Source organism: Pseudonaja textilis, chromosome 2, assembly GCF_049901715.1.
Source record: "Pseudonaja textilis isolate UNSWEBS1 chromosome 2, rPseTex1.2, whole genome shotgun sequence".
Classification (NCBI taxonomy): Eukaryota; Metazoa; Chordata; class Lepidosauria; order Squamata; family Elapidae; genus Pseudonaja; species Pseudonaja textilis.
The window spans coordinates 169,227,765-169,349,660 of NC_141991.1; the positions used below are offsets into that span (position 1 = coordinate 169,227,765).

Below are 121,896 nucleotides of genomic sequence, written 5' to 3' on the forward strand. Positions count from 1 at the left end.
ATACAGTATTCCTACACATTACAGAAAATCCCCTTTAAAGGGTTTGCACAAATCTAACTGCCAAGGTAAAATGTACAGATACACTGGAAAAGATACGTTGCCAATTTAGAGATCAGCATCCAACCATGTGAGTTTGGCTAACTTTAAAGAGAGAATTATGGATACTGTGTAACTTTTTGAAATGAAAATACACAAATATAGGTATTTTTGTGATCTGATGCCTACTCATAAAATAGCTATTCTGGGGGCTGGGGGGGAATGAACATTGAAACAAGTAGCTTGAAATTTACAATCTATATGAATAGTAATTATTATTAAACACTTCCCGTGTTAAAAATGGCTTTGTTAGATCTGTGCTCTAGCTTAGATGATTGATCCATCCATCCATCCAACCAACCAGTGCCAGGCCTCCTTCAGTGTTCAGCCATGTAACCCCTCTCTTGATTTAATGTCTTGTGTATATTAAGATTTTATTTTCGGCCAAGGATACCATTCCGTGCTAAAGGGTCTCCATATACTTATACACATACTGTATACCTATACATAGACATTGAGAGAGAGAGCCAGACAAAGACAGACTGGGAAGTTTTGAGTCTGGTTCTTCTGTTTAGTATAAGCAGGGAAACAACCAGTATATTCCAAGTAGAAATTCCAGTGGAAAAAAATGGAATTTAATAGCCATCTGGTTGTATTATGTTATTGATTCCCAAATGTTTCTAATTTCTGGACAGATGATTCTGAATCTGAATCCTAACTAGGGTTGACTTTTTAGTTTTTAATTCCACCTGTATTATTTTTATAAATAACTCAAGGCAGAAAACATACTTAATATTTCTTCCTGCTTTTATGTTCCCCATACCATAGCAACAATTTTGTAAGGTGTAATGGATGGAGAGGCAATTGTTTGTCCAAAGCCACTCAGCTGGTTTTCATACCTCAGGCAGGGCAAGAACTCACAGTTTCTTGGTTTCTAGGCTGGTGGTGCCTTCACCATTAGAACAACTGGCTCTATTGCTTTAAAATGACTTTGATCTAGTTAACATCAAATTTGAGCCATTTCTAGTGCATGGTTAAAATTATTAAATCATGAAGGGCATAACATTCTTCTAGTGTAGATCTAATAGTTTTTTTAGGCAGTGAATTTATATGGTCAGCCTAACTTTATTTATTTATTTATTTATTCATTTATTTATTTGATTTGTCAATCACTTACAAAATAATAGGTATAAGTATAAACATGAGTAAGAATACGGAAAATAGGTACGATTAAATGGGGACAATAGGACAGGGACGGGAGGCAGAATGGTGTACTTATGCACGACCCTGACAGACCTCTTAGGGATGGGGTGAGGTCAATAGTGGATAGTTTGAGGTTAAAAGGAGTGGGAGTTTGAGGATGTAACCACAGAGTCAGGTAGTGCATTCTAGGCATTGACCACTCTGTTGCTGAAGTCGTACTTTCTGTAATCAAGTTTGGAGCGGTTAACATTGAGTTTGTATCTGTTGTGTGCTCTCATACTGTTGTGGTTGAAGCTGAAGTAGTCATTGACTGGTAGGACATTGTAGCAAATAATTTTGTGTACTACACTTAAGTCCAACCATAGGCAGAGTAGTTCAAGATTGTCCAAGCCTAAAATTTCAAAACTGGTGGTATAGGGTATTCTGTTGCAAGCAGAGGAGTGTAGTAAGTACTCTTCTTGTGAAATACTTCTGGACTCGCTCAATTGTATTAATGTCTGATATACAGTGCGGATTCCAGACAGATGAGCTGTATTCGAGTATTGGTCTAGCAAAAGTTTTGTATGCCCTAGTTAGCAATTCAATATTTCCAGAGGAGAAGCTTCATAAGATTAGATTTACAACTCTTAATGCCTTTTTGGCAATCCTGTTACAGTGAGCTCTGGCGCTTAAGTCATTAGATAAGACTACTCCTAGGTCCTTGACAGAGTGAGGGTCATCAATGAGGTCATATCCGCCCAGTTTGTATTTGGTGTACTGATTTTTTTTTACCAGTGTGTAGGACAGAGCATTTGTTGGTTGAGATTTGGAGTTGCCAATTGTTTGACCATTCAGACACATAATCAAGATCACTTTGAAGAGCAGTAGCATTGTCAGTGGTGTTGAATAGTTTTACATCATCTGCGAAGAGGACACAGTTGCTTATAAGGTGATCGCAAAGGTAATTTATATAGAGTATAAAGAGCGTGGGTCCTAGAACACTGCCTTGGGGGACACCGCTGTTAACTGGAGCAGGGTTTGATATAGCGCTCCCTATTTTTAGTATTTGTTACCTGTTTGACAGGAATGCAGTCATCCACTTATGAAGGGATCCAGAAATGCCGTAAGAGTTTAGTTTTAACAGTAGTTTGTCATGTACCACTGAATCAAAGGCTTTGCAGAAGTCTATGTAAATTGCATATTCTTGATTCAAAGGGCTAAAAAGTACTCAACTATTAGAAAGGAAGCAAAGATAATTATGCTCATGACATTGCTACTGACCATTAGATTGAGGAAAAGAAGGTATATGTCAGGAGATAGGATACCTGTGTATGCAAGCATACAAAAATCACAAAAGATCCCTTGGATAACCTTATCAGAGACGTAAGAGCAAAATACCCATTTGAAAAATAAGCCCAGTATACAATACAAGTTGTTTTCTGATGTGCTGCAATATTTGTAGATCATTTGAGAAGGGCAAATATCCATTACAAGCTACAGTGTTGTCAACATCTGGCACCAGTACTATGAAATGCTCTTTATTGGTTTTATTATTGTTTGTAAGCCACTCAGGGTTACAATAAACAAGGTGGGTGGCTGTATAAATCTTTGAAATAAATAAATAAATCTAACTTAACTATATAAAGTTAGATTCCTTGCACAATGACATCATGACACATTTAGACCACCGCAGATGATCATAGCAGAATGCATGCTTAGGAAAACTCTCATTTTGCTTTTCCATAGTAAATTTGGCCTTGACATATTCTCTTAGAAAATCCCAAGAACATTCTGCAATCCTACAGTTCCTGTATGTTCCCAAGCATGGAGTATGCTAATCAATTCACATCCCTATAGGCAGGAGAGAGGTCACCAGTACATATTTCACCCAACATGATTAGATAAACTATGACAATAAAGAAGGAGAAATCTACTTTGAGACATCTTATTCACACTCTAGCACAAGCGCAAATTAATAGTACTCTACATTCCATGTATATAGTTGGTAGTATAGAATACCATGTATACTTGTTATGTAAACCATAAAGTCCTGGGTCAGCACTGCCAAAGAATGGAAGATGAACCTCCAAAGACCACCATATTTGGCTCTCCAACACACTGTTGCTTTTGCCAGTTTGCATAAGACATGGGCCATGGATAGGTAGAAAACAATAACAAACTCAGTGTGTCGCTTTGGTCCAATATCAGGTTCAAACAAATGCAAATCCAGATTAGATGGGTTTATGAGGGAAAACAAAGGAGTCTTTATTGACCACAACCAGAAGGTATGAATCCTCCCTAATTCTCTAATTCACATTGGTGTACTACCAAATACGTAGATAGGTAGAGCTGGATCAAACTCATCAGCCTAGTTTTTCTTAATGTATAATTAAATCATAGATGACTGATGCTTTAATCTGAACTGACATTGACACTCATCAACAGTGCTACTAGGCTACAGAATTGGCTGTCCCCTGTTTCTGTACATATCCAGTCCAATGCATAATACATCTCTTTTTCTTTCAGTCCATTTCTTTTCTCTTCTGTTGCCATTTGAAGTATAGTGTCTATTTCCCTTGCTCTATATCCCAGATTCCCTACTGAGACGCAAAATTTAAAACTGCAACAACACATTCACTCACAATTCACAGGCAAAGGACTCTGTCTCTTAACTTATCTGATCTAATTTGGGAGATCATACTCAAAAGCTCACCTTCTCATCCCACTGATCTGTTCTAGGATCTTCCAGGTGCTGAGGCTATTAGCAGAGAAATCTTATTTGCAAACCTGGATCTCCTTTTCAATTGGGGAAGAAGAGAAGTGACTGCAAAAATAGCCAGCATGCAGTCCTGCATTTTTCAGGATCTTCACAAGTACCTTGGAAAAGAGGAGGCAGGTTTCAAGGCAACAGCCCTATTTCATTGTTCAAGCTCCGTAGTCAATTATGTTACCTTGGGTGTGTTGATATTAGATATATCCAGTGGTGGGATTCAAATTTTTTTACTACCAGTTCTGTGGGCTTGGTGAGCATGGTATGACTTGGTGGGCGTGGCTTGGTGGGCGTGGCAGGGGATGGATACTGTAAAATCTCCATCCCCACCCCACTCCAGGGGGAAGGTTACTGCAAAATCCCCATTCCCTCCCCACCCCACTAACCTACTTTCCAGCTCCGTTCTTCTGTGCAGGGCAACAAAAGAAGACCCATCCGATCAGCTGGGACTCGGGAGGCAGAGAATAGATGGGGGCGGAGCCAGTCAAGGGGTGGTATTTGCCGGTTCTCGGAACTACTCAAAATTTCCGCTACTGGTTCTCCAGAACTGGTCAGAACCTGCTGCTGAATACTCACCTCTGGATATATCTTGTAAAATGGGATCAAGAATCCCTCTCTGATATGATCTGTTCAGATCTCAAACATCTATAAAAGACAAACGTGACGAGCCTGTGCAATTGTGTAGTAAAGACAGGGCTGTCCTTTTGCTTTGCAAATTGAGCAGTTGTAGCGAGGGAGCAGCAAGGAACTGCAGCCTTGGTATGATTCTAAGCTAAAAGAATTAAGTATGATAATGCACACATACAAACAAGTTTTCTTTTGCAAAGTACTTGAATTTCTATTTAAGCACCTTATGATATTGATGGGCTAAGCACAAAGTGCTGGATTAAGAGCCTGGGGAAATAGGAGTGAGGTAGTGTCTCAGACAGCAGAACAAATATTTATCCACAAAGTATTTTGGCACATAATTGAAGAGTGGCTCATGCAGGCTGAAGCTGTAGTAGAGTATGCATGAAAGACAATTCTTGTGGAAGTAATGAGAATTAAACCAGGCTCAAAAAGTCATTTGCAAATTTGATATATTCAAAGCTCTAGAAGACTTGAGTTATATAACCATTGTCATGGGTAGTCCTCGACTTACAGCAGCAATCGGAACCAGAATATTTTTATTGCTAAACAAGTCAATTGCGTCCAATTTTACAACCTTGTTTTGCAATGGTTGCTTGAGCAAACCACTGCAGTTGTTAAGTGAATTGTGTGGCCTTTTAGTGACTCTGGCTTCTCCACTTGGCTTTGCTTGTTGGAAGCCAGTTGGAAGGTCTTAAATAGCAATAATACTTAAATTTACATACCACTTCATAGGGCTTTACAGCCATCTCTAAGCAGTTTGCACTAACTATATCATTTTACCCACCTCAGAATCATGTGACCGAGAGGAATGATACAATGGTCATAACTATGAGTTGTAAGTCAATTGTTGTAAATAAAATGAACAGTTGTAAGTTGAGGACTCCTTGTGGTTAATTTGAGAACTAGTCTAGATTTCAGGGAAAATGCATCCCTAACAAACTGCTTTTTATGATCAATGGATGGTCAAAGGATCAATAGATCATAAGTTTGGAACAGATCTTCTTCCAGGAATTGATCCTTTACCTTTTGAAAATATACTGTAGGAAATATACAACTATAAAAATGAAAGTTAGAATATATCAGCTGATTTGATTGCAGTTTGGTCGGGTCGATAGGCTAGGATGGAATAGAGTGGATCACCCAATATGTAATGAAGAGAAACGTTTTTTTCCTTAGAAGCAAATGGAATTGATCTGCCTGGAACATCTATTGAAAAGTTTTGACATGAGCCTTCACTTGCTAAATATCAGAAAGGTTAATTTAAATACTGGCTTTTTAAGAGGTATAATTTTCTTTTTTACAGTGATGTAATGAATATGCATTTCCTGATTTTTTCTAGAATGAAGTGTAGGAATCTGATATTTAAGGATGGTTGATATCAACCCCACAAGGTAAATCAGATTAAGGATCCAATGCCATATAGGTCAGGACTATTTTTACTGTGACTTTATTGCAATAGCTATAGTTAGAGAATCTTCCACAAGTGAATGTTTTTCCTCTTTCCTAAGATTACCTGCATGTGAACTAGAAAAGGGTGTGTCTGAAATATTTTCTCGGGTTGTTTTCTTGGCCCATGCTAAAGTTCCTCCTATTTCACTGCTGCCTTGGCTGTGATTCTTCCTGCTATCTCTTATTCTCCTCAGAATGTTCGAGATGATGTATTGAGTCAAAATACTGAAATGCTGAAGATCAGGAGTCCGCATAATCAAATTTTAGGATATTCTGGATTTGATTTCTCGCACCATGAGTTGATAATCCAATAACAGTTTGGGTCTTTCCCTCACATTACTTTACTCCATGAAAGGCTTGGTTACAACTTGCCATGATAGGTTAGTGTCTGAAGCAGTACTTTCAAACAATAAATATAATAAATAACAAATAGCCCATTCTTCGTATCCTATCCTCACAGGGTCTCATGCTATCCAAATCATCACTACGTGCAGGGGTGGGCTTCAAAAATTTTAGCAAGGGGTTCTCTGCCTGCTTGTTGGGTCGGCCTCCTGCACCATGGTGGAGTGGGGGGCGTTTTTGCCCTCCCTGGGTTCTGGAGGCTTTCCTGGTGACTCCGGGATGCGAAAATGGCCTACCCAGGCTCCAGAGGCTCTTTGGCTTCCCTGAACTTTTGGGAGGTCTGTTATTCACCCTCCCTGAGCCTTTGTGCACACCCTGCACTTCCCTGCATCCAAAATGGGTCTCACAAGGACTCAGGAGTGGCAGGGTGGGTGGGGCCAGCCAGGAGTGGGATTTGGGTGTTCTCCAAACCCCTGCAAACCCCCAGTAGCCCACCGCTGACTACATAAATAGAATTTGTCTTAAACAACTGAAAAAATACCAATGGTGGCGATGATAAAGGCAACCGAATGCAAAAATAAGACATGTTTCTCTATATTGTAACTTCCAATAATATAAAAACAAATGATATATTGATGTCATCATAATAAAGGTGTTCTACTCTATCCTTGCAGGTAAAAACCAGTGCAGGGAGATAGGTGATGGGAAAAGAAACTGATCAATCTAGAAAAAGAATGGTAGGATATTGGTTGGCCTTCCTCTTTTTTAGTCTATAGTCCAACTAAGGAAATCAAGTAAATAGTGGGTTCGCCTTTGCATTCTTTTATGTTTCAGTGCCAGATTAATTACTGCTAAAAATAAATAAATGAATACCCAGGACTTAATTCTAGGGAAAACACTGACTTGCTCGTATCACAAAGCTCTTGCTGACGCTTGTCTCTTCCACCTCTGTCTGCTAGATTCCTCTATGGCAAGGGTGTCAAACTCGCGGCCTGCGGGCCGGATGCATCACATGCTGGCCATGCCTACCCCCGGTTTAGCGAAGGGGGAAAAAGCTGTGATAAGTCACGTGATGACAACGTGACGCTGTGAGTTTGACAGCCCTGCTCTATGGTATATCAAGATTCCCATCTTGCTAACTAAATGTCAGCTCTTCAAGCTAGTCCAGCTAAGAAACCAATATAATGAGTACTAACACTTCCTTTATTGCAAGGTTACAGTAACAGATGCTTGCAAGTCTGAATGCACATGTCTCTCCCTTTGCCTTTATTTTCCAGAGAACTAGGGAGAATTCCTACTGAGACACTTTCCACATCCCCATTCCTTCTTTGGGCTGGGATATCTCTTATCTGACCATTGCCTGGGATTTCTCCTCTCAAGGTTATTCCCACAGATTATTATACCAGAAGCTCGATGGGATAGTTCATATTGCTGTATTCAGGGAGCTACGACAGCATAGGGATATCGTTCAATACTCTGTGCTGACATGGCTAGAGTCCAAACATGGCCACAGACAAACAAGAACATGTTTGGGAACTTGCAAGGGTTGCAGAAATATGAACAATGCACAGTGCAATGAGCATATTCTGTAATCACCAAGATTAATCTGATTAATCATACTAAAGGGTCCTTTATCATTTTAAATAAATAGCTTGCAAAATAGACAGCAAGCTAATTACAGTGCACCAAATCTAACTATTTCAAACTAGATTTCCAAGATTAACTTAGCTTTTCTTTTCTATAGATCCCCAGATATTTTCTTTCAAATACTCTGTAAGACACAATAGTCAGTTCCATGAAGTGTAATTATTTTGCAACGTCCAATATTAAACTTAAAGCATTTGACGTGCAACACCTTTCATCTTGACTACTTTAATGCACCCTGCTCTTGAAAAATATCCAGAAGCTTCAATTGATTCAAGATGTAGTGGCCTGTTTGATTCCATGCAAGTCTAGACTTCCACACAGGCTATTTCTCTTGTGAGAGCTGCATTGGTCACCACTTTGCTTCAGTGTCCAATTCAAGGTTCTGGTTGTCACTTTTAAAGCCCTACATGGCCAGATTATGTGAAGGATCATCTTTTCTCAGTTACATCTACCTGACCCAGGGTGGGGAAGCAAGGTATATTATGAGTCCCATCTATTAAGAAGGTCCATCTAGTAGGACCAAGAAGAAGAGCCTTCTCCATGGAACATAATCCCAGCAGAGGTAAGATTGGCCCTTACCTTGATAATCTTTTGGCAAAGGTCCTAACAACACGAGTTTGTCAGTCGGACTAGGGACCCCAGGGTGATATGGAGACCATCTGATGGTTTGTTTGTTTGGTATTGTTGAGTGGGTGGGGATTTACTGGGTTTTGTATTTGGGTTTTTACTTCCATAAACCCAGGGGTGGGATTCTACCAGTTCAGCCTGGTTCAAGCTGAAGCGGTAGTTCTGAGGGTTAGCTGGGAATGAACAGGTTCGGTTTGCTCCAACGATCAGCTGTTGGGCCCACCTGCCTGCCAGGGCTCGAGGCTATGCTTTATATCCTGTTTTTCAAGCTCAGCTGATTCATGCGGCAAAGCGGATTGCCACGCACCAGCTGTTTAACACAGAGGGATTGCTGGAGAAGGTCAGTAGCAAACGCTCTATGCGCACATGAAGTGCGTGCTCACTGAACCAGTTGTTACACCGGTTGAATTGCACCCCTGCATAAACCACCTGGAGTCACCATGAGTTGGGCAACCATATTTAATAAATAAACAATAACAAAACATTTTTGGCAGGAGACTCTTTGGAACTGTGCAATCTGTAGGAACTATGCTGCCACTGTAAACATTTGCTAACATTCATAGATGCTTAAAACTTAGCAACTTTTATACAAGGGTTGAATCAATTGAGAGGTTGAGTAAGTGGCAAAAACCAAAGCATCCAGATTTTAATGTTGATTCTGACTGGTAGGAGAAGCATCCATGCATCTCTGATCTGATCCTAATGGTGCTATTAATAACAACAGACATCCTTGCTAAAGATACCTGCTCTTATTCAGAAGTTATCTTATTTAAACTGGAGGCACATGTAATGTAATTTAAAGGTAAAGACTTCCCTGTCAGTCATGTCTGATTCTAGGACACGGCTTACATATGAGCCGGGGTGATGCAGTGGTTTGAATGCAGTATTGTAGGCTAACTCCGCTCACATCACCAAGAGTTTGATTCTCTCGATCCTGACTGGCTCAAGGTTGACTCAGCCTCCCATCCTTCCAAGGTCAATAAAATGTGACCAAGATTGTTTGGAGGCAATAGGCTGACTCTGTAAACCACTTAGAGAGGGCTGTAAAACACCATGAAGAGGTATATAAATCTAAGTGCTATTGCTATTGTTAGGAATGTAAGTCACCTAACAGTTGGGTTGGAAATATATAAACCAGGATAGACATTTTAATACTGTCTCTTTAAGGGAATGCCAAAATTGTAATTGGGTATGGTTCCTCAAACGGCCATAAGATGGAGTCAGAAACCTGGGTTGTTTAGTCCTGTTGTTAATAGTTGCTAGTTGGTCGATGTTCTGATGTTCACTGTTTCCTGAATATTTCCCTATTGACTGTTGCTGATCATTGTTATTCTTGGATTGATGTGGGTCTATTACTGAACTGTTTTTGATACTGGACTTTGTTATTGGATTATCCCTGGACTGAAAACTGACTACTATAACTGTGTATGACTTGGACTGCTTGTTGGACTTTGCACATTTACTGGAAGTAAAAGCCTACATTTTACTATGCAGTGTATCTGTGTGCTGGTTGTGTGTTATTCCTCACCACTCTCGCTATGTCTCCCTGTGTGCGCTCATTCTCCTAACGGTGAATTAAACTCAATAGCTATTACTATCTCTGTTTCTTGACTGAGGGAGCCAGCATTGCCTGAAGACATTTTCTGCAGTCATGTGGCCAGCATGGCTATACAACAAAGGCTCATGGAACAGTATTACTTTTCCACCAAAGTGGTACCTATTGAGTGGGCTTCAAAAATGTTAGCAATGGGTTCTCTGCTTGGTTGCTGGGTGTGCATGGCCATGGTGGGCGTGGCTTAGTTGGCCTCCTGCACCATGGTGGCGGGGGGGGGGCGTTTTTGCCCTCTCTGGGCTCTGAAGGCCTTCCTTGAGCCTCAGGGAGGGCAAAAATGGCCTTCCTGGGCTCTGGAGAGTCTCTGGAAACCAGAAACAGGCCCGTTTCCAGCCTTCCCGAATTTCAGAGAGGCCTGTTTTTTGCCCTCCCTGAGCCTCCGCATATACCCTACACTTACCTGCATCCAAAATGGGCTGCTTGGGGACTCCTGGGAGGGGAGGGGCAGGGTGGGCGGGGCCAGCCAACAGTGGGATTTGGGGGTTCTCCAAACTGCAGAATCTTACCTAGAGGATCTCCTGAACCCCTGCAAACCCCCAGCAGTCCACCCCTGTACTTATTTATCTCTTGTATTTGCATGCTTTCAAACTGCTAGGTGGGCTGGAGAAGTGTACCACTAGTTAACATCTAGTGTACCACTTTCTAAACTAGCTAAAAATGACTCTCTAGGATTGTCTTCTTTTCTTACCCAATGCTGGAGATCTAAAATGTACACCTGATCCCCTTCTCTCTCTCTTTCTCTCTCTCGTGTTGTAACAGGTTCTATAAATTGCTTCCACTGGGAAAAATGTTGGACATTATGATATTTTTTATGATATTTTTTTCCCTGTTTAATCCCCAATAACTGTTTTATATCAGGCAGTCATACTTCATATTAGTTTTGTGCATGATACCCTTAATGAGGGTAAAATGGGGTTTCTCTGGAAGATAAGAGCTTAGCTGATCATTATAGATATTTTATTTAAAAAAAATATTTTTATCCTTAAGCATTGAGAGTTATCATTGAAGAGGGTTGATTTTCTCTATGACAGATGGAGACTCACATGGCAAAGTATAAACAATGTGTCACCTAGAACTGAAAACTTATTTTGTTTTTTTGTTTTTTACATTAGCCACAGATGGCTTGGCACATTTTAAAAAATATATAAAAACCGGTCCCTAACTTTATATTTTCCTTCATTCTGTATTTGTAATTTTATCTTGACACCATGAGATTTCTAGCCAGGAGCTAACAGGTAGTCCTCAACAAATGATTGTTATTGAGCCAGAATTACGGTCATAAGTCACTACAGTCGTAAATCAAGGCATCACATAATTGGATTTGAAGTTATGGCTGTTTTTTATGATGGTTGTCAAGCAAACACAGTGGCTATTAAGTGAATACAGCAGTAAGTTGTTAAGCAAATTCATTTTTCCCTATGAGTGCAGCAAAAAAAATAAAAAATCCCATTTCAAATCATGATCATGCGAGTGCAGAACATTGCAAATAGCTGTAAGGGTGAGCCAGTTGCCAAGAGCCCAAAATGCAATCATATGACTCCAGGTGTGTCTGTGGGTGGCCATCCTAACTCTGAAAATGAGTCATAAGTAGCTTTGGGGAGGTCCATTGTAACTCTGAATGATTGTTAAGCAACTAGTTGTTAATCATGGACTACCCGTATCTCGTCTTTTTCAACTTTGGCAACTTCTAGACATGTGAACTTCAACTCCTAGAATTCCCCAGTTGGGATGACCACTGCTGACAATTCTGGAGATTGAAATCTACACATCTACAAATTGTCAAGGAAACACTGTGCTAACTTTAATCTTACAGCAGTGTTACAGCTACAGTATAGAGATGTGCATGCTTAGAAAAATGTTCTACTACCCCACTATATATTTGACTGTTTTTTTTCCAAAAAATAAGGATTTTTAAGAGATATAGTTAGAAATGGAAATATTTCCTTTAATAGCTAATCCTACTGCTAAAACAGTTCATCTGATTATTTTTTTTAAAAAAACAACAACTTGCAAATAGTTGATACTGGACTGAATTCTAGAATCATGTGGGATAGGAAAAAATATTTCTGAACGTAATATGCTCCATTCCTGACTTTCTTATCAAGCTCTTTTTCTTTTCTTATCAAAACTCCAAAAACTTTCATAAAAGTCCAGTGCTTAAACTATTAAACACTAACACTATCATAGTGTTAAGTGTTGCTAAGATTCCTTATGTGAAATTGATCGATCAGTCATATAGTACAGATCAGTAGACTATAGGAAACACAACTATTTTCTTCTCTCTGTTTATAATACCTTGAAAGCATGCTTTTTTGCTTAGGATGCTAAGGAAATGAATCACCTGCCAGAAACTCCCAATACTGTAAAATGAAGAGAAAAATCTCTTTTGGTTCATTCCTTTACAGCCTTAATAATTCTGAAGAGTTCAGATAAGCATAGCTGGTCTGTGATATCCACTTTCTCTACAGTGGCACTCAAGACAGAATGTAGTAGTTCACCTTCTTAAAACTTTAGGCATAATAAAAAACCAAACACAGAGGGGATTCATTGTTGACCCATGCTAGACTTTACTTATGCATTTTTTTTTCTCAAGCTAATCAATTTAGCTTGCCCAACTGGGCATTTTTTATTTAATAAAAATTCTAAGTGGGCAAAGTTGTAGGGCAGGGGACGACAAACAGGGCCCCCGCAGGCCGTATGCATCATGCACAGGCCACACCCACCTCAGCTCTGCAAGGGCAAAAAAACATCGCGATACATCACATGACGTGACGTGATCAAGTTTGACACCTGTGCTGTAGGAGATAACCAGGCTGAGCCTGGGGGAGGGGTCAAGTGCATCATCAGTCTCAAGTTTCTTCGTGCCCACAAGACATCTAAGTCCGGCCCAGAGGTGGTATTCAGATGACCTGGAGAACTGGTAATGGAAATTTTGAGTAGTTCGTAGAACCGGCAAATCTCACCTCTGACTGGAGATTTTACAGTATCCTTCCCCTGCCACACCCACCAAGCCATGCCCACAGAACTGGTAGTAAAAAAAAATTGAATCCCACCACTGGTCCAGCACATCTTGAATTCCATTATCTTCCTCCAATTTGCTTTGACCTAGTAGTTCAGATTCTTGTAGACAGCTCATGAGCCTGTAATAAATCTTTATACTCATTTGAACTGCCTGGCTTTTCTGATTTTCGTAGGGCTTAATAGAAGCTCAACATTAGCCATCAGGCAAACAAAAAGAGTAGGTTTATTAATAGGGATGGTTTAGGAGGTAGGAGGTTCTAAGCAGACTGTGGCTGGTTTGTATTAGGGCTATAAACTGGATCGGAATGTTTGAAAATACCAAAAGAAAGCAATGGTGAACCTTCTCCATGTTGTTGCAAAAACCCGCTACTCAGCATAGTTATATCTATGCACAGGTCATCCTCAAGTTACAATCATTCATTTAGTGACCATTCAAAGTTACCACAGCACTGAAAAAAGTGACTTATGACCGTTTTTTCACACTTACAACCATTGTAGCATTCCCACGGTCACATGATCAAAATTTGGAGGCTTGGCAAACTGTGATCCCCTTTTGCCACCTTCTGGCACACAAAGTCAACGGGGGAGCCAGATTCGCTTAACAACCATGTTCCTAATTTAACAACTCCAGTGATTCTCATAACAACCCTGAGAGCTACCAGGCATTGAGCTTAAATCAAGGAAGACTTCATTTAAAGGAAATATTGTCTTACTTCCCACATCTTTTCTCCACTTGCCATTCTGCATATCAGCAAGATGACTGAGTGAATATACTCTATTCCGCAAATCTGGGTTGTTGCATTCTGCAGAATCTATTTCAGATGCAGAATGTGCATTCAGTTGCCTTTGGGAAATCTTTCTTCCTTGTTTTTATTTCTTTCACTTATTGTGCTATTGCTTCTATGACTCAACCATGCTTTTACAACAAACTGCAACATGTCCAATGTCTGAAATTCTGGTGCTACCAATGCCCAAGGATGTAGATCAATTCTGACCTCTTGGTTTAGACCTCTTTTTCACAGGGCTGTTTACTGCAAAGTACAGAACAGAGGTAAGGACAATCCAAGTGATCGTGTTGCCTGAGGTAGAGCAGAAAAAAAATATTCAAATATTTGTCTTTGTTTTAGATGGAACAAAACGTTTCTTTAGCAGCTAGATAAGTATTTGGAATAGTTTAACAAAGCTTTTAGGATATCTATCTGTCTTTCTATCTATCATCTATCTATCGTCTATCTTTGGCTTAAACATCGATGCATTTTAATCTGAGCATCTTTAAATGTTTGTCAGGAAAATAAAATGCTGACCTGTAACTACAGAAAATCTGGCAAGCAATAAAGCATCTGGTTTCTCATCTATTTCTTAACTAGAAAAGCATTTCTTGCTAACGATGGCACGGTGGGTGGATGCCAAGCTAGCTTACATTTTCAGTCTCATTTGACTCCTCTCTAGAGCCCACTCATTCGGTGACTAATCTTCAAGTTGATTCAACCTTTCCCATCTTAAGAGCTTTACTGTCACCATATTGCCAGTTTTTTCTTGGAGCCTAACCACAAAAACTGGTAAGTCAAAAAGCATCAGAAAAGGCAGCAGTGAGAAAAATCTTTGGTAGTGTTGCCAAAAAAGTTGTATCGGATGCACTCACCAGGAGTCCAGGTCTTAATTGTTGAAGTTTATACATCCGTAGCTGTAATTAATTGGATGGCTTCACACTCTGATAGCATCTGAAATGGATTCAAACATTGGGCTGGGCATACCAGAAGTATGAAGCATTTGATTTGGAGACTTCCTGAAAAATGTATTAATTCTTGTTTTGTTTTTTTCTACTCTTAATTGGCTGCCAGGCAAAACTCAAGAGCCTAGCCTTAATCTCAAATGGTACAGAAGCAAAATATCTCAAAGTTATCTCCTTCTAAAGTTGTTCCTAATGTTGGAGAGAAGGGGGTTGGGCATTGATTTATATTACTTTGTTATACTGCTTAAGTCTTTTTATTGGCATTGTGAGTTTACGTAACTCATGAATTAGAATAGAAACTAAGTGTCCAAATTACCTTGAGATAAGCAGTTCGAGTATTCTGTGACTTTAATTAAATCATGGAGTCCATTTGCATTACTAAGGATCATATAGTTGGGTTATGTTCATTTTGAAAAATCCAGCGGAACACAATATCTAAAGTGTTCAAAGATTCCACAAAGACATTGGAAGTCTTGGAAGTCTTAAAAAGGAATTGCTTTTTTTTTTTTAAATTAAAAGATATGGACCTATAGATCATGGAATATAGAGTTGCTTGATTTTCTTTGACTTGGGTTTAGCTTAGGGGTGGGATTCTATGAGTTTGCACCTATTTGCTAGAACTGGTTGTTGACATTCTAAGCAGTTCGGAGAACCGGTTGTTAGAAGAAATTACTGGCCTAATCCTGTAAGGAAGGCAGGAAGGAAACATTCTGGTGTTGCTTACAGAAACTGCCTCTCTGTTAACCTTTGTTACATTCTTGGCAGGACTAGACTTCCTGTCTCAGGAACATCTCTGGAGTTTTTTTTTTCCTCCTTTGCTGGTACTTTGCTTGTGGAGTGACCATTTAAAGTTACAATGGCACTGAAAAAAAGTGACTTATGACCATTTTTCACGTTTACGACTGTTGCAGCATCCCCACAGTCATGAGAGGCCAGGCGAGAAGATGCGTGCCTCGATGTGAGTGATGTTGAGTTGGCCAGGCCCAGCCTTGGTGGTCACATGCCCACCAAGCCATGCCCACCAACTAAGCCATGCCCACAGAACCGGTTGTTAAAAAATTTGAATCCCACCCTGGTTTAGTTTTTGTATGAAACTAGATGTTAGAGTTGTATATCTATGATTTATTATTTAATGGAATACTGCCTTGTTAATTGTGGCACATTCAATAAACTTTAGGTTAAAATTATAGCTTAGTATGATACATGAATCAAGCCACTATCTCTCAGTCTACAATAACACAAACACTAATGTTGCGTATTCAATATGGCAATTTTACTTACATGATAGTTGAATGAAAAGTAATGCCTCCAATTTTTATAAGTTGGCAACAGATTGCAGTACCGATGTGCTAGAAGCTCTTTAGCTTCTGATCTTTCCATCAGCTGGTTGGAAGTTGCTGTGAGAAAATATTTTTTGTTGCTATTGTTTCTGGAATGAAAGCATGCAGTGTAAATACATCAATGCATTATAAGCAATATGCCTTTTTTTTTTTACTATAGCTTAACCTGAGCACAACCAAGCCCCCACCTGAACAGAACACGCCTCCAGCCAATCAGAACACGGCCAGCCCCCCAACCAGTCAGAACACAGCCAAACCCCCAACCAATGAGAACACCCCCCCACCCAATCAGAACACAGCCAAGCCCCCACCCAATCAAGTCGCACCCCCACTAGCAGTTAAAAGGAAGAAGCAGCTGCAAGCTCACATCACTCTGAGAAGCACAGAGCTGAAGACACAAGCCTGAAGATGATGAATGAGACTTCATCGAAACGTTGCCTAGATGCTTCCAATCTTACGCGGGAGAAAACCTGAATAACCAAAGATAGATAGATAGATAGATAGATAGATAGATAGATAGATAGATAGATATTTGTAGATTTTCACTGGTACAGGTATGTAGGTCTAGGTGTGTTTGGGTCTTTTCCCGTGTAAGATTAAGAGTATCTTGACGTTTCGGCGATGTCCCACTCACTGGGACAGGCTGGTGCTTTCGGCTTCGTGCCAGTGCAAGCAGTATGTGATCGGAGCTGCCGTCTCTCTATAAATTCTGGTGTGGGGGGCCTGGTATGATGGGCTGGTTGGCTGCGCTGCTGCCTCTTGATTGGTTGATGGAGTTGATGTTGGCATAATGGGCTGTGTGATGGCCATGTGAGTTTTGTTGTGGAGATATCCTGGATCTTGTACTGTAATCTCCTGGGTCGTTTGTTTTGTAGTGATCTTTTTTCCATTAGCCTCTCGTGTTTTAACGGCTTGGGTAATGGGTTGTGTGATGGGCTTGCAAGTTTTTTTGTTGTGGTATCCTGGGTCCTGCGTTGTAATCTCCTGGATCGTTTGTGTTTTGATCTCTTTTCCATTAGCCTCCTGTGTAGTAATGGCTTGGGTAATGGGTTGTGTGATGACCTTATGAGACTTATTGCTGTGGTATCCTTGGTCTTGTGCTGTGATATCTTGGGTCATTTGCTCTGTTGCAACTTCTTGAGTACTTGTGGTGTAATTTCCTGAGTTTTCTGATGTGATATCCTGAGCTGGTGGCTGTGGTGTAGCATTCTGGGTTTTAGTCTGGCTTCGAGTTTTGGGTCTGGGTCTGTGTTCTTGGCATGTGTCAGCTTGTTTGGTTTTGGGGTCGGGGGTGCGACAGCTGGCGAAGCAGCTGTGGTCTGTTTTCTGGATGGTGGTTGTCCTTTGTTTATAGGATGGGCTTGGGCCTGGGTCTGATGAGGGGGATTGGCGGTGGTGTCCCGTGTTGTTTCGGGTCTGGTGTTGGTTTTCGTAGCTGGGACTCATTTGTTGGTGAGGGCTAGCTTCCAGATGTCTGGTACGCGGGAGGTATCGTCCCGTCTATTCATGTTATGGAGGTGTTTCTCTATCTTGACGGCTTCCCTGATTATTCTCTTGCTGGAGTGTTCAGTGTTGGATATTAATTTGGTTCCTTCGAAATTAATTTCATGTCCTGTGGCTTTAAGGTGCTGGAAGAGGGAGGAAGTATTTTCTTCTCTTCTGACTGCGTTTTTGTGTTCTGCGATGCGTGCATTTATTCTCCTGTTGGTTTGTCCAATGTATGTGGCTGGGCAATTGTTGCATGGTATTTCATAAACTCCTTGGTTTTCTAGCTGGATCTTGTCTTTGGGATTTCTTAGGATGTTGGCTATTTTTTGGTCAGTGCCAAAGGCTGTCCTGATATTTTGTTTGTGGAGAATTTTGCTGATTTTGTCTGTGATGCCTTTGATGTAGGGGAGGAGTGCGATACCATTGTCTTGTTCTGTGCCTTGGTTTTTGGGGGATTTCTCTTTTCGGATTAGATTGATGATAGTGTTTCTTTGGAATCCATTGGAAATTAATACGTTAATGAGGGTGTGTAGTTCTGTTCTCAGGTAGTCTTTGTCAGCTAGGCGTTTGGTTCTGGAGATGAGGGTCTTGGCTACGGAGTTGATCTGTGCAGGGTGGTGATGGGATTGTGCATTTAGGTAGCGGTTGGTGTGTGTTTTTTTCCAGTAGATGGTGTGTCCCAGGGAGCCATTGGGTTTTTTGTAAATTAGGATGTCCAGGAAGGGAAGTTGGTTGTTGGTTTCTGTTTCCATGGTGAATTGTATTTTGGGGTGTAGGTTGTTAAGATATGTGAGGAAAAAGTGACTTATGACCATTTTTCACACTTACGACTGTTGCAGCATCCCCACAGTCTTGAGAGGCCAGGCAAGGAGATGCGTGCTTTGATGTGAGTGAGAGAGAGAGAGAGAGAGAGCGCAATTGACTTTTTCCCCTTCAACTGAAAAAAGAATGAACTTCTGAAAGCTAGGCACTTCAAAAGGAATTCTTCATTGAAAGAAAATGATTCCAATACTAGTCAAAGCAGAATCTAAGATGCTTCCAGGCATACATACAGTAATAGATAAAGGGAGTTAGAACCCCTCCCCTTATTCAGATGTGGATTTAGTCAAACAAAGAACTAACATGTTAATCTCCCCTCCCCTTCTCTGGGAATGTATCTTAGAAGAATTTCCCAGGGGTGGAACTTTTATGGTCCCTTCTCCTCTTGCTATCTCTCCAAGAGGTGACAAGTTTGTAGACATCTGGCTCCAGTCCTCCAGTTGTATATCATGTGCAAGTTATACAGATTCAATATAAGATTTAATATATTCAGGTTACATCAAAAAGGATTACTTGTACCAACTCCCCCCCCTTTTTTGCTTCCATTTGAAGAATGGCAGAGATACACGGATTGGACAGAGAGAGGGAGGGAGGGAGGGAGGGAGAGAGAGAGGGAGAGAGGGAGAACTTGTAACTTGCAAAGGACCAGATCATCATCTTGAATGCCGCTCAACTCTCAAGGACTCTGGGCAACCCACAACAAAGAAATTACAATAAAATCAATAAAGCAAAGATAAAAGATGCCAGGTATAATGACCAAAGGCCTGAATGAAGAACCAGGTTTTTGCCGCTCTTCTAAACAATAGCAGAGTGGGGGAACCTCATACCAGAAGGCAAGAAGGTGCAGGTGTGGTCTCAATAGATGACATAATTGAAGGAACTCAGAGTGTGCCAACCCTGTAGGGTTCAATCAGCTGGGTAGATATTATGGAAAATGGGCAGTCCCTAAGGTAACCAGGCCTTATGCCATGTAGGGCTATATAGGTAACAACCAGCACCTTGAATTACACCTAGAAGTAAACTGGCAACCAGTGCAACTTGCAAAGCAGAGATGTTACATGGGCATCCTGAGGCATACCTGTCATATTCTGACCAGCTGGGGGTAGCCTTCAAGGGCAGCCTCATGTAGAGCATGTTGCAGTAGCCATAAGGTGACTAGAGTATGAGTGTCTGTTTGAAGAGCTTACAGATGAATTGCTTAAGGACAACTGGTAGAATACAGAAAGGGAAATCTGGTTAATCTTGGCATTTCCGAGGAACACATGTTCACATTATTTAACTTCTTCCGTATCAGAAGAATTGTGTAAGATTCCATGCTGATAGCAGAGACAAAAACTTCCAAGAGCTGAAATTTGCTAGTGCTGTAGTTGTTGTCTTGCTGTGAGAATGAAGGTTGCTTCACAGCATTGTAATTGCTTCACCTGCAAATAATTAAAACTTGGGGTTTAGCAGAAGAACTCATTGGTATGTTTTAGGGATCCAAATAATGCTATTCACATGGATTTCCTTGTATTGTGAAGCTGGACGTATCATCCAGACTTGATGGCATGTAACTTCCATCTTTTTCAAAATTAATGTTTTTGTGGGCATTTGTTTGATTCAGAACATACCACTTGCGTCAGAAGCACCAATGTGCTTCCGGGTTGAAAGGATTTGTCAGTGACATCATTGTTGCCCAGGGGCACTCAGTTGGGTGCTCTTTTCATGTCCCCGTCAGGAACTGGAAGTAAAGGACGGGAGCTCAATCCCGCCCCATGGGAGCACTCAGGTCTCAAATGTGAGCTTGCTAGCCTCCAATCCAGCATCCAAACTATGTGAGCTACTGTGCTCCTTTATTGTTTCAGATGAAGAGGTGGAAAAGACTATTACAATCAGGTTGAAGAGACAAAGCGTGGAGTTCTTTAATGACATCTTTAAGCTTGCCCATTGAGGATAGAACTGGAGACAAGTTACATGGAAAAATAAGAATAGATAACAAAACAACTCATTTCAAGCATTCCCCACCCCCGTTGTTTATTTTCTGTTTAAGTTACAGTTGTAAAGGTACAAGCATACTTTTCATTCAACCCCTGTAACCTTTCAGTTCTTGGAAGAGAGTAGACTATAAAAGTAATAAAACAAAATTCATTTATTTGCCATCAGAAAAAAAATCTGATGTTAGTTGGTACGATCGGTTAGTGTGGCATAACTTCCCACTTATAGTTAAGTAAAGTCTCCTTCAGGTTGACCTAGACTTTTGATGACTTCATGAATAGATCCATAGTTTCCTTGGCAATAATACAAAAGCAGTTTGCTGCTGCTTCTCCCATAATATTTCCCAACTTTCCAGTCTAGCTGGCAGCCCTGGCGTTTCCTGAATGATCGCCACCCAATACTGCTTAGTTTTGTGGAGATCAGCCAAAGACAACTAGATGGTGCCACTTAGTTGAGTATGTATAATTCCAGTAATTGGATGTAAAAGAGGCTCCCTTTCTTGAATATTTTTTTAAAAGAATTTGATTTATATTCTGCATTGAGGTTCAGATTATTATGTGAAAGGTCATTTCAGCGAGAATAATTTCTACACGCACCATTTATTTTTCAGCTGTCCACCCTAAAGCAGATGGATATCAAGGCTAAACTTGTTCTATTTTTTTTTTTGTCTATTGGATGAAAAGATAACAAAATATTTTTGTCACTGTTTAGCCTATGCTCATTGTCTTTGGAACTAAAAAGATAAAGGATTTGTCATCTTTCCAACACAAAACTCTCTAAGTACATTGGGAGTGCAACTCTTAGCATTCTTAACCAGGATGGTTAGATCTAATTCTAGGAATTGTAAATGCAATTTACAAGGATGGGAATTCTGTGACTAGAAGATACTTTGAGCCGTGGTGGCATCGTGGTTAGAATGCAGTACTGCATGCTTATTCTGCTGACTGGCCGGAGTTTGATCCTAACCAGCTCAAAATTGACTCAGCTTTCCATCCTTCCGAGGTCAGTAAAATGAGGACCCAGACTGTTGGGGGCAATATTCTGACTGTAAACCGTTTAGAAAGTGCTGCATAAGTCTAAGTGTTATTGCTATTGTTACTTATGATTGATATAAACATAAAAAGGAACTACATCCCATGCATGAGTATATAAATCAGGATAGGTAGCCTTAGTGTGAATTGTGCTCCTTTCCATCAGTATAATTTGAAACAGCATACAGGTAATTGGGTTGAGAGGGGATTATTTGCAGATATTAGTAGATAATGACATCTTTCACCTGAGAAGCTTCAGCTGCTGTTTTCATCAAACCAGCAGCTGGTAGAGCAGGTTGAAGCTGTTTTTGTTTTTCTGGTCAGTTGACAATCCTTAAGCATAACCTCCCTTTCATTGACAGTTGCCGAAATTTTGCAGGGAAGTGTGGGTGAAAAAAGATTTGGTAACTGAAGCACAGCATATGTTTTAAACGGGGCATAACAGCTTTTGATGCCATAGAGTTGAGCCAAGCTATTAGTAATACCTGATATAAGTTCCTATGCTTGTTAATCACGTGCCAAAAATGAGCCATCCCGTTAGCATTCACGCCTTTGTTCTTCTGCATTGCCACCAATGAAGCATCTGTTTGCCGTGCAAAAACAGACCATCTTCTTATGAAACAAGGCACAAACATTTGCTTTTTTTAAAAGATGGAATGAAAACTACAAATAATAATAATTGCTTGAAAAAAAAAACCCTCCAAGGAGGAGGAGGTAAGTAGAATCTGCTGAAAGTTTTGTCGAGTTATGGCAACGCTGCTTTGTAAAAATTGTGTTGTAATCCAGGTTGGTGACTTGCGAGTTTTGCTTGCGCTAGAAACAGGTTTAAACCTTAAAGGTTTGTTTTCTGAATTTTAGTCCTCTAAAAAGCAGGTTATATCCTGGTAGTGAAGGTTAGACTAAGTGATAGGGTCCAGTTTGGCCATAACATTTTGTGTGAACCCATGAATTATGGCTCGTTAAATACACCCTGATGTAGCACAAAGTATAAATTTAGCCAGCAATTTCCCAAGGCAACAAATACAGTACCTGACTTGAAAAAAAGCCAAAAAAAATTGGACTGGATGAGGCATCAATAGGAAATCCTGGGACAGTTAAGTTAGACAGTTAAGCTGAAACAATAACTTGAAAAAAACAACAATGGAAAATCCATATTTGTTGTTAAGGGCTGCTATATCTGGGCTGCATTCCTGCCCAATGGAGCTAGTAATTTTGCCAAGAAAATACAAGGAATAGAGTGTACATTTATTCAGGAGGCAGGCCAGTTAGAATAAGAACTTCATGACTCTTATGTATATATGTGTGTGTATTGTATGCACCTAACTTTTAAGGTGTTCCTGCCTGCCATATATTTTCCAAGGTAGCAAAAGCACGTTGCTTACTGTAATTTGAGGTCATAGTTTAGGAGCCTTTGTTTTCAAGTAAAAGGGGAGTTCTAGATTAGTCAGACCTCATGCAAAGTAAGAGTGTACCCACTCGTGATGACTGTACTGTGTGCGGACAAATAAATTGGTGCTGGGTTCAGAGAAGAGAGCATGAAACCTAAGATTTGTAAACAAAGTTTGAAAAAAGGATTGTAATTGTAGTTTTCTGCTCAAATGAGGAGAAATATCTACATAGGAAGAGGACATGGATTGTACTATTGGCCAATTGCTATGGATCTAAAGATAATTTCTCCAGTCCAATTTGAGTGATGGGAAAACGTGCACATCTTCATCGTCATCTCCCCTATTTTCTTCATGGCCAGATACTTATTTTGTACTATTTAAGAGAACAGAATGAAATCTGTAGACACAATCTTTTCCAAGGTGACTAGATCAAACAAAATTCATATAAATAGACACACAAGGCTGATTCTATGTTTCTGGATTGGGTTTTTTTAAAAAGAAGAAAGTTTTATAATATTTTGCTTTCACAAAACTGTATGTTTTGTATGCATAATTGTCTGCTCTGTATACTATGTGGGTGCATGCAAGAGGAGTCTTTATAGTGTAGGAGTGCTTAAAAAAAGAATAATTGTTCCTTGACATTGTTGGGAGGGTAATTAAAGGAGAAAAAAAAGACATTGTCAAGGTGCCTCTCACTGAAAGAAAAACAACTCCACCCTCCCTGTCCAAGTAGAGCATAATTGCAGAAGTTTTTGTGCAGGCATTGAAAAGCTGGGTTTGGCTTGGTTAAAAAAAATGTTTATAAGATTTTTCTGGACCTCAGTGTCTAATTACCTACCATATTGGAGTATGGAAAAGGAAAAAGGAAGGACTCAGTCAAATGGTTAGGGATTTTTGAATTCAATGAAAACTACGATGTTGGCAGATTCCTTGAAAAAATTGGGTGCAGATGATTAAAATGTTGCGTTTGTTGAGGGGGAAAAATCATCCTAAATATGGTTGAACTTAGACAAGGACAAATATTGTGTTGGGACCTATGTCTCACCATAGGTGGTCTTCCATTGAAATAATTCCCTAAAGTCCTCTTACACACACACACACACACACAAACACTCCTTTGCGGTGGGTGTAACCATGGCAACTAATATTCACAAACCCAATTCAATTGGGAAGGCCTCAAAATACGCCTTCCAATCTCTAAGTGGGTGTTACCTCCTGTTCTTTCTTTAAATTCCTGTAATGCACAATGGAACCAGATTGGAACCAGTGATAGGAATTATTTCCTAATGTAGTGTAGAGCATCTTAACAAATTCACAATAACCATCCACATCAATATCCAAGAAGGCTTTTTCTCCCAAGTGGGAACTATATCAAGCAGTGTTTAAGGCCGAGAGTAGTTAGTACAGTGGTATTTCAGGAGATGAAAAACTGAAGTGGTTTATGCCTAGTGGTGGGGAGATACAATATTAAAATATTAACGCAATATTAAAATGGAACCTCTCCATTCAGATTCTCTATGCAACTGAAAAACAGGTGTCTGAGGGTGGGCCTTTTAACAATGGGGTTTTGCTATGGTGGCAGGTCCTGTGCCCGCCCTCTGTCTCTGAGGCCCAAGGCTTAATTATTCACAACTTCTTAATGTAGGTTTCTGCAGTCTGGGGGCTGCTGATGTGCTGAGATGACAACTTCCGGACCTCTTAGTATGGCAATTGGGAATCATGGTTCCAACATATGGGAAAGTTTCCAACAGAAGAGAACGTATGAAGCTCAGGGCTGAACTGTCTTCTTGGGCGGATTGGAGCAATGTAGCAAACAATGTTCTATTCCACGGATGACAAAAGCAAAGACTAAGGAAGTTTTCCTATCATGATAAAAATATTTTTTTTACAATTTGGCCCTGCCCCTTCAGATGTAGGCAATGTTTTTATCTTTTATATTATTCTATGCATCTATTGCATTTGATACTGGATTTTATGTTTTCTACTCTCTGTTCGCTTGTAGATGCTTTGAACAGCGAGCAATACATAAATGTTAAAAAAAAGTTGTTTCTGTCAACCAGAACCTACTGTATTAACTATTTTTTTCTTTTTTACCCCAGAAATTGTTGGTTTAAAAGGAAAGGAGCTTTCCCTAATTTAACTTAATATTTTAAAACATATTTTAGAGGCTTCTGAGTGAGGATCTTTGGAAGACTAGATATCTCCTGAGGGAGTGGATATGGCATTTATAGAGGAAATCAGCCACCAGACAGCAAATTATGTTCAGTGGAGTTTCTCTGGACAAGGACAGACCAAGAGATTGCCCATTTGATCTCTGGAAAGCTGTTCCTCATACAGAGACTGCTGAAAGTGAAGTTTTTGTAATTCAGTCATGAATTGAGAGGCTGGGAGTTGAGGGATTTCAATCAAGCATACAGTTGTAATATGAATACAAGATTTGCAAATGCCTTACTTTTCTTAAACCCTTCTGGATATGTGCATAAGTGCACCATCATGCCTCCCGTCCTTGTCCTATTGTCCCCATTTAATCGTACCTATTTTCTGTATTCTTACTCATGTTTATACTTATACCTATTATTTTGTAAGCGATTGACAAATCAAATAAATAAATTAATTAATATACAACTTAGAGAGATTTTCTGAGTGGCAAGATAAGAGAATTTCACTTTTCTTTAAAAAGGAAAAAAGGGGGGGATTTAATTTTTTTGGGCAAAAAGCTTAAGGATGTATGAGAAAGTTTAAAATGTGATAGTAAATTTGTAATATTACATTTGGGTAAAAGTGCTTTTGAACACATTGGAATTAAAGTAATACACCTGAACAGGAATGTTTTTTGTGTACCATTAAAGTGGGCAGACAATTACCAGATTTTACAAAACAAAAGATAAAAGGTAATATGAGGCAGACCGTGACACCGACTACAATTATAGAATGCCACTTGAGACGAAAGTATTAAGGATACCGAAGACAAAACAGAAAAAAAGTAAAAAAGAACACAAAGTCAAAAGAACTGGTGGCAAAGGAATATAATTGTCAATGGTTTTCTTATTTACGGTTATTAGATTTAAAGTTGACAAGACTTTGTTTTAGAACATTGTAAGACTGAGTTTGAAATGCAGCTGGGTACAAATGAACATGTAATTGCTAAAATGTATAAACTTTTATTGAAATTTTAAACAGAAAGTATATATTTTGGCTAGAATATGCAGGTTGAACAATGGGAAAATAAAAAATGATGTACTGTTGGATATGACACAAAAGAAATTGTTTATAGTGTATAAAGGACCTTTATATGTTAGAATATGTTCTGATTTATGTTGGAACTGTGAGCAACAAGAAGGGATGTTTTATCATACTTGGTGGATGTGTAAAGCAGTTACAAAATTTTGGATTCAAATAAGTACACAGGTTTAGAGAAATTTAAAAAGTAATATACAATTGAGACTAGAGGCTTTCTTTTGGGACTGATGGACAACCAATTAGAAAAATGCCAGGGAACTTTTTTTGTATATAACTGCAGCAAGAGCTAGAAAGATCTGGCAATATCTACAACGGAAGAAAGGTTGGTAAAGATGTTAGAACTTGCTGAGGTGGCCAAATTCGAGTTTTTTGATTAGAAAAAAAGGCTATATTTACAGCTGACTGGAAACCCCTTATGTGGAAAACACAAAAAATTATGATTTGTGGTTTTGATGAATAGGCATAATATATTAAACAAAAGAATAATGATTTAATTTGAGAGAAAGAAGTAAATTTAGAATTATATTGTAACGAAGATTGGAAGCCACTTCTTTGTGTTTTTTTTCAACATTTGTCTTTTTTGTTTCTTGCATTTTTAGCTTTCTCTTTGATTCTTTTCTTTGCTAATTTACATTAATTTTTAATCTTTGTTTTTAAAACTCTTAAATTATACAAATTTCAAAAATTAAACATGTTTTAGAGAATGCAAACCTATGATGGTATTACAAACAGAAAAATAAATTGCCAGAGTACATTTCTTATTTCAGATATGGTTTTATTACAATAAAAACAAAAATTAGCTTAGATTTTTTTATAAAAGATATGTATGTATGTAATCTACAGCCTCAGGTCTCCAGGCCATTATTGAGTAAGTTTAGTTACTAATTCTGTAACCATATACTATATATGCCTACTCAAGAGGGTATTCAGTGGTGTTTGCCTTTCATTGAATATAGATAGTATTGTATAATTCTTCCTTAAATGAAAGTCATTTTAGCATAATTCCTATATACAGTATTGTTTTTAATTACAAGATCAATAGATATAATTGTTTTAAAATACTGTGGGTTCAGTTAGATAGCATGATGTGATTACAGATAGTCCTTGACTTACAACCATTTGTTCAGTGACTGTTCAAAGTTACAATGCTACTAAATAAAGTGACTTATGAACACTTACATCTGTTGCAGCATCCCCATGGTCATATGATCAAAATTTGGGGGCCTGGAAAATGGCATGTATTTATGACAGTTGCACTGTGATATGGTTAAGTAATCACCATTTATAATCTTCTCAGCTGACTTCCAACAAGCAAAGTCAATGAGGGAAGCCAGGTTCACTTAATAACCAAATTATTTAATAATTCTAGTATAACAGGTTATAAAATGGGGCAAAACTCACTTAACTATCTTGCTTAGCAACAGAAATTTTGGGCTCAACTGTGGTAATAAATCGAGAACTATCCGTACAGATTTTGTATTGAATATTTTATCTTGCAAACATTTTCTTAAAAAGGTGGCTGCATAGTTTAAACCAATGTTTTGTATTAGTATGATTAACAAACTAGGATTTCAGAAGAGGCACGGTGGCTCGATGGCTTAATGATACTGGAGATAGTCTCTGCTCCAGCGGTTCGAGTCCTAGCACTGTGTGGCAAGGTTAGCTCCTGTCACTCAGCTTCTGTCTGCCTAATAATTTGAAAACATGTTTTATGCAAATAGATAAATAGGTACCACCAGTGGTGGGCTGCAAATTTTTTAACAACCGGTTCTCTGGCTGGGTAGGCATGGTCAGTTGGTCATGTGACTGGGTGGGTAACATCACTCATCGCACTCAGCCCTGTCTCCCGGCTACTCACCTCAAAGGAAGAGGTAAGATTCAGCCATTGAGGCTAATCCCACCATTGGCTGCCCGTCCCTGCCTGTTTTTGAGGCCGTTTTTGGCCTGAAAAACGGCCTGAAAATGGCTCGAAAAGTAGCCTGAAAACAGTAAAAAAAAAAAAAAAACAGACCGAACAACGGACAGGGGCAGGGTCAGCCAGTGATGGGATTTGCCCGTTCTCCAAACTGCGCCTTAAATACCGGTTCATTAGAACCAGTGCGAACTGGCAGCAGCCCACCTCTGGGTACCACTTTGGTGGAGTGACAAGTTGGTGCTCTGTTCAGGCAGTTAGATTCCTACTGGCTCTGAACCTTCCTGGTTGTGGCGCCTGTTCATGAGGCAGCTCCGAGAAGGGAGGGGGGCCTTGGAAGACACCGCAGAAAGAGCTGCTTGTTTTTCTGGTGCAAAGCCCTGCTATGGCGCACCTTGGGAAACATGCAGGCATGTCCTATAACAGAGCTGGTAAATTCACAAGCCAATCTACTACTCTGCAATAACTTTATGGTCTTCTGGCTAATGTAACAATGCCATACAACAAAAATAATAATAATACTAGGATTTCAGAGCCATAAATGTACAATCCATCCTGAAAACCAAGTCTCAATGGATAATATTTTTTAAAAGAAAAAAACATTCTAAATCAATTACATAATGTAAAATTAAATTTGAATGTAACATTTGATTACTGCATGTAAACTGGTGATTGAATCCCCTTTGTATAAGGAATCTCAATTCCTTTTAGAAATTAGTGCAACAGATATATGAGGATACTCATCTAAATATGTAGGCAGCATTTAAAATGAGATTAGATCATTCATGCTCTGTATCAGATTTGACAGAGGACATTTTTCTTGATGAATTACAAGCAAATCTAGCTATTTTTCACCTTGCACGATAAAAGCAACTGTTCACATCTGAGGTAATTCAAAATGGTGTGATTATTTCTATATTACAACTACATTAGAGGCATTGTGATACTTTCTGTCCAAATTCTTACAAAGCAATCGGAGACTGGTTTAGTTAACTATATATTAAAAGTCAATGTAAACAGGAACATTCTTTCTATAAATTCAACCTGGGTGTATGTTGGAAAGTGGGTACAAGCTAAGAAAAGATAATAGGAAATCTTTTTCTGTCTTCCCCAGCCCCTGCCAAAATCTGGAAGGAACTAGGTTGAGAAGGGCTAACCTAAGCTGTGTGCATGAGATGAAAGATGTCTTCGAAAAATTCCCAGAAAAAAAGTTTTAAACTGTCACCAATTGGAAAGCATGATACCATCTGAACTGACTCCTTAGAGCATCATTAGAACACCCATGCTGGTTTCATACATTGCTTGAGGACAAATTGTTATGCCATGTTTTATTGAACAAATATTTACTGAATTATCTGGAGCGAGGCCAACACAGCACACTAAGTTAAAATCAAATAAGCCATATTAGAACTTAGTGTATTATGTGGTACTGATTGCTGCCCCATCAGGGAGGTATCCCAAAACTCTAAAGAGACATTTGTTGACCAGAATACCAGAAAAACATCAGTACAGAAAAAAGGTAGGCTATTAAAGCATTTGTAATTATAGCTATTTTGCTTAGCATAATAAATGCCTCAATTTCACCAAAAATGAAACTAAAAACAGAAAGCAACAAGTAGCTAATTACTTTGACTCTGCACTTACGTCACATGAAAGCCTTTAAAATAAGATTGAAGATCATTCTTCTTTGTAAACATATATACATGATCAAGATTCTATGTTTTATAACTTATGACTCTATCTTTCCTGCCACTGAAACATAGGATTGGTGCTTGCCAAATTTACCTCATTCAAAATTCACATTATGCTAGACTTTTACCTGAGTAAGCCCAGAAACTGTGTTAAGATGCTACTGAGGATAAGGGACTGATTAAAGTATTCTAAGGTTTAGTATAAAAGTACCTTCTTTTTCTAAATTATTGTATCATGTTCCCTTTTTTTCAGTTCAAACATGGATAGAACAAGTTGCTACCCTGTTTCTCCAACAATACGGCCTCCCCCAATAGGAAGTCTCAGCATGTTTTATAGGCATGAAATGAAATTAAGCCCCTCCCCCCAAATTAAGGCCTATATTAAAATATGCGAAATGGGGGGGAATGGTGGTGGGGCTTGCTGTTAGGAAGTACTTTTGTTGCACACCCGGATATGGTGCTGCCTGCGTTGACCCAGATACTAAGTGCCTCACCAACGCCGAGGTCAACATCCAAGCCATTGCCGCCCGCCCGCCCGAAGATGCAAGGGGGGGGAATTAAGTCACCCCCCAAAAGACGGCCTAGCCATTTTTTCGGGGCTCAAAAAAAAATAAGACCCGGCCTTATTATATGAGAAACACGGTATTACATTTTAGTATGCAGCAGGTGCATTCAAAGATGTTCTCCAAACATAACTTTGGAAATTTAACACGTTTAAAGAAATTACAATGAAAATGGTTCCACATTTTTAAAGAAAACTTAGATTGTGGTCACATTCCGCATTCTGAGAAGAAAGCAAGAGAGACATGTCCATTTTTACAAAAATTACTACTCAGATATACTCAACATGTACATCTCAACATATTCATTTGTTGATATTGGCACTTGAAACCCCTGCATAGAAATGAAAGCAAAAAACAAAATGGCATTTCAAATCCAGTCTTTATATAGAGTATATGAAGATGATTATTATTGTATCAACTAAGTTTGTTAATAATGGGAGATTTCTTTGGCAACAATTTCATCAAATTGAAAGCCTTGGATTTTTTAAAAGTCAATCTTAATGCACATGTTTCCAAACCTTCTCTAACTGTAGCTATATGATTGGAAATAAGACTTAAACGTTGCCTCCTCTCTGACTAATCATACTCTCCTGCCTTTAATCATAATTTAGAATTGCGTTAATTTAAATGTTTAAAATTAGCCAATATTCAACATTAAAGCAGTATTCAAAATTCAGTTTTAAATGGGAATAAAATTTAAAAAAACATTAAGGGTGTTGTGGAAAAATAGGAAGAAGAGGTATTAGATATATACACTGCCTTGAGTAGTTTATAAAGACACAGGTGGGATATAAATAAAAAAAATAAAAAATCTGGCTAATAATAATTTTAAGTTTAATATAAGTCTTCATGACAACACTGCCATAGTGAATTCAGACCAATAATGGGTATCCTCTGGTCTTCTCCAAGTCTTTTTTTTTTAAAGTTATATTTATTATCTTACAACAAAGTTTTCATTCTCTGTAGGCATTTGCTAAAGCAAGACCGAAATAATTATTTTTTGGATGCTTACGAAGTTAAGAACATTCCACATATAGCTCAGCACTCTATATTTTGGGAGATTAAATGTTGTATAGCACCCTTTATAATCCAAGCACCTATATGCCTATTCTCTCTCTCTCTCTTTTTATAGTAAAGATACTGTTCTGCATATATCTAAGGAGATAGGGCATGTTCTTCACAGATTAGTGTATTTCCAGTTGGGATATGAAATGAAATAGTATAAGCAGACTGGAGAAAGTATAGTTACGATATTCCATTAGTCCAAACCAGGACTGCAAATAGCAAGGAAAGCTGGAAGTTATAGTTCACATCATATGGAAGGCTACAGTCTCTCCAGCATTGCAGACTTGTTAGTTGTTTTCTCTTTCTTCAAGAAGTAATGCATGGCTTAAACAAGGCATTTCATAATGTTTTAGGACCACTTTGAAATGTAACTTGAGAAGGCTTGTAGACTGAAATTATGTGTGCTTATTGAGAAGCAAGGCCTACAATGTTCAATGAGGTTTACTCTTAAGGATGTCTATATACTTTTCATATAAACTGTGGTTATATGATATAACCATATATCTATGGTCCCCATTATCAGTTGTTATTCAAGTGTACTTTCGGCTAATGGCTCTATCAGCTGTTATTTAATATGCCATTTAGTATTTCACCTGATTAAAGAAGCCAGTTACAACTGAAACTTTTGCCTAATACTGTACCATAATAGGCTAGGCTATCTTCTACTTTTACAAAAAACATGTTGAATATTGTAATGCAAAACCTTACTACATACAATCATTTGTTATGGAGAAGGCAGCGTTCTCTCCACAGTGGACAGTGCAATTCCATGGGGAAAAATTATATTGAGACAACACATAATTGTACATAGTCACAACACTGTAATGTACTCTGATGGTGCAATATTATGTTATAACACAAGCTTATTTAATAACTGCACTGCTAGAGCATTTCCTGCATAGGCAGACATTCCAAACAATTGTACTTAAAATTAAATCATCTTTATCTGTTTACCCACAACCTAAAGGCATTTTTTAAACTTTACATTTAATATGAAATTAAACATTAAACAATGTTTTAAGCACATGTCCAGCTAATTCAAATAAAATATTCCAAGACAATTTCCCTTTTTATCATTGCTGGTGGCTTAAATGGCATTCACTCATTCATCTGCTGTAAACATATATAAGCATGGGTTACATCTTTTTAATATCGCACATCAAATTTCCAGTTCCCTAATCGCTGTGACATTAATTCCTCACATTTGCATAATATACTTTTATAATCTGTTATCTTATGCTGGCGTATGTCAGAAATAAAGATGTGTTTTTGATTGCATAAGATGATCCAATGAAAGTTTTTTAATAACCAAAATTGTGTCTAGATATTTTTTCTCAAAACAGTTAATTCATTTAATGTACCTTAATGTTAATTACTGACATCTGTCTTCATCTGTTCAGTCTCTGTGTCACGAATTCTCGGTACATGATAGATATATATATGAGTAGCAGAAAAACCACAAAAAAGTCATCTAAAAATCCTAATATTCCAAACAAAGCTTCAGGAAGAAAGTCCAACGGTGACGCAAGATATAACAAGGCCCCCAGGAAACAGAGGAATATTCTGATGCGGAACATCCAGAAGAGACCACCGACAGAAAACATTTCTCTGAATGCATGACGCAATAATGTAGGTAAATCCATAATCCTTTCCATAATCTAAACAAGACATACACAGTCAAAATTTGTTTTGTCTTATGCGCAAGATGTAATTTGCCACAGGAGCATTTCACAAGATCACAGCTTTTAATGTGCAATCAAATAGTATCACTTTAGAGCAGAGGTGAGGAACTATAGCTGGCTCAGGCATTCTGGGAGTTGGAAGTCCGCAAGTCTTAAAAGGGACATAGTTCCCCGCCTCTGCTTTAGAGAGAGCTAAATTTCTTTCCCCAGGACCTTTAACTTAATGATCTATAGTAGTCAATAGGAACCCAACCTCAATTTTTAAAAATGCATGGAATCTCTTAATAACAGACACGCAAAATTAGACAAGCTAATGAAACAAGCAAAAGACATTAAAATAACACAGTTGTGCAAAATCTTCGGAGAAGAATCTCCCCCAAAGCTTTTAAGTATCAAGATAGTCACATCCTTCTCCCCAAACTTTTGTGCCGATTATTCAAGATTGTCTGTCCGTGCGTGTACATGCAGAAAATGCTTCTGCTGGGACCGCTATCAAGGAGATATACTCACCTTTATACTTCAAGGTAGTATTTTCATATTCATATAGAATATGAAGAGCATATTGTCATTTTATTGGGTTAGGGATATTTATTTCTGATTATTTTAATGTTTTTATTATGTAAACTGCCCAGAGTTGCTTCAAAAAAAAAGATAGGTGGCAAATTAATTTAATGAATAAAAATAATAAAAATAAATTTGGTATAAGCTATGTCTCTCCAAATGATCTGCACAGCTTCATTAAATAAGAAAGACTGGTATCGTAATTGTTCAATATCAGAGGGAACTTGCGTGCCAGTAGCTTGTCAAAGATTCCCTAACAAATTCATGGTCTACATGAGATTTGGAGTAGAGATCATTTTGCTCAAAGCTCTCTCTTCTAAACTACCTTAGTACTTTTTGAGCAAACCTGTTCTGCACATTGCCACAAAAACAAAACAAAAACAACTGAAATCCCTGGTCACATCTCTGTGATATAAATTACTATAGTATGGATAGTATTATCCAGGAAGAGATATTGTATGGTTTAATTGCTAACACTTGGGGGGGGGAGGGGAATTAAAGATTATTCTGGTAGAGTAACTTAGATTTCAGAAGTTTGTATTTTTTTATTTAGCAAATTCATATTTTTATCCTAAACACACTTTGAATTTTACTACTAATGGCAATGCTTTATCTTATCATTTCATAAATCTATCTACAGTTTTTAAGTCCCTCTTCTGAATGACATGAGAGTCTGAATCAAGATGAAGACTTCTCTTTCCGCAATGCTGTACTATGCAATGTGAACCAGAGAAGGAGATGGGAACTGACAAACATGGGCACAATTCCCATCTATTTCCATCCAATAGCTTAAGAACGGCTGTTGTTAAGAAAAATATTGAAATGATCCCTCCACTTGTTCTTGCTACCCCAGCTTCATTTCCAGAGCTGGTGACTTGTCCAACTCACATAGAGAAATGCAGCGTTTGTCATAATAAATAGAACATTGGGCAGATATTTTAATTGCTCTAGCCCCATACATACCGATCTTGGCTGTCCCGAGAACCTCCTATTATAATCATTAACATCATGAAGTACTTGTGCTGCATCCTCTTGTCCCTCATCAAAGAGTGGTAAAAATAAAGTTACCTGAATAAAAACGACAACAGGTATTCAATATCTTCATACAGACTCCACCTTCCTTTTCTTACACAGTATATATATTTAAAAGTGTATATGGGTACCCCTCATCTTACAACTGTTCATTTAGCCACTGTGTGAAGTTGGCACTGAAAAAAGCAGTTACAAGCACTTAAAGTATAATCATCACAAACCCTCCCCGCCATGGCCACCTGATAAAAATTCGAGCACCTGACAACTGGCATGTATTTACAATGGATGCAGCATTCCGGGGTCATGCAATCATTATTTGTGATCTTCCCAGATTGCTTTCAGCAAGCAAAGTCAATGAGGGAATCAACATTTTCTTAGAAATTGCAGGGATTACTTTGACTATGGTACCATGACAAAAAAGGTCATAAAATCAAGCATGGCTTACTTAAGAGTAATTTGTCAAGCAAAAAGTTTTGGGAAGAATGTAGAGAGGTATTCCTGCGAGGTCTTTCTTACAATCTATTGGTACTAAGCATATTACTAGGATCATAGAAATTCAGATGGTTATTTATTATACTTTAAAACTATTTAACAACTGTGATGTTCAGAAGGGAATAGAAATAGATTAAGAAAGTATAAGAAAATAAATATGTATAAAAGCAGAACAACATAAAACATAAAGAGGAATGCATTTAATGTACATAATTGCCAAAGGTCTGGAGAAGAGAAATAAGAATGTCTAGAAACCAAGAGACCAAAATACAGATACCAAGTAAGCCTGGTGGATAACTAGAGAAAAAGTGCTCAGGTGATAAGCTTACTGTCTAAGTAAATATGAAAGGTGACCCAAGCTACTCAAGACATTAAAAAGCAAAAATGAATAGAAAAAGGACTGGCAACAGTCATCATCATAACCTTTTAACGACCCCGTAATCCCTTGTGGGGTGGAGTCTGGGCAACTGAATGGGGCTAGCACAGTGTTTAATGGCCGGATGTCCTTCATGTTGCCAATGCAGAGTTTTGTTCAGCAGATATATTCTCATTGTGCCCAGAGAGGGAAATATCTGCCTCTACGTAGGATCAAACTCATAGCCTCCCGATTGTGAGGTGAGGCTACCTCTAGGCCACTGCACCACTCCCAAAAAGGATTGGCAACAGTGCAAATGGTAAAATACTGACATATTATAGCCCTGCTTGTTAGACCTATATGTTATTCTGGTTGCCTTGTTTTTAATCTGAAGTTTCTCAACCATTTTGAAAGCCTCTACATAAGTTGGAATAATCCAAACAGGATCTGAAAACCTACATAACTTTTCTGTGTTGAAGCACCTGTCAAATTAGTGTTCAATAAAAAGTTCTGAAAGCCGGAACATTAAGCACTCTAAACTTTTATCTGAATAATTGCAGAAAAGAAGCTTACAGGAAGATCAAATTATTTCTTATCTGTGGGAGTATTACAGATATATTTGATAGTAATATGTAGCTAGGTTCTGGTTGGCTTTAACTCTAATCCATGAAAATGATTATCTCAAGTAACCTTTACGTTGCTATGGAATGTTTAGTTATTTTTCTATAAAATGTACCTGACTTTTATCTTATGGAATTCATATATAAAATCCTACATTAGATTCTAAAGAAAATGTTATTATACTCTGGCTACATACTGCATCATTCTTTAAATATATCACAACCCAACTAAAGACAAGAAAAGCAAAGACATAATAAACTAAATGTATTTAAAATCACAGTTAAAAAAAAGCCAAGGTGTTAAACCTTCTAAATTTCCATTTATACTTAGGATACAGCATACAACATTTGTAAAATCAGAGCTAGAATTTTACATCAAAATATTCATATTATTACCGTTTGTCTGCAGATAGGACAGTGTATTGCACCTAGCCATGATCCGCACCTCCAATACGCTATAATGCAGGAACCTAAAGAAAATAACCTATTAATTTCTTAAGCTTTAAATATAGGTAGTCCTCAACTTACAATCATTCCTTTAGTAACCGTTCAAGGTTTCAATGGCACTGAAAAAAATGACTTATGACCATTTTTCACACTTACAACTGTTGCAGTATTCCTGTGGTGATGGGAAGCCAGATTCATTTAACAACCATGTTACTAATGTAGCATGTTACATTCACTTAACAACGGTGGCAAGAAACATAAAATGAGGCAAACTGTTTTGCTTAGCAACAGAAATTTTGAGCTCAATTATGATTGTAAGTTGAGGACTTACCTGAATTTGAGTTAATATCTCACTTAAAAACAAACAGCTGTTCACTGAAGCTGATAAATTATTAAAAATTACTTGCCAGTTTAAGGCATTGAGTCTCAGGAGAGAAGAAAGGACTGCTTACAAACATCATTGAGATATGCATTATCTATTTTTTTTGCCCAAATACTAGCAATCCCTGTATCAGTTCATAACACTTGTATTATATGAGTTGCTGAAAAATCTAGTTCAAATTAATAGCACTTAAATGTATAAATGAATAAAAAAATTGCTATGTGATAGTGATCCATTTTATACATTTTAAAAGTCATGATTGACTGCAAAGAAGAAATAATTAAAATAGAATTTCTTCACTTCTTTAAAGCCAATCCAGTTCCAAAAATATTTCCTCAGCAACTCTTACCATTTCAAGGAATGGAAGAAATTATTCAAATTTTATTTTTATTTTTGCATACCACAGAAAAGATGTCCACAATTTGTTTCAATGGGAAATGTAGCCTGTTGCAAACACACCGGGCAGGACAAATCAGTGTAGAAATGTTGCCTGTCACCAACACTATTTTCCTGGGGGGGCGGGGGGGGAGAGAGAAATATAGTTAATTCAAGCAGAACAAATGATTTTATTTGTAACAAGCTGCAAAATAGTTAGATTGGCATAGTTACAAGAAAGAAATCTCAGACTGGTGTGTTTCCTTTGATAAGTGATAAGGGAAGGAAGCAATAATACAATAGTACAACACAGATACATCATACCTCATTCCCTACAAATACTTGGATAAGATGAAATCTCATTTTGAAACAACTTAGACCTTCTTTTTGGGTTGCCCTTTGATGACCATGATTAAGAGGGAGATAACAGAGTTTATTCATAATTCTTATCTGGTTCAACTTAGAATAGCTGCAGCATAGTATTATAACATAAAAGATCCAAGCTTTAAAATTATGCTTAAAGTTTTAGGACCCTATGGAGTCCCTAAAGCTTTGCTTCTTTAATAAACATTTTTAATATATATTCCTGCAAATCCATATCAACGTTTAATTTTGAAATGACATAAGTTTATTTTTAGCACAAAGAACTAGGGTATCCAAACTATCAAACTCAAACATTTCTACATTTGGTGATTCCCTGAGAAATTTTCCAGGATATAATTGATTTATATCAAAAAGAATTGTGCGTAATTGTAAATATACCTGTTCCGATTGTATTTGTTGTCTAATTGCTCTCACTAGCTCTTGGTTTTCTGGATGAATATCTGACTGCCCATCTCTGTTAAGAGAAGACATACTATTAATAAAACATTTCAAAATTGGAATCAGACAGAACAATGTAAATTAATCATGTTTAGAATTCTAAGGGTTTCTAATCTTTGCATGTTGTTATTTTAAGAGCTGCTACTTTACTTGAAGTATAGAATCTCCAAAGATAATATTAATCAAGGTGTAAAATAAATATACTAAAACATTAAAGGTTTAATAACTATTGTACTTAAGCTAAAAGTGACATTTTTCCTTTGCATAATGAAATCCTTGGCTGAACATGCTTTTCATTGTATATTATTTTTTTTTCATTTTTCCAATTAGTTCATAATATGAAATACAAATTAGTTTATAATATGAAATACAAAAATATGAAAGCAAATATTAGGAAAAATAAGGGAGGGAAAGGAGAAATGTATAAAACAAGGGAGAAAAGAAAAAATAGGTGTTGATTTCTGCTTTTCATTGTATTTTATTGTTGATCATATAAATATTTGGAAGTAAACATGCAGATCCGACTTTAAAAACCACAACATCTACAATAAAACAAGTAAACAAATCCCACACGTGAAAAGAGCCATCATGACTCTATTCAATAGTCTTAATTGGTTAATTTAAGAATTAGTCAGCATAGTAACTATGTGATTCAAATCCGATCTGTTTAAGCTTTACATTATAGTAATACTTTCTCTACTTTCTTTCCAATTTCTTTTAATTACATTGCATGATGATTAGCATCTGCATGTGGGGCTGGGAGGTTAATCAAAATTTATTTTAATTATCCTCTTATGGTAACTATGATGAAAAGAAAGCAGTCTAACGTCAATGAGCATTACAGCTTGTTTGAACCAAATCTCCCCAAATTCCAAGCATGGATCAGCAGCTCTCTTCTGGATGTTGCTGTCAGAACGTGTTACCAAGTAATTAAACTATTATTCCAAATAACTTAATTTACAAGAAATAAATACAACTGACATACATCAACAACCTTCTAGTGCTACCAACATTTTACTTCACCTTACCTTAATAGCATGTATGTCAGTGCAACCAGGAATGTGATGCTAAGCACTATCGCCAGCAGAACCTGGTCACTTATCCCTTCTATCATTGAATCGTTATCTAGTGCCAGTCTTTGAACTTCAGTTTCCTGGCTGGCCATTCCAGACCTAAAACTTAGGAAACATATAAATATGCATTTATTCATTGAAACAATTATTATTATAGCAAACACTTAGACTTATATACCGCTTTACAGTCCTCTCTAAGTGGTTTACGGAGTCAGCATATTGTCCCCAACAATCTGAGTCTTCATTTTACCAAAGGATGGAAGGCTGAATCAATCTTGAGCCTGGTGAGATTTGAACTGTCAAATTGCTGGCAGTTGGCAGTCAGCAGAAATAGCCTGCAGTACTACAATCTAATCACTGAGCCACCACAGCTCATATTATATTCTTTTTTGCAAACTAATGAACAAAAACAAATCAACTTTCACATTTTAGCTTGTTGCTTGATTTTCAAATGGCTGAGATTAATTCCAGGAACTCCCTAGCAGAATATCCTTCTCCACATAGTTAAAACAGGGTAATGCTGGGTGATATTCTGATTTCCTAGACTAAATGCAGTGGGAATAAAATGTCCTTGAATGAAAACGGTTCCAGAAAGTAGAAAAGGAAAGTCACTGATGCATAATAAGACAAATATATATTAACATATATTGAAAACTGATTCTGCTCCAAGATTTGTATTTTAAAACTAGGAATATTGAGGTATAGCAATAATCTGAGATTTCTTTCAAAGAACATTCTGGTTTTCAGTTTGATGAGGAAGTGCACATAGCATTAATGATAGCACTATTATTGTGACATTATGAAATATAATGGCTTGCTAGCAGATAATTTATTTTATGTTTTTCAGAACGTTAGATGAGTTAATGATTTTTTTTTCTTATAAATTTTGAATTTATTATTGCACTGGTGATATTTTTATTTGTAAAGGTGTTTAGATTCTAATGACTAAAGGCACTTCCAGAAAATAATAATTAAATAACTGAATAACCTAAAACCAGGCAGCGAGAAAAGATGCAGTATACTTAAATAGGGATAAATAGCAGTAATATGTCTGTCTGTCTGACTGACTGTCTGTCTATGCATGTATGTATGTATTATAGATAGATTGTGTATTTTCCCCCAGAATAAATATAAAGATAAATTTGTGCTTAGATTTTGATGGATTATATTTTATACAGATTGAAATATCAATTTCTAGAAATTAATTTTTCAATAAAAATTCAGTAGAATGATACAATAAAAAGCTGTAATTAAAAACAACAGAAGAATCAACTATTAAGTCTAGTCCAAACTATTATTGCTCTCTATTTCTGCATTCTTCCGCCATGCTTCAATCCAGCGGTCGGCAACCGGTGGGCCCTGGCTCATTGGTGGGCTGCAAGAAAATTTTGGTGGGCCGCAGAGAAATGTCACCCCCAGACCACCCCCCAAAGCAATTAATCCAGGCTGCACAGAAACACAAGACTGCGCCACCCACATGGCCTGTGGGAACCCTCCCCGTCCACTCACTCCTTTCCCGGCAAACTTGCCTGCTAAGTTGCTATTTTTCCCTTTTTTCCCCGACCATCAGCTGTTCTACTGTACTGGGTGATTTAGATTAGCTAGGAAGCAGGAAATGGTTGGATTTCTTGCTTTCTAGCTAGTTTTTAGGTCTTCAGCTCTGCTTTTAAGCACAGCCGAACCTCCCTTAGGACTGAAGGTTCTATTATTCAGTGCGGACTCATGGCAAACAAATTTTATGTGACAAACGACTAGCCAATGGCAGATAGATAGATCTCTGAATAAATCTGTGATTCTGTAAGCAACTCAATCTGCCTGCCTGCTTTGCCTGATTTTGGGTAAAAGTTGCCCTTTTTTATAAAAAATTCAATATTTGGATATTTATAATATTTACATACAAGCCATGCCCAGCCAGTCACATGACCACCAGGCCACACCCACAAATTGGCCACGCCCACAGAACTGGTTAGTGATCCCTGGGATTTAAAATTATGAGTTTGGTGGTCCCTGAGGTCCAAAAAGTTGGTGATCTCTGCTTCAATCTGTCTTTCTCTAATCTCTAGAATATGTGCAACTGTAAAACTGATAGCACTGAGACTTTAAGATTAAAGAAAAGGCAAAATAGCATTTAGATAAAAAGCCAATTCATGCAGAGATTAATGTGTAACTTCTCAGAAAGCCCCTGTGCAAATGCCAAAAAGGGAAATCCTTGCTTTAATACAATGATACTGGTATTTTTAGATCAATGCTCACTCTTTTACCTCAGCTGGAAATGAGAAGACTCATCACTGTGTCATCTTCAGAATCACAGGAAATGTTTCAGATGCTGGAGCTTGAAACCTCTGAATTCTGCCTTGGAAAAAGAGATATTTTCAGGCTATTTCTTAACTTATTTAAGAATAGCATTTGTTCTAAATTATTTCATGTCCAGAAACAGAGATATAAAGAAATATATCCTCACTTGGAATAAAACATGAAGGTGTAAAAATATCATGAGAAGAAATTGTAAATCACATCTATTCACAAATAAGACAGGAATGAAATACAGGTAGTCCTTGACTTACGACTACAATTGTGTGTCAAGCCAGAAACTGACATATGTGTAGCCATTTTAGTTAGGCTTAGTATATATTCTTTTTCTCACTTTTTCTGTGGCAGTCATGGGGGAAGGGTTTTAGGCTTGCTACATTCCTAAGGGGGAGGAGTGGAGCTATGAGTTGTTTAGGCTAGGTGATTCTTCTTCCCCTGGGAAAACGAGCTTTCCGTGCTTAGGCCCCTTGAGGTGGAGATTTATGACATCAAGCAATGTTGAATTACTTTTATTGAAGAATGTGAATTTTGGGGGTTGTTTTTAACTTCTAATATTGTGGGGTAATTCCGGGTTGTGTCAGATCCGGAATTACCACGGACTTTGCCAATTTGATATTTTCCTAAATAAAAGAAATTGTCTTGGAAGATGTACTTTGTTCTTTTCTTTTTAAATGGATTTCATCACTTGGAAACCTGACATTGTGTTGACCCAAAATTTGTGTTGTTAAGTGAGATATCTGTTAAGTGAGTTTGGTCCCATTTTACGACCTTTCTTGCCACGGTTGTTAAATGAATCCCTGCAGCTGATAAGTCAATAAGCCAGTTATTAAGTGAATCAGGCTCCTCCATTGACTTTGCTTGTCAGAAGGTTGCAAAAGGTAATCACATGACCTTAGGACATAGCAATAGTCATAAATATGAACCAGTTGCCAAGCATCTGAACTTTGATCACATGATCTGGGGATACTAAAAGGTTGTAACTGTGAAAAATGGTCATAAGTCATATTTTTCAATGCCACTGTAACTTTGTTCAAAGTCACTAAATAAACTGTTGTAAGTCGAGGACTACCTGTAGTAAAAGTATTAAAATTAAGTTTCATTAATTTGGGAAATAATTAAGAATTTTAACATATGTAGTTGAATTCCTGTTTCCATTTAGCTCATGCTGTAAAGCCATGATTACAACAATATAATACCCATACAGCCTGCTCCCATTCAAATCCTTCACCTACGTCCAATATATTTTGAAACAGAGTTGAACTAACGAGCAGTCCTTGAATCCCTGAACTTGTAGATATAATAAATATGCCTGCATAAAATTTGCTCCCCTGACTGACAAGCCTTATTTTGCCTCAGCAACAAGCACAGCAAGTTGTGCTCTCATTACAGTTTTAATGAGAGGGATGAGTTGAGGAATGTGATTGGTGCATTCCTTTGATTTTGCTTCTGCTCCCATGAAGTGTCACATACTAGCAGAAATGATAACTTCTCTAATATAGATCAGAAATGGGGGAAGAAATACATTTTGATAGATGATTAGATCTCTCCATGCATCTGAAAAGAGGCTTTCTAAACCATATAAACTCCTGCAGTCCTCATAGATATTAATAAGATATATTACAGGTAATCCTCAACTTATGACCATAATTGAGTCCAAAATTCATTTATTATCATTATTATTATTAACATACGCTATGATGCTAAGGAGTTCTACTCCCCCTCCCCACCTGAAAACAAATCTGTTCCAAATGCAAAACACAAGCAGAGGAGAGGAGTTTCAGTTTCACAGCAGCAAGCAGCTTTAGTACAGAACAGTTGAGCTAAGCCACACCCAGGCTCCTTGCTGTCTCCTTCTTGCTCACATAGCAAATACTGTTTCAGTTTCCAAACAACCCTCAACTCTCTCAAACACTGACAGGATGCTAGCCAGATGAAAACTGATGGATGTTGGCAGGCAGAGCCAGAATTTTTTTCTCCTTATTTTTCTCCCCACAAACTAAGCCCGATCCCATAGTTTTGTAGCGAAACACGGGTATCAAGCTAGTATATGAGACACTGGGTGTTTTGCTCCATACTTCATGGCTTACAGTGGAACTATAGGTACTAGTAGAATAGAAATTATTTTATAGATTCTCTAAAAGAGGATCGCAAATCTGTCAACACATAAATATAACTAAAAGGTTAGTATTCTAGCAGTACATTCAAATTCTACCTTAAGGCATCTGTCCTATCTTTCTTGTTACTGAACCAGGAAATTAAAAAAAAATCCAGAACACCTAAATAATGAACCATGTCCATAAGGTTGCTAAGAAAATTATTTTGCTATCTCCATGTAGTTATCAGATGAATTCAAACCAAGGTCTTACCGGAAGTAAGGCTGAGAGCTAAATAAAATTAAACAGAGGACCACAGCGATATCGCTTCCATCTCATTCCCACAAGAAGTCATCATGATCCTGCTCTGTTGTTCCCATACCTGGACCTGAAACCTGGATGGAAAGAGTCTAGATAATCTACCTGAATGGAAAGAGTCCAGATAATTTAGGACCTTCTGAAGCTGCAGCGTAACTACCTTAACTATCTTTTCTAAAAAGCTGGAGATATAGTAAAAATTGTCCAACACACTTGATCCATTGACGGCTTCTTGAGAAAGGAAACTACCACATCTCTCAAGGATAAATGCGTCATTGCCTAGACTCAGTTACACATCATTATCTAGGAGGATTAAACCAGGAGGTATATGGAGCTAATATACAGGAGCTGAGAACCCTGACCACTTCCTCAGAACTAAACAAAAATCACATTTATTCCAGATAATAGAGCCAGAGTGTCCTTCTATCAACTTTGTAGGAACTGCTGGTGTATATCTGGCTCTATTCTTCCAAGGACTGACCAAATCATTTTGAACGGAGTCACCAGCCAACAATCTGAAGATGCAATATGGGTAGAAAAACAACTATGTTTTGTTGCCATTTATCACAGGTGGCCGTTATGGGTAAGATTTAAAAAAAAGATTATTTCCCTTTAAATAAACTTAAAACCTCCCTAGAATAGTTTAAGTATAATATTCTATAATCTATTTTATTCTTCAACGTTGGTGCTTGATACTTAAAATTCATGCCATTCATGCTGAGTAAACTATAAATAAGCCAGTTTGAAAGGAAAACTGCCATAGACAAGTGTGAGTACTATCGTAGCAATGCCAAAATTCCAAAGAATTTTGTGATAACCTGATGGAAATTATGAAATAAGTTTACTTGTGTAGAGTTTACTTTGATATATTAAACTTCATAAAATGCAATTGCAATTTTTGTAGTTGAGGATTAAACCTGTCAATAACTCAAACCTAAGAAAGACACCAACAAACCTGGAGCCATCCTACCATTCCAGATCTATTCCAGCTAACTGAAGAGCTTCCATTATAGTGTCTACAAAATTTTCTCACTCTAACATACATCACTTTGACTTCAAAAACAAAACACAAGGTAACAACACTTGGGTATCTTGATGTTGTGAATCTGTTAACACAATAAGTTCCACCCTCACTTCTCTAGAAAAAAATGAAAAAAATCCAACTAATTTTCTTTCTTCACTATCAACCATCACTGACTATCAACTTTGCAGGATCGCTCTTCACTGACTGCAACTTGATATTTTTTTTCTACTGCAATTTCTTTCACTAAGTTGGCCTTTTGCCTAGGTGAAGCAGCTACAATCTATTACATCGTTAATGCTTTAGAAATTAGCAGAATGTTTCTCAATCTTATAGAAAACTGTAAGCTGTCTGGAATTCAACTGCCAGAATTCCCCAGCCAGCAGAATTCTGGCAGTTGAAAGTGAAAACACTGGATTAGCATAAGAAAGCGTAGAAAAATATATTTATATATGTTAATGAAAGTCAACCGTCCCTGAGATATAGCAGGGCACACATCTTAGTTATCATTACGCACGCTTGCATGCGGAAGTCCCCAGGGCTCAAACTCCAGCATTTCCAGACAAACTTTGAAGCAGCTGAGTTGCATTAAAGAATATACCACTGCGTTCACCCGATATACTTATTTCTGATTTAAGTTAATCACAGCGTATGGAGTTAACTCACTTTTCTGGTTTAGTCTGTTACTACTTGTGACCGTGCAGCCTGGTTATGTACACACCTAACAAACATGCACAGACCCTCTTCCCCTTTCAATTCGGAGTTCTCCCCAAAACTTAACCCAAGGAGCCTTTTCCCATCCTCAGCCATTGTCTATGGAGATTCTCAAGTCATCCAGGTCATGGCTCTTCCCAAGGTGCTTTTTTCAAGAGGCAACTGGACTTTTTGGGGTTTTTTTCTTTGAAGACGTTTCTCTTTTCATCCAAGAAGCTTCTTTACATCTTCAAAGAAAAACCAGAAAGTCCAGTTGCCTGTTAGGAAAAAAAAAAAAAGCACCTTTGGGTCATCCTCAGCCATTGTTACAACCCTCCAGATAGTTTAGATTCTACCATTAAAGTTTAAAAACGGGCTTCCATCCTGCAAAGCGCGGCCGATATCAAGACTGCTGGTCTTCCTGGGCTTGGAAGTTATTACGGAATTAACTCTTTGCACACACACACACACACAAAGGAGGGGACTGAATGAGACTCCTAAGGCGACCGTCCTCTCCCCCGCCGATACCGCGGGCTCCCCTCTCCCTTAAGAAAAGAAAACCATTTTCGCAACTCGGTCATGTCTTGCAAGCGGGCGGGACTTCGCAAGCGGTTCTGCAGGAGGAGAACGGAGGGGAAAACCCGCCTTGGCCAAAGCGGGAAGGGAAAGCCGAATTTCAATACGCTGTGGGGAAACCGCGGCGAGGGCGGCTGCCCGCGGTGGGTCAGCCCGCGATATCGGGCGCCCGGCCCCCTCATGCCTCAGTACCTCAGTCCCCGACGGGCGCCCACCAGGCCTGTCAGCCCACTAGCAGAGACAGCGACACGCTTCAGCCAACCCCGGCTTTGCTCCGCCCCCTTGGCCCTCGGCGTGACTGAGCCGAGCTAGCGCTTTTTTCTTTCTTTTTTCTTTTTTTTAAAGGCGCGCGCATGCGTGTTGAAGGCCGGGGCCGACGGAGCGGGCGGATCCTGACGGGACCCGGTGACGTGTCTTGCGTTCCAGCTGCCCGGCCCGGCGCGGCTCTTTGCCGGCCTGGGTTTGGCGTGTCGGGTGGTGGTGGTGGGGAGAGAGAGAGAGAGAGAGAGAGAGAGAAGAAAGGGCGACGGCGAGAAAGGCGGAGTGTCACCGGAAGGCGCCTGTTCAACACCTCGGCTGCCCGCCGCTTTGGAAGGGGAAAGCCCGCCCGCCTTGAGCCATGTTCAACGTCGAGAGCCTGGAGCGGGCCGAGCTCGGGGAGAGCTTGCTCACTTGGGTGAGTGACGGAAGGCCCCGGGCTGAGCAACGTCGACGCTGTCACCCCGGCTTGGCCTTGCGTTGCCTTTCCCTGTCACCGCCGGATCTTCGAAGTAGCGAGGCGTAGTTAGTCTTCTGAAGTTGAGCTTTTTAATTCTGGCCTGGGGTGCGGGGGTGCAGATGAACGTGAGAAGCGGGAGGGTTAGGTTGGCCGGAGAATCGGGGTGGATGGGCTTGCAGATGGCTCTGAGTGAGGGTCTGCAATCGCGGGCGAAAGGCTCCTTTTTGTTCTTGGCGGAGGAGGCAGGGGTGCTGCTCTTTACCGGGGCTGAGTTAAAATAGCTATCCTTTCATCCCTTCAAAAGCAGCCCCCCCCCCAATGCATTTCACATCTTTCCTTCCTCCTCCGTGGCTGGTAAAAAGTTGACTGTTTGGGCTGCTTCAGGGCAGAGATAGCGCTTAGACTTATATTCTGCTTCACAGTGCTTTACAGCCCCGCTCTAAGCGGTATACAGAGTCAGCCTATTGCCACCCGCTCATTTTATTTTATAAATAGTGTTTATATCTTATTGTTTATTATGAATGTATTTTATGATGACTGCGATCATGATTTATCACTTATTGCTTGTATGTACACTGAGAGCTTTTTATGCACCGGAGATAAATTCCTTGTATGTCCAATCACACATGGCCAATAAATAATTCTATTATATTATGTTCTATTCTATTTGCCGATGTTGGAAGAATGGAAGGCTGAGTTAACCTTGAGATACTTATTATTTAAGATGCGTTGCTCTTTGGGTACAAGGTGGTTAATATTTTTGTGCCTCCGGAGATTATTTAGAATCTTTGCAATTGTGGTGAATATCTGTATTCGGAATATAATTTAGAATCTGTCTAGTCAAGAATATTAAAATGTTACCTAGTTTGGTATATCCATTTTAGTTTGCTGTCTCTGTACTCTGTTACCACATCCTGTTGTGATTGCATTATGAATTGGTTTCCTGCGTTCCTTTCATGTAGGGCATGCATAAGTATTTCTAGTGAGAGAGAGGAGTTATTTCTATAGGAGTGCTTGTTTGTTGGTGTGCAAAGATGCAGTTTTATATTGAAGATGTATTGGGTGTTTTTCTCTATGTGTAAGGTACCATGGAGAGAGAAGATGAGTCCCAACATGCATAGTATTTCAGGGTTGCATCCAAACCAGTCTGTGCGCATTCAACTAGATAGGTGTGTGGGCATTTAAAATGTTTACATTCTTGCCACACATAAATCCATATTAAAAACACAGTTATTCATGATTGTCCTAATCCTCCAAAAAGAAGTGTTACGGCTTTTTCATAAAGAAAACATTCTATCACTTCAGTCTAGCATACTGGAGAATAAATTGATAGAGCAAGTGAGATTGCATAAGTTACTGCCATTTGCAAATCTATCTTAAAAGATTAAATCATGACAACTGGACAAAAGTTTATTAAAAACTGAGGTGTTTCATTGCTCATGCAAGTAGCTTCTTTAATCAGAATGAAAATTTGGGTAGGCAGAGAGTCAGTCATTGGAAAGAACCAATTCTTGCCATACAGACTGCAAGGAGTTTCTCCCCCAAATGGAAAATTTTAATAAACTTTGGTCCAGTTGCCATGGTTTAACCTTTTAAGATACTTTTGGCCTCAATAATGGAATCTTCATTTACAAGCCATTTGCAGACTTAAGCACGATCTGCTTTTGATTAAATTCATGAAGAAAATATATTTTAGAAATAGACTATCTTCTAGACTTTAAATAAAAATTTACACACGAACAACAGAGAGAGAAGGTGAGGAGGAATGAAAGTAATATACTGTGATGTTGCAAGCCCCATTTCTTTTGTACAGGTACATATATGAAAGAGGAGCGCTTGCATTCCAATCACATGATGCTGCATTCATTGTGTTGACAAAAGTATCAAATGCTTCTGGAAGTGGACAATTCAGTATCAAAGCGTCATTGATTTAAAATATTCCTAGAAATATCTTTGCATGGATTCTATCATTAATTACTCCATAGTACTCTATTTCATGTGTCATGAAACTTTACTAATTATTTTATAATTAATTATATGAAATTATAGCGATTGGGGGCGGCATTTCTCAAAGTGCAGTCTGACAACCCCTTGGATCCTCAAGACCACCTTAAGGGTCTGTAAGATCAACAACTATGTTGAAAAATGATGTAGTAAAAATCCCATCAAACAGTTGTGAAAAGCGGTAGTAGCAGCAAATGTATCAGTGTTCATTTTTAATACAGTAAATATAGATAAATATAACCCATATAAACAAAGTGTTTTTAGAACCCACCACAATTCTTAAAGTGGGGAGAAAAAATGTTTATAAAACATTGATTTAGGCAGGGTATAGCTTAGAGCAGGGGTCTCCAATCTTGACAACTTTAAACGTGGCGGACTTCAACTCCCAGAATTCCCCAGCCAGCTTTGAAGTCCGCTAGGCTTAGCTTTGCTGGCTGGGGAATTCTGGGAGTTGAAGTCCACCAGGTTTAAAGTTGCCAAGGTTGGAGACCCCTGGTTTAGAGTATAATTCACTAAATTATTTTAGAATTCCTGCAATGATTTTGTTAGATTTTATTGGAAAATAAATTAGTAATAATTTTATTGGTAACTAAAGGAGACAGAAAACTGCTTTCTTATGTACTTACTTATGCTGCTTGTGCTGCTGCGTGGTGTAGTCTCTAGGATTAATCTTCAAGGGCAGCCCCTTGTAGAGAGCATTGTAATCCAATTAAGAGATGATCAAGGCATGAGTCACTGTCGGAAAGGCTTCATGATTGAGGCAAGGATGCAACTGGTGCACAAAATGAACCAATGCCTCCTGATCACTATGCTATAACTGTCAGAAGGACCCCCAAGTTGCACACCAGTCTTAACCTCCACAACCTAGAGGATCCAAACAGTTTTGTAGGATTGAGCCAAAGTCTGTCCTGTCCAGACTTGAACAGCGTCCAAGCTCTAGGTCAATAGCTTCAACTGTGCTGTTCAGGATAAAGATGTAATGTTGGGTTTCATCAGCATAGGAATGATCAGCTTGAACTAGCAGATGAACTCACCCAATGGTTTCATGCAGATGTTGAACAGGAGAGAGTAGAGAATCAAGTCCTGACATACCCTACACCAAGGGCGCCATGAACATAATCTCTCCCCCCCTCCCCACAAACACCAGCTGGAAATGACTGCTAAGGAAGGAGGTAAATCAGTGGAGCATTGTGCCTCCCATTGCTAACTTCTGCAGCTGGACTAGAACAAGTCAACAATATTCAGTACTGAAAACTGCTGAGAGATCCAGGAACACTGAGTAGATGAAAGCTGCATCCACACCCCAGTATTTTGAGGCCTACTCTGAAAGTCAACCTTTGTAGGAAAAATATCAGCTTATGGGCCACTATTTTTTTTTTCCTCTTTCTTAAAACCAAAAGCAGCATAATTTTTGAAAAGAAAAAGTAAAGCTAGTAATCATTAATTAAACCTGCTTATAACTTAATTAAAATAAAATGTTACTATTTTGTAGTTATGGTGAAAATGGAACTAAACTTTTTTATACTGCTTTATATAGCTAGAGCCAACTGTTATCAATTGCCTTATGGTTCCACTGAAGAGCTTAATTCAGACACAAAAACATTAGCCTTAAATATATTCCTCAGGCTCCACAACAGCTTTAACCATTATTATGAATGGACTATTTGGTTATCCAGCTTTGGCAAAAAGTATGTAATGTAAATTCTGCATTGAAGCCAAGCCCTCAAATAAATCAGATTTTCAAGTACTTCCATATAATAGCCTAGAAATTTCATGAAGTTGTCATATGTAGAGCCAATCAATTACTTTGGCTGGTTTTGTCATAGGATTGCTAATTTGAAATAATGTATAATAAGGAATTATCACAAATTCTCAGGCAATATTGTTAAAATGTATCATTATTTGACCCAGAATTAAAGTCTTACATGTTTGGGCACTGTAATAAATTTAACTGTAACAAAATGTTTGAAAAATATTTTCAGATTTCTCTTGTTATGTGTATTAATTTTAACTGCAGAAATTGTATTGTGTTGAAAAACATATCCAAGATAGGATAGAAATTAAAATATCGAGAAAATTCATACTGATTTCTAAACTGTTTAGTTAATATAAAAATAATTTATAATAGCATATAGTACATAATATAGAAAATAACATAGTGCAAAAATAATTTTCTGGTAGCAATTAAAATTCATAGTCATAGTATAATTCTCAAATACTATTCAGGACTCAGCGGTTCAAAATATTTTTTATTATTTTACAGTTATACTTGTGTTTGGCATTATGGCCTGGTATCCAAAGAAGCAGATACACAGAGTTAATATTATCTGCAACTTTTTGTGCATTCTTTTCATACAGTAATACTTTGGCAGTGAAACAGTAGGTTTTGAAAATTGACTTTTAGCATAGTAACAGCCTAAAAGAGCCATTTGTGTGTCACAGTAACAAGAAACAGAAGCTGAATTCAGATGTAAAAAAAAAAATCTAGTACATCATGGTTTATTGCAGGGGTTTTCAAACTTTTCTGTGGAGCTCTAGTAACTTGGATTCTGTAGAATCCTGTAGAATCCTAGGGAACATGTCAGAGTTCTGGGAAAGACTAAAGGAAAACAAATACTCCATTTACTGGAATAGATCCAGTTTTCTATCTCTTAGAGTTTTGCCTTTTCATGAAGTGTTCTGAGAAATTTTTTAAAGGAACAAATTCCATAGTCTGAAAAAGCTTGAAAACTCCCTACTTATTGGATTGAGAATGGATCCTGTACATTCTTTTATCTGCTTTAATTTGGGAATTCTGTATGTCATTGACCAACTAGGAAATGCACTAAGTAAGTTTTGAACTTTTGAGTTTTCTAATTCAGATTCCACAAGAAATTTAGATTTATTGTGCTGAGGAAGTAGAGAGATGATTTGAGGAGGAAAGAAGTATAAAACATTCAAGTCATTTCTGATCAGATAAATCATGTCTTACTGCTCTATAAATATGATGTCTGAAATACTTTGCTGTCCCTGTTCTTATTGGCACTATTGCTTTTGTGGAAAATGTTAATATATAAATAATGAACGATATTATTTCCTTTGATTTTTAAGGCAGCTAGTAGCAATGAAATTAATAAATAAAATATTGCTAAATAAAAATAGTTTGCAGCAGCAAAGAAACCCTTATCGTGTTTTGTAACAGTTTTGCTCAGTTTTGATAGTTACAATAAAAAATAACTTCAGCATTTTTAATCAAAAGGATTATAATTAATTACAGGAGGAGGATTCTGCAAGATTACCAAAAGCTTATTTAGATTAAAAGACCCCTAAGCTAAGTTTGACTCATGGAACAGTAATTACAGGTTGCAGTTTTTCTAGCAATGTTACAGGAGTGCTTTGTCATTTACTTTTTCTAAGAGTTTTTTTTTTTAGTTTGACTTACCAGTCTAACTTACAACCATGGGGTTCAGAAGTAATTCTGCCATCCATTAATAAGCAGGGCTGATGTTTACAATTTGACATGTACCAAAGTCAGCTACATGCTACAAAATATATTAAACCTGTAGTTGAGATGTTTAGAAAACTTCTTTTTTTAAAATAAAGTTTTATTGAGTTTTAACAAAACAAATAAAACATCTTATTTAAGTACAGCATCGTTCAGGGTTATCACATTTCCATACAGACACAATTTCTTATGCATATTCATCTTATGTATTCAACTTCATATCTTATTACTCTTTTTCCAACTTCTCACTATTTCTCCCTTTACTTCTCTTAATTTTCTTTTATGGTTAACTCATTTTCTTTTTATTCAATTGTATTTCTTTTATCTAAATTTCTACATCTTTTTATTCACTGTACTTATGCTTTCGTCTGTCTTGTTTACAATTTCATATGTTCTCTTCCAACATTCTTAAGAAAAAAAATTCCCTCTATGATTGCCAATCGAAGTTCAACACCTTTAAATCTTATTGTTATTATCATATGAAATCTCATTAAACATTGAATTTGTGCATTCTAAAATTATAACATTCACATTTCTAATATCTATTTTATATCATGTAGATCTCATCATTCAGACTCTCCTTGGTACTTCCCTTGAAAATGTAAAAAGAGAAATTCTAAAAACATAGCAAAAATTATATATATATATATATATATTTTCTGAGGTTCCCAGCGTTTTGTATGTGGATCTTGTTGTTGGGTTTTCTCACGGAAGATTGTAGCAACGTGATGAACTCATTCATCATCTTCAGGCTTTGTCTCGGCTCTGTGCACAGAGCCGAAGACAAAGCCTGAAGATGATGAATGAGACTTCATCAAACGCTGCCTAGATACCTCGAATACGCGGAGAAAACCCGAACAACCAAAGATCCACATATATATATACATATATATATATATATAAGTTTTTTGGTACTTACATGTATGGAATTCAGCTTTGTTCGGTATTTTCCCACTTCATTGTAGTTGTGCTTTAAAGTTGTAGCATTTTGCAGAATCTCATCTGCCATCATCAGGCTTCTGGTTGATGGCAGATGAGATTCTGCAAACGCTACAACTTTAAAAGCAAAACTAAATGACGTGGGAAAATAATCGAACAAAGCTGAATGCCATATATATATATATATATATATATATATATATATATATATATATATATGGATCTTTGGTTTTGGGTTTTCTCCGCGTAAGATTAGTATCTAGGCAACGTTTCGATGAAGTCTCATTCATCATCTTCAGGCTTCTGTCTCCGGCTCTGTGCTTCTCAGAGTAATGTGAGATTGCAGCTGCTTCCTCCTTTTAACTGCCAGTGGGGTGGGACTTGATTGGGTGGGGGCTTGGCTGTGTTCTGATTGGGTGGGGTGTGTTCTCATTGGTAGGGGGTTTGGCTGTGTTCTGATTGGTTGGGGGTTAGCCGTGTTCTGATTGGTTGGAGGCGTGTTCTGTTCAGGTGGGGCTTGGTTGTGCTCAGGTTAGTCTTAGTTGCTGGGGATTTGAGCTGGTGAGTTGTGATCTTGCTGTTTGGCTTCGAGTTCGTGGTCCTGCTGCATCTTCATAGTGGGTGTCGGTTTGCTTCATGTATGGCTCAGAGGGGTTTGAAGTGGGTAGTGATGCAGCTGCAGTGCAGCTTCTGGTCCATGGTCGTGTCTCATTTTCTGAATGGGTGGGAGTCTGTTTTCTATATGGAAGTGTGGTGGTGGTTTCTTGTGTGGCTCTCATGGGTGTGGGTCTGGTGTCCTTCTTCATGTTAGGTACTACGTCTGTTCATGAGGGCGGGTTTCAAATGGCTGGAAGGCGGGAGGTGTCATCTCGTTTGTTCATGCTCTGTGGGCGTTTTTCTATCTCTATGGCTTCTCTGATTATTCTGCTGTTGAAGTGTTCGGTTTTGGCGATAGTTCTGGTATTTTTAAAATCAATTTCATGTCCTGTGGCTTTGAGGTGTTGGACCAGGATGGTGTTGGACCTTTGAGGTGTTGGCCCTCCTCCCATATATAAAAGGCACTACAGACAAAATTAGCAAGATCCTCCAAAAACACAACATCAAAACAGCATTCTGCACAAACAGAAAAATATCCACCATCCTAAGAAACCCCAAAGACAAAATCGAATTAGAAAACCAAGGAGTATACGAAATCCCCTGCACTGCCTGCCCTACCACATACATTGGACAAACTAACAGAAGAATAAGTGCACGCATTGAAGAACATAAGAACTCAGTCAAAAAAGAAGAAACGACCTCTTCCCTGGTCCAACACCTCAAAGCCACAGGACATGAAATTGATTTTAAAAATACCAGAACTATCGCCAAAACCGAACACTTCAACAGCAGAATAATCAGAGAAGCCATAGAGATAGAAAAACGCCCACACAGCATGAACAAACGAGATGACACCTCCCGCCTTCCAGCCATTTGGAAACCCGCCTCATGAACAGACGAGTACCTAACATGAAGAAGGACACCAGACCCACACCCATGAGAGCCACACAAGAAGCCACCACCACACTTCCATATAGAAAACAGACTCCCACCCATTCAGAAAATGAGACACGACCATGGACCAGAAGCTGCACTGCAGCTGCATCACTACCCACTTCAAACCCCTCCGAGCCATACATGAAGCAAACCGACACCCACTATGAAGATGCAGAAGGACCACGAACTCGAAGCCAAACAGCAAGATCACAACTCACCAGCTCAAATCCCCAGCAACTAAGACTAACCTGAGCACAACCAAGCCCCCACCTGAACAGAACACGCCTTCAACCAATCAGAACACGGCTAACCCCCAACCAATCAGAACACAGCCAAACCCCTACCAATGAGAACACACCCCACCCAATCAGAACACAGCCAAGCCCCCACCCAATCAAGTCCCACCCCCACTGGCAGTTAAAAGGAGGAAGCAGCTGCAATCTCACATTACTCTGAGAAGCACAGAGCCGAGACAGAAGCCTGAAGATGATGAATGAGACTTCATCGAAACGTTGCCTAGATACTTCAATCTTACGCGGGAGAAAACCCGAACAACCAAAGATCCACATACAAATACCCATGAGAACCTCAGAAAATATATATATATATATATATATATATATATATATATATATATACACACATACACATACACATACACACACACACACACACACACACACACACACACACACAGACACACACACACACATATACATACGTACGTACATAAACAAAATAGTTATTCAAATTCATTCTAGTACTGGTATGAACCTTGTAAATCTTTCACGTTTCTTTTCAATATCTATCAATCTTTGAGAACAATTGAAATGTTTCCCTCCCCCCTTCATTATTACTTAACTGAATAAGCATACCATTGGATAGTCATACAGTTTTATCTTATAAATTATTTACTATTAATAAGCAAAATAATTATTCAAATTCATTCTAATAACTGGTATAAATTTCCTTATAAATCTTTCACATATCTTTTCAACATTTTATCAATCTTTAGAAACAATAGCAATGTTTCCTCCCTTCTTTATTATTGCATTAATTATAAAGGAACATACTGTTACATAACAATAGAGTTTTATCTCATAGATTATTTACTTTTTTCATTTCTAATTCATTACAGTATTCTACTGTCACAACACTATCTTTTGTACCTTTGCAGAATCCTCACTTTTAACTAAATGTAACCATTGTCTCTGTGTTTTCTAGCTGAGCTTTAATCCTAATACGTTCCCCCTTTTTCTTTTTTTCCTGTTTTTGTCCCTCATAAGTTCTTTCCCTTTCAATCTTTCCCCCCTTTTTTCATGCCTTTTTTTATACCCTTCTTTCTCTAATTTTCCCTTCTGTAGTTTTCTTTTCTGCTTCTCCTTGCTGTTATACTTCTTTTTCAGATTATTTGTCTTTTTGGCTGTTCCCTTTGATCTCAAACTTTTAACTCCTTTCCCCCTTTTTCCCCTTATTACCACACTTTGGATTATTTGATCATTGAAAATGGCTTCTTCTTTGTCCCGCCCTTCTTCTTGCTCTTGAAGCTTTTCCTTTTGCTTTTCATAGTTCAGGATCTCCATTTCAAAAAATTCAAATACGAAGCCAAAGGATCTTCCTCCCCTTTCGGCATCTTCTTTCTGTTTTTTAAGACTCATCTACAATTCCTCCAGGAGTGATGGCATTTTAAACACTTTTGAACAACCACCCGATTGACTTTAAGTAAAAACAGAAGAAGAAAGAAAAAAACCAATGCCCAAAACTTTTTTTTTAATCACCAAATGATCCCAGACTGTTTCTTCTTGTTTCTTTCCTTTACTTTTCCTTTCCATAGGTTACTGTATCTTTTAATAAGATTTCAGTTACAATGTATCCTCGGGAGTCTTTTCAAAGTTTCACTGTTAATCCTCTTTATTTTTTCAGGTGGCACTCCATTTTTTCATTATTCCCACCCTTTTGGCTCCACTCTTCTCCTTTTTAGGGCTTTAAAATGATCAAGAAAAAATATTTATTCTCCTTTTGACACTTAGATTTCAGCTTAAGGTTGCCTATTAGTGTCAAAATAGATTAATATGAATTTCTTTCCATACCATTTGTAATTGTCAATATAAAGGTAAAAAAAGGGTTTTTAACCTCCTTTTCTCTCTCTTTCGCCGCTTAAAGATCTTCTTTCAGAAGTATCCCTCTAAGTACTTTTAGATGCAGGGTACCTTGCTTAGATGTTCTCTGCTGCTTAACCCGATCTGTCCTGCTTTCCTCTTTGTCTTCCTCCTGCACAATCTTATCCAGTCCGGTTCTTCTTTGAGGTGGCCATTTCTGACCACCACTGCAACCGCCTTCAGGGAAGGGAGTTTACACTAGCTAAGGAGGAGAGATGCGGCTCCCCTCCACTCGGCTAGCAATCTCCCCCCTCTTCACCACCTCTACGGAGTGGCTTCAGCCCCGAATCGAAAGGATCAGGGCGCTCCAGTGGCGAGCACAGATCGAAACCGTGCATGATTGCGGATTTCGGTCTGTCGCTGAAGAGACCCAAACCAGAAGAAATATATTAAACCTGTAGTTGAGATGTTTAGAAAACTTCTCATGTCCATCCAAATGTCCTAACCTGTTTGTGAACATTGCAAAACTGGTTAGAGTGGATTAAGTGGGGAGTAGGACAATGGGCTTGTTCAGTTAAAATATTTCCAAATAAAACCATTTAGTATTTTAAGTGAACATAAGCAAGCTAAAAATGTTTCTCCTTTTTTTTCAGGGTGTTAACTTCCTGGTTTTTTTTTTTTTTAAGGATTTTGATTGAATATTTTTGGTCTCCGGGGGTGGGAAATTTCAATGCGGAAACATTGCCTTTTAAGTAAATTTGCTAGCATATCACAGTTTATACTTTTATGTGCCATTATACAAAGATATTCCTGTTTTTATTAAAAGAAGTTATTTTTAGTGGTATGTGCTGAGAACAATTGTGTATGTCAAGTATATTCACATTTTCAGAAAGATCTCCTGTTTAATTAAGTACCACATGCAGGTTATGTCAGAGTTTCTTCACTTAAGAATTCCTTGAAACATACAATTAGACTAGGGCTGTCTAAATGTTTTCATGCGATTGTATATAGTATTAGCAATTCAGAATTGTTAGAGGTATGGTTACTGTATTTTGATCCAAAGATATTTAAATTTCATAGTTAAACAAAAAATAATTGCAGGTAGACCAACTTACAGCCGTGCATTTAGCGACCATTTGAAGTTACAACGGCACTGAAAAAAGTGTCAGTTTTTCACACTTACCACTTGCATCATCACCTGGTCACATGATCAAACTTTGGATGCTTGACAACTGGTTCATATTTATGATGGTTGCAGTGTCTCCGTTAGATGTAATCACTTTTGTCGCTTTCTGACAAGCAAAGTCAGTGGGGAAGTCAGGTTAACTTAACTGTATTAGTAACTTAATAACTGCAGTGATTCACTTAACAGTGTCATGAAAGGTTGTATAGTGGGGCAAAACTCACTTAACAAATGTCTCGTTTAGAAACAAAAATTTTAGGGTCAAGTGTGGTTGTAGGTTGAGGATTTATAATCCAGAAGGATATGTTTTAATATTGGTATTTAATTCTTCTGGGGATTATATTGAATCATTTATTTTCTTAGGCCCATGCAGATGCTCTGTATAGATATTTTGAATATTTTTTTAAAAAAAGTATGGAAGTCAATCAAATGGCTGAGGGCTGTAACCAAGTTTAATTCTTGTGTTGGTTTGTGACATACATACACCTGCGCACATAAAAAGGTTCTTAAATATTTATGAGCTTTGGAATTTTCAATATTTTTGCATGAATGTAATCCAACATGTTTTCTATACAAGGAAGCCTGCCAGCATCCCCAAGTTGAAATTTTCTCTAAAGAAGAATGGGCTAAAATTTCTCAAAGATAACGTGAAGGGCTGATCAAAGTTATCAGAAACATAGCTGATATTGCTGCCCAAGAGGGATATATATCAGTTACTTGAAAGCAAAGGTTTATATACATTTGCTGGACATAACTTTGGATAATTTTCCTCAATGAATAAATGAACAAGTATAATACTGTTGACACTGTGTTCCCTTTATCTACTTTTAGGATTTGTGTGGAGAACAGTGTTCTAGGTCATATTTATGTAGAAATATTGAACATTCAGAATGTTAACTTTTAAACCCCACTGTACACCTTACCAAGTTTATACCCCCTATAGCTTATGTATTGGAATTCCACTTAATGGATGTATGTTGATTTCATCATAACACAAGTTCATTATTTTTCCCAATTCTGCATCGGACTTCTTCTCAACTTATTTCTCTAGTCTCTTGAACTTTAGTCAACTGGATAGATACCATAGTTCTAAGATAAGCCTAGCTGCAATATCTGGCCATTTATTTGCTTGTTTATTCACTTTATCCCATCTTAATTTTTTACAACTCAAGTCTACATACATACATAATATTTGGTCTTTCTATTTTCCCATAACAGCAACCTTGTGAAATAGGTTGAGCGGAGAGAGAGTGACTGGCTTAAAATCATTGATAACACTGTCAATTAACTTTTTTCCTGTTTTATACTCAGCTTTATAAGTCAGAAGTTATTGAAGAACAAATCAAAGGTGCTGCAGTGCCTCCATTTTTATGACTTACTAGACAAATTTCTTAACATCTGCTTAATAAAAGGAAGTAGACCTTTTAAAAATATTCTAGTTGTTTCTTCATTTGCAATTCAGGATCAAGAATAGAACTAGAAGTACACTGAATGGCAAAAAAATCTATTAAAATCTAGTAAAATGGAGAACTGGTTTTTAGCTTCTTTCATCCTCTTCCAGACTATTTTGTAGAATGTGTTTTCTCTTTTTGGCATAGAATATAGGAAGAAGAGAATAGCCTGTCCTCTCTTGTTCCCTTCCCCCTATCTTTTTTTAAGATAGGAGAGGCCAAACTCCATGTTGCTTCTGAAAAAACATTGAATTGCTACACACAGCTACTGCTTTATTATTATGCAGATATTTTTATGCATATTATTATGCAGATTTTCTTTCTTTGGGGAAGAATCAATTAACACTTCAGTAATTTCAAAGCAGATACTACCCTGGTGGAATCCTTATAGCAAAAAATTGGCAAAAGTCTCCTTTGAATTGAGCTTCATTTCTTAGAGAAGATTTATAACTAATCATCATGTTTATATATCCTTTTCTGGTATTAGTGGGTTTTGAAGGTAGTATATGAATAAATATTTTCAAATGTTGCTTTTACACACGTTACTGTATTTAATCCATTGAAGCTAATTAAAGGGCAAAGAAAGAATTGCTTTCTTACAGATGTGATGGTAAAATAGAGTCTTTCAAGTTTACAAAAATGAATTCACCCATTATTTATAATACCAATAATAATCAAGATCTTGTATTTATTTCTTTGGTTTAACCTGTTTATTTTTGTCACTTCTTCCAGCAGCTCTTTGTACAACTTTGTAGCTTTGTACAACTTCTGAAATCTCATGATGTGCTGGTGTAATACATTTGAGTTAGCCTGACTAAATATGACCTTCTTTCTCTTCAGATCCAGACATTTAATGTTGAAGCACCATGCCAGACTGTAGAAGATTTAACAAATGGAGTTGTGATGGCTCAAGTACTTCAAAAGATGTAAGATTATTTTTTTTGTAAATAAATGGTTTATCATATTCAGTTTTCTGCATCAGAAAAAGTGTCAGTTTTCTATTTCATATTATTACCTCTAGTTTTCTTACAATTGAGCAATGATTTTTTAAGAGAGTAAGAATTGAATTCATTGAATTAACAAACAAGCTAGTTAAGATCTCAAACTTTTTTTAACTACAGAAAATACAAATATGCAGATAAGAGAAATATAATTTAGGAAGAAATTTAATGAGACTGTTGTAAAAAGATTAATATTTGATGAATTATCATATTAATATGAAAGAAGGCTAGTCATTTCTACAAAATGACAGGTTTTTTTTATCCCCTGAGAATGTAATATTGAAGGTAAACATGTTCCATCAAAGTTTCCTTTATGGGGTGTGCGTGTTACATTTTGTTATCCAATACAACATTTTCAGTTAATTCTGTGTTAAATAAATTATTTTAAATACCAACAGACTTATATCCGATGGAATAAATATGTATCTTGTATAGTAGCTTCCATAGAAAAAAAGAGGAACCCCAAACCCATATTCTAAGATGGGAAATGCAAGAGGTGGAAAAAATATGTATTAAACAATAAAAATAGATCTGCATGTTCACTAAATTATGCTGTAATTAGAAAATGGCAAAACATTGGCAATGAATGTTTGTTTAATAAAATATCTACACTGCTATTTTTCCAGAGTAGTATTTATTATGACTTAGTATGTTGGAGACCGTGTAAAATATACTTTTGTCTCTATTGCTGAAATAGATAGCAGGCAGACAGATTCCACATATAAATTGAATAAATAAGAGGAGTGCAAGCAGCCTTGTCTCTTTGTCCTTTTCACCGTGTTCTGTCTGAACTGTGGCTTTCTGCCTGTCTATAGGCTTCATGTGAGAATGGCAAGATGTCCTGAGATTTCTATTTTTCCAAGCACATTCTACAGCTAGACATAAATGATACAATTGAAAGCTTTCAACAAACAATGAATACATACTGACAGCTTGTTGGTATTATTTGGCTTCCTCATTTACCCAGCATGCATCAACACTAATGTCTCATGTTCCTTGGCCTTTTCTGAAGCCACCCTTGAACATCTGGCATCTTTTCCTGTAAGGCTCTAATCTGTGTCAGATGATCCTAACATGTAAAACTTTTTTTTTAAAAAAAACAAGTTTTATTGATTTTACAAACAAACAAACAAAACAAAACATCATTAAACATTAAAAACATAAAACCTCTTTTCACTGTAAATCTTTACAAGGCAGGTAACACATTGCTTTATATCACATACTTATAATTTATCCCATTTCCATATAAACACGTAAATTCCCTTTACCAAATTCCACATTGTTTCTCTTTAATCATTATTCAATCATATTTCCTTTCTAATTTATCTGCTATTCAATCATCACATTTATATTTTCCTCTGGCTTGTTTGTAATTGTTCTCATCTAGTCTTCCTCCGAGATTTTATTATTTAATTCTTAATTGGACACACACACATAAGACATAAACATAAAAACATAAAACTTTCTTTTAGAAAGTAACTTGGCCCCAGATTACCTCTTTTTGTATGGACTTCAATTGAATTCATGCTCTTCTTATATACCATTACCTATCTTGTTTACCATTCTATATCTATTATATAACTCCTCTCCACTTTTGCCTCGTCTTAATTCGGTTTTATATATTTAATCTTGCTTTAAAAAAAATTTTTTTATATTTTTTGTCCATTTCTCCATTTACATCTGTCTCATTTCCAATATAAAAAAGAATAGTTTCCCCTGGAATCACTAATCAGAGTATGATGCCTTTCTATCATTCCCCTAAATTAAAATTTAAAATAACACCTAAATCCCAATCAGATTCTGCTTAGTACATTCTACTATTTCAGAAACCAATACTACAATAATAAATCCATAACAGTCAACACATTAATCCATTAAACTCTATATTCAAACTAATATTTTAAACATTCCCTTTAGTATTTTATTAAAACTTAAAATCATTCATTATTAAACATTTTAAAGTTATACCTTAATATTTTAGTCTTTTATTAGATCTTAAAAAGTTCTGATTATCTACTTATAATACAAATACCACTATTACAATACTCATGTGTACTTTGCAGAATCCCCCTTTTTTTTTAAGAAAATAAAACCCATTCATTACCCATTATTCCTAAAAAAAAATTTCTTTTCTCCATCTTGTTTTATATCTTTGTAACTTTTTTCCCCCTTTTCCCTTTCCTTCTTAACCCGCCTAAACTTTTTACCCCTCCTCTCCAAACCTCTGCCTTCTTGGTTTCCCCTTTCTGTTGCATTCCTCTTTCCTTTTGCTTTCTAGCATTCTGTTGTTTTTGCATCTTCTTTTTCTCTTTCATAAATATTTTTTTATTTCTTAAGTCCTTCCTTTTCGCTCCTCTCTTTCTCCTTTCTTTCTTAGTCACACCATTTAGTTCATTAAAAATGGCTTCTTCTTCCTCGGCTTCTTCCAGCTGTTGTTTAATTTGCTGACACATGACAAGCGCCATATCTAGGAAACAAAGGGCTTCTCCCATAACATCTTTGCCTTCTTTCCTTATTTTTAAATATTGTTTTTTTAGTTCATCAAGAGATAGAGCCATTTTAAACTGTTTCTTCTTCTTTTTCTGTATCCTCTTCTTATTATTAAGCCAATCAGTTATTTCCAAACTTAAAACAGTTCCCAAAAGTCCCAAAATCCCGTAATCATCAAACAGTCCAGGCAGAGTACAAACTTCTTCTTTTTACAATTTCTCTTCTAGGGGTGAAGTCAAATTAGGGAAAGAAAAAACGTCCAGTCTGTGCTTTAAATCTTTTTAGAATTAATTTCTATTCTCTTTATCTTCAAGGCATCTCCTCCAGCAAAGTCTTAGAGTAAATTTTTTTTTCCAAGCCTCTCCCTTCCCACTTATAACAAAGGAGTTTAGGTTTTACCTTCTATCAAAAGGCAGGTTTCCCTTGTCCATTTGTTAATTCCATAAGGGAGGGAGAGTAACTTTCCTTTTCATCACTTTTCTTCGCCGCTGAAAACATCAATCGGGAACATTGTAGCGTCCAGAAAAAGCCAATACTTTCCCAGGTGTTGAATATGTCCTTAAGGTCCCAGTTCGACCAAGAAAAACTTTCGTTTTAAAACTCCTTCTTCTTCCTCCTGCACATTCTTTATCCAGTTGCCGGCTTCTTTATGGCACCATTAAGACCGCCGCTCCACCGTCTTGAGAGAAGGGGTTATTGCTGGCTGGGGAGGGGTTTGCGATACCCTCAACCCCTGTCCGGATCCCCCTTTCTTCAGCTGCCCCAACAGGGCAGCCTTAGCCTCAAATCCGTCAGGATCGGAGGCACCAAGCACCAGCACAGCAGGGATCGCGAGAAAAGCGAATCCCTGCTGTCACCGAAGCCGATAAACCGGAAATTTCACTAACATGTAAAACTTTTACTTAACTTAAAATTTTACTTAACAGAAGATAAAAAGAGAGTAGCAAAGAAAATAGTGGGCCTCACAGGTATACGTAACGTTGAAGAAAGTAAAGTTACATACTGAGAGAAAGGATGCTATCACACATATGTAACAGTATCACCTGGTGTTACCTGCTCCCAGAGAGAGATAGGAACTGTAGGAACAGTGAGAATAAAGGATATATTATTAGATTTTATGTTCCTAAAATTGGATTCTTTTGACTGACGGTTGTCTTTCTTCTGACCAGCAAACAGCAATACACTGGGAATTAGAGGTAAAATCACTAATTTAGCAATTATTATCAAAGTTTGCTTAAGTAAATGAGATGAACAAGGAACTGGCCGATTATATATTTGAAAAGGGTTGTTTCCCAGGGCCCTGAGTTGAGGAAGGTAGGGTATAGAGTTTTCTTAGCAATTCATAAGAGATTTTTAAGTGTGGCAAGTCAGACAGAGCAGAGATAGTTATACATTGTTTATTATGTAGTATAATAAATTAGCTCACTCATTGGTGTTAGTCCAACAACCATGATTGAAATAAATCATTGTTTAGCATATGTGAACCTAGCCATTCCAATAGATATAACCTCAATAATCTTTGTTATATCAAATTCTATGAGCTCACAATTATATTCCTTAATGGAATATAATCATGTTCTACCTCTGCTAGTAATATTGATTAAAGAATCACATGTTATTGGGGAAATGTGAGTGCAGTGAAATGTGTTTTTACAAATATACATTTAAATACATGTGTTTGTATGGAAACTGTGAATGTAATATCTTAAAAAAAATGTCTAGGGCAGGGCTGTCAAATTCCCAGCCCATGGGCTGGTTGTGTCATATGCTGGCCAGTTTAGCAAAGGGGAAAAAATTCTGATACATCTCATTGCCGTAACAACGTGAGTTTGACACCCCTGGTCTAAGGGAATGACAGTTCGACCCATGCTTCTAAAAGTAACGTTTCAACTTGTTAATTAAATAGCAGGATGAAATAGCTTTTTCAGGTATAGAAAGGCATACTGAAAAAATGTGCTATATCAGCAATTCTTAAATTGTGTGCCAAGGCATAATGGTATAAATAGAATCCTTTGACCTATAAGAACCTATGTACAGAAAAGATAGCTTGGAACACTTCTATATGAATAGTTAAACTGGTTTTTCCACTTTTCAGTCAGAGAAGTGACTTGTTCAAAAGCAAGCTCTTAAAGTACGGTGCATGAGTTTTTCTATATGCTAAAAGTAGACCTCAGGTGTGAGTAAAGAATGTTATTTTGTAAAAAGATGTGTCATGTTAGAATAAATTATATAACAAGGAAATGAAATATACTATTAAATTATATAATAAGGAACTTGTTATATTTTAGTTTCATCCAATAATAACTCAGCAGTGGAATTTTATTGATAACAATTCAAAAATAGTTTGCTAAAGTATGGTCAATTACTCTTCTTTAATGAATTACTGAAAAATTCAAATACTATATTAACAGGGATGTATCATATTTTCTCATATCTGGAATTGTTATTTTATGTTTGTGTATAAAATGTCAAAAGTAATAGCTCTGGTTTTAGTGAATCATGATTTATGGGAAATTGTGAATTCTGATTTATGCTTTTGTTAAATATAAACTTTTGTAAATAAATAATTTTCAAAGAGAATTACAGACTGCTTCTGGTGATTTATTATTTGAATTCTACAAGTGTATAATAAATAGATTTTGATTAGAAATTTAAACTCTGATATCAATTAAATGTTGAAGATAACTTGAATAGCTAGCTGGATAGGAATAGGATTAAAGGTAGGACTTAAATACCTATAAATCTGTGAATGATTTATATAATTTGGTATAGAAAATAAAAATATTCTTAATTTATCAACTGTTTTGGAATATAAAAAGGTAGGATAATAATAAAATGTACACATTTATATTTAATGTGAATATTTTGTGCTTCATGTTGTATGAAAATATTTTTAAGTCATTGCTATTCAAATTTCTGGAAACTGTTTCCAAATAATCTTAATTGCCATGAAATATAGTGTAAAAGCCATTTTTTAAATATCATAAGTATAGGATTTTTAGTTGATAAACTTGTAATTTTGTATAAGCAGACATGGTATTATATGCATGTGTGTGTGTGTGTTTGTAAGTGAGTGAGTGTGTGTGTGAAAATACTTTGTAAGAGAGAGTTTGAAAGAAAATACTTTTAACAGAATATTCTGCTTTTGTTTTTTTCAGAGATCCAACATATTTTGATGAAAATTGGCTAAATAGAATAAAAAGAGAAGTAGGAGACAATTGGAGATTGAAGGTATTTTTATTGCTTAACTATTGCATTGGTTTTTTTGGTCAACTTACTACAACTGTTTGTTTTGTTTTGCATACAATTCTGCAAGATTCAAGTTAGGACTCTATTTAAAAACAGTAAAATGTCGATTCAATTCTAAGCATTATTAAATATTTAATAACTCTTATTAAGTCAATTATTTGAAGCTTCTAGTTTAAACCCATACTACTTCATGTCATATATATAGCATTTTCTTATAGAAATATTATTTTCTCGTGGGATTTTAACCCAGTTCATTTTGCTTTATCTAGTCTGGGTTGGAGGGACTATGGTATACTGGTATCCAATAAAAATGAATAGGAAAAATGAAATGTAAGACATCAATTGTACTGAAACGATTATCTAAATGACTTCTCATTGTCAAAGAGAGACTGTCCCAATCAGGAGGTGGGGTCAAGCAGGGGAGCAGTCTGAAATTATTAAGTAGATGAAAGAGGCAAGGTCCAACCCCACCCCACCCCTTTTTTGCCATTGAACCTTCTCTAGTCTTTCCCAGGGACAAACTGCCTGTCTGAGAAAATTGCTGTGAAATAGACTTCAGCATTAAAGTAGCTGGTTTATAGTCTACACATATGAGTCTGGTTGTTCACGTCTGACAACACTGATAAACTCTCGTTTAATTGTGAAAAATCTGCATTTGCATACATAAGGTATAAGTAGTTTTATTTATTAATCTCTCCCAGGGCTTTTGTATGGAAAAGAAAACTGCATAAAAGAAGGGAGATAACTGATACGACCCCCCCGCCCCCAGCCAATAGTACTTATTGAGCCTCCTGATAACATTGTTGCGCCCATGTAGTACCATTATTTGAAAATTTCAAATGGAGCATATTTTAATATATTCTATTTATTTATATAATTAATATCATGCCCTATTCTACAAACTTATGGAATTGATTTTCAGAGATACTTTGTTTCTTAAATAAATTTATTCTGTTATCAACTGGCTTTTTAAAGCCTGGTGTCTCATGATAAAAAACAAATTTTTACTTAGTTGGTTAACCATATTTGTCCATGAGAAGGTGGCTAGGGATGTGTTATCAAATAGGGCTTGTTTTATTCTGTCAGAAAACTCAATCTGAGTTTGAAATAAACTGCCTTAAGTATGGAAAAACATTAATGACAGGATATTTGTTGTTGACCAAGGTCTCTAGTATAGGTTGAAATGTTAAATTATTCCTTTTTATGTTTGCAGTACAGTTTTGCAGAAGGCAAAAGCCAAAAATTGCTTCCCACTGAAGTCTTTTTCAGTCTTACCTGCAGATGTGGAGGTAAAATGGGAGCTTTTGTCAAGTCCCAGACTCCTCTTGACTAGTGAAAATCATGCGAAGGGAAGGGAGTGCTGCACATTTGCATTCAGTACTCTGTCTTTATTGATTTTAAAGTCTGAAAAGCTTTTGCTGAATCTTTGCTTAATTGCTTCTTGGCAGATCCTTAGCCATAGCAGATCATCATACACATAAATTACTTTTTTTTTGTTTAATCTGGTTTTGTGATGATTCATGATTGATTTAAAGTTCTTGATGGTTCTTGTTTCCATGTAATAACATTTAAGTCCTTCTGAGATACAGCATCATATTCTTGGGAAAGTTAAAGTCCTCTTGTTATCAGTAGGAAATGCTGAAATATTCGCTACCACGTTTGACAATAAAAATGGAAAAAACTATCAGAAAGATTAAAACCCATACTTTTTCCATCAAATTAGGACGTGTAAAATTATTAGTACTGCTAATGCATTTAAGTCTTCAGAAACTATATTTAATTAAGAGTCATTGTGAAACATGGCCCAAACATCAATAATTATATGGTTGAGACAAACTGACACATTTTTCTTCAGCTGTACTTCACTGTTCAGCAAATTATGAAACCAAATAGTGATCTTCGTGTGGCATTTTCTTATTAGATAGACGTAGAATTTTTGCAACAAATATTGCTGCTGGGTGACCAAAAGACATCTGAATTTAATTGAAGGCTACCTGAGAAGTGTTTATCTTTAGACTGTGTTATTTTACTTCTTATTTATGCATTTGTCTGTTTATTTTCTACAAGAAAGAATTTGCTGATTTTTTTTCCAGGGACGTCCCATAGTAGAAGAGCAAAACATAATTATTTCATTACAAAGTTTGCTTGTTTGCTTACTTATTTATGGGATTTGCCTGTCACTTGAAACCAGGACTCTAGGTGGTTTGTAGAACTTACATATAAAACACGAAATGTCAATCTAAAAGCTAACTAAATAGTAATGGAATTAAATTTTGATTTAAAGGATTTTGAAGAATGCAGTATTTGCAAGAATAATTAACATTGCAGACCTAAGACATATGGAATTACAGTGAATCTCATGCCCTCCAGGGAGCAACAGAAATATTATTTAAATTAAATTTTTCATTCATTGTTTTCAATCCAATATCAGGATGGAATTGGACTTCTTTTATTATTATTTGGGACTCAAGACCACATCCTAAGTTGGAATCATGTTTTTCTTTGGTTTAGGTTAAATACAACTTGCTTGAAATCTCTCATGTTTATGCAGAAAATTTGCTTTCTTCAGTTGCTCGATTGCTGTTACAATACTGAATTCCCTTTCATTGATCTTGACACTTTGCCAAAAATGTCATACTTACAATTACAATTAGAAAAAAAAAATAGAAATTCACATGTAGGTTCTAGTTTATAATGAGAAATGTTTAAAAATTGGAAGCAAAAGGAACTAATATGTTTTCAAATTATAAAAATCATAACACTTTCATGGATTTGTTCAGGATGGTCTGAAACATTTTAAAAAATGGAACAAAGAAACCCTAAATGAAATAATCTTTTCAGGCACATCAAAAAATACGAATATGCTTAAAAATATGATGCTCCCCCACCATCAGAAACAGTTACTAATGTTGTAATTGAGGGTATTTTGAAAAGTTATGCTAATCCCAATAAATATATGATTTTGAATCTTTGCCTTATATATTTTGTATTTATAGGGATATTCAAATATGTTTTTATTTGAATAATTAGTATATAAAACAATTGGGAATACTAATCCAAATTCAGAGATATAAACTATCACTATTATGTGTGATGATTTTTTTTTTTTTTTGTATCCCTGTGACCAAACAGTATCTAGAAATCAGAAAAGCATAGAATCATAATTTTGAGATTTTTGTTATTGGCTTTTTTGGCAAACACCGCCACAAAACACAAAAAAATCCTCTTCTGCTTTATATTATAATGAATTCTTATAAACTTCAGTTTTAATTGTAATTTAGGGTATTCTTTTTTAAATAATTGTTTTTCTTTCACTCTAAGGTGAGCAATCTGAAGAAAATTTTAAAAGGAATTTTGGACTACAACCATGAAGTAAGAATTGATATATATAATATATCTCTTTCTTTAAGTCTAATATGTAGATTAGTTTACTATAATTGTTTCAAATATTTTAGATCTCTTTTTAAAAATATCTTGCCTACGTTTAAAATATATAAAAAGAGTAATTCTTCCTCTGTGGGCATTTCCCATTTTTTAAACAAATGTGCAACATGATTTTATTGCAGGCTTGCATGTTTTGAAAGCTGATAAATTCCTTGATATATACTTTATCAGTCTTATGAAGATGATCTTGATCACATTTAATAGAATTATTGATCTAAAGTAGTTAGTTTGACAAATATGGTAAATATATAAAATGTCAGTTTTATTCTGTTCTGTGATCTATCCTTAATTTTAATTGGCTAGAATGGCGATATTTTTGTTGGTGGAATAAAATGTCCTTTCTTCTAAAAGAAATGTGAAATAAGTTTGATGCATCAAAAATTGTTTTTGTTGATCATTTTGGGTCATGGGAGAAACCCCAGTGGAATTCTGAATGTTTCCATTGGGAAGCTTTTCACTTTAAATACTTATATACTCCATTCTGATTTCATAAAAAGAATGACAGAATAAATGTATTTTTACACTCTCTGGTAAAGTGTTATAATAAATCATTGATGTTTATATATTATATATTAATTGTTCTAAATCCAAATGTCCCGTGTTTACTACTTTCAATGGGTGTTGGATCTATTATCAATTTTTGGAGAGATGGTTCTAGAAAATCTTTTTTATCTTGATTGTATTTGTTTGAAAAATATTTTAGTATTTATGTTAAAAGAGATTATTTGAATCAGGTTTACACCTAAAGAATGTTGCTTGTTTGAATTGCAAGCAAAAGAATTTGGTGTTACTGCCAACTTTTATGCAATTGTGCTTAGTCCCCTTACGGAAATGTGTCTCAGCCAAACCTCTATACATTAATGGGCCTGAATAAGCATTGTATGCAATGAATAGTCAACAGCATGAAGCATCAACTATGTACTATAAAGATAAGCTAACTTCTAGATTTGAGCCACTTAAGAACAACCCGACCATTTTGACTCCTTAACTGGAGAGTTTTGCTAGATGTCTGGTATGGGGATAAAGATTTTATTAATAGGAGATAGATATGTCAGAGGCACAGAAACAAAAGCTTTCTGTTAGTTGCTTAGCAAACTGGATTTGAAGAATTCAGGAAGGAATGATTTATGCATCTGGCTGGTAGTTATCCTACAGAGTGAATAATACAATTTCCTCTCATTAGATTCCTGATTCTGCAATTCTGTTTACTTTGACCCTGAAACCTGGAAATATGTTAATATATTTTTATCCTTGCACAGATTTTGGGGCAACAGATTAATGATTTTATCCTTCCTGATGTTAACTTGATTGGGGAGCACTCTGATGCAGCAGAACTTGGAAGAATGCTTCAGCTTATTTTAGGCTGTGCTGTAAACTGTGAACAAAAACAAGGTTAGTTGGTATTTTATTAAAATGGTACATTATTCAAACTAGATATAGTTTTTGCTTGTTTCATTAACACAGACATAATTGGCATTGGGGTTTTTTTTCCAGTTTCTTTGGTGAGTGTTAAGAAAATTGACAATTAGTTTAATGTCTTCTATTTGACCCAGAATGAGTCAGTAGTGAGCCAACCTGAAAAAAAGGCATTGGTACTTTAAGATTTACACGGAAATCCTTAAAGCAGCAGCATCTTTCTGATCAGACTGCTGTAATGAGTACTTGAGAAGTGTTGTGCTTGTCTACATTCAAAGCACTTCTGAATCATTTCAGATTGATTTTTCAGTGAAACATTGGTTTAAAAGAGCACATATTTCCCTTGTTTCTCCCATGAGCTCTCTCAGAGCATCCAGTGATGGGAAGGTGCTTCAGTCCCTTCTAGGAAGGCTGGGCTTAAACTCGAGGACACTCCTCCTCCTCCACAAGACTCCTCCTTAGCGTCCCCAGTTTTAGCTCAGCTTTTCTTCAGACAGTTTGTGTTATTATTTTCCTGGTCGGAACAGAATCCTGGCTGATTTTTGTTCGGGTTTTTGTTTTGTTTTGTTTTGTTTTGTTTTGACATTCCAGCCTCCTGAGGCTAAAGCCTCATAAACAGGGAGGCTTATCTTTCCAATCTGCCCTGAGGCTAAAAGCCTCTCCTTTCAGAGACATGCTGCCTTAAACTTCTAAACAAGGAGGCTTATTTCTCCAATCTCCCAGCCGGCTGAGTAAACGCTCTGTCCCTTCGAGGTTTGAAGCTTCCATTTAAAAGTGCAGCCTTTTTTCCTTTTTATTAGGAGGCTTTCCCTGCAGAACACCTCAGGGCAGGGAATTAGCCCCTGTGCCTTCCCGCTGAACGGTTTTGCTTTTAGCAGGCCGGCGGTGATAGCTGCTTTTGTTTTCATTCTGCCACAAGGCAGCCAGCATTTTAAAGGCTGCGGTGTTAAATTGGCTGAGTAATTGTTACTGTCTGTAAGGAAAGTTACCCAACAAGATTTCCCTTTTTGGGGGGACCTGGGAAGGGGAGTCCCTGCCACCAGTCCACTGGATGATAGAGGACTTGAACTGCTGGATTCCACAGGCAATAAGTGCAGCTAAACTGATCTAATTATCAGTTACAGACCTCTGTGTCCTCATATAGGTATCAGGTCTGAAGGGGGGTGTTCTGGTCTCCATATTTGATATTACAAGTACTTTATTCAAAAATTGACTTGATTGACTTAAATTCTACAAATCTTTAAGTTATTAAAAGATAGATAGATAGATAGATAGATAATAAAGCAAAACAGTACAAGGAGACAATATTTGTTAAAGGCATCGGGGAGCTATTTATTCCAGGATCCCCTGCCCCTTAAGGGAGAAGGCCCCTAGGTATTCCAGCCACCTAATTTCATAGCCTCTTTCCAGTGCTATCAAAGGCATTACCATGGCCAGCAGCTACAACTCCAGATCTAGACTAACTGCTAAAAATAGAGATAAGTCCACGGAGCCCAAAAAGACTCTATGGCAGAAGAGAAAGATGCACGCAGACGCCATCAGAAAGGCAGGTACACAAGCAGCTGCACAGCCCACCTCTTCACCACTCATCATACCCTCTACCTCACAGTCTCAGAACCCTCCAACCGCCCTTCTGGATTTATCCAGAAGGAGCAGCATATCGATACAACCTCCTCAGAAGGCTCTTTCTAACATTCTCTCCCCAAGGAGGGCCCCAGAGGCAACATTTATGCCAACTGCAGCTGGCCTCAGACAAGAGGAGGAACTTCCAGAGGAAATCCCTGCCAGCATGAGGGTATGGAAGGAACTAGCTATCCAGAAGGGCATAGCAGCAGGTGTCCAACAGGCTATTCAGGCAGGACGAACACCCTCGGCTTCGGGTTGCAGATCTCTTTCTGAACAATCTCTGGGCATCACAGATCCACATCTTCATCAGGTACCCCCCCCATAGAACTATCATTGCCCATTGTCAGAGACCCTCAATATACACAGGATATGGGAGATCAAGGGGATCCAGTGGATCAAATGGAGGAGGTACCTGTTGACCAGGTATTGTGAGAGGTGGATCCACTAGAAAGGGGGATGTCTGACGATGAAGGCCTCTCACCTGACCTCCCCGTATTTACAGGATTATTCCGCCCACAATTATTTAAATCCCTGCTGTTTAAGGCCAAGAACACCGCACAACTGGATAATACGGGTACCCCTCCCCCATCAAATACTCCAGGGGAAGCAGAGGATCTCATATTCTCTCAACCAGTCATGGAGGCAGAGGCTATCCCTGTGCCACACATGTTTTCCAATTTAGTACAAAAACAATGGGCTGCAGCAGCCTCATATCCCACTCTCACAGGACATGATAAAAAATACTATAATTTGGCCCCCGAGTTCTCTAAATTTCTAAACACTCCAGAAGTGGATGAGCCTATCATTGCGCTTGCATCTTCCTCAGCCATCCCAAGTGAAGCTGAAGAGGCTCTCAAGCCTGAGGAAAAGAGGGCGGAACTAGCCCTCCGCAGGGCACACGTCTCGGATGCATGGGCCATCAGAGCAGCCACAGCTGCCTCCTTTTTCACTAGGTCACCTCTCAGATGGCTCCACCACCTGAGGGATTCCATTCCAGCCTCAAACATTAGGGCACACCAAGATGTGGCTAAATTAATCGCTGCTGCAGAGTTTTCAGCAGATGCTACCTTCAGTGTAGTTAAATTTTCCTCTAGGGCCATTGCTTCCCAAATTGCGGCTAGAAGGTTACTTTGGCTCAGGCATTGGCAGGCAGATGTCAAGCACAAGTGGCGGCTTGCCTCAGCTCCCATCTTGGGGAACAAACTATTTGGCAGTGTGCTTGAACCCCCCCTAACTGAAACCAGAACCAAAAAGAAAATGCTTCCCTCTCTTTTTCGTCAATCAGAGTCCAGATCATCACAGCCCTTTTGTAGGATTCCTTCCACCTCTTCTACCAACCCTACTATCCAAGATTTCAAAGACAGCTTGGATTCAGACAACAGACAGATAGAATTGAACCTGGGGACAGATATAGAAGGGAACTCCATCCTAGGAGACAATTTCGAGGAACAGGATCTAGGCCCTTCCGCAGGTCCAAGTAACTACCACAATGAGATTTTGCCAACCTATGGGACTCCTCTACCACTGATGCATGGGTCAGGAACACAGTACGATTTGGTCTGGCACTGGAGTTCAGCTCCACCACCCCAGATATTTTTATGAAGTCCCCAGTTTCCAGGGATGCAGAAAAAAGGTTTCTCATGGACACAGCCATAGCACATCTCCTAGAGATCTGGGCCATACAACCTGCCCCTTCTAATCAAAAAGGTCTTGTTTTTTATTCGCACCTCTTTGTGGTCCCTAAAAGTTCAGGGGGATGGAGGGCAATCCTGGACTTAAAACACCTAAACCAATATTTAATTTACCGAAAATTTAAAATGACCACTCTCCAATCCATCTTACTCAGCATCAGAAAAGACGATGTCCTTACCTCCATAGACCTCACGGAAGCTTACTTACATATCCCAATTAGGCCCTCACATTTCAAATTCCTTTGTTTCTGTTACAACAACGTCCATTAGGAATATATTGCTCTCCCATTTGGCCTAGCTTCAGCTCCCAGAACCTTTACAAAGGTCTTGGCTGCCTTGGCAGCATCACTCATCCGAGTTCAATGCTACTTGGATGATATTCTTATTCTGGCATCTTCCATCAATCAAGCAAATTCAAACACTCAAACTACACTTGTAACCCTACAACTACATGGGTTCTCAATCAATTGGTCAAAAAGTCATTTAACACCCTCTACTAGACTCATTCACCTTGGCGCCATCATTGACACCCTGGAAGGCAAAGTTTTCCTCTCCCCTGACAGACAAGAAAGCATTAGAGATTTGGCTCAACAGATCAGAACTCTTAGGAAAGTACAACTATGTCTCCTTTCTAAATTGCTCAGAAAAATGATTTCTTGTATTTCTATTATCCCTTGAGCCCGGTTCCATGCAAGAACCCTGCAATGGTTCCTGTTGCCATACCAATGTGCCAGGAGAGACGATGCCAGGACTTGCGTAAAAGTTCCATCAACCGTTCTCAGGTCTCTACGATGGTGGACACGACCCGAAATCAACAAGGGATGCCCTTTCAAGGATCCACACAGGTCGATTGTTACAACAGATGCCAGTCTAGTGGGATGGGGGCCCACTTCCAATTATATACAGCACAAGACCTTTGGACGGATTCAGAGAAGGCATACAATATCAACTGGCTAGAACTGAGAGCGGTGTACTTGGCCCTTCAACAGTTCCTCCTGCATCTCCATTTGCAAACATGTGCTCGTCTTAACAGACAACGTAACTACAAAGGCACATATCAACAAATAAGGAGGCACTCATTCCAATCTACTAATGAGGGAAGCAGAAAGATTATTCCTGTGAGCCAAAATCCATCTTCTGTCTCTAAAGGAGGAGCACATATCTGGAGTAGCGAATGTATAAGTGGATTGGCTCAGCAGAGCCACATTGGACCAATCATAGTGGCGTTTGGACCCCAAGATCTTTCTGGAGGCTACTGGGAGGTTGGGCCAACCAGTAGTCAACCTGTTTGCCTTCCCACTCAATGCACAGCTTCCCCGATTCATTTCTTGTTACCCATCGCAGGGGCCGGAGGACGTGAACGCACTCAGATGTCACTGGTCCACCTGACCGTATATGCCTTTCCTTCTCTCCCCGTGATTCCCAAATTGATTCAGAAGTTGCTGGAAGAAAAAGTGGACCTACTATCAGTGGCTCCTTATTGGCCAAGGCGAGCATGGTTCGCGGACCTGAAGGACCTCTCGTCGGTTCCACCATGGAGAATCCCATCATCGGTCATATCGCTATCTCAAGGGACAGTGCTACACCCGGACCCCCAATGGCTAAACTTAGCTTTATGGAAGTTGAACGGAGACGTCTGAGAGATGAATACCTTTCTACTCAAGTTATTCACACTATTCAGTTGGCTTGATGTCCTTTGACGAACCGAATCTATGAGGCCACCTGGTCTAGCTTCTGCCGTTGGTGTCAGAAGGTTCAGATCGACCCCACTTCCCCATCAGTAGTTCAGTTATTAGAATTTTTACAGGAGGGCCTAAACAAAGGGTTATCACCCAATACTCTGGAGACAGGTGGCGACCCTGGCTTCGGTCATATCTTGAGATGATTTTACCTCTTGGCAATGCCAAGAACTTGCGGCCCCCTCATAGTAAACTGATATCCAACTTGGGACTTAAATAAGGTACTATTGGCCCCTAATACAGGTCCCTTCGAGCCACTAAGGACCACGACGCTTCGATTTCTAACCTACAAAGTAGTTTTCCTGATAGCAATTGCCCGAAGAATCTCCAAACTAGCTGCATTATCGGTGCTCAAAGATCTCCGCATTTTCCATTCGGATAGAGTGGTTCTCACACCAGATCCCTCCTTCATTCCAAAAGTTAATTCGGTATTCCATAGAGCTCAAGAGCTGGTGCTCCCAAATTTTTGCTCACGTCCATCACACAGGCTCAAACACCAATGGCACCACTTGGACGTAAGAAGAGCCTTAAGCATCTACATAGAGTGCACGGTGCCCTCCAGAAAGACAGAAGCCCTCTTCGTGTCTTTTCAACCTAACACCCTGGGGCACAAGGTTTCACCCTCTACCATAGGTAGATGGCTAAGGACCACCATCGCTAAGTTGTATGACTCTCACTTGATTCCAGTGCCCCAAGGCATTACCGCTCACTCCACCAGGAGTGCAGTCACCACAGCAGCATGGGCGACCCAAGCTACAATAGAGGAGATTTTCCGAGCTGCAACCTGGGCTTCTCCATCTCCATTTATTAGAAATTATAAAATTGACGTATTTGCTTCTGTTGAGACTTCATTTGGTAGGCGAGTTTTGCAGCAAGTTATTGCAGAGACAGTTAGGTCTGCAACCCAGACGGAGTCCCTCCCTTAGGACAGTGCCAAGCTTTGGTATGTCCCATCACTGGATGCTCTGAACAGCTCATGGGAGAAAGGGCATTGGTACTTAACTGATATGCCCGTTCTCTGTAAGCTGTGAAGAGCATCCAGCCCGTCCCTTTTATTCCATCTGGTAGGGCAGGGGTGGGCAATTAATTTCTGTCGGGGGCCACATGGAAAATCAGATCTGCATTCGAGGGCCGAACCAATTTTGTAAAAGGCCATTATAAAGGGCCCATTATAAAATGCAGCAAATTATATATAATTATATAATACTGAATCAAATTATATAATACTGAATCTAAAACCTGATCGAATTCCTCACTTTCTGCTGATCCCACATAAATGATTTTCCATTCCAAATCTACATTGGAAAAAAAAGACTTTTAAATAAAACGTTCAAAATTTTGGTCTTCCAAGCTCCCCCCACTCCCAAAAGTAACAAAACCCCTTCTAAACCACCATCTCTTTGAACTTGAAAACAAAAAACCCTAATACTTAGCTTCGATCAAATCAAGCTCTTACAACCAAATGCTGAAGTCAGTGGCACTTACTGAAAATTAGTTGGGTGGGGAGGGTAATTGAAGTTTCAATTTCGAATTACAGCAAGCAATTCTCCAACACCATTTCCTCCGCTTGAGGGGGAAGAGAGAAGGCAAGGCAAGGAGCTCTTTGCCTGCCAGTTAAGTCTCAGTTTGCAAGGCTCGAACTGACTCAGTGATTTTATTTTGCTACCGAGGTTAGCGAAAACTGGAATTGCTCCCGAGCTGGCAAGGTCCAATCACTGAAGCGCTCTTCCAAAAGAGCAGCTTCTGGAAGCAAAGTAACACCGCGGCTGCTCCTGCTACTACTTTCCATGCTTTCCAATCGTGAGTCCCAGGAGAGAACAAACAGCAAACCGCGCTCAGGGGCATCCAAGCCCACCTAAAGCTAGGCCGCTGCTGGTGGAGTCTTGCCCTGCCTTGGTGCCCCGTTTCCAGGCTCGGCAGTCCTGCTCGGGCGGCACTTTAAAAGCCTTCTCCCAGCACCTGAGCAACTTCCCAGCAACTTGCGGCTTCCTTTTTTCTCGTGGGCACTTGCGCCTGGCCCCGAGCCTCTTAGCAGAGGGGAAGCCCGGAGCGCCACCAGGTTGCCTCCTCCAAGCAGCCCGCCCACCCGCCCGCCGGGCGGAACCCTTCCCGCTCCTCAGTTGGAAGACGCTCCCACCTGCAAACTTTGCCTTTGCAAAGTTTAAGCCTGGAAGCCTCGGAAACCCGAGCAACTTCCCAGCAACTTGCGGCTTCCTTTTTCCTCATGGGTGCTCGCGCCTGGCCCTGAGCCGCGCAGTGGAGGTGAAGCCCGGAGCGCCGCGGGAAGGGTTCCACCTGGCAGGCAGGCGGGCTGCTTGGAGGAGGCGACCCAGCAGCGCTCCGGGCTTCCCCTCCACCGCATGGCTCGGGGCCAGGCGTGAGCGCCCACGAGGAAAAAGGAAGGCTTCTCAGCGGGAAGACGCTCCCGCCTGCAAACTTTGCCTTTGCAAAGTTTAAGCCTGGAATCCCCGGAAACCCAAGCAACTTCCCAGCAACTTGCGGCTTCCTTTTTCTTCGCGGGCGCTCACGCCTGGCTCCAAGCTGCGTGGCGGAGGGGAAACCCGGAGCGCCGCCGGGTCGCCTCCTCCAAGCAGCCTGCCTGCCCGCCGGGCGGAACCCTTCCCGCTCCTCAGTGGGAAGACGCTCCCTCCTGCAAACTTTGCCTTTGCAAAATTTAAGCCTGGAAGCCCCGGAAAAAAGAGGGGTATTGGCGGGGACTCACCTTCAGAGAGGTCGCACTCGAAGGTGATTTCGAACTCCCAGCCGAGGCCTTTGCAAAGTTCTTTTCTTTCCTACCCTGAGAGTGCTCCACACTGTTTTGCAGCTTTGGGGGCCACGCGGCGCAGGGCAATACGCCACGCCCAGCAATTTTTTTTCAGAGTGGGGCCGGATTGGACAGACCATTGGGCCGGATGTGGCCCGTGGGCCGTAGTTTGCCCACCCCTGTGGTAGGGGGGTCTGTTCCGGCCAGTGTTGTTACATAGGCTTAAGCATATAGGGTATCAATACCTTGGCTTTGCAAAACTGGGGATGCTAAGGAGGAGTTTTGTAGAGGAGGAGGAGTGTCCTCAAGTTTAAGCCCAGCCTTCCTAGAAGGGACTGAAGCACCTTCCCATCACTGGATGCTCTTCACAACTCACAGAGAACAGGCGTATCAAGTAAGTACCAACGCCCTTTCCGGATGCCCGTGGCTTACTGGTTTATTGTGTTTGATATCACTATTTTTTATTACATTTCATTTCTCTAAATAGTATGAATAACAGAGTTGGAAGAGACCTTGGAGGTCTTCTAGTCCAACCCCCTGCTCAAGCGGGAGACCCTATACTATTTCAGACAAGTGGCTGTCCAGCCTCTTCTTAAAAGCCTCCAGTAATGGAACGCACACAATTTCTGATGGCAAGCAATTCCACTGGTTAATTGTTCTCACTGTTAGGGAATTTTTTCTTAGTTTTATGTTGCTTCTCTCCTTAATTAGTTTCCATCTGTTGTTTCTTTTCTTGCCTTCTGGAGTTTGGGGAAATGGGTTGACACCCTCTTCTTTGTGATAGCTCCTTAAATATTGGAATATTACTATCATGTCACCCTTAGTCCTTTTTTTCACTAGACTAGACAAACCTAATTCCTGCAACCATTCTTCATATGTTTTAGCTGCTAGCTCCCTAATCATCTTTGTTGTCTTTTCTGCACTCTTTCCAGAGTCTCAATATCTTTTTATAATATGGTGACTAAAACTGGATGCAGTATTCTAAGCGTGGTCTTTCTTATTAAGGCTTTATAAAGCGGTGTTAATACTTCACATGATCTTGATTCTATCCCTGGGTTAATGCAACCTAGGATTGTATTGGCCTTTTTTGGCTACTGCTGCACATTGCTGACTCATATTTAAGTGATTATCCAGTAGGACTCCAAGGTCCCTCTCAGTTACTGCTACTGAGCCTGGTTTCATTGCTTCATTGTTTAATTGTATTCCATATTCCTTTTGCTGATTTCCACACAAATTACTGTCATGAAGCAGAAGTAAAATGCAGTAGTGGTGTGGGATACATAATGATGACTAAAGAGTTGAAAGGATCTCATAGTATATTGATTTGGTCCATAGAAAATATTGCTGAATTGTATTCTGTTACTAACTCTGTTTAACTGCTTGCCAAAGCAGAAAGGTGAGATATAAGTCAAATATGTATATTAATAAACAGTACCGCCTAGTACAATCTGGTAACACCCCCTCCCCCTCCCATTTAGATGGTATTTCCTGGAATTAGTCTCCAAAAGGTATGCTGTTTGGAAATTTTGGGAATTGCACTCTTGATGTAGCTGGAAGGCAGTATATAGGTAGGAAAAGATTTGTTAGCTGTTTATATCTCTTATTTTCACATGAAACCAGAAAGTATTTTTTTTTAAATAAAGTTTTATTTGGGTTTTCACACATATAAAATACAAGTAAAACATCTTTTTTGAAAATAGCATGGTCCTGGGTTGAACTTCTTTATACAGACACAAAACTCAACGTTATGCTCCTTTTTGTATTCTATTCCATATCTTATATTATTTTACATTTTCTATATAGTTTTTCCCCTCTTTTAATTTCCTCAATTTTATTTTGATTATCTCATCTCAATTCAAATCATTATATTTATACTTTTGTCTGTTCTGTTTCAATTTCATATTATCTTTTCTCATTAAACAAATTTTCTCCTGTAGTTACTAATTGGAGTATGACACCTTTATATCTTTTAATTACATCCATTCAACTCTTATTTAAACTTCAATATATACCTTAAGTTTATGACCTTCAATATAATACATAATACATAACTTCCAATCAAATTCTGCTTGGTACATTCTTATAATACACACTATATTTTTTTAAAAAAAAGAAAGATTGTAAATATATGTAATTATAAACCCTCATTCCATTCCAGTTCAGTTCTATCAATAATAATCATTAAAATCTTAACATCTTTAATACTTCTTTTTAATTAAATATCATACTTCCTTAAAAACACATATAATCTCCATAATTAATTTTTCCCTTATTTCTCTTCACATATGTTTTATAAATCATTAAATATACCTTTTGTTACATTTATTTATTAACAAGCATTCCACTGAATTACGATAGCTATTTTATCAGACATTTTAATCATACATTGTTTCATATTTTCTAAAATTATTTCTGCTTCTAATATAACCATACTATCTTATGTACCTTTGCAGAATCCCTTTTTCCATTAAGTTTTCACCCATTATCTCTAAATAAGCCCCGTTTTTCTATATTTTGCTTCTGTCCTTTATAACTTCTTTTCCTTTCTTTCTTCCCTCTCATCTTCTCCCTCCCCTTTTTACCCCCTTGTCTCTCTAGTTCTAATTCTCTCTTCTGCATTTCCCTCTTCTGTTGCTTTCTGATTTTATACTTATTTTTCACTCTTTTTGGGGGGGAGTTCTTTTTCCCAATCTTAACCTTTCCATTCTCTTTCCCCCCCTTTCCTTCCCCCCATCTAAGATTACTTGTTCTTTAAAGATGGCTTCTTCTTTGTCACAATATTCTTGTTCTGCAGGCATTTCTTATTGTTTCTCATAATTCCAAATCTCCATTTTTAAAAACTGAAATACGAAACCAAAAGAACCTCTCCCTTCTTGTGCATCTTCTTTGTACTTTTTAAGTTTCATTTTCAGTTCTTCTAAAGGTGGAGCCATTTTAAACAGTTTTAAACAACCACCCGATTGATTTTAGTCGTTCAAAACAATAACCAAGAATCCAGAAATCGAGTAATCCAGATAGTCCCGAGTTATATCTTGTTATTTCTTTTTTGACTTTCTCTTCCTGGGGTTTTTGTTGCGATATTTCAGTTAGAATGTATCTTTTGGAAGTCTTGTTGAGATTTTGCTGTAAGTTCTTTTTTAATTCCAGGCAGTCTCCTCCCTTCCAGATCCTACCCTTTTATTTCCTCCTTTCCTATTTTCAAAAGCTTTTAATTATCCAGAAATCTTTATTATCCCTTTGACTTTTTATTTTCAGCATTAAATGCCTATTGATGTCAAAGTGGATTTTTTTCCAATTTCTTGCATAAGTCTCTTAGTTGTCAGTATAGGAAAAGGAGAAAACCAAATCTTTTCCCTTTTCTCTCTCCTTCGCAGCTTAAAAATCTACTTAGGGAACAACGGTATTGTTTTTTAATAGTTTCAGTTCCAGGGTACCTTATGTGTTGCTTTTGCTGTTTGACCCGGTCAACCAAAACTTTCTCTTCTTATCTTCCTCCTGCACATTCTTTTCTGGTCGAGTTCTTCTTTGTGGTGGCCATTTCTGACCACCGCTGAAACCGCCTTTGGGAAACGGAGTAATGGCCAGCTGGGGAGGAGAGATGCGGCTCTCCTTAACCCTGCAGGCAGTCTCCCCCCTCTTCACCACCTCTACGGGGTGGTTTAGCCTCGAAACCAGCCGGCTCAGGGTGCTCCAGCGGCGAGCACGGATTGAAGCCTCGCAGAGACGAGGTTTCGGTCTGTCACTGAAGAAGCTCAAACTTCGGAAGTCCTGAAACCAGAAAGTATTTTGTGTTCTTTTGAACACTGTTTTATATTAGGATCACCAAAATGCATGTCAGAAAGGTAAATTTGTCATTTAACTGTTTACAGCTACATCTTTCAGTGAACTGAAGAATGTGCTATAGAATAATTCATTTTGACAATATAGACATTTATATTTTGCTTCCCTCAGTTGTTCCTTTAAAACTGATTTTGCAACAGGATACAGCCTGTGCTCAAGACTAGCTGGAAATTGTCCACACATTCATGACCAGAGTGTCACAACTTGATAATTGCATGGCCAGCTACAATCAAGTTTTGATAAGTTTAGGAACATTTTTATGAAATATTTAAAGGGGAAGGAGGTGGATTGATTGTATACATTTGTGTTTTTAAAGAATGGAAAGATATATCTGTTTCTGTTGTGCCATTTTTTATGGTCTTTAATTAAATAACACACCTATAATTATCTGCTAGGAGTGAAAAGTGTTAGACTTGCTGAAAAGAGACTTCTTGACAATCAGTTTCAGTTCTTCAGTCCTACTTATCCCCTTGCATAGAGAAATTCATTGTTTTTAAAAAAATTGAGACATTTATTTATCTTTATTTACTTTATATCTCATCTTTCTACTTGTCTGAATACTTAAAATGGCTAACAATAATTAAAATACAGAATAGAAATATGAAAGAATAGAAATTAAATGTAATGCTAAAAGCCCATTAAAAGAATTCATCTTGAGCCAAAATGAACTTGAATTTACATCCCTTGAAGTTTGCATTCTTCAATTTCTACGCATGGATTTGTATTCGTTTGTATCAGGGCTAGTAACATAGTTGCTGTAAATTAACCTATACTAAATGAAACACTTTAGTATTGTTGGCGTACTGGACTGTATATCCTTCTGAATTTTCTAAGCATGAATTATCACAACTGTTTTCTTACAGAGTATATTCAAACCATCATGATGATGGAGGAATCTGTTCAACATGTGGTTATGACAGCCATTCAGGAGGTAAGGAATTAAAAGATACATATCTTAGTTATATAGTGGAACTGGTTTCCAGAATTCATACTGTGTGAACCTTTAACAGTTCAGAAATATGATCAGATGAGGGCTGAAATATTTTTAAACATAAATTAATGATATGTTCCACTTTGCTTTTATGTAGAATATTTACATTTCCGAATACTTGGTCCCCCTCTTATATTCCCTTTCCTATTAATTTCCACCAAATCTTTGAATAGGAGCATATTTAGCAGTAGATAATTTAATGACTGAATTTCATTATTATTAATGAAATAGGGAAGGCTCAATAACTTGGAAAATCTTTGTGAACTTTCCTGTGAATAAATACCACTGAATTGATTGGTATGTACCGAGTGGTGTGCTGACAAATGTATAACAACTATTGCTGCTATCATGTCTATGGAGATTCTCAATCATCCAGGTCATGGTAGTCCCAAAGGTGCTTTTTCAAGAGGCAACTGTAGAAAACCCAGTTGCCTCTTGAAAACATGCTGTGCAACAAGCTGCCAAAAAACTGATCAGCATGCTATCTTATCGTGGCTTAGCTCTGCTCTCAAACTGATTCACAAAATCCCCCCCCCCCAAAAAAAAAGACTCTTGCAAACTGGTACAAGCTGGCTCATGAAATTGTCCCTCCAAAATTACATGCATAAAGGGAAAAAAATATTTTATAGGTCTTTTCTGAACTTGGTTTTCTTCTTGGATACATTTCATTTCCAGACTATATAACGATATCACTGCTCTAACATTGATGTTGTTTTCTGCTATTACATTGCAACTTATCTTACCAGGCTTGTATCGATTTGAGCAGGAGGAATGTATTGCTTCTTCTTGATTCCGTGCTATTCTCTGGTGCTTGTTGGGGTGATTAGGTGCCCACTTCAAAGCTCTGACAATGTTACCTAGTCTGGTAACGAAATATCTGCAAGAAGGAAATCAAGTTCAGAAAACATAAATTGTCCAACAGTTCAACCCTATATATTTACATTTGTGGTTTTGTTTTAATTTTGTTTCTTGAATCCTGTAGTATGTGCAGTAGTGTATTGGTTTTATTGTTTCACTGGAATACAAATGTAGAGCGTGACCATGTTTCTGGTCATGTGTATCCAGTACAAACAAATTTCTTGGTTGGTTGATACAGGACTTTTTTTGGGAGTGGGGATAAAGAGGTAGTATACTAAGTAAATCTCTAAGATCCAACCTGCACTAATACGATAGCAGAGAATCAATAGCAAGGATTCAAAAGATGATAGTGCAGTTGAGGCATTGCTTCTCTGAAATTAATGGAAATAGAAAAACAAAAGATTTTCAAGCGCAAAATATACTGCTACATATTCCAACGGTCTTCTTCCTTCCTGTAGAATGTCTATTCGCAATTGTCATTCAGTAATACCACCACTTGAAATCCTTTTTGCAGATCAAGTTTCATTTATTACTATTTTTTTAAAAAAGCTGGGGAATTAATTTTATTACTGTCCGATGTACCCTGTATCTTTTTTTTTTTTTTTAAAAATGTTTATTCAAAATTTCTAAAATTTCTAAAAAAGAGAAACATGTTCTCACATTTGGCAGCGTTATCGTAACGGTATACATATCTCTTAGTGTCAATTAAATTCATTTACTACAAATATATCTACAACTTATTTACTAAATCCTTACTTATTTATATTATTATATTACAATAATTATTAATTTACATATATCCATAACTATATACACATTCGTCCTTATTCCTATTTTTCCTTAGAATTTCTTTAATCATTTTCACTAAACATCTTTACTTCCTTTTTACTCAGCCATTTGTACCATATATTCCATATTATAAATCTCCTTCTTCCTTATTTTTTAATAGCATGGTTAATCTAATCATTTCTGCACATTGGTGAATTTTACTGATTACTGCCAGGTCTGTGGGGATGTACCCTGTATCTTACTGAATAGCAGTATATTTGGTAATAACACAATATTTTTTCTCTTCTGTGAGGGCAACTTTAGTTTATGAACAGTATAAGCATTTGTAGCAATAAATTACAGAGTAGTAAAAAGATCTTGCAATGATGGAGGAATTATTTTATGCCTCAATAAATAAGGCGTTAATTATAATTTTTAATGAAGTAAAAAAAGAGGAACTAATGTCCTGTCCAGCCAGTGTATGGGAATTGGATAGTTAGGTAGCAATTGTGAGCTGTTCCCTTAAGGGAATGCATCATGGTAAATGTAGTTAAGGTATCCTGGGAAATGTAGTCCATGTAGCGTGATCACATCTGTAATCCTAATTGGTCACTAAATTGACCCTTGATGGGTTGGGGGAATTTTCCTCACTCATGGACTCGTGGTAACTGTTCTACTTCTATCGTTACAAGATGGGAGAAAAAGGATAGGAGATAAACCATCTTTTTACCTACAAGACAGATATGCAAAGGATTGGTCATTAAAGAACTTAGTCACAATGTGAGTTATGAGGATACCTGATGAACCAATAAAAGTACTTTGTTATGGATGTTTTGTGGAGTTTATCTGCATCTGTACAGGATACAGAATAGTTAAAAAATGGTTATTTGAAGTCCTGAAGCCCATCAGTATAAAGACAATTTGGATTTGTGATAAAGCAAAGTAATGATGAAGCTAGGAGTGAATGTGGAATGCTAAGCTCTGTGCCTCAGTTTGAAATGCAGGGAGGGGCAAGAATCCCCCCCTTCCCCTTTTACACAAGAGACTTTTCAAATATCCTATGCGCTGGCTTTCAAAGGCAATCAAATTTGCCTCCTTTGATTCTTTTTTTTTTCTCTTCCTTTACTGAGGCAGGATTCCTTTGTCTTCGTATCAAGCCAGGAAGGGGCAAATTCCCCCTCCTTTTCTCTTCGGCGAAAGAAGTGCTGTGTCTCAAATTACAACTCCTAACTCAGAACCAATTTGTAAAAGAAAGGGAGGGGCCAAGTATCTCTCATCCATCCTTGTATTCATCCAATTACAAACCCTTTCCAAATGCAATGAGAAAGTTTCAGAAATCTTGCTGGCATTTCTAGAAAGGAAAACTAATTTTGCCCTGCTCATTTCAGCTGAAAGGCTTTGCATTTTTCCAGCTTAGAGGAAATAAGAGAAGCCTCTCCAGCTGTTTTTACAACTACTCTGGCCGTTTTATTGGGGGTCTTAATTCATTACTGACAAACCATCTTCAAAGCAAAGAAGGCTAATCCTAGCAACATTTTTAAAAGGAACAATTTCTCTTTCTGCTCAAAACCTTAAAATTTCTTCATGTTCCCCTATCTTTATTAAACAATTAAAAAAAACATATAACACTGCAAGAAAACCTGTGGAGTGTTGCATTCGATTGATTGGTTTTTCTTCCAGCAAGGAAACAATAAATTCCTCTGGAGTTCACCCCCCCCCCCCGACTCAAGCAAAATATCCCACAGCACCATCTGGTAGTCAAGGAGAAATTTCCCAGAGTTTACCAATACGTGCTTGCAATGATAATCCCTTTTTGCAATTATTGTGGACAATTTAATCAATTTAATTCAAATGTTCCAAGATTAACTGCAACCTAACATACCTAAGCAAAGCAGCCCACAGCTACATCTGGGTCTCAAAGAGAAATTTCCCAGAGTTTGATTTTTTTTTACCCAGTTTCTCAAATTTGACCAGAGTGTTTATCCAATGATAATCCCTTTTTGCAATTATTGTGGACAATTTAATCAATTTAATTCAAGGTTCCAGGACTAACTGCAACCTAACATAGGCGTAGCAACAGCATCTTCCATGCATATTTCTGCATTTAGCCACCCAGTCTTCTGACTTCGCTACGCAACCTCTACTGCCACCTTGTGGAGCAAGCAACACTAACAGGCATATTTCTGCATTTAGCTTCCAAGTCGTCGGACTTCGCTATGCAACCTCTAGTGCCCCCTTGTGTAGCAAGCACACATCTCACCCTAGAAAGTGCCATACTGTGTGCTGTGCTAGCATCGCCCAGACTCTGCAGTGCCCCCTACGTGCTCAAGTATTAAATCCAGCAACAATTCTATTTTTCTGCTACCTGCTAACTAATCTCAAAAGAATTGGGGAAAACATTTAAACGTAGTCATCAGATCTTTTTGCTTTTGAATAAGGAAGGATATACTTAAAATATTTATTGTGACAAATTTGGATTCATTTTTGAAATAAAATAATATGTTTTTTTCACACCATTATTAAATGTGGATTATGATATAACCTTGGATAGTTTTTGATATATGAAAAATATGTATAGCATAAGCATGTGTTTTTTAAATTCATATTGTTGACATTCATAGTCTTATTTCATGATTTATACCTGTAATGTCCTCGGCTTAGTTTAAAATATATGTCTTTCTAGCAATACAAGGCAAAAATCAAATCTTAAAAGTCTATGGAGATTCTCAGTCATCCAGGTGATGGTTGTCCCAAAGGTGCTTCAACATCTTCAAAGAAAAACCAAAAGTCCAGTTGCCTCTTGAAAAAAAAAGCACCTTTGGGTCAAATCTTAAAAGTTTTTCATATATTACTGATTTAGTAATAAGTGAGTTTGCTTCAGTATATCCTGATGTTATCATATGTATAGTTTTAATATTTGATAAACTGAACATTGTACTGGAGCAATAAGTGATTTTAAGTTGAAAATATAGAAATATTGTTTTCTATATATGCAGTCCAAGCATTTTTTTAAACATTACAAATAATGTTTCTAATTCTTAACTCTTTCCTTAAAATTAGCTATGTTGAACCAAACAGTAAAATGTAAAATGTGAACCAAACAGTAAAATGCTTTCTTGATTAAGTAAGGCCATACCCAACACCATAATACAGTACCTTATATTTTAAATGCCCTTAATTCTTACACAGATACAAACGAGTCTTTTGCTTTTTCTAATCCAGTGTGATCTTATTGCAGTTGATGAGTAAAGAGTCTCCAGTCACTGCTGGAAATGATGGTTACGTTGATCTTGACCGTCAGGTATGTAACCACTGCTGCTAAATTTTCCCTACATTAGTAGAGTTCAATTTGCATAATTTTGGAGCCACCCATTTATTTTGCCTTGTTTTTATCAGTTTATTTCTTTAGTTTATTTGGAAAAAGTGTAAAGGAAGCAGACAGCAAATTAGTTCATTAGAACTGGTAAATTGTAGACGTTACAATTAACATCAATAAAGTAACTTAATTACTATGTTAGTATCATTGCCAAAAGGCAGCCTTAACACTGTTATGCTACATTTTGATTTTTAAAAAATCTAGTTACCAGAAATGAAATCAAAGCAAAAGTCTGTTTATTGGGTCCAGTGTGAAATTTTGAAAGCTAATTACAGGCAAAGCCAGAGATGCAAAAACATCTGATTTTATAAAACTAATACTACTGGCATTGAGTAAAAAACAACAGTATTTTTTCATATTTTCTCTTTACATATAAAATCAAATTGTTAATTTGTAGCATTATTTTCTTTCTCTGCCATCTCAACAGTCAAACTGGCTTTATCTCAAAAATGCTATGACTCTTTTTAAACTAGCAGTCAGGTTCTTTGCCAATATTTATTTTAAAACATTTGATTATTTTAAAGAAATGCTACTCAGGTTAATAAATGCAGTACATTAACAAATTCGCGAATATAATGCAGCAATATAGTATTGAATGTAATTGGGGCTATGTTTCATGCCATTATTCTCAATAGGCAGAATTACACTTTGAAAGAATTTGGAATTACGCTGAATGTTTTTCAAAAATAATTTATCTAATATGAGTGAATTACTGCCCAGCATTTGAGGGAACATCAAATTTGACATCTGCCTGCTTTGGATACACTATTTGTTCTTAAGTTGCATTTATCTTATACGACTTAACAACAGTTCGTTTAGTGACCATTCAAAGTTAACAATGGTACTGAAAAAAGTGACTTATGACCATTTTTCACACTTATAATCGTAGCAGCATCCCCATGATCACATGAATAAAAAATCAGATGCTTGGCAATTGACTCATATTTATGACGGTTGCAGGGTTCCAAGGTCATGTGATCAACTTTTGCGACCTTCTGACAAGCAAAGTCAATGGGGAAACCAGATTCACTTAACAACTGTGTTAACTAATTTAACAACTGCAGTGATTCACTGAACAAATCTGTTAAGAAAATTCAAATAATGGGAAAAACCTCACTTAACAAATTTTGGGCTCAACTGTGGTTGTAAATTGAGGACTACCTGTATGATATTTCTAAAGTCATATTAAAGAGTTCTTGGCTATTATAACAAATACTTATGCAAGCTATTATTTTGTAGTAAACAGTTTCAACATCACAAATGTTTTGTATTTCATTGAATTGGAATGGATAACTACTTTGAATGCAGATATGCAGTTGAGTCCCTTATTTCTTTACTGAAAAATGAGCAAAAACCTGATAGAATAGACAGAAATGAGATAGTTGGATCAAGTAATCTGACCTGGTAAGAGATCTTCCTTAAAGAAGCCACCTTTACTGGTCTACTGCTGATATAAAATGTTTGTGATGTTGAACTGTTTACTACAAAATAATAGCTTGCATACACATTTCTTATAATAGCGAACGCTCTTTGAAGATTTTATCTTTATTTCTTGTGTTTCCTTTCCTGGTCCATGTATGTACAAAAACAGTTGAAATCAGCACATTACTTCTTTAAGGGGAAAGCTTGTAAGGCTTGAAGCATTATGTATAATACATTTTCTTATATTGAAAGATTGTAATGCCTAAATTTACCTGATAGATTACGTACCATCATGTCATTGTGGATCTTTAGTGACCACATGGATAGATTTTTCTCCAGGATTATATGCCCTAATCTGATGCCATCAATGCATACACATCTCTGGTTGTTCTCCACTAGAGCTGCATCCAGAGATGTATGAATGAAACTTAGCTACAATTATATTTTAATATCATTGTTTCATGATTTGTATGACTTGGATGCTGCAGCTCCAAAGTTAATTAGTGTATGAATAACGAAGTATTTTAGATTTTGCCATGTATACACAATAGAAAAATATTCTGGTAGATTTTATCTCCATGAAACAAAAAACTTTGCAGATGATTTGTCAAAATAAATTAGGAGGGCATGGATAATTGTTTTAAAAACAGATAAATGAATTCTTTGGATCCCTATTGTTTTTTATTTTTTGTATCACCATTTTTATTAAATAAAAATATATTGTATTCAAAAACACAGTTGAAGAAAACAACGGAAGAATTAAACGAAGCCTTAGCAACCAAAGAAGAAATTGCTCAGAGATGCCATGAACTGGATATGCAAGTAGGCACAAAATTTTGCTGTCATTTGCAGGGTTGCCTGAACAGGGTAGTCTGTAGGCTTTCAGTTGCTTTCTTGACGAACCTATAGCCACTGTACAGTTTCCCATTCTGAGATAGAAAGAATAATTTGTGCTCTGACATATGCTACACCTGAGTTAGAAAACAAAGAAAACTCCTGCAGAGCATCATCCCAAGTAGGGAGAAACTGAACAATAATAACAGTGTTCCCACATTGTGTTTTTTGCCTTGCTCATTGTTACCTTATCAAAACACCCCAAATTTTTCCTGTGAAAGTTGAAAGAACTAGGTTGGTTCATAAGTGAACAGTCTGTAAGGTTGACTAAAATAATGAATACATTATTTTAAATAAATAAGCAGACTTCAAAAAGTCTAGTAGAACTACTTTTCGTAGTAGAATTTTGCCTTTATAGTGTCCTACATAAGTCTCCTTACCTTCTTCCTGATTTATGTTTTACAGCAAATCAAAGTCTGTTTTATTCAAGTATACCAATAAATGAGGGTTGGTCATAAAAAGAACCAGTGAAGTTCTTTTTGAGTTCTTTCTGAGGAGCCAATGAGGAGGATTTTAGTTGCATTTCATTGACCCTGAATGATGATGGTGATGATGATATTTTAGAGGAACTTCGTGTAATCTAATTCTTAAAATATCATTACAATATCATCTTTTTGGGGGTGTTTCCAAATAAATCTTGCTGGTTTCATTAAAATATTAATCCCAAATGAACTATGGATAGAACTGCAATCTTGAATTCATAATAGAAGTAATAATAGAAGAATCCTTCAAGGTATCTTAGTTTCAGAAGAAGGTCCATCTAAATTGTTCTGGTTAAGCAGTAAGGTATAAGTGAGTGAGTATATGTAGGGATGGATAACCTGCTGCACATCTATGCAAATACATGAACCCCTGTTGTTAGTCCTAGAAGGAAATGGTACTGATGAAGGATATTTCATTGTAACACATAGTTCAGATTCAAAGTGCTATACTGTTTTTTCATAATATTGCCAAAGTATGCTCTTGGTCAAACATGGTGCATTTATTATTGCATTTTGGCTACAGGTTGCCGCATTGCAGGAAGAGAAAAGTAGTTTGTTAGCAGAGAACCAGGTCTTAATGGAACGCTTAAATCAGTCTGATTCCATAGAAGACCCAAACAGTCCAGCAGGACGTAGACATCTACAGCTCCAGACACAGTTGGAACAGCTCCAAGAGGAAACCTTCAGGTGAGAATTCCATAATAATGTACTAGCCACTAAGAAATGCTCATTTCATTCTTATTTGCCATTAGAATAAAGAGTTTCCAATAAATTTAAAATTAATTTTATTATTAAACAAATCAGGATAAACTATAGCTCCTTAAACAGTTTATAGAGACAGCTTATTGCCCTCAACAATCTAGGTTTTCATTTTACCAACCTTAGAAGGATGAAAGGCTGAGTCAGCCTTGAGCCAGTCAGGATTAAACTCCTGGCAGAGTAAGCCTGCAATACTGCATTCTAACCACTGTGCCCCACCGATCCTATGCCATGATTTCAGGCAGATTACATAATCTTTATTATTGTGATCACCAGCCAACAATATTTATATAGTAAGATTCTAAAAAGTACTTTATGAATAAAATACTAAAAAGCTTTCTTAGTAATTGCTAAGTGTTCGTGTGGTATGTCTATTTGTAACACTTTTTGGATCAGTGACTGATATATAAATTAAAATCTGTATTGCTGGGATCCTAAAGAGATGTTTTTGTAAAGCAATAACAATAACAGCTGAAAGAAAATGTGTATGTTTATGTTGATGGTGACTTAGATCAGTGCAATGTTTTACAGTTGCTAATAATCCTTAAATTAAAAAGCTGTTAAATTCTCCACTTTTATGCCTGATTTGCATAGAAGTGGCATTGATCATTCATTTTGCTGACCTTAAAAACACATAATTAAAAGGCTACTTGATGTCTCACTTCTAACTTCTTGGATATATTTTTGTTTAATTTCTCATTATTTGCTGTGCAGCCTAGAAGGATCCAATTGATAGTTTGATGTGGATCCCCAGAATATTTTCACTTCTTTAGGGAAAACAAATGGCTTTCAAAGGTTGTATGCATAAGTATAATTTTTTTTACTAAGTAGTATTATTAATTAATTAAACAGATTCACTGTTTATGGCCACTGAACTCATGGTGATATGACATAGAGCTTTAAAAGTCAACAACATGGCAGCGACAAATACAATCATACAATCATACAACCTTCCAGGTGAATCAACCTGGAGTCCCAAAGCCTGCTAATAGAGCCATGTTTCTGCCTCAATATATGTACCCAGTAAGAATTAAGTTAAAGTTTCTACAAATGTTGAGAGGGTGAAAGTTATAATTTGCTGTTGTTGAATGTTTTCTGAATATCCAAGAGATTTTTTCCGTTGTAATTGGCATAATTCAGGGTTATTTATTTGTCTGTTTGTTTGTTTTAAAGTAGATACCCAGAAGAGAACTTCAAATCTTGATTGTAAGTACTTTTCCCTATGTAATATATTGTAATGTTTTCTTTCAGATTAGAAGCAGCAAAAGATGATTATAGAATTCGTTGCGAAGAGTTAGAAAAGGAAATTGTAGACTTACGGCAACAAAATGAAGAATTAACAAATCTGGCTGAAGAAGCTCAATCTCTGAAAGATGAGATGGATGTATTAAGGTACATAATTTTTAATCCTTTAGGTTATATACTTTCTGATATAGGTTCATTATCCGTTGATTAAAATGAATCCAACATTGCCTTCATTCAGTAATTTTTATAGCTGCCCATCTCAGTCAGTGATTCTGGTCAGCTTACAATTCAAAAAATACATTACAATTAAAACCATTAAAACACTAAAAACATCCAGATTAAATATACATAGGAGCAAGATACTTGGGCAGTTAGCAATACAGCCAAGAAAACAGGGCCTCTTAACACATTCGGCATCCCAGGTATGGGAACATAGCCTGGTTTTTAAGGCCTTATGAAAGGCTAACAAGGATTGGGGGCATTCCAATCTCTGAAGGGAGGATGTTCCATAGAGCAGGGGCCACTGTGGAAAAAAGCTCATCTTTTGGTTCACATCAGTCAACATTCTGGCTGATGGGGTCTGCAGCATGCCCATTCTGCTTGAACTAGTTGGATGGGTAGAGACTCTTAGAAAAAGGTGATCCCTCAGAAACCCTGCCCCTAAAGTTGGCTATGCTCAATAACACAATTATTACATGTGATGTTCCCTGAAAATTGTCTAGTAGCTCCAAATAATATTAAGTACTATAGTAAGCAAGATCACTAACACCAATGTCAACTTATTTGGATACTTACTTCCAAGTTAAATCACTGTAAGAACTAGACATGGGGTTTTTAAAGTTGTACTGCTGGACTCCATCTTAATTTTTTTGGATAGTAGCTGTCCATTTATTGTAGCCTGAGAAGTTTTATATAATGCTGTAGGATGATTATGTCTTCATTAATTTGTTATGAATTCATTTTTTTAATTCCTTGCCAGCTGCTATGAGATTTTAGATGATGAACTGGCAAGTATTCTAGGAGCACATAAGATTGTCTAGAGTGACCGCTCCAACTTTGGAGGTGTTCCTCCAAATACAAAAAGAAAAATGAGATTTCTTGTTGTCTATTTCCAAGTGGATTGAGGTCCCAATACTGGAAAGTCCCAATGTGCCATGACTGAATGCAGTCAGGTATACACTGTCTTCAGTGAAGATCAAGAATTGCTGAATGTATTTTCCTCTCCCATTTCCCTGCAAGTAGCACAGCTTTAATATTTACTTAAAACAGATGAATCTAAGGCTACTCTTCCAATAAACCGAAATATATTTAAAAAGAGATTCTAAAAATTGAGTCTTGGCAACACTTCTCTTTCCAGGCACAATTCTGACAAAGTAACCAAGTTGGAAAGCCAAGTACATTCATACAAAAAGAAACTAGAAGATCTTGGAGATCTTCGGAGGCAAGTAAAACTTTTGGAAGAGAAAAACACAATGTACATGCAAAACACGGTGAGCTTGGAAGAAGAACTGAGGAAAGCCAATTCAGCTCGTAGCCAATTGGAAACATATAAGAGGCAGGTGAGCACAGGAATGAACAAAAATACAATTTGACTGTCTGTATTTCTATATATTTCCTATGTCTCTTAGTTTGATCAATATGGAGCATTTTGAAGCTTCTACTTAACCTAACAGGAAAAATATTGTTATGTCTGAATTCAGCATAGAATTTAAAAGATTAAAACATTGTAAATGAATTTAACCAGGTTTGAGTTACCATTGAAATGCCATAGATGTAGATTTGAATAAGTCTAATTAATTGAAATGAGAAGCTGAAGAGAAGAGGAGAGGAAGGAAGAAGAAAGTGTCAACTTAAAGGTTGCTGTGATTTATGTTTATTACTGGCTCTTAATGAAGGTTTATACTTTTATATTGATACATTGTGATCTTTCTTGCTATTGCAGGTGGTTGAACTTCAAAACAGATTGTCTGAAGAATCCACAAAAGCAGACAAGCTAGAATTTGAGTATAAGATGCTGAAAGAAAAAGTAGATAGTTTCCAAAAAGAAAAAGATGTATGTAATCAACATATAAATCTTGCTGTTCCCTTTTATATTTAAAATATTGATAATTAAACTGGCTATTTTAAATATTGTCTATATATCTTTATTATGCATATATAGTCAGCTGTCTGAATTATTCAGTTTTCTACTGCTCTTTTTTACTTTTCTTTTGATCTTGACTTTTTTATCATCTTTTAAAAATATCCTCTTCCACTTGAGGATTCAGTGATACAATTTGTTTTTAGTATATTTTCTTAATTAATTCTCAATTAAAAGCTTTGCTTTTTGGAATTCTTTGTGCTTCCCTTTTCTCTATTGATTTTGTGCAAGGTTCCACTACTGTTTTATGCAAATTTGTGGGTTTGCCTGACAGATAATTTAAATAATTTGCTGGTTGAGTTAAAATTAAGTAATCACTTAAAGAAAACAGATAATGATGGGAAACAGGACTGTATCATTATGAAGCTATGCTTAACTAATATAAAATCATAATTTAGATTTATTTATATACCTATTGTGTTTTCTTCTGTTTCCCTTTATTTGGCTTTACATATCATGTTAATGTGTATACTTTCACATCTAGGTTATCATGTTTGTCTTCTATTTCAAGTAAAAAATTATTTCTGTTTCATTTTCTTTATCTCAGATCTCATGATAAAGTTTGAAATCTATATCTGTGTCTATTCAGCTAGGTTATCTTTCCCTATAATCCATGTAAAGATATTATAATAAATTGAGCAAGTAGAGAATTTAGTTGTTCATTAGCCCAGGAATAACAAGAAGTTTTGTGATGGGCTAGTGTACTTAAGCAAGCATTGCTCTGTTGATAAACCATAATGTACTGCAGTTCTTTTTTACAATTGCTTCTGTAATCATGAAAATTCACATATCAGTTGTTGACTTTTCACCTAGTTTTTGTTGACTTGCTTCCATTAATATGGAACATCGTAGCAATATGATTCCTGCTAACTTTATCATGAGTATTTTCTAAGATTATTGTTAAAAGGTTTCATGGATTTTAATAGCTTTCCACCAGAAGTATTGGGCCATATATATAATTAAATATTCCTTCCCATTTTATGACTCCAATCTGTTATATACTTCAGAAATATTAGTTAGCTTATTTTCCTTTGAATAACAATAGATTTTAGAATTCTAAGTATGTAATTGTAAAATATTTGTATGTGTGAGTGCTTGTGAAATGCCATCTGAACATGAACAAACAATGTGATGCAGTGATGATTTACAATCTGTTCTCACAGGGCCACTTCAGTATCCCTCCGGTCATGTAATCACAATTCAGCTACTTGTCAACTGGCTTGCATTTAAAACTGGTTGTGATTTGTGATCTTCCCAGATGGTTTCTGAGGGGAAAAGAAAGTCAGTTGGAGAAGCTGGATTTGCTTAATGACTGTGGTAATTCATTTAACAATTGCAGTAAAAATGATTGTAAAATCATGACCAATGACATGATGACTCACTTTATAATCATGACTGAAATTCCGGTCATGATTGTGAGCATAAGACAAGAACTATCTGTAACATAACTTCATCCTTTATGAACTGTATACTGGAATAGTGAAATATTTTTCTTTTTAAACTCTGTAGCGGCTAAGGACAGAAAGAGATTCTTTAAAGGAAACAATTGAAGAGATCCATTGTATAAAATCACAAGAAGGACAACTAACTACTTCAGGTAAGATTCTGGAAATGCAATGGTTTGTGAGAAAATTATATCCTTTATTAAAACTTGCAACACTTTTTCCATTTTTTTCCTCTTGTTGAAATATTGAAAGGAATAGTACTTACTTAGGAACTATTTATCATGTAATTTGTTTAGTGAATATTGTAGTTGCTTAAGTAAGAATTAAGACAAATCGCTATTTACCAGATTGTGAATTTTTATTACAGGCTTGAAAAGGTATATATTTAGGGAAATTTTAAGAGATGATAATGTTTTTTTTTAATGTATGTATGTATGTATTTATTTATTTGATTGATTGATTGATTGATTGATTGATAGATATTGCCGCCTATTCGCCCATGGCGACTCAAGGTGGCTTACACAATGTAAAATCATATTTAAAACAAAAAATAAAAATAAAAACAATAAGAACTAACAAAAAGAATCAAATAAATTAGTAAAGTACAATAGAATAAAAAATTTTGGGGAAAAAAACAAAACAAAAACCAACTCCCACCCCCCCACCCCGACGACAGCGGGTCACACTAGCCATTTAATGGGTTCCATCCCTCTCTGGGTTGCCCAGGTCCGCTGGCAAAACCAGGTCTTCAGTGCCTTTCAGAATAGTATTAATGAGGGGGCCATTCTAATCTCTGGGGGAAAAATGTTCCAGAGAGATGGAGTCACCACTGAGAAGGCCGTTCTTCTAGGTCCCACCAGGTGTATCTCCCTCAGGGATGGGACCCGCAGCATTCCCTGCCTCCTCGCTCTAATGGGTCAGGTAGATGTCACTAGCAAGAGATGTTTCCTCAGATAACCTGGAAGCCATGAAGGACAACCAGCACCTTGAATTGCACCCGGAAGCAAATTGGCAGCCAATGCAGCTCCTGAAGGAGAGGTGATACATGTGCACACTGGGGTCTGCATAAAACCATGCGCTGCATTTTGCACCAACTGGAGCTTCCGGATGCTCTTCAAGGGCAGCCCCATGTAGGGCGTGTTGCAATAATCAGAATGGGAAGTGACCAAAGCATGAGTGATTGTGAGTAGGGACTGCTGATCCAGGAAAGGGCGTAATTGGTGCACAACCCGCAGTTGCGCAAAGGCCGTCCTGGCCACGACCACCACCTGCTCTTCGAATAGGAGTTGTGAGTCCAAGAGAACCCCCAGATTACGCACAGGTTCTGTTTGGGGTAGTGCTACCCCATCCAAGACTAAAGGTGGTAATTTTCCCTGAACCAACGAACCCCAGACCCAGAGCCACTCGGTCTTGCATTGGTTTAGTTTGCTCCCCATCCAGCCCCTAACAGCCTCCAGGCATTGCGAGAGGGAGGACACAACAACACTTAACTCACCATGGGCCGAGACATACAGCTGAGTATCAGCAGCATATTGGTGATACCTCAGTCCATGGTGATGGATGATCTCACCCAGCAGTTTCATATAAATGTTGAACAGGAGCAGAGAAAGTGCCGAGTCCTGCGGAACCCCATAAAGCAGTGGGTGAGGGTTGGATCTCTCCCCTCCTATCAACACTGACTGAGAGCGGCCGCGGAGGAAGGAAGTGAACCAAGACAGCACAAGGCCTCCCACTCCCATCCCCTGAAGTTGCCCCAGGAGAATCCCATGGTCAATGGTATCAAAAGCCGCCAAGAGGTCAAGTAGAGCAAGGATGGATGCACTACCCCCATCCCGCTCCCGCCAGAGATCATCCAAAAGTGCAACCAATGCTGTTTCTGTCCCAAATCCAGGCCTGAATCCTGACTGGTAGGGGTCAAGATAATCCATTTCATCCAGAAACCTCTGGAGCTGTTGCACGACCACCTTCTCAACAACCTTCCCCAAAAAGGGAAGATTGGAGACAGGTCGGAAATTATCCAATCGGATGGAGTCCAGCGATGGCTTCTTAAGAAGAGGGCGGACCACAGCCTCCTTAAAGTGCTGGGGCACCGTCCCCTCCTGTTATTAATTACTGTCCCCTCCTGTCATTAATCACTGCCAGAGTCCACCCGCCTGTCACCTCCTGGGAAGCTTTCACAAGCCAGGAGGGACATGGGTCTAAAATACAGGTGCTCACGTGCATACTCCCTAGGATCCTGTCCACTTCATCAGGAGCAACAAGGTCGAACCGTTCCCAGATAACAGAGCAAGAACCTGCCTCAGAAGCTTCCACCAGATCAGCAACCACGCTGGTATCTAACTGGGAACGAAGTCAAACAATTTTGTCTTCCAGAAAATCCGCAAATTCCTCAGCGTGCCCCTTCAGGTGGACCTCAATCTCCTCCTTCCCTAAGAGGAGACAGCTCACTTTAAACAGGGTCACTGGGCAGTTATCTGCAGATGCAATTAGTGTGGAGAAGTATTTACACTTTGTCTCATGTTTTGCTATTACTTTACTTTGAATTGCAAGCTTAAATATTTATTGGGTTTGGACAGGAGAATTAAATTGAAAGAATTTTTTTACCTTTTCATTTACTATTCTATCCTGTTTAATATTTTCTTTCTTCTCCATTCCCTAAAAAGGATTATTACCTTTGGAAGGTCAAGAATCTTCTGACAGTTTGGCAACAGAAATTATTATTCCAGAAATAAAGTAAGATAAACATAAAATATTTTTGTATGATCACACATTTAATTTCATATATTACTAATATTTTATTAGGACTAAGATTAATAGTTCTTACTGATCTTGCCCAGTTTAAAATTTGATCTCCCTTTAAATTGACTGAAAATGGGTTTAATCTTCCTCAGGCAAATATTTGAAAAGTAAATCTGTAGTAGGCCTGAATCAATTTAATCCTTCCTTGAATTTCACAAGAATTGTGAATGTACTTTTATCTCTTCTCCGCTTTTCATTTTAATAAAAATGTATTCTCTCTACTGAACTATTCTATTGAAGATTCTGTTGAATAAAAGAAGATGGGGAATTATATGGTCTATTTTATGTGAGCAGATTTGCATAAAATAGACCAAAATTGATATTTACTGTAACCTCACTCATTGAATTTGTTTAGTTTCTGTTATACTTTGTATTCTTCTCTGGAGCTCCCTGATGCACTTAAATGGAAATATTGGAGTAATTGAATCAAGCTAGTATTAAAAGTATGTTTCTTAACTTTATGGGATTAGAGATAGTTTATAAAATATACCAATAAAATTATTAATTCATGTTAAACTGGAGCTAGTGAGAAAATAAATATCTTTATTTCTGCGGCTTTAAAAGTATGAATTAGATAAGTTGTACAAAAATTGAACAGCTTTTTGAAGAAAAGCAGGGGAAAAATCCTGTTAGTTGACAGGAGTGGATGAATGGAAATGAGAAGAGAGAGTACAAGAATGGGAATGTACTGTTGATGCATATAGGAAATCCTCATTTAGTCACGACAGTTGATATCGGAAAATTGGTCCTTAAACAGCATGGACATTAAATGAAACTGGCTGATAATTAGAACTTACTTAAGCTTTCCTTTGCTTTACACATCTTTGAAGGTTGTAAATGAGAAGTTTGGTCCTAAGGTTACTTTTATATCACCATTGTAACTATGAATGATCATTGCAGTTGCTAAACAAAGACTACCTATACAAATTGAAAAGGAATGAATCTAAAACCATCATTGATGCGATTGTTTATAGTGAAAAATTGTTTTATGGTTAAAGATTGGTTTAGTGATGAGAATTTCTTGACAAGCCATTTTTTGCCTCAGGAGTGAGCATGTGAGAAAATTAATGTGAGAGATAATCTAGGTTTGGTTATAGAGAGAGTGAAAAGGGAAAAACATGGATGGGTGGAACTAATGAGATCTTGAAAAAGAGAAGAGATAACACAGACAGTATATGGAGTAGTGCGTGGATATGATGGAAGCAAAATTTGCAAGGATAATAAGACTGGAGAAGTACAGCAATGATGTCAACTGGATTAAGCTATAGCGGGAGGGGGCTAAAAGTTTGTGACTCTTTGATTTTTTTCATTATTTCTGCATACATATGATCTAACACAAGGCCTAAAATTAAATTGTTTATTTATTGAGAAAAATGATCCAAAGTAGATTGATGCTGTCCAATCAATGTAGGATGGTTACTTCACAATGCATACTTTCTATAGTGATGGTATGAATCTTTCCCAGAGAGTGACACTATTTCATTAGTCCTGATTTGTTTCTCAAGGGAAAAGCTTATTCGCCTTCAACATGAAAATAAAGTGCTAAAACTTAACCAGGAGGGGTCTGACAATGAGAGGATTGCTTTGCTACAGAGTCTCTTGGATGATGCCAATCTGAGAACGAATGAATTAGAAACAGAGAACAGGTAAGAAGGTGCTGTTTTTCTTTTAGACTAGTGGGGTGGAAGTGGATTGGAACCACTTGCTTCTACTTTAAAGATAAAAACAACATTTTTTAGCTGGGACTGCATTGATGTCTGAAGACTTCAAGGATGTATTGGAGTGATGAGGTAATACTAGAGTGAGGGTCAGAAAGTTTCTTATTCAAAAGATGTGTTAAGCCTAATAGAGGCTTTGCTATATGTACCTTGTTATAATTTCTGCAGCAATATATTATCCATTGCAGTTTTACTGGGCCTGTCGCAACTTCACCAGAGCCCCTTTAGCAAGGATGCTTCAAGTTGACCCAGGATGGCCTTCATGGCTACCGTAATGGACCTGTGATACAAGGCCACGCCATATTTCGCCCACTCCTAGCAATCCCTTACTTTGTCCTGTTACCACTGTCACAATATAGACATGGGCTTGTAGTTTGAAAGATTTCGAGGCCGTCAGAAGAGCAAGAACCAGAACTTTGTATCTCCCTAGACATCCAAAGCAGTAAAAGAGGAAGTAAAGAAGAAGAGAAAAAGAAGACGACTCTATGTACCCAGTTTTGTGGTGGTTCCATTTGAAGAACTCAAGAAATTGCATTGAAAAACATCAATAGTTTGGCAGTATTTTAGCAGTATGATCTTGAACTGCTCAAGATGTTGGAAAAATGAGAATGAGAAGTAGCATGGAGCCCATGGCAGCAAACTAATCAACTTCATTTAAAAAAACCCCCACTATATTTCACAGTCTGTGATTTGCTTAATACATATTTGTGACTTCATTGATTAGGAAGAGACTTAGTGCTATTGCTTCATTTGAAGGACAGTAGAATGTGCTAATAAGAAAATAAAAGCTTGAGGCCATTATTTCCACAAATATTTCTAAACCCCCACAAGATCCTTGATGATCCTTTTAGAACAACAAACCCTTCACTGCTACTTAAAAGTTAAATCTTGTTTCTTATTTCTAGGCTTGTAAACCAGAGATTGTTTGAAGTGCAATGTCATGTTGAAGAATTACAGAAGTCTTTGCAGGATCAAGGATCAAAAGCTGAAGATGTAAGTGAAAAGATATAAAAATACATGGCCCTAAATTTCTAGTGCCCTCCTACTTTGCTGCTAATCATATTAATTTTTTCTGACAAATTTCATTACCTTTGTATATAAAGGTAAAGTAATGTCATTTTCTATTTCTACGCTTTTTAATTGATGAACTGCCTACCCCCTGTCCTCCTACCCTCTTAATGAAATCCAGTTGATAATTTCAAAAGGAAAGCTGGTGGTTAAAAAAAAAGTCTAACATTTCCATTCAGGTCTCTGTCAGAAATCTGATGGGATAGTCAAAGGAACAGCTGGGATGAGAAGGGATGGGATTGGAGTAGATATTTCCAGCTAGAGACTCGAGTGGCATCCAGCTTTAAACCTATACAGGACAGGTGGCAGCAGTAAAAATTACAGCTTTCTGGGTAGCTAATAATTTTCCTGATATAAAGATTCCTTTTCTGACTTACTGGCAACATATATCAATGTAATCCAACATTGATTTGCAGCATTGGAGCCATGGTAACAGGAGGGTGCTATTTTCCCTTCCAAGAGTGATAAACGCATCAGAGCAAAGGAAACTGAAAAATGGCTTAATATGTTCACAGCACAAGACTACCATAAGTGCAGAGACTCCCAATGGCCTCCCCTTTAATTTTGTGAACAAGCAAGTTTTATTTTTGTACATTGTACGACTGATCATTACTGAAATAATTATCATTTTAAAAACTAACTCATTATGCAAATAAGAACCTGGTGTTTTGGATAAAATATATTGTAAGCATTTTGTTGGTCTCCATCATAGACTATACTTGGTTACATTCAGCAGACTGCTACTACATATTGCATCCAAAACTTGTCCATGCAAAAAAAGAAAAGGTTGGGATTATCATAATCCCCCTTTTTTTTTTTACTATTCTCTGTTTGAGTTCGTATTTTCATAAAGTTGCCTTGTTTCTTGTAGCATCTGCTTTGAGTACGAGCGCTTCACTCCTATCCTTAACACACCTTTGTGATAGTTTTTTCAGAATTCTCTAGAGGACGAGATAGGAGAAAGAAACCTTAGAGAGCACAAAAAGAGAAGATAATGTGCATGCTCTGTGAGAATGCCTTGCTTTAACTGTATATTCTTCAGAAAAAAAGATACTAAATAGTTTCCTTCTGTTGGCTGCTGTTCACTTCATACTAAACTGTCGCCTCTGTCTCTTGGCATGGGTTTCTGCACAAGGCTATTGTGAGTATGGCTTCCTATTTATCTCAACCTGCTCTGAATCAGTCTCATTTGTGACTCAAGTGTTTAAAAAAAGAACATTTAATTGGACAGGATTTTCATTCTTTTTTGCATGCTATGTGCTATCTGTTTGTTGTTTGATTATTTTTGTACGTGTTGTCCTTCTGGCAGCTTCCACGCAAGTCTGTGGCATGTTTTCCTGTAAACAGGTATACAAATGATTGGACATGTCTGAGGTTGCACCTGAATTAAAAGTTTAATCCTTTAGGGGTTTCCTCAAATTATTTCTCAAAATGACATGGACCTTGTATTTATATTTAGTTGAGATTGTTTAATACAGTATAAAATTCCTTTATACTATAGGAATTGATGTGAAATACTAGTGCAGGTAATCAGATAATTACGAATCATACACGCACATTTTTCCTCTTGTGTTTTCATACTATGGAAAAGTGCTTTGGTGTTGTCATATGTGAGCTACCCCAAATACATACATTGTTGAGTTTGTTGGATTGATTTTTACCAAATCTGCCAGGCACTCCTGGTGATTTAAATGCGGAGCACTTAAAATAGCCATGGAAATACGTATATCTCATGCATAAAACATCCTCTGTAAAATTTCAAAAGACATTTTAGCCTATAGTCCCAGCTATAATGCTGTTAAATTGTATTATATTTACAGTTCTTTCATCTCAGTCTGGAGATAGGTTTCGGAAGCGAACCAGTCATGTTTCTCTGTCTCTGGAAAAGAGATAAAGGAAGCATAACTCTTATTGATTTTGCTTCAACTCTTAGTGGCTTTTGACATTGTTGACCCCAATATGCTCCTGGATTATGTCTGTGAGTTGAAGATTAAGGGCACTATGTTAAACTACTTGGAGGGATAATTTCAGAGAAGGTGGCATAGATTGGGTGACTGCCTTTACAGCCTGGTAGCTTTTGTTGTGTCCTCAGCGCTTTTTAATAGCTATACGACAACTGCTGGGGACAACTAGATGTTAACAGTGTGTTGATGGCATTCGGTCTCCTTGTTGTAGAAATCGTGCATACTCTGAAGCAGTATCTGGATGTGGTAATAGAGTAGATGAATACTAGTATAAGTAGTCTTTGACTTACAACAGTTCATTTAATGACCGCTCCAAGTTGGCAGCAGCACTGAAAAAAAGTGACTTATGACCATATTTCACACTTATGACCTTTGTAGCATCCCTGTGATCATATGATCAAAATTCAGATGCTTGGAAACTGGTTCATACTTACGACTGTCGCTGTGTCCCAAGGTCATGTGATCACCCTTTGCAACCTTTTGACAAGCAAAGTCAATGGGGAAGCCAGCTTCACTTAATAACCGTGTTACTAACCTATCAACTGCAATAATTCACTTAACAACTGTGGCAAGAAAGGTCATAAAATGGGGCAAAATTCGCTTAACAAATGTCTTGCTTAATAACTGAAATTTTGGGCTCAATTTTCAGTCCTAAGTCGAGGACTACCTGTAAAATAAAACTGATTCTGAACAAGATGGAGGTTTTGGATTGGGTGGCTCCTTGATTCGTAGTTGGAGCATTTAATCTATTATAAATGAGGTTTCACTCCTTTAAAAAGAAAGAAGAGCTTCTAAAGTTATCCTTATCACTGGAGATCCAGGTGACCTCTGTGGTTAGAGTTATTGCTCTTCGGTGATATTCATACTATGTCCTCTTCTTGCACAGGCACACTCATTCACATGCTTGTAACTTCATACTTAAATTATAGCAATGTCCTCCTCTGTCTGGGTCTGCCCTTTTATTCGGTACACGTTGCATCAGCTAGGTTGCTGAGTGATGCCTGTAGCTGTGCACATATTATGGCTCTCTTGAAGCAGCTGTATCGGCTGTCAGTTAGTGGTGTTGAACTATTTTCAAGGTTTTGGTCATGACAGACTAACCCCTCAATAACTTGACCCAAGTTGTCTTCATGTTACTAGACTGGGTTAGTCACTGAAGTCGTCAGACGTGATCTTGCTCTGTAAGCCACTGAATATTGGGGGGAGGGGGCTTCTCTGTGACAGCACTGATGCCTCTTTTGGGGGGAGCACCTGACTTAATAATCTGTAGGAACATATTCAGAGCTCACTCTTTCATCCAACCCTTCTCAATTTGAATGTTGGAAAGAAAAAAAAAAAGTCTTTTTCTGTATCTTTAAAGGACTCTTTTTTTTTTTAAGAATACTGTTTTATATTATTTGCATTGTTTTAAGTATTTTTAATTATTTAGGTACTGCTGTTTTTATTATAAATTACTCTTAGATGCTTTGGCATATGAAGAGATCGATAAATACCATGAATCTGCATGTAAATACATAAGGAAGGAAATTAGTCAGCCTAGTTCTTTTCCCTCTAAGGAATGTCAATCATGCTTCAGTTAAAAGTATTTGATAAAAATATACAGCTTTGTTTGTTTCAAGTAATTCTTTTTTATTTCATTTATAGTCAGTCATTCTGAAAAAGAAACTTGATGAACATCTGTAAGTAATAAAAATATTCCTTCCGTTTTCGTAATAAATATGTGTATTTTATGGAGAATTATTAGGATTGAATCATTTAAAATTGTTAAATATATTAGTACTAATTCTGTGACTCTTATCTCCTGGTGCGAATCTATATAGCATGCGTTCTTAATTTAATAAAATTATTTTGTAGGGCTCAGAAATAATATTCAATAATTTGATAAAATAATTTGATAATAATTTGACAAAATGTTTAAATCATGGTTTGAAGTAGGAATTTTCTTATTACATAAGTAAGCAAGCAGAATTGATACAATTATTAATTTAAAGTAGTAATATCTTTGTAAGAAGTCAGTCGTGAGTGGAGTGAAAGTGTGAATATGCTATCACCAAAGTCTTGTCAACTCATACTGGCTAGTTAAGAAAGAGAGATGTGTATATATGGGATTGGTGTGGGATAAAGTATGTGTGAGCTTTTATATGTTTATGTGCATTCACTCTCCCCCTCCCCAATACTTAAACATACCTGCTGGTGCCAGGAATTAGTTAATAAGCTACTTTAATTCTGGGGCAGATGGACTTACCATTTTATTACCGTCATTATGTTGTTGGTTTGAGCTCCGAGCTTGGCAATTTGGTTGCAAACGTTTTGTCCCCATTCATGTCTCCTCAAATGGGACGAAACATTTGCAACCAAATTGCCAAGCTCGGAACTCAAACCAACAACATAAGTGCTGACTGAGCTACTACTATTCAAAGACAGTTCAGTTCAAATTAATTTATTGGTATGATATTGATAACTTCGACCTCTTAACAGAAAGGGGATTTCTAATGAAGAGCTATTAATGTTTTGACATTTAATGATGAGGTTTGTTAACAGTATTTATTATCCCTCTGTGTGTATATAGCCTTAACATATTTGTATGTAGTACTTTGGTATACTATACTTGTATATACAAACCTTTATTTTTTTATGGTTGTGGAATAAAGTCATACAAGTATGCAACCACATATATGGATAGAAATGTATCTACAGGATTAATTGCTAATACATATCAGATAAATGGCTAAGAGAGATTAGCAGATCTAATGAAACCCTGAGTGTCCTTACAGCCATCATGACTGAATGTCATAATTGGACTAGGGCACCTTATTAGGAGCCACACTAAACAATGTTGAAAACCTTAGAAGAAGAGAACTGAATGAAAATGCAGGTTTCTCTTCTCCTGCAGTAGCCTACCCAGGGCCTCTCTCCAAAGTTCCCCTGCCTTCCAAAGATAACCCAGCAATTTCCTGGGTACCCCAAAACAGCTCTTTAGGGATTTCTGTGTGCAGAGCTGATTGTTGCCTTATCTCTTGCCTCCACCATTGGCCTCTTGCTCCCCTGCTAACGATGATGGCTGCAGCCTTCCTACTGAATTCTCTTTCAACCATTTGTTGGTTCCCACGGACAGAATTTCTTCCTCATAGGCTTATCAACAGAAACGGAACTAGGCATGGTACTGGTTCCTCCACTTTTCATCTTTCTCAACATCTTTTTTCACTTAACATTCTCAGACCCAGCATAAATCATCTGTAGCCACATCCACAGTCTCTAAAGTTCACATTCCCTTGTCTCTTTACTTTCAATACTTCTTCCTTCATTTCACCTAATTCTAAGGATCCTCAGTGCCCCAAAGCAAAAATCAGAACAAACATAACTAGTAGCTAATACTAGTTTCTGACAAAACTCTATTTCTTTGTGGAAATCCACAATTAATAGTATCTTAATCTCTTCTCTCTTTAATGTTAATCCAATTAAGAGTGACACAGCGGTTGTTTTATGTGCAGATTCTTTTCTTTTTTGCAGAGAAGAGCTGCATGAAGCTAATAAGGAGCTTCAGAAGAAACGGGCAATCATTGAAGATTTAGAACCCCGTTATAACAATAGTTGTGAGTAGTTCTTTTTATTTCAAATGATTTAATTGCAACGGATTTTTTTTTAAAAGCTCAAAGATATTTGCTTATATTCCCCCAAAGCTGTGAATACACAGCACTTATTCTAAGACTTAATGTTTCAGCTAGTTGCTATGTAGTATTTATTATTGTTAAAGAAATTAAACTTGGTTAATTGTTCCTTTATTATTGGGGTCATAGAGTAGCACATGCATTGAATGTAATTCACTCAGTAGTAGAAATGAAATATACATAAACGTCTCTGTTTTCTTCTTTTAACATCCTGCAATACATAGAGACTCCTTTGGAAATTATAATACTTTAACTTACAACCGTTCATTTAGTGACCTTTCAAAGTTAACAGTGTCACTAAAAAAAGTGACTTATGACCATTTTTGACACTTATGACCATTGCAGCAGCCCTATGGTTACAAGCATCAAAGTTTGGATGCTTGGTAACTGGCATGTATTTATGACGGTTGCAGTGTCCCGGGGTCATATGACCACCTTTTGCGACCTTCTGATAAGCAAAGTCAGTGGGGAAGCCAGATTCACTTAACAACTGCAGTGATTCACTTAACAACTGTGACAAGAAAGATTGTAAAATGGGGCAAAACTCAAAAATTGTCCTGCTTAGCAACATAAAATTTGAGTTCCATTATGGTCATAGGTCAAAGACTACCTCTATGGTTGCTCTTGAGCAATTCTCAAAGTAGATTTTTGAACATTACTTACAACCATTCATTTAATAATGGTTTGAAGTTATGACAGCCTTGGAAAAAGCCTTGATTTATGGTCCACCCTTGAAAGCATTACCTCAGATGTCATCAGATCTCAGTTCGGGCACTTAGCAACTGGCTCACATTTACAACAATGGCAATATCTTGTTACATGAGCATGATTTGTGACTTTCTCAGCCGGTACGCAGAGTCAAGTTTTGCATGATAACAATGTCAAAAATGATGATAAAATTGGGTCTAGTAATGTGACAACTCACTTTACAACTGTATTGAATTACAGTGGAAATTCTGGTCCCAATTGTGGTTTTAAGTCAAGGATTACCTTTATGTATTCACTGTAAGTATGGCTTTGGTTGTAAGGCAAGGCTGCCACACACATATTTGCTTAATGTAGATGCCATCCACTTCTACAGAAATGGGTAATTATCTACCTCCAGTTGGGTTTCACCTGTTTTTTAGAATTCCTTGTAGTTACAAATATATATTCTAATGTTTATGTTTCTTCATTGTATTTTATCTGATTTATAATCTGCTGTTTAGTATGTCTAACATCTCAAAACTCTTAAACCTTTGCACTATTCTAAAATGTAATATCTTCTCCAAATACAGCACTCCAAATAGAAGAATTGCAAGTAGCTTTGTGTAGAAAAGAAGAGGAAATGAAGCAAATGGAAGAACGGTACAAAAAATATTTGGAAAAAGCTAAAAGTGTAAGTATTTCATGTTTCGCTAACATTGTCCTCCCTCTACAATTTTGACAGAGTCAAATGATGCTAACATAATATAGGATAGCTAATAATTAGCCTCTGAACTGCAGCTTTCCCTGCTTTGTCTTATTATTTCATTTAAACCTATTTTCAAAATAATTAAAACCCAAGATGACTAGATAGATATAAATGTGTGTTTATGCTTGTGTCTGTATTTAATATATGTATAAAAAAAATCGAACTTTAATCCCCAAATATGTTGACTACCATGAGAAATTGGTGAATGAATAGAGCCCAATTTGTTATTAATATAATTATATTGATATTGATAGATACTTATATTGATCCTTGAATGGCAAGATAATTTATTTATGAACTGTCACCTCCAGCTTCTGTTATTTAACTGTTCCTCTATCACCATTTGCTGCACAACTTTGTATTTTTTTTATGAATTTTGCTAAGGGCTGAACAAGGGATGGTCCTCAAAGGTATCTTCCCTTTCACCTGCCACATTTAACAATGAGAATTTCAACTGCTGGATTGAGTAGAATTTATCTCAGGACGTTCTACTGCTTGATTAGCGAGAATTCTAAACCAGAGATCTTCAGCAAGCCAGGTCCAAAAGCATAAATTAAATCAAATATGGAATTACTTGGCTTTGAAGATTCATTGTAAAAGAGAGTGAGAAAACATGAGAGCCAGCAAAACCAGAATGGTAAAGGTAGACTGTGAAAAAAAACAGATTTCACTTTGTGATGAATTATTATAGGCCAGCCATCATTTGCCATTCTATCTTAGCTCACAAGGCATTTCCTTAGTTATCCTGATCACTTCCATAATGGATACTTCGTTTTCAACTTGCTTGATTCATGTTGCATTCTTATTGTGATTCCTGTTGTTTTCCCATAAACTTGTCTAAAATTCAAGGTATTTTCTTTGCCACATGTTTTTATTATTTGTAGTCTATTTTTTCCCATTTTCAAAAATTTTGTAGAATTTATTGCCCTAAACTGAAAATTTTGATGGAATTAGATTATTTGATTTTCGTATCAGTTGATCTTCTCAGCAATGGCCACAATTCTTCGTTTCAATTATTCTGCAGTCTCTGCAATTTCTTTGTTATCCAGGTTGTACATGCACAGGCTATTTTTGATTTTCTTATTCTTCAAATTTCTTTGCCTCAGATTCTACAAATTGCTCAAATCCATTGCAAATTTTCTTTTTCTTCAATGCCACACAAATTTTTCCATTTAGGATTTCCTTTCTTAATACCTTCATATTTTAAGTTCCAATTCTTGAGTAGTTACATAGACTATGGCATACATCAGCTGGTTGATTTGGGTCATTGTTTCATTTGGAATATTTTTGACAGCTCCATTAATGTTTGTTTCTATTTTAGCTGATTTGTTTTTAAATTTTTGACAAATGTACCCTTTGGCTTCTTTCATTCAGCTCCTTTTTCCAACTAGTTCTTCATTAACCAGTAGAGTTGGCAATTATTTAGTAACTTCAAGTTTCTTTTCTTTGTTGTTCTCCATTAAGGTTTAGAGTCTTTTCACATTTTGTTTGTTGCTAACGCTGCAAATTGGTATTTTTATTGGTAGTTCTAACTACACCTAAATTTTGAATAGCTTGGTTTTGAGTTGCTTCTAATTCAGCATTGATAAAGAACTTGTGTTTGAAAATTAATTCCGTTTGGTCCATAAACCTCTGTTTGTTAACCAAAAAATTGGATATCTTTTCAAAACTGATACATTCACATTTCAGTGTTTCTGATTCATAGAAACATTCCATAATTAAGTAGTTTTGAGTAGTAAGAGCTGTGGTGACACAATGGTTAGAATGCAGTATTGCAGGCTAACTTTGCAGATCCTGTTCAATCCTGATCAGCTCAAGGTTGACTTGACCTTCCATCCTTCTAAGGTCAATAAAATGTGGGCCAAATTGTTGGGGGCAATATGTTGACTCTGTAAATTGCTTAGAGAAGGCTGGAAAGCACTGTGAAGTAGTATATAAAGTCTAAGTGCTATTTCTTCCTTCAACCAAATTCTTCACTGTCTGTTGCCTTCTCTTTGCCTGTCAGATCCATGCCCTGGTTGCCTAGTAGAAGCAGCTGAGCTTTAGCACATGTTTCAGTGAATGTCCAAGAGTCATAGCATCCAGTGTGACTTTCATTAATCCAGGCAACATTCGATCTGGCATGAAATTCGAATTATAAATTCTCACCATACCAAATGGCTTTTTTGGAACACTTTTAGTCAGACTCTTCAGCTAAGATCTGTCTGATATGATTGTATCCGTTCAACAGCGTCACTTGAGCATGCAGGCCCTCCACACAATGAACTACCCCTTGGAGGGATAATAATAATGATAGTTTTCATTTTCATGACAAAACACTTTTAAGCTCACATTGTGTGGTAGCTAATTTCTTCTAATTTCTATCCTCTCCCTTTCCTTCCCCTCCCTTCCCCTAATATATATTCATAGGAATATGAAGGAAGAGAAATCTAGGCTAGGTTCTTCATATGTTCCCAAGTATTTAAATTGACTACTTTTATAAACTTGGATCAGTTCTACCATGTGGTAAAATGCTTATGCTGTTCATAATTCCTATAAAACTAAAATTTATATATTTCTGGATGTTCCGTAGACTCTGTAAACTTAAGCAATTCTAAATAACTTGCCAAAGATATACTATCTCAATAATGTAACACAACTTCTGCATGCAAGAGATCTTAGATTCAATCTAGCAGTCACCTGCTTAGACCTTTTCCTGTCCAAGACCCTGGATTATTGCATCAATTAGAACAGATGGTTCTGGAGTAGATGAACAAATATTCAACTTCTTGTGTTCCTATTTGGCGTTACCTTCTTAGCATGTGATTCTTGTTTTTGCAGGTCATCCGTACCTTAGATCCCAAACAGAACCAAGGTTCAGCACCTGAAATTCAGGCACTGAAGAATCAACTGCAGGAACGTGAGAGGATGTTCCATTCCTTAGAGGTAATTTCCTATGAAATTTGTGCATATTTAAACCCAATTAAGCCTTGCTCAAAATCAGTAGATCTTATCTTGAATAAAAGCACACACAATTGAATCTTCTTGGCAATTACATTAAGCACACGAAAGACAACCATTATGTTTTTTATCTTGAGCTGTTAATCTGAAGTATGAGCTTCCATGATGAAAATTAATAACTGTATACAATTTCATGAATAATTTAAAATTCCACAGTTTGCCACCATTCCACACAACAGAAATGAAAATAGGGACTTGAGCTCTGAGCACAGTATATTTCCATTATAGTATGCATGTGAAATCATGAGAAATACTTTTTTTTCCCAATAGAAAGAATATGAAAAGACAAAGAGTCAAAGAGAAATGGAGGAGAGATACATTGTCAGTGCCTGGTACAATATGGTAAGTAGAGTTCAGATGATAAAATAAGAATGCCAGCAAAGTTTAATGAATTGCTTCACTTCCATAGTATGTTTTTCGGAACTAAATTGACATTTAGACTGCAAAGGTGATGTGTCCCCTAGTATCTTAATTGTTTGAAGAACATTGTTCTCTGTATAATACTCAGTTTTGAAAGATATTTTTCCGCTTCAACGCAGCCTCAAGATGTTAAGGAACGTATTGTCTGTATATTGATACAGTTCAGCCCTCATCCTAGGTAACTGCCTCCCCAGCAGTTTCATGGAATTGGCATGGAAAACTAAAATGAATACTGAGGAACCCTTTGGCATTGTTGTCTTGGAAGAGAGGTCCACTTTTGGAAGCAACCAAAGAGAACTCTTGTAAGGGGGACACCCAATTTAGAATAAGAAAATCAGAAAGGACCATGATTGATGTGTAGAACCTTCAAGAGAATCAGGACGGTTATATTTCCCTGTCTGGTTTTTTAACATAAGGGAGCTTCTCCAGGATGACCCAAAACATTCTTTCTTCTGAAAGACAGATGAAGTGTGTGTCTAAGACCATCCGCTTAATCCAAGAAAACCTGGATTTCTTTCATTGGAAACAGTTCAGTGGAGTGACCTAATCGGTTTGGCGAAGAAATAGTGCATCCTGGTTGCTTCCCACACTAATACTGCATGCCTTTTCTTTTCACCTCTTTCTCTCTACAGGGGATGACTCTTCATAAAAAAGCAGTAGAAGACAGACTTGCTAGCACTGGTTCAGGACAGTCTTTCCTAGCTAGGCAAAGGCAAGCCACCAGCACAAGGAGAGCTTATTCGGGCCATGTTCAGCCAGCCACAGCAAGGTAGAGAGAGTCCTTGCCTTGCCTTTTGAATGGAAGCCATCCTGGAATCAAGACCTACTTCTGTTATAAGTGACTGTATTTCAGGAAAACTTAGCCAGCACTCTTTCAGTATTGTCTCTTCATGTCTCATTTCCAGAAGAGAACTTTTCTTTTTAACTTTCTTCTTTTCTGGAGTCTTCCTCTCGTCTTTTAATGTGCCAAAATGTTGAAAAACAACCAATGGGAGGGTATTCATGGAATTTTTCCCATACCCCTTTTCATATGCAAGTGTCATCGCTTAACAAAAGCCCTACAATGGATGAAAACAAATTTCACTTGTCCTATGGCTAAACGGTATTGCATTCTTCCCAAGGCTACCGGTGCATTGAAAGAAATATGCCTCTTTTTCACACTAATTTGATCCGTTTGAATTGGGTAATGCAATTTGCAACAGTGCTACAGAGAAAGACGTGTAACATTACTTGCAAAGATTAGATAGACATGCTGGCAGAATTTGTAAGAACCCAATGAGACATGTTCATGAAATTATCTTATGCTGCTGTTATTTCCTTTCCTTTGGCTTTATCTTATGCTGCTGTTATTTCATTTCTTTTGGCTTTATCTGGTTGATTGTTTAAATGCTGCTTTTTTAAAAAAATGCCCTCCATTAACTGAGAAGTGTTTTTTATAGGTCAATAAGAAGGATAAGCCCATTTGACATTGGCACTGATCTCTTCGGGTAGTTAGGATCATTCTCATATGTAAACTTGCTAACCGGTTGTGCTAAGTGATATTTCATGCCTGTGCAGTTATCGATCTATCAGAAGCAGGATTAGTGTTTCTCTGATTCTGCAAGGGATGAATTCTGGTTTCTGAGCTATCACACCCTTCTCAAATCTTTGGGATTAACTCAAGTTAAACCGTTCCATATGGATAGAGGTTTTGTTGAAGACTTCAATAGAGAGATTCTTTTGCTTTTTGTTTTTCTAAATATAAGCTTCTGTTGACTTCTTAAGAATATTTCAAGAGCCTTGGCTCTTTGGGTCAAAGCAGGTAAGGTAACAACTCTGTTTTTCATCCTGAATGCATCTGGATTTTATCACCATATTTATTTAGGTATGGATAATTTTTGTTAATACATTTATACTGTGCACAATAATTTTCTGATACTTGTTTTTAACTCATTACCATCTAAGCACATGAAATGAGTTTTTAAAATCCACTCATGTAAATGCGATAAAAATAAAATGTGATGCCATTGGTCTTTCTGTAGTATGTTTCCAATATTTGATAAAAGTAGGCCAGGTGTTGTCCCTGCTGCAGAAAAATCATTTAATAATCAGTATAAGGCTAATTCCTTTGGTAGATCTTTACACCCATAAGAAAAGTTATTAGGTAGTCATCATGCCTTTTGTGCTGATGCAAAAAAAAATAATCAGATTTTGTTGATTAACCTTATTTTGATAAAGCCTGTACAGTACTTACTCTTTTGAGAGTTAGCTTGTTAATTGGCTATTTCTGTGTTTTTGTGTGCAAAAACAAAGCAAAACTCATGCCTGAAGATGTTTTTTCTGCCAACAGTTACGGTAATCGAATGAAACCTGATTATTTAGTCTTGCCTGAAAAAAAAAACTTGAATGTAATTTTTCATAAATAGATCTATCTTCTCTTCTTTTTCAGCTTTCAGTCTCTTCACTAACTCTCCTTTCTTGTTTCTCAATTGTTATTGAGGTTTTTGATCAGCTTTATTTCATTTTTTTTAAATTAGCCTTTTATATTTTTTCACCTTTCCTGAAAGCACCTTGAATTTATCTCCCTAGTCTGGCTAGTTCAGATCCACTTGCGCAGAAATGATAAGTATGTCCGATGCAAAGTCTAATTCTTTTAAACTTCAAGGCTTTGTAACTTAAATATTTCATTGATTTTGATGCCTCTACATGCATTTCTGTAAGTTAAAAAATGGAATATCAAGAAACATATCAAGAAAGCCAAAGAAAGTTAGTGGCCTCTGTTTCCTACTGAAATATGGGGTATTAGTTGCATCTAATAAATACCAGTGTTCTTATCGAAGAGTCAAGTATGGCTGTGTAATTTGTTGAATTCAGGAGCCGTGTAACTTGTTGCCATGTGCAGGCTTTCTGGCTAAGATAATTTAAAGAAAAAATCATGTAGGATCTTCAAACTAGTCTATACTTTTTATTTGAAACATTTCTTATAACTATTTCCACCATCAAGAATTTTAATGAGTTTCAAGAAATCTTTGATAAAGAGTTGTGTTAAAAGTTGGATTCTATTTTGTTATTACCATTGTTTCCAAAATTTTATAATTAGGTATTTTTTCCCATTGCAAGTTTTTTTGTTTGTTTGTTTCATACATGTATGTCTCCTAAACAGGACATGGCTCCATGTCCTTCTTAACTAAAATGTATGTCCTTCTTAGACATGGCTCCATGTCCTTCATGGCTAAAATGTATCTGTTGTGTTTTTTTCTCCTGTAAATAGTGATCTTTAGTGTATGAAATGATCAGTTAAATCCTAATTCCAATTAGATACTGGAAACTTAAGGAATTATAGGAAATGAATGCTGGTAACCTGCAAGCACACCAAATATTTAATATTTCCTACTGCATACTTGAATGTATCTTTAGGGTAGGCATATCAGGTTGAGAAAATTAACCATTAATTAGCCATTAAAATACACTGCAGGGACATACTTCATTTCAATATTGAGTTATGAGCACATTGTCCATATTTCTGGGAAAGAATGTTTGATATGAATTTTTTGTTATATAATTTAGCTGAATTTACATGGATGGAAAACTGTAGGCTGATGCTTCATTATTAAGACAGTTGACAGTGGGTTGCTCACCTCCATTATCCTTGTATTACAGAAGCGGCAAGAGATATTGCTCCTTAGCCAGGAATTTTTTTTCAGTCTTATGGGTTTTTTTGCATAAAGGTTACAGTCTTTACCTTATAATGAGCTTCAGGCCATCTACATGGTAGTCCTGGGCCTCATGTACCGATGTCTGAAGCTGCCTTTTTGGCAAGAAAACTAATTAATTAGACTTTCGGTTTGGATTCTGAAAGTCTGAAGCTGGAGTATAATTCAAGATGGACTATTTTGGGGTGTGAAAACATACTTAATTAGTTCAGCATTATTATTTTTTTTCTCAAATAATTGCTCAGTTTGAGCTGGATATTCAGAAGTCGTTTGGGCAACTCGAGAACTGAATGCGATCAGGGAAAAGCGAATTTGATTAATATTAAATTGCAGGAAGCATAGCATAAGAGAAGCTGTGGAAAGTTTTTGTGCAAAATGCTTTAACCATTTCAAGTGATCGGCTGTTTTACGTTATGTTTGACATATTAAAAAGCTTGATTGTTATATACAGCAAAGGCTCCTGTATAAATAGCCTATGAGCTCATTTTTGCAACCAGGCAGTGAATTGCTAGATAGAATTTCCTTTCTTTCGATATATTGTCTAGTACAGATACGCCCAAAGGATCACACCATTGTGGATTTGCTGAGGGCCAATAAATTCCGTAGACTCTTTTTGCAAAGATATCTTTACATCTTAGGCTGCATTCACTGATATTAATAATCTCTATTTCATCGTCTTAAGCCAACTATGTAGGAACAATTGTCCCAAAATTTGCTAAATTGCTCAGAAAATAAGGGCTGTTCCATACATTGCATCTCCCCCAGTCTGTTCTAAGTTAGCCAATTTTTTTTCATCGGTTAATATCAAATAGCATATCGTTTCTTGGCATCTGCTTTTTTCTTTTATAAGAGTGGAGTTTATTTGCAAGGAGAAGTATAGAGAGAGAGAACCATATCATCTCCCACTTTCCCACCTAGCAAAACATTGAAGCTCTAGAAAAAAAAGATGGGGTAGATGGCCAAGCTCCTATAGCACACAATTTGTTAGCATTCATTGGCAGTGCTATTTGATGACTTCCATTCTGCCTGTTAACAGTATTAACACACAGACCTCTTGCAACACACACCTTTAGACTGAAGTACGTTTTATAAATGCACCTTTATTTACTAGTATGATTTTAAAAGTGCACTAATGTTCAATACTATACATATATACATATATACATATATATATATATATATATATACCAGAATAATTTTGTCGTCGTTGTTATTGTTGGAGAAAATGGATAGGAAGGGTTGCCAGTTCCTTTCCAGCTTTTAATTTAATACCCAAGCCTTGTCACTCAGTATATGCAATATTGTATGTACTGAGGCTGCTTACTGTCTTAATACATATATATATCCTCTTTTTGTTTTTGTGCATCTCCTTCAGCAGATTTGTTGCCCTTCCTTTTTTTCTTATCCATACATGCACAAGCAGTTCTGAAAAGGAATGTAGAGAGCAGGAACATTTAAAAAAAAAACCTGTGCCTTTCCTGCATTTCAGTGTTATGTGATAGAACTTTCTTTGATTGTTCTTGGGTTGAGTGTATTTATCTTAAGATTTCTGTCCTTCATCTATGTTATCTTCCCTTTGGATTGCACTAATGTGTCTTTCTTTATGTTATGAAATATTGCTGTTATTCATGTAGACTATGTTGACAGTTGGAATGCGTTGTGCTGCCTTTATAAAATTTAAAGCTGCTTTTTTTTTCCCACACCCTTGTAAGTATCGGCTTGTTCTGCTGTAGATTTCCCTTTATATTGAGGCAGATGTAGGAAATGTGGCACGATGGGAGAAAACCTGAGGGAATATTGCCTAGCGGTTATATTTGTATCACTGCTTTTATCATCTCGTGGTTAACAGACGAGGCTTTTGGAAGAGTTGGTCAGTTTTATGGGGAACCGCTCTGAGGAGATGGAAGGGAGGAAGCCAGCCTCGCTCCCATTAAGCCTCATCATAGGAGCAGCTGCATCTGGAACCAGTTTACAATTTGATCAGCATCATGATTCTCAATAGTAGCTACCAGGGAGGTAGGATTTGGCCTTGATACCCCCGGCTGCTGACTTCTAAAGCCATAAGAAACGGTCTCCCTACGTGTTCCAAGTGAAAACGAAGGAGTGCTTAGCATTGAGCGGTTTCAACAGGAGTCTGTTTTTGTTGTGAAACTTGACAGGGTCCTTCCCTCTGCAGGAGGAAAGATGTAGACACACAAAGTTTAGAATGGGGTAGCTTGGACCGTGGCTGAAGAGGGATCATTGGCAGTTCCAGTCCAGTTGCCATTTCAGATGAATTGATCATGTCCTACATTAACATTCAGCATCATAGATAAGGAGTAAAACTAGTACTGAGTAGTAAGGATACCTCTGGCTATAACCTTCTTTACCAGCCAGACTGGGGCAAAACTTAATAGTGGCTCAGAAGCGAGGAGCTGGGAAAGTGAGGCCAAAATGGAATGTTTGTCCTCCAGCAACTTCAGACTCTGAAATAGAGTCAATTCCTAGTTGTGTTGATTCATTGGGGGGCGGGGGGGGCAGGGGGGGAGAAGGTGGGGCTATGATTTATGACACTTAAATCATTTTTTCCCCAGAGAAAGTTTACTGCTGGAATGACTGAGTTGTTGCAAGTACATAGACAATACTAGGAAAAGATGCTTGGCTGGACCTGGCAGTTGGGAAGTCAGTTCTGGAAATTTGGCTTTCAACATTGTCAGTCTTCTGAGTTGTTTTGGTAGCAGTGCCATAAAAATGAAATTATCATTGTCTCGCATAGAGTGGCCTTCCTTATTTAGATACCTCCAATTATAAAACCATATATCCTGCTCCCTTGGTTCCCCTGCATATTCTTGTCTGTACTGTATTAGCTCCTAGGAAGGACTTGCTTTGTAGTTGTTTGGTGAGTTGCTTGGTGTTTTGGCCTGATCTTAAAATATGTGCTTGCGGCTGGGAGCTTTTTTATATCATGTCTAATTTTTGTTTAAAAAAAAAATCATCTACAGAAACCCTTTAGTACATCAGATAAGGGGAAAGAGTATGAATTTTGCTTTTAACCTCCATTAGGCAACTTTGCCTGTCTACTTGCAATGATTTGGGCTTTAACATTAAACTATATCATGATGCAGCTGCCACTTTTTGAGATCCTAAGCATGTGTTCAACCTATCTGTGTGTTTCAATAACAACTTGTTTGACTGTCCTGAGCTACCAAAATTACTTGTTTGTCACATTGCCAATAAAATGTATTTTTTTTTCTCTGTAAGAATGAAATTCTAGGATTACTAGATATTAATTTCCCCCAAAGTATGATTTCTCACCATACGGCCATTGTAGTGATTTTAAAAACCTATCTGTATATAGATAAACAAGATAATAATGGTTGTAAGTTCAGATAAATTTTGGGGGGAAGGAGGTCAGGATGTTTCCCCTCGGTCCGGAACATGCTTCCAAGGCTACAAAAACCAGTGTACAGTTGTTAAACAAGTTGTAAATAAAGGCTTCTATAAAATGTGTGATGCTTTTTTATTACAAGAGAACATCTATCTTGTCACAGCTAGTAGTCTTATTTTTCTTCAGAAGAGTTCTCAGAGGGAATTGAGACGGTCACTGCTTAGTTTTCAATACAGAATATGAATTCCTGTCTTCTTAGTTTAAGTCAAATATGCTATCCGGTGTACTTGTATCAGGTTTTGTTGGATCCACTTTAAGGACTGCTGTTGTGGTAAACAAAAACAACCCTTGGAATCTAGTGAACAAAAACAACCCTTAGAATCTAAGTATAAGAATCTAAAGCCTACTCACAAAAGCTCTTGTAGGAATTAAAGCAGATTTCTTTAAAAAAAAAAGTTATGAAGAAATACTTGACAGAGGAGCAAAGCAATTAGTGGGCTTTTATATTCCCTAGGATTTCTAATCAATTGGTGCAGTTTTGTTGATAACATTTCCATGACTCCGCATCTACTTTTATGGTAGGGAATGCCAGTGATAAGTTTTTTGGGGTGGCAAAGTGTTGGACTTTCTCAGCTGCCTTCAAAGTAGCCTGCTATAAGCCTTGGCTGTCTTCTCCCAAAGGTGCTTTTTCAAGTTGCCTCTTGAAAAAGCACCTTTGGGACAACCATGACCTGGATGACTGAGAATCTCCATAGACGTTTGCTGACTTCCGTTCATGGAATTGAATCCTTCCAGGCTGATTGTGCCGACACAACTGGAACTTCAACGTGGCTCTCACCATTATCAGTAGTGCCTTCAAGCCTGGTCCTGCCATTATGTTTTGCATTTAGGGCAGGTTGAAGACTCCTCACAATGAATGGATGCAAACCTGGCTCTTAAAAAGGTACGGATTCAATGTTTTATTATTGTAAAAGTAGGAGTGGATGCCAAGACGCCAAATGCCTTGTTCCGTAGCTGGGCCACCTCTGATAATACAGTAGATCGTACTGTGCCACCCTGCTTCTATTGCCTTTCCTAACACTGAATTTGGCAAAGTAACATAACCCAACTCCTGGCAGTGACAAGGGGGCTGAATTTGCCAGCCAGCTCTTGACAGCAGCCTAGAAAAAAACAATAAGCAGAGGCAACAAAAGTGAATTCTGAGTGTTATCCAGAAGAGTCTTGCCGACATTGTCTATTTAACTAGACATCTCAGGGCCAGTGAGGAGGAAGCTACATTAGACCA

The 121,896-nt window shown here is 37.3% G+C and overlaps 3 protein-coding genes and 1 pseudogene across 7 annotated transcripts; 2 read left to right on the plus strand and 2 right to left on the minus strand.

The window, feature by feature from the left end:
- Window positions 1–27,082: 27,082 nt before the first annotated feature.
- Window positions 27,083–46,711, minus strand: RNF170 (ring finger protein 170). 4 transcript variants are annotated; one of them, XM_087926410.1, is made up of 9 exons: window positions 46,604–46,711; window positions 41,662–41,753; window positions 39,356–39,505; window positions 38,268–38,343; window positions 37,532–37,640; window positions 36,698–36,771; window positions 34,766–34,870; window positions 32,921–33,217; window positions 27,083–30,825 (listed from the first exon to the last, which is right to left on the minus strand). In XM_087926410.1, exons 3-8 carry the CDS (start codon window positions 39,490–39,492, stop codon window positions 32,948–32,950), a joined length of 771 nt encoding a protein of 256 aa, XP_087782536.1. In that variant the 5' UTR covers window positions 39,493–39,505; window positions 41,662–41,753; window positions 46,604–46,711; the 3' UTR covers window positions 27,083–30,825; window positions 32,921–32,947. The 4 variants fall into 4 exon arrangements, with proteins under 4 accessions (XP_087782536.1, XP_087782535.1, XP_026568532.1 ...); XM_087926409.1 differs by having other exon boundaries at window positions 41,662–41,749; window positions 46,604–46,707; XM_026712747.2 differs by lacking the exon at window positions 27,083–30,825 and having other exon boundaries at window positions 30,860–33,217; window positions 41,662–41,749.
- Window positions 46,712–46,760: 49 nt separating this feature from the next.
- Window positions 46,761–120,731, plus strand: HOOK3 (hook microtubule tethering protein 3). Of its 2 annotated transcripts, XM_087926416.1 has the most exons (23): window positions 46,790–47,087; window positions 60,663–60,748; window positions 66,472–66,544; window positions 67,776–67,851; window positions 69,884–69,934; window positions 71,266–71,398; window positions 83,946–84,013; window positions 88,938–89,000; window positions 91,236–91,319; window positions 92,397–92,560; window positions 93,884–94,024; window positions 95,235–95,436; window positions 95,820–95,930; window positions 97,527–97,614; window positions 100,126–100,195; window positions 101,767–101,907; window positions 102,885–102,972; window positions 106,656–106,690; window positions 108,522–108,604; window positions 109,957–110,057; window positions 112,953–113,057; window positions 113,403–113,474; window positions 114,185–120,731. In XM_087926416.1, exons 6-23 carry the CDS (start codon window positions 71,350–71,352, stop codon window positions 114,323–114,325), a joined length of 1,806 nt encoding a protein of 601 aa, XP_087782542.1. In that variant the 5' UTR covers window positions 46,790–47,087; window positions 60,663–60,748; window positions 66,472–66,544; window positions 67,776–67,851; window positions 69,884–69,934; window positions 71,266–71,349; the 3' UTR covers window positions 114,326–120,731. The 2 variants fall into 2 exon arrangements, with proteins under 2 accessions (XP_026568531.1, XP_087782542.1); XM_026712746.2 differs by lacking the exon at window positions 67,776–67,851 and having other exon boundaries at window positions 46,761–47,087.
- LOC148127233 (lamina-associated polypeptide 2-like) lies at window positions 73,492–74,926 on the plus strand. The gene is made up of 2 exons (XM_087927694.1): window positions 73,492–74,357; window positions 74,895–74,926. Exons 1-2 carry the CDS (start codon window positions 73,505–73,507, stop codon window positions 74,924–74,926), a joined length of 885 nt encoding a protein of 294 aa, XP_087783820.1. The 5' UTR covers window positions 73,492–73,504.
- On the minus strand, window positions 98,100–100,114 carry LOC148127234 (uncharacterized; annotated as a pseudogene).
- Window positions 120,732–121,896: the final 1,165 nt, after the last annotated feature.

Excerpts from the sequence above, each read along its gene's own strand:
- RNF170 (XM_087926410.1), bottom strand. The coding sequence starts at position 39,492 with ATGGCCAGCCAGGAAACTGAAGTTCAAAGACTGGCACTAGATAACGAT. Across the intron at positions 38,344-39,355 it reads CTGACATACATGCTATTAAG|AGATGGGCAGTCAGATATTC; the intron begins GTAAGGTGAAGT and ends TTCTCTTAACAG. Across the intron at positions 33,218-34,765 it reads TCTCGGGACAGCCAAGATCG|ATTATGGAAAGGATTATGGA; the intron begins GTATGTATGGGG and ends TGTCTTGTTTAG.
- HOOK3 (XM_026712746.2), top strand. The coding sequence starts at position 47,031 with ATGTTCAACGTCGAGAGCCTGGAGCGGGCCGAGCTCGGGGAGAGCTTG. Across the intron at positions 60,749-66,471 it reads GCTCAAGTACTTCAAAAGAT|AGATCCAACATATTTTGATG; the intron begins GTAAGATTATTT and ends TGTTTTTTTCAG. Across the intron at positions 113,475-114,184 it reads TCAGTGCCTGGTACAATATG|GGGATGACTCTTCATAAAAA; the intron begins GTAAGTAGAGTT and ends TTCTCTCTACAG.
- LOC148127233 (XM_087927694.1), top strand. The coding sequence starts at position 73,505 with ATGTCTGACGATGAAGGCCTCTCACCTGACCTCCCCGTATTTACAGGA. Across the intron at positions 74,358-74,894 it reads CAGATCATCACAGCCCTTTT|CATCAGAAAAGACGATGTCC; the intron begins GTAGGATTCCTT and ends CATCTTACTCAG.